This window comes from Amblyomma maculatum, chromosome 2 (genome assembly GCF_055883805.1).
Source record: "Amblyomma maculatum isolate TAMU_Amacu chromosome 2, ASM5588380v1, whole genome shotgun sequence".
NCBI lineage: Eukaryota > Metazoa > Arthropoda > Arachnida > Ixodida > Ixodidae > Amblyomma > Amblyomma maculatum.
Genome location: NC_139345.1, coordinates 166,142,617 through 166,286,795, shown reverse-complemented (window position 1 = coordinate 166,286,795; position 144,179 = coordinate 166,142,617). Strand labels below are relative to the sequence as shown.

The following is a 144,179-nucleotide window of genomic DNA, read 5'->3' as shown; positions in this document are numbered from 1 at the left end:
CTGAGATCACAGTGGCGACGCCAAGCGCGCCTTTACAGAGATCTTCTCTGCACGCGCCTTCAGGATCTGACAAAGCCATCCGGTGGAAATCAATCGCTACGCTCCTTCTTCACCATAGTGGACCGCTTCACTGAAAGTGTGTGGCAACAACAGCTGAGGAAGCTTCGTGCCGGCCATCCCAAAAGGCCCCCTGTCACAAGGTGCGAACCATAGGACAAGCTTGTCTACCAGAGAACATGGATAGCATCCTCAGCCTGGGACACAAGTTCGCCATCGAGCCAAAGTTGAGTGCCCCTGAGCAACCGTCCTTTGTTCGACGTGTTTCGCGATATGCTGAAACCAGTGAAGCTGAAAGGTGCATTTCAGAAGGGGTTGATGTGCTGAATCGCGGTAGAAGATTAAGGCCATGCTTTTTGCTGGGTCATTTGGCTGCGGAGCTGAGCAAAAATGATCTCAGCCTTCTTCCCTCAGACAGAGAAGGCGGGTTCGTGGCGATAACAAGGGATCAGTTTGGAAAGAAGGCCCTTGACGCGTTATCATCGGGCCTACATGGGAATCAATTGGTATCAGCGAAAAAATTACAGTCGGCTGGCAAAGTTCTTTGTAACAAACTCAACCTGGATAGATTGGCTAAAACCATAGAAAACAGCAACGCCACGTTTTTGCAAGTTATGTTCACCGCTAAAACCCACAAAGTGGAGTGCCCCCTAAGGGTGATAGTATCGGAAAATGGCACGTGGCAGAAAGCAGTCGCACTCTTCCTGCAAGGAAAACGAAATCTTTTAAATATTGACGACCCCTTTCAGATTCAAAGTTCCGAAATGTAATAGATTTCTTAGAGACGAACCATAACAAAGGTCTTTTGCCCTGCTCTTTTGACATAAATGATTTATATTACTCCTTGTCACAAGATATATCCTCAGTTGTGTGGAAGAGTGGATTGATTACTTTGGACCAGTAGCTTTTCAAAATTCAGCAGGTGTATCTGTGGAACGTTTTCTCCAATTGCTTTCGTTTTATCTAAAGTCAGCCTACATAGATTGGAATAACCAGATCTTCATACAAAAGCAAGGGGTCTGTTTCGGCTCATGTATTGCTCCCGTTCTTAGTGATGTTGTTTTAGTCCATTGTGACAGAATCGTGTCTGACCGACTAGGAATATTTGAAAATGTGTCTGTTTCTAGATATGTTGATGATTTTTTATATTGTTTTACAAGACTGCGAGGATTTTTCGACTAATGTAAGCCAGCTTTTGGAAATGACCCATGAAATTCCAAAGAGTGGTATCCTACAGTTTTTAGATCTGAAGCTAACCTTCACTGAGAAACGCGTTTGTTGGGAGTATCACTCAAGGGCCAACGAACCCCTACTACCGTTTCACTCATCACATTCTAAACTTGTCAAAAGAGCAATAGCCAAGCAGTGCTTAAATAATGCCCTGAAAAAATCCTGTTGCCATTCAATGTCCTATGGCTTTCAAATGCAAGTAACGCGTCTTGTGTCAGCGGGATACCCTACTAGCTTCATTGTATCTGTTTCTGAAGGGATGCTAGGAAAAACAAACAAATACACAAAGACTGAGCGAAGGAAATAAAAAAAAGAACAGTGGTAATTCCCTATTTGCGTAACACCTCGCATCGCCAAAAAAGATGGCGAAACGCAGAAACGTCACAGTGGTGCTATCGGCTCCAGAGAAGCTAGGAAGACTTGTGAAAATGATCAACCCTTTTTCAAGGCCAAAACAGCAGTGCACAATTAGACATCGAGACCTCTTTGTAGCTTGTTCGTCCAGGGGGGTGTATGAGATTCCCCTGTCATGTGGCTCGAGGTACATCGGCGAAACTGGCAGATGTGTCAATGAGAGATTATTGGAGCACAGGAGGAATGTGGGCAAGCACAGCGATGCGATGATAATCTCTCTGTGCATTGTCGCGATTGTGCTGAAAAGAATAAAAAAGCGTGCAAACCATTTTTAACGCGTGCAAGATAGTAGCCAAACATTGTGTAAAGATTTCAGGGAAGTAATCAAGGCCGATCTGATTAAAAAAGCGGGTGCATCCTGTGTCAGCGCACCATCTGTTTCTTTGACGGCCAAAGAGTTAAATTTTTTTTGTCCCGGGCCACGTGATGTCGGCGTTTACGTCAGGTGACATCATGATGCAGGTTGTATTTCATCAGTTGAAAGTTTGCGCTCGTGTTGTCTACATCTCTCGTCCATGTTCATATGCGCTAGAACGTGTCTGCAAGGCCACAAAGATTACATGGAATTCTGGTATGGTGCGTATGAGGCATCAGCATTTTATGTTGTTCTCAGCAGTGATGTAGTATATTGTATCTGCTGTTTGTAGCATGCCGTGTGATTGAATAAAGATATAACGAACAGTGGTATCGCTTCTCCTTACCGAAGAAAACGTCACACGCTACATCGCGAACTATTATGCAGTGCCTAAGTGTGTCACAAGTTTTTTCTGTGGAATTATATGGGGATTGTATGTTCTCAAGCGGCATCCGGCGTCTGAAATATTAACTTGGCACATGGATAATAAGCGCCCCATTTACCTACTCATGCAGTATTTCTGATGAAACACAGACTCATTTAAGCAGTTATTATCATCCAGACTAGAGAAATGCTTCCTATGCCTTTAGTAACGGTTTGGTTTGTTATGTGGGGTTTAAAGTCCCAAAGCGACTCAGGCTATGAGAGACGCCGTAGTGGAGGAGTCCGGAAATTTCGATCACCTGGGGTTGATTAACGCGAACTGACATTGAACAGCACACGGGCGCCGTGCTTCTCGCCACGAGCGAAATGCAGCCGCCGAGGCCGGGATTTCATCCCGCATCCTTTGGAATAGTAGCCGAGCGCCGTAGCCACTGCGCTGTCGTGACGCTGGGACTAAGTCGACCCGGCCTTCACTTGGTAGCGTGCAGAGACTCGGGGTTGATGAAGGATTGAATCTTCGAAGTTGGTAAAATATATACAAGCAGGTTTAATGGCACTTTGAGAAAACTTATTTACATGATTATTTACATGAAGAAGAAGGGTATATCAGCAAAATGGCAAGCGTTAAGAGTTCATAGCGACAAGCCGTTTACCCAGGGCTCAGAGCGTCATTTCGTGCTCTGCAACGTCCTTAAAACCCCCTATATCCAGCCCCTCTCTGAAGATGCTGACCAACCAGTTCCAGGGCACGCCCCTCAGATATCGGCATCCAATCGAACACATCACTGCAGTGATGGTCCGATGCACTGACTGGTCCGACATTGTTTCGTTGGGCGTGGTCACTTGTTGGCGGGAAGAGCTTGGCAACGGCGAGAAGGTACATTTCTATTCTTCAGCAAAGATCCGATATGCTGGTTCTGGTAAGTGGATTTCCTTCACAGAAAACCAAGTGCACGTGCGCGCCACATACTGCTCCCAGCATTGTCCCTTTCCGACAATTGCAAATCTTTCCTGCATTCCCGGGAAATCCTCTAATGGCCGTATGCGTCATGCTCCTTTCTTGTCCTGCACGTCAGCGGACGTCATCTCCTTTGGACAATAGGCATTCCTCACTTGACCATAGCGCTTCTCCACGGGAAGGGTGAACAATTGAAGAAAAGCACTTCCGGCTATTTCCCACAGGGCGACATTTCTTTGTATTTTTCTAGACGTTGCCTTGACAGGGCCAATTTGGCATTTGCAGGGTCTCAACAAAGCAAAACAGGCTCACACAAAAGGATTCATGGAAACAGGCTCACTTAGCGCCTTTGCCCCAACAGCACATATCCACAGCACATATCCATGCCCACAGGCGAACAATAGAGCGCGCAAGTGCGGACCATGCACAGTCATAACAGCCTCCTCCCCCGCCAGAAGAGTCACGGAGGGCAGCAGTCGGAGCTGCTGCATGAAGAGACGACTTAATGGCCTGCACATGAACGCTTGAAGCTGGCTGTTGCTTGTCGCGTTGTCTTGATTGTCGTAGGCCAAATTGTTTGAGCTGTCTCTGAAACTCAACCACATGTCTAAGCAAGCACTCGGCTCCCGTCTGAAGAGACCAGGTGAAAAGAAAACTGCCATCGTTGTCCGAGAAAAGCCCACACTCAAGACGTTCAGGACCCACCTAAGCCTAGAAAACCAAACGTGCTACTTTACATAGTCACACATATACAAGCGCACGAAAAAAAAAAGAACCTGAGTATCAATTTGGATACATGGTGAGGAGCACCTCGGACCGCTTAGAAACAGCGGCTAAGCGCGTCCGCATTCCCATTTAACTTCCCCTTTTTGTATGTTATTTCAAAATTGTACTGCTGTAAAATCAAGCTCCACCTCAGAAGCCGACTGTTCTTCGATGTCGCAGTTTGCAGCCAAGCCAGGGGACAATGGTCCGTCTCTACGGTGAATTTGGCCCCTCCAAGATAGCACTGCAATTTTTGAATGGCCCATACAATGCAAGCGCACTCTTTCTCTGACGCTCAATAAGCCCTCTCTCTAGAACTCAGTTTTCTGCTCAGGTAGAGCACGGGGTGCTCATTACCGTCGTCATCTCTCTGGCAGAGAACAGCACCTAGCCCTCGATCACTTGCATGATACTGGGCCGTGAATTCTCGGTCATAGTCTGGAGCTCGCAATACCGGACGGCTAATCAGCGCAGCCTTCAGGTTTACGAAGGAGGCTTCCTTTTGTTCGTCCCAGACTACATTTGTCGGTTCTGTCTTGCGGAGAGCGTCGGTCAGAGGGCTAGCCAAAGCTGAATAGTTAGGGACGTAGTGATTGTAGTATCCCGTCAGCCCCAAGAATGCCCGAATTTCCGTCTTCGTGTTCGGCCGCGGGTAGTCAGCTACCGCAGAAATCTTAATCTCGCTGGGTTTCCTGAAACCTTGACCTACATTGTGACCCAAGTAGTCCACGGTCGCCCTTGCCAGGCAACGTTTCTCGGCCTTTACGGTTAGCCCAGCTTGACGCAAAAGGCTCAGTACAGCTCTTAGATGAACCATATGGTCCGCCCATGAGTCGGAAAAAACCGCAATGTCATCTGAATAAGGCACCGAGAATTTTCACACCCCTTTAAAACCCTATCCATGAGTCGGGAAAAACAAAATGGAGCATTTTTGAGCCCGAAACTCATCATTGTTGGCTGGTAGCTGCCCGTCGGAGTGACGAAAGCCGCGTATCTGCTGGCGCGTTCTGTGAGCGGTACTTCCCAGTATCCTCGAGTAAGGTCCAGCGTAGTCACATATGCCGCTCTACTGACCTGTTCTACTCTCTCCTCAATATTCGGAATAGCATACACTTGATCCCTGGTGTGAGAATTTAGCTTTCGGTAGTCTACCACAGGCCTAGGGTCTTTACCTGGAGCTTCTATAAGATCGTAGGCGAAGCATAATCGCTTTCCGAGGGTTTTATTACTCCCAATTCCAGCATGCGAGTTACTTCCCTATCCAGAATTTCTCTTCGCCTTGGAGAAAATCGGTAGCACCTTGATCGCACTGGCACGTCTGAAGTCAGCTCAATATCGTGCTCAGCCAAATCAGTCCTGCCTGGCCTGTCCACGAAGCAGGCCTCAAACTGTTATTATCTCGCCCAGATCGGACAGCTGGGATTTCTTTAGTTCTCCTCTCTGCTCCGTCTTTTTGAGAAGCTCCTGAGCGTTGCTTCCTTTTCCGCTGAGGCAAATCAATTTGTCCCCCATCTCCTCGGGAAGGTTTAACGTTAGATACCACGGCTTCCCTCTGCACATAAGGCTTCATAAGATTGCAATGATAAATGCGCACTTCTTTACGCTTACCGGGGATTTTCACTGCGTAGTTAGTGTTAGAAAGCTTTGCAACGACTTTAGCAGGTCCTTCCCACTGTACTTCGAGCTTATTCTGCCTTGAACCTCTCAGCAACATCACCTGGTCCCCGATACGAAACGTCCTTTGACGGGCTGACTTATCATAGTACACTTTGGAACGAGCCTGGACTGACTTCATGCTGGCCTCAACGAGTTCCTTAGTGTTATGCAAGCAATTCAAGAGGTTCAGAATGAATTCTACTACTGTTGGGTCTTCTCCGCGCCCCTTCCAGGCTTCGCGCACCATTCGCAAAGGTGAGCGCAGTGACCTTCCGTACACCAACTCGGCTGGGCTAAATCCAGTGGATTCGTGCGGCACTGACCGCAAAGCGAAAAGTGCTGCAGGCAGGCAGGTATCTCATTCGCGCTTGTTTTCATAGCACAGTCCCCTGAGGACTCGTTTGAGAACAGAATGCCATCTTTCTACGCTGTTGCTCTGCGGATGGTGGATCGAGTTATGCACTACCTTAATGCCGCATCGCTCGAGAAATGAGGTGGTGAGGACACTTGTGAAAACGCTACCCTGATCACTTTGGACCTCGGAAGGGAAACCAACTCGTGCAAACACTGACAGCAGCGAATCCACTACACTCTCGGACGTCACCTCGCGCAGCGGAACAGCTTCTGGAAACTTTGTGACTGGGCATAACATAGTGAGGATATAACGGTACCCTGACTCTGTCACAGGAAGTGGCCCAACTACATCTATTACTAACCGGTGAAACGGCTCGGTAATGATTGGTACTAACACCATCGGAGCTTTTCACTTATCTTGCGCCTTTCCAACCCGCCTGCACGTGTCGCATGACCGTACAAAATTTTCCGTGTCCTTAAAACATCCAGGCCAATAGTATTCTTGCAACAGCCTCTGCTTTGTTTTCCTTATTCCAAGGTGACATGACCACGAGCTTCCATGGGAAAGTCGCAGTAACTCTTCGCGGTACTTTTGGGGAGCGACTAATTGGTCCCGCTCTACTCCGCGCTTATCCTGGAATAAGCGATACAGCACTCCCTTTCTCATCTCGAAAGAAATATTCTTTGCTGTCTTAGTGGCGCTCCCTTATCTCCTGTATCTTGGGATCATTGGCTTGCTCCATAGCTGTCCTCTCGGGTTCCACTTAAAAGTCTCGTGAGATAACTAGACACTAGCGCCAAGAGGTTACTTTCAAGAACGTCCTCATTCCGCGTCTCATCAAGCTCACTTTCAAGTTGACTTATCTGAGATGCCTCGCTCTCAAAGTTTTCTGACCCGCTATCTTCCGCATCAACCACTGTTTTAACTGCCGTTTCCTCCGCTGTGGATTTTTCTGGAACGAGCAGTGTAGCTAGTTCTCGTGCCTTTGAACGTGTTAAGGCTTGCACAACTCTGTCTCCGAAAAGGATGCCCCTCTTTCGCAGTAGCATGTCCGATTTGTTGGAAAACAAATACGGATAGCACTTAGGAAGCTTTCCTGAAACGGCAGCCTCGGTTGTTAACTCGCTGAATGGGCCCTCGATGACCACGTTCGCGATTGGCAAGCACGCACTCTGTTCCTCCACTACCTGGCGGATTCATGCACACTGTCCTGTATAGTCGGAAGGCGACACATACGCCGGATGGACAACATCCATCGTTGCGGCCGAATCGCGCAGTACCTTGCAAGGCTTCCCGTTGACTACTAGGTCATGCAGGTAGGGTTCCAAAAGCTGCATATTTTCATTGCAGTCACTGACATACGAGAAAGCAATCTTTTCTTTCCGGCAGTTGACGGCAATGTGACCCTGCTCATTACACCTGAAGCATATGAGCGGCTTCCTAGCCCCAAGCTTGTTTTTTGTGTTCTGCGCATTGGTCACTTCCCCATTTTTCTCACTGCCGTCCTTTCTAGGGCGTTTGCCTGAAGAAGCCTTCCTTTCTTCGTTTGCAAATCTAGCAAAGTGCCTTTTCTGACGGTTATTCACACTCAACTTGGGATTGCGGGGCCTATCCACTGCTGGGTTGCTGAATTGTCGGCGCGAAGCGTACTCCTCAATGAGTTCGGCAGCTTCAGGTGCCGACTTAATGTCGTCTCGGACCTGTAACCAATTTCTTTCTTTTTCTGGGAGGCAGTTATAAAACTGCTCCAAAAGAATTCGTTCGACTACAGCGTCCCTATCACTGTAGGAATCTGTGCTCCTTAGCCACTCGCCCAAATTGACTCTCAAATTGTACAGGAATTCAGGGTAACTCTCGTCCCTGGACTTAGTAGAGTTCCGAAAACGTTGTCTGAACGCCTCGGCGCTAAGCCTATACTTTCTCAGAAGGCAAGCCTTGACCTTCTCGTAGTTGTCCGCGTCCTCCTTGCTTAGCCGCGCGACAACCTCCGCTGCCTCGCAGGGCAGAACCGTCAATAATCTCTGAGACCAAGTGTCTCGCTGGAAGGACAGTTTTTCGCAGGTTCGCTCAAAGTTAGCCAGATACAGACCGATATCCCCTGATATCACATATGGCTGCACGTACTTTGACATCTTGAAATCTGCCTCCTTGTTGAGAAGAGGTACCGCTAGCTGGGGGCAATTGCCCGACCTCTTGCTCAACTCTAATTCTAATTTCCGGAGCTCAATTTCTTGCTCCAGCTTTCTTGCTTCTCTTTCAATTTCAATTTCACGCTCACGCCTTTTTTCCTCTTTTTCCCGCTCTTTCTGCTGTCTGAGCTGCTCCTTTTTTTGTCCGATGAGGTTCCATGCTTCACTTAGCTCCTCATCATCGGTTCCCAGATCAGTGATTGCCTTTATAATCAAGGGTTTTCGTGCCAAACCACTTGTATCAATTCCCAATTCCTCACACAATTGCAACAGTTCCGGTTTCTGCAGCTTTTGTAGGTCCATGATCGCTCCGAGTGTCGGCTACTTCCAAAACAACTGTGCAAACTACCAAACCTAAAGGCGTTTCAACACTCTTTACCAGTTCTAAAATCTAACCCTGTTCTAGAACCTGGTCCACATCAGAAGAAAAGCCAAGCACTCACCCACACATGCGATCGATGTTCCGAGCTGCTTTCTTGTTGGCCGATTGTTGCTCCTACTTGTTGCTTGAGATACCACCTCCGATCACCGGATGTTTTGGCTTGTAGATTCTGATCCACCTCCAATCACCAGATGTGGTGGCTTGTAGATTCAGATCCCAACGCTGGTCACCAGTTGTCGTGACGCTGGGACTAAGTCGACCCGGCCTTCACTTGGTAGAGTGCAGAGACTCGGGGTTGATGAAGGATTGAATCTTCGAAGTTGGTAAAATATATACAAGCAGGTTTAATGGCACTTTGAGAAAACTTATTTACATGATTATTTACATGAAGAAGAAGGGTATATCAGCAAAATGGCAAGCGTTTAGAGTTTATAGCGAGAAGCGTCTGGATGAGCCGTTTACCCAGGGCTCACAGCGTCATTTCGTGCTCTGCAACGTCCTTAAAACCCCCTATGTCCAGCCCCTCTCTGAAGATGCTGACCAACCAGTTCCAGGGCACGCCCCTCAGATATCGGCATCCAATCGAACACATCACTGCACTGATGGTCTGATGCACTGACTGGTCCGGCATTGTTTCGTTGGGCGTGCTCACTTGTTGGCGGGAAGAGCTTGGGAACCGCGAGGAGGTACATTTCTATTCTTCAGTAAAGATCCGATATGCTGGTTCCGGTAAGTGGATTTCCTTCTCAGAAACCCAAGTGCACGTGCGCGCCACATACTGCTCCCAGCATTGTCCCTTTTCCGACAATTGCAAATCTTTCCTGCATCCCCGGGAAATCCTCTAATGGCCGTATGCGTCATGCTCCTTTCTTGTCCTGCACGTCAGCGGACGTCGTCTCCTTTGGACAATAGGCATTCCTCACTTGACCATAGCGCTTCTCGACGGGAAGGGTGAACAATTGAACGAAAGCACTTCCGGCTATTTCCCCCAGGGCGACATTTCTTTGTATTTTTCTAGACGTTCCCTTGACAGGGCCAATTTGGCATTTGCAGGGTCTCAACAAAGCAAAACAGGCTCACGCAAAAAAATTCATGCAAACAGGCTCATTTAGTGCCCTTGCCCCAAAAGCACATATCCACAGCACATATCCATGCCCACAGGCGAACAATAGAGCGTGCAAGTGCGGACCATGCACGGTCATAACAACGCCACCCCGGCGGGGCACCCCGCAGCTGCTTCGCGTCCTTTATTACTTGTGGGAGGGAAAAGTACAGGGATTGCGGTAAGTATCGGTCTGGTCGGAGGAGATTTCAATTCTTCTCAATGAATGACGGCGTCAATGTTATTTAAGCTCGAGCAAGCCAGCTTTGCTTCTTTATTACTGAAAAGTTTTAAGGCGAAAGCCTCTAATGCCTCATCGTTGTAGGCAGGAGCTGTCGGCAGAAGATTTGACGATTTCGAGGGCGATAAATAAAAATAAATAAACCTTGTCTCCGCCGCGAATCGAACATCCATCCCTTGAACCACAATCTGAGCGCTTTACCAACTGCGCAACGCCCCGGATCGTGAACCGTTCATCACATTATATTAAATATTTAGCTGAGCATTTTTACGGCCAGCGGCGCTGAGCGGACCAGCGGAGCGTCGAGCTAGAAAAGACTTAGCTCGGCGTATCTGTAACCCGCCCGAGCGGATAAGATTGGCACACTCTGCTGCCCAACCTCTTTTTTTTTTTGCTTTATTGCCTGGTCTTGACACATTGAATTTGACGAAAACAGAATAAACAAAAATCAAACAAATGCTATTTACATATGACACGCTGAAATTCACGCATGCACAACAAAGGCTGCAGCCTTGAGAACCACTCCGGAGGTTCTGCTGCATCTTTCCGGATTGCCATTAACCTGTCCACATAATAAGCATTGTGATCCCCAGTGTATAAAAAATCCATTTTCTTCCAAACATGTTTTCACCAGCTAAGTTCCGGTGTGCAATTTAAAACAAGTGTTTTGCTCCTGGCGTCACCTGCATTTTTTTACCCTTTTTAACACATTTGCACCTGGGCCTCTATTCTACGAGGTCCTGTACAACGACACAGAGAGCATAATGTCACACAATGCACAGTACGATTTCTTTCGTTTTACTGTTGACTAACGCTGAAAGAAACCGCACACTTGCTACGACTTCTCTATAGAAGCCCTTAATGCCTGCAGAAAAAACTTCAGTTGAAACAACGCACTTCGGGAGCAGCCGCCTCAGTCTGACTTGGCTTACGATGCATAATAAAGTGTCAATCGTGCCTCTAAAAAAAAAAGAAAAACGACTGACCAGGTGGCCTAATCCTAGCGCATCGTCTTTTACTCGTCTGAACAAGTTGGTCCGGCTGCAGCGCTCCCATTCAGACGCCCAGACGAATACGGCCAAGGTCCTGAGCAGCTTCTGAAAATTTGACCGTGAACAGCGCAACCCCTGCATAACATACCAGAGCTTGCTGATAAAGAAGTTGCAAACTGTGGTCCTGGCAAAAAATAGATAGGCTGGCTGTCTTCATTTTCCACGTTTGTCTTTTATCGTTTTAATCTGGCTTCTCCAATACTGTTCGCTGTCACGGTAAGCCATAAGCGGAACTCCCAAGTACCTATCTAGTGTCGTCGACCAAGGCACACTGGCAAACCGTTCAGGTGTAGATGGCCACCTTCCATGCCAAAGTCCGAGGCATGTCGACCAGTTTAACTCCACTACCGGTGACGTGACTGAATTCGCGCGCACACTTCACAGCTTGGCATATGTCCCCCTCGTCATCGGTAAAAAACACGAGGTCGTTTGCATACGGTAACAGCTTTACTTCGGCTGCTTGTACCTTAAATCCATGAGTTTATTTTTAAACAAAGGATCTCTATATAGATACAAAATAAAAGAGGGCTGAGGGGACAGCCCTGGTGTACGGAACGCTGTACGCTGATGGGGGCCCCTAAACATTTGTCAACGATCAATTTCGTCGTGCAGCATTGGTACGCAAAGGCCACGCCCTCACGGACAACTAACTGACATTCGCACGGTCTAAAATGGCAAATAACAGTTCGTGAGCGACACAGTCTTTGCTAAGTCAATCTGGAGAAAGGCCACCCGACCATTACTGTAATCACAGTATTCTAGTATACTGCGCGCTTTATGGATACTAGTTAGGGTGCCTCGATGTTGCCCGCGCGAACGGCGGCGCGCGGGAAACATCGAAGTACTATAATACTGATGAAAATGGAGCGCCTTTAAATCCTATACGTCTGATCAGGCCCAACTATGTCTCTAATCACGGTCTGCAACCTTCGCCCCAAAACCTTCATAACGTCTCCCCTTTCTCTCTTTCCACTTTCACTCCCACCTTCCTCCCTTCCCTTCGGCGCGGTTCAGGTGTCCACAGAGCAAGTGTGACAGATACTGCGCCTTTCCCTTCCTATGAACCAACCAACCAACTTTTGTACTCCACGTTTATGAGTGGCCGGTATGCAGTAACCAGTCTCAATTTGTTTCATTTGTTTTCGGAATAAGCACAGTGTAAGACGACCCATATGACGGAGGCAGAGCCTTTCCTTTGAAGACTTCGTTAAAGATTACAGTTAGGATGGTGATGAGCTCAGAGTTCTTCACATTTCCATCTCATGTTCGCTCGAAGAACATAGAAGATATATTTTACCATATTTTACAATGAACACATTTCATTCCATCCTGCATTTCCTTTAGGCGAACAAGCACTCGTTGAGGTTTCGCATGTTTACACATTTTTGAAGAAAGCCAATGTTTTAAATCAAATATGAGCATCATAACTCTAGTCACCTAACACATCATCTAACCTTGTGTTTGGCGCACAATGCGTCATATGCGTCAATGCGTCTTATGCGTCATAAAACCTCATATAACTAACTAACCCTTTTTTCAAACAAATTATGCAGTATCCAGGCCAGGCACTTTGCGGGCTTTCTCCTATAAAATGGCAAATGCCTAGTCAGTTGCATGCACAGTACAGTGTACAACGCTTTGCCCGTGATCAGCAGCGAGCAGGTAAAAATGCTCGCCCGAACTTACATCCTCCCACGGAAAGCAGTGGCAGACAAGTCGTAGCCCTAGGTTCTTGAGGGACGTTTTCAGGACATGTTCTGGACAGCGAATGCTGATTTTGGAATTAGCCGCCAAGCAAAGTTCTTTCAATTAAGCAAAGTTCTTTCAGTTTTCGTAGGCGCCGCGTGAGGTAGAGAAGGAGGGAAGCATTTCTAAAATCCTTTGTAGGTTCTTTCTCATTCAGTGGCGTAGCTGGAGTTCGATCCTGAACTAGAAGGTCTGGAACAATGGGACCAAGATTTTTCGAGTCTTTCCGGCTTGTACATAAAGACAACAATATTCAGCAATAACTGGTGGCGCTGTTTCAGGAGGTTCATATAGTCTTTCAAGACGTACAGTGGGGGTCAAAAAATCTCAGGCCGCTCCGAACAATCGCGGAGCAGCTGCTCTCCGCTATCGCGGCGCTGTTACAGCGCGTGTGCCTCGCCGCGCTCGGATTGCCAGTTTATGTGCTGAGAGGGCGTGTGGCCTCACTCTTTCTCGCTCTCGTTGATAACAAAGGTGTTAAAAAGATAGTGCGGCGTGTGCGTTCACTTTTCGCTGTTCGCTCTTCGTGGACGGCTGTGATGCAGCGCTTCCCGGAGCAGACGACATATTGCAGAAAGGAACGCGCGATGCTAGCCGCCGTTTTAAATTAGCATCTGCTTGTCCCTACTTTTCGGCTTCTTGGTGGACAAGATCTTGCCGTTAGTTACGCATAAGCACTTGTGCAACTCTCTTAGCCCGTGCTTTGACTTCTCATGAGATATATTAATGGTATTGTTGTATTCTCTTATTTTCTTAGAATTTACTACATTCAAATCTTACCAGACGATGCATACTTAGCTTACATTTCTAACCGGTTTTTATTGCTGCCTTACTGCAAAGTAGCTTTCGCCAGTCTTGTAATAATGAGTTCAGTGCTTCAGCGCTGATAAACAGAATGAAGTCGCTCGTGTGTAGCGCAGTTAGGACATGTTGAGGAAACATTGTGTGTTGCATTACTACGAAGCATGCTCCAAATATGAGGTTTACATGTCCGGCCATATCACGCGTCCTTCCGGGCTCATGAGACTAAGAAGAGTATTTTGCTATAATGACAGAAAACAAGTACTGACGTCTAGGTTTCAGGACAAGCCTTCACATGACCAGTAAAATTTGTTGCGATAAGTGAGATGCTCTTACTCTGTTCTCTCGACATTAGGTGCCGCGCTTCTCTTAGAAGCGATATATATCGTCAATTCTGGAGAGGCGTAAAGGTATAATGTGGGATTGAATACATGCTTGTGCCAGGATCTGTTTTCGGCTGGCGTTGCCTCAGCGTTGTTCCCATCTCGACGTCCCTTCCATCGTAGCGCCTTCGGCGCATCAACAACGGGGAATAAACGTGGCTTCAATCAATCATCTGGACGTTCAAGCTTGTTACATTCGGATCAGCAATAGGAGCCACTCATATCGTACTTGGACAGTTTACGCGTCTCTAATATACACGCACGGCGGTTCTGTAATTGAGCAGCATTGTAGGCAGCTTTGTTTTTATGGATGCGAAAACTTTCTTCAAGGTGCACGAAGTAATTTGTGTGTGAAATTCAACAAAACTTAGCCGCTTCTGAGGTAATAAAAAACAATTCATTCTATGTTGTTTCGAAAAATGCTTTGTTTTCAAGCTCAGAATAGTATAAGCCCGTGTTATAGATAACACTTTCTAAAATTTCAAAAGCAACGACATAAAATATAATCTTTTCAGGATGAATCTCAACCGCGATTAGCTGCACACAGCCGGAAAAACAAATAGGTTCGATAACTAAATAATTATTACTTTATTTTGTTTAGTTTGCACATTCTGGCGACCAGCGTAAATGGGAAGAATGAAGCCAAGACCAATGAAGTGTTCTATCAGTTGTTTTCAACTCGTAAGTTCTAGAGCTCGGGGTACAACTTTGGTTTAGCTCGCACCGGGGTACAACATTCGATCAAAAACATGGAATGTAACTAACTGCATGGGTAGCACGGTTGACTATTCAACACGGGGAAATGAGATAAAAACTTAAAACGGCGTAAAGAAAGAGCAGAGAAGTCACAGGCTGGCGCTCCCAATTGTTACGCCCTCAAGAACGTAAGCAGTGAATCACCAATTCCTGTGACCATAATTCAAGTATACTGTTCTTCCTCAGCGGACTATGGTTGAGCCGATAAAGGGCACTGCACAGCATACGCGCTTACCACTGAATGCAGGGTAGTTCGTGAAGCAGATATTGTCGTGTCTTATTAAAATCACATGTTTCTCAGACAAGGCTCTCTCCGTGCCGATTCGCAATGAGTATTCCACAGTAAAACCCGCACCTGTCGTGTTAGCCCAGGCAAGGGGGGCGCCGTTGCACCCGCGCCGGAACGCTGCCAGAGAAAGCAGTCCAGACACCGAGCTCCCAAGCGACGAAATGAACCCCCGTTTATTCTCGCACTCCGCTTTTATACACTTGCGCCACACTTGCGCCACAGATACACTAGCGCCACTATCGCAGTCGCAGCTGCCAGCCAAGCCAAGCCAAACCAAAACAGATGATAACAGCACATCCCCCTTTTCAAGCACTATTAACTTTACATGCATACACTTCAAAATAACATTGGAACACACCCAAGAAAACACGACAGAACACAGTCACTCCAGCATCAGTCGTCCACGCCCAGCCTTATGGGTTTGCGAACAACTCTTCCAAATCTGGTCGTAGTTACAATTCTAGCTTGAGAATCGCCACCGTCAGTCTCCGTCTGAGTTAGAGGCACCAAAGCTTCCGGAGCTTCGTCAAATTGGTTGTCTACTCCAGTTACCAATCCGGCCCTGCTGGGCTGTTCCTGACTATCCGGAAATTCGTAGTTCCCGCTATCTACCCTGTCTTTTGGGAGACGGTTAAGCATTCTCCTGTTTCGACGGACTTCAACCCCGTTTTCCGTTTGCACACGGTATGAACGCGGCTGTGGTGCTGCTCCGAGCACTGTACCTTTGGTACGGAGATCAGTCACCCACACCACATCACCTGCTTCCAGCTTTGGGAGATTTTTAGACCGGTGACGTCGGTCGAAGTGGCGGCTTTGCTCCTTTCTGACTTTACGGTCCTTGGCTGCCGCTTCTTGCAGACAGCATTGTCCCGGATTGCGGTGCAAAGGCAGCATTGGGACTCTCGTCCTAAGCCTTCTACCCATCAGTATCTCCGCTGGGCTGACATTCAGAACACCAGGTGTGGCCCTATAAGCCAGCAAGGCTAAGTAAGGGTCGTCCGATTTTAGAATGAGATTCTTAACCGTCTTTACCATACGTTCGACTTCCCCGTTTCCCTGGGGGTGCCTCGGACTCGAGGTGACATGACGGAAGCCATACAGTTTTGCAAATTTCTCGAACTCGGCACTGACAAATTGGGGACCATTGTCGGTCACCACACACTCGGGAATGCTATGTCTCGCAAAAATGCCGTGGCCTAGTGGTTAGAGCGCCCGTCTCGGCTGCGGGAGGTGGTCAGTTCGAAACCCACCGCCGGACACCCATCGGTAAAAATGGGTACAAGCGTCCCCCGGCCTGGCGCTCGGCTTTTACAGGGGTGTGCGTTTGGGAGAAGCTCCGTAAACCCCGCTGCGCGCCCCTCCTCCGCAGTGGGCCCAAACCCAGTTTCGAACCTCGCAGCCTGCAAAGGTGGTTCTGTTTGTCTTGCAAAGGTACTTCCTTTGACCCTCACCTGAAGTGCTCCCTTAGAGCCTCAGCTGCAGCAGTTCTAAAAAACAAAACGAACCATGACACCATGTCGTGTTAGCCCAGGCAGGGGGGGCGCCGTTGCACCCGCGCCGGAACGCTGCCAGAGAAAGCAGTCCAGACACCGAGCTCCCAAGCGATGAAATGAACCCCCGTTTATTCTCGCACTCCGCTTTTATACACTTGCGCCACAGATACACTAGCGCCACTATCGCAGTCGCAGCTGCCAGCCAAGCCAAGCCAAACCAAAACAGATGATAACAGCACAGCACCCAGACAGAGACCGCCGACTATTTTTCCTTCACGTCTTGATGAAGCTAATTGAAAATCAACATATGTGCACATCACAAAAGAAATGGTGAGCGATGATTCATGACGCTACGATTTCCCATGTCCCTTTTCACGTTGATCGCTGACAGTCACTATATCAACTGGGAAAGGAAACATCATCTTGAACATATGGTTTCTTTTATTAACTATTACCGCGTCCACCGTATGTATTTTGCTCCTCAGCACGGAATTAACGGCGCAGAAGTAAAACAACTCTGCCAGGGCCGCCGTGCGTGTATAGTACAGACGCGTAAATGATTCAAGTGCGATATAAGTCGTTGCTGATTCACATTCTGTTGTCTGCTCCGGGAAGCGCTGCATCACATTCGTCCACGAAGAGCGAACAGCGAAACGTGAACGCGCTTCTCAGTTATCCAGGGGAGCGAGAAAGAGTGAGACCTCACACCGTCTTAGCTGCTCTTAGCACATACCCGAGCGCGTCAAGGCATGCGTCCGATAACAGCGCCGCGATAGCGGAGAGCGGCTGCTGCGCGGCTCTTCGGAGCGGCCTGGGATTTTTTTACCCCCCCCCCCCCGGCTTGTACTATCCTGTGCTAAAGTGGGGAGACCATGGCTTCGGCGGCCCGAGAAACTGCGGGGACGCGCCGCGTCGCTGTTATGTCGCACGGCGGCTCGCTCACTTCGAGAGTGCCCGGCGTGACGCAACACTTTCCTCGCTCTTGGGCTGGCGCTTATGACTGACAAACTTCCAGTGCGACATTCTTCTACCCTGCCGTTGACGGTCCCGTCAAAGGGAGCGGTATCGCAAGTGTTCAGAAATAGCGCAGTCCGAATGAAGTGGATGGTAACGCTGCGTCGATCCACTTGACTCCGCAGCCTCAAAGGCCATTTTAATTGCACCAACGTTTTGTATTTTTGTCCCCTTAGAAGGAATAGCAATTGATTTTAAAGTGGTAGCGTCAGTAAACACACGTCGAGAAATGATGTCTGTCAGCGTTGACGGTGTCGGCATTTTGAATAGTCGAAACCTTGAAAAAATTGAGCAATGCCGATTTGAGAAATCCCTAAGAAACAAGAATGTATCTCGCTGTCATTTTATTACATGGACGGTAACATAATCATGCAGCATGCTGTGAAAAACGTTATCGCGTATTTGTGGCGTGCTTGTATTTGATAACCTGAGAATTGTTTTCAGTTGAGAACTCGTGTGCGTGAGTTTCTCCTTTTAAAGGATATATCTTATTCCAATCGAAGAACCGTAGAACCGTACCAATCTTTTTTGCTCCACAAACCGGGGAGTACACTACAAAGATTGATTTGGATTAAGATGCGGAGAATCTGAGTGGCTACGTGATGTCGCAATGTATTTTGTGCTGTGCTGAAGTCCTCCACATCCCATGCGCAGATAAATAGATTGAAGACCCGAAATGAGATAACTTTTGTCACTGCGATATGACGGCGCGCGCTTGAATGCGCAATGTGCTCTTCTTATTGATGCTGACTTGTTCACCCACGCGTTCGCATAGCCAGGCACATTCGGATACAGAAGTGGCAAGAGGTAACTTTTCGTTCGCTTTGCTTTAATTTTGCTTTATATCCAATAGATTTATGAGCTTCGCCGTGATAGCAGCTCACGCTAAAGATTGATATATAAACCCCCTTTCGCACGGTCTAACCGCTCGCCCTACTAGCGTGTCAGGAAAAACAAAGAGCGGTTTTTTGCATCTTTCGTATGCAAAACTCTGTGTTTTACAGAACAGCATCGATGAAAACGCTAGCAATTTTAGGACTTGCGCACTGTGCATAAGGCACACAGCGTTTTATGGCGCTGCCAAACAGTTCCTCACACCTTGTGTGGCCTCAACACTTTATTGCACCTCCGTTCCGACGGAACTCATGACAGCGACCGAACCACACAGCACAAGACATCACCCATCTAGGAATGAAGATTCTAATACAAATCGTCATTCGAAGTGCGCTTTCCGATTCATGGAGCAAGGGCGATTGTTTCGAATCATGATCACTGGTTGGACGAAGTTGTATTAGTAGAATTAAATTATACCGCGCAGTCGAGTCAGCTGATCAAGGTAAAAACACAGCACGATTCCTTGCGTGGAGTGAAAAATACGAGACGTCGGTGCAATTAAAATTAAAATGGGCTTTGATGCTACGAAATCAAATGGATCGACGCAGCATTACCATTCACTTCATTAATGCGAGACTGCGCTATTTCTGAACGCCTTGTGATGCCACTCCTTTTGACGCGACCGCTAACAGCATAGTACGATCAAGGCAGATCCCGTAGAATGCCACACAGGAAGTTTGTCAGTCAAGATAAGTGTCAGCCCGAGAGCGAGGGAAAGTCTTGCGTCACGGCGGGCACTCTCGCGGCGAGCGAACCGCGTGAGATAGCAGCCATCAATGATAACAGCGACGCGGTGCGTCCGCCCTGCAGCCGCTCCTGCCGCCGAAGCGGTCGCTTCCCCACTTCGATCATAGAGAAAGAGATTGGTAAAGAGCGGACACTCCCATAGGGCCCAGCGGCCCATTTGACTGTAGTGCACCAAGCGGCCGGCGGCAACTACTTCCGGCCTTGCTGAAAGGCGCGCGATTTGAATGTTAGCATGCGCTGCGCCCTTCCCTGCCCTTTTGGCGCATTATTTTGGTTTTACATGGTCTGCTAGTGTTTCTATTTATTTTCAGCATGCATAATAACATGAAAAATAGATTCCCAGTTCTCTACACATGGCCATCAACGTAGCTGCGCCACAGCCTTTGCAAAACAGTATTGCAGAAAAGACGCGAAGTGCTGTGTGAAATGAACATTTATTTTGCTGTATATAAAACACACAAGAGATGCAACAGATGTAGACGGATGCATTGACAAACTTGGCACACATTAGACGATGTCCACAGTACAGAAAAATAAAAATACCCAAGGCGAGAAACAGAAAAAATAGCATAACGTTGATTTCCGCATTATGACCAATGATATGTAGCAAAACAGGCATTATACATTAACTACACAGTCCCAGTAGCGGCTACCTTAGTAAGGGTAACTTGTATTGTTCAGGGAAGAGAGGAGTGCTGACGCTTGGGGGAAGGCCACACCGTTCACTCGTCGCATCTGCCGTGCTTCGGCTGCAGTCCGTGGGTCCTGCAGTGCTGCTGGAAAAGGAATGAACACCATGCAGAAGGTTGCAATGAACTGTAAGGCCACTGCACCGCTCACACATCTTGCATGTGGGTGCGTACTGAAGACTTTGTGAGCAGCAGATATGGTCCAGAACAGAAAAGCTGTCATTCGTAAAATTGATACGAAAGCTACTCTTGCAACGTAGAGGTCAGGAAATGCAGCCTAACCGAACCTATCTGAGAATGCATTTCTACAGTGAGTGAAATAACAGCCACTAAACTAACAATATTCCTCAAAAGCACTTAACAGCTGAAGCAATAAAGCTTGCAGCATAATAAAAAACAACTCACTTTAACGTTGTCCCGTTAAATGCAATGCGATACCACGCAAAACTAGCAGTCCGCAAAACCGCGGCCGGCGAGGACACCATGTTTTCTCGCCCTTCATACGAGTCTTTGTGAAGCGCAGACCGCCGTGCTGAGCTAAACTGCCTGAAATGCCTCGCAGTTTGACAAGAATGAAACATTTCTCACCTTGCGGTTGCCCTGTTAAACGCGGAAGACCACGCAAAACTAGCCGTTCGCAAAACCGCCTCACGTCATGTCACGTCCTCGCGGCGGCCAGCACGTCTTGTCATGCCTGTTAGCTTGCCACTCACGCGCGACTTTGTGAATCGCCCTGTTAAACGCGACACTTAGGTAGGAAAACTAGTCGTTCGGCAAGCCGCGTCAGGCCTGGCCGCTCCGGCCGGCTACGCCATGTTGGCGCAACGGCGTGCCTTGGTCCTTCGCATGCCACTTTGTCCAGCGTGCTGAGATAAACTGTTCGAAATGCAGCTCAGTTTCGCAGAAACAGCATATTAATCCTCGTCGCGGTTGGAATCTGCCGGAGCGTCACGAACTGCGCCTGAACTTCTCTATGCCTGAACAGCCGGCGCGCTTGTTCACGAGCTGCGAAACTTATTTGGCACCGGCGGGCGTGGTCATGGAAACTGTTTCAAATGCAGCGTAATTCAGCAAAAAAAAAAAACGTTGCTCACCTTGACGTCGTTTCAAACCGCAGTTCCGCTTAGCAGCCCACGAGAGATAAAATATGCCGTCTGTGCCGCACAGGCGCGGCGAGGCACGAGCAGACAACAGATCGCTCCCTTCGACAGCTTTTTGTCGTCTGCTCCGGCGGGCTACCGCTGCAGCGAGCATCCGCCTTGCAGCGAGTGCCGTCGCGCGCGCGTCCGCGCATGCGCACGTTGGTGCCGCCATCCATCAATTGGCGGCAGCGCAAAAAGTCGCGCGTCATTTCCTGGGGCCAGTTTTCGCCGAGTGACCGCTTTTTACCAATCTCTCAACTTGGGCTGCGGCTGCTGGTGGTGGTGAAAAACATTTAACGACAAAAGGGTTGGAGGCATGAGTGAACGTTCCTTTGTGGTTCTGTTGCTTTGTGCACTAGGGGTGCGCTGTCAGAGACGGTATACTGTGTTGCAGCGGAGGTCCTTTGCGCCAGAGGCGTTCCGTCGGAGACGGTATGTAGCGATTATTTGAAGACACGTGCCAGAAGAATAACAAGATTTATGTACACTGCAAATATTTAAAAGAACAACTTTTACAAAATAGTTGCAAGGTGGAACTGGCTAACAGGAAAATATTCCCACCTCGGCATAGCCGAAGATGCAGAGCATCCAAACCTAGCCCAGAACACCGAACTGGGCTCAAGCGGCTCAGTTGTAACTCCCTGAGGTCCAGCCCTACTTCACACAACGTCCAATCACCACAAACATCCACCTAATTGGTTAATTGACGTCCAGCTGCCCCTTCAACTTTAAGAGAACTAAACCCTCTCTCACATTGAAAAAAAAGGAACAGCAAAACTCCCAGATTCATGTCCTTTCTACATTCCGTGGTACACGTGGCCGTACACCTGGCCGTTGCAACGTTCAAGTCAATGGATACCGTTGCTAAAAAAAGAGAAAAGAGTTGTTACACTTTGGCCAAAGTTGCCACACTTTGTCCCCGACAGCATGAGCTATTAAAAGCTTTCACCTTATAACACATTTGCCTATATATGTTTCGCAAGCTCTGTCCCCAGTCCGTGGTCCGTGGTTCTGTCACAACTCGGCTGTCCTCACGAGTGAACCGCTTTTGTTTGTGCTCGCCACCACATTCAGTCGGGCTCTCGCGTGAACGAGCGTCTCACCTGGAACTGTGAGCTCGAGACAGCGCGCCCAACCCGGTGTACAAAAAAAGAAGGAAAAAGAAAAGAACGGTCAGCGGTCCTGCCACGGCTTGCCCATCGTCACGAGTGCAGTGCTATTTGCTATTGTTATGCGCTCGCCACAGCATTCCATTGGGTTCCCGCGTGAATGTGTGTATCGCCTGCGACTGCAGGGTTAATACGGCGCGTGTGAGCTGGTGTTCACCACCTCACTGGCTGTCACTCAGCTCGCAACGGTCGTCATCCTAAATGGCTTTGCGTGCTTCGCCAGGTGCCTCGCGGCGCCCTCCTGTCGGCACACGACCTGCGGCCACTCCTGCTACGCGAACAAAGAGGAGCTGGGCTGATAGCCACATACTTTCCCCGACTTCCCGCGCTAATCTGTTGTACCCGTCGGTCTCTTAAGGCGGAGTCACACTGCGGAAACACAACAGCGACATCAACCGAACAAGATCGCCAAACAAGCCGCCAACAAGTTTCCGAACCAACTTGTTGCCCAACAGCATGTCACACCGCACAAACAGCAGGAAAGCCGAACAGGTTGCTACAGTGTTGCCTCGGTGTGACAGTGTTCAACCAAACAAGTTTCCGAACCAACTTGTTCCCCAACAGCATGTCACACCGCACGAACAGTTGGGAGGCCAAGCAGGTTGCTGCAGTGTTGCCTCGGTGTGACAGTGTTCGGCAACCAAAACAAGCAGGAAACAGTGTCCGTCAACGCTGTTCGGCCTGTTCGCTGGCCGGGCGAATTTCCGGGCGACAACAGACCAACCAAAGTACTCGTATTTGAGCTGATTGACTCATTCCTGCGAATTTCCTACTTGCAGATACGGTTTTATTTTTTTGCAGAAAGTTTCCATGCAAACTATTTCCCACGTTGTGGCGTCTTGCAGGCAGCGCATTCACCCGTTGGCAAGGGCACGGAGATTCGGCAACGGCGCCTCCCGCGAGTGGCGATGATATGCGCTGCTGCCTGCCAGCCGTAAAGTCGTCGGCTGACTTATTGCGCCGGGAATTCCCACCTTGGCGGCGGCTGTGTGAACCTTGAACCAAACGTGAGCGTCCCGTGTGTGTGCCTGGGAACATGTAAACTGACAACTCCCATCTGCAGCGTGCATCCGACGATTCGGCGCCGCGGTGGCTGGCGCGTGCCATCCAAGTTTACGTTGTTTTGGTTGTGGTGTTTTCTTTTTGGAATGGGCCTAGTGCGCAGCGAATACAGCGTCCATGTTTCGATGCGAGAGAGCGCGATCACGGGACACCGAGCAGCAGTGCGTGGTACGTCGAAAATGAGAGCGGGCACGTGAAGAAATATGCGAAGGAGTGAGTGGTGCGTCAGCACGGAGAGCGGACGTTTGAAAACTGTGTGCGAATGTGCGTGTGTGAAACCAAGAAGTGTATTTGTAATTGAGTGGTTGATTATTAATAAGATGTATATCGCGTGATCGGCGTGGGCTATCTGTATGGTTGTGCGGTCAGAACGCCGACTCGACGTCCGGACGAGGAATTCCACTCGTGTTGTGTTGTAAGCCAAGGTGGTCTGTCGGATTCGCGTTCTCACGGTCGAGACCTCACAAATGCCTCTCATGTGACTTTCCTGTACTCCTGTGAGTATGTAGATAAATCTCATGCAATGTCTTCTCTGCCGTAAGCCTCTGCCCATTCCTCCAAACTGCTCATCATTTCTCAGGACGAGACCTGAGGAGATCGACTAGAGTGAGAGCCGAACCGAGGGTCCCACATATAACAGTGCCCTCGTTCATCATTAAAGCAAGTTCAGAGTAATTGGGACAGCCTCTTTGTCTATTGAATTTTTCACAGGCCCGTGTATAGAGCAATAATTTGGGCGAAATAGTAGCAAAATGGGCGGCTCCTGACATCAGCGCCTCAACGAGCAACAAGTTTCCGCGGTGTGACACGGTGTCGCCCAACTGTCGGAGAACAAGTTCGCGGCAGCTGTTGGCGGGCGACAACGACATGTTTCCGAATAGTTCGTGTTGGCGCGGTATGACAGGGCCGCCAACACTGCGCAAACACGCTGTTGACGGACAGAGTTGACCAACTGTTTCCGCAGTGTGACTCCGCCTTTACACGCTCCTTCTGAGATTCTACATGGGGCCCAATGGCGCCGTTTAGCATTAGTTTAATCAAGGGACCGATGAAGCACAGCGCCCCTTCAGGGGTATGCACAACTTCCCAAAGGCGACCACAACACCTTCAACACTACATATGGAAAAACAATACTCAAATATTGCGGGGGCACAACAACAAACAAAATATCATGCTCTTAAGTATAAAAAGCAAACCAGAAGTAAAATGCGAGAGTGATCACTTCATACAAACATCAGCAGACAATTCTGTCCCAATGGACGACTACGAATACGCGGACAGTCTACGAAACCACTGTGTCCCACTTCCACATGCAGTGTTCAATAGTTTCGCACTCTGGTTCACTTCATTGTTGTGGCCGCGGGAACGAGTCCTCCTCGCCTCCGCTCTGGCCCGCGCGCCACTGTCCGAAATCCAGCAACTATTACTCAGCCGAGACAATGCGTCAGCGTTACCATGCGAGTTCCCTTCCCGGTGCTGCACTACTGCATTGTACCTGTGTAGTGGTAGCGCCCAGCGTGTTAGCCTAGCTCCAGGTGGAGCGCTGAGCGTGAGAAACGAAAGGGAATTGTTGTCCGAAACCACGGTAACCGGAGCGCCGAAGAGCCAGACGTCAAACTCCTTTATTCCCCAAATGACCGCAAATGCCTCCCTCTCAGTCGTAGACCATCGGGTTTGCGTCGGAGAAAACGTGTGACTCGCAAACATGATCGGGCTTTCTGCGCCGTTTTCATCCCGCTGCGGCTAACGCTGCGGCGAACCCCTGCGGCGAACGCTGAGGCGTCGGTGTAAAGCCAAAATGGCTTGCTAGGTCGCACCTCCCAAGAGAAACGGCCTGACAAAGTGCATCCTTGAGACACTGAAACGTTCGTTCGGCTTCCGCAGGCCACGGAATTTTGTTCGGCCCCTTTTTTCTCGTGAGTTCTGTCAATGGCCTCGCCATCTCAGCCTAGTTGGGCACATACTCTCGATTGTAGCCGCACAATCCGAGGACACTCCGCAGCTCTCTTTTAGTCCTTGGAGCTTGCAGCCCTTTAATTGCAGCCAATTCATCGGGGTCCGGCGCGTGCTGCCCTGATCCGACAATGTGTCCTAGGTAACGTATGGACCCCCGCGCCACCTGACACTTTTCTACCTTTACCTTGAGGTTAGTCTTCCTTAAGGCCTCAAAACCCTCGCGTAGATGTTGCAGGTGTCCTTGTAGCGTTCCGCTGAACACTGCAATGTCATCGAGGTATGCGCACGCGTACTCTGAATGTGGGCGCAAAAGGTTGTCCATCGCCCTCTGAAACGTTTGCACTGCGTTCTTTAGCCCAAAGGGCATTATGTTCCACGCGGACTGTCCTCGATGGCACACGATTGCTGTTAAGAGCTGGGCGGAGGGGGTCAATACCACTTCCCAGTACCCCCTTCGCCGGTCGAGCAACGTGATAAATCGTGCCCTGCCTACCTGAATTATCAATTCTCGAGGCGGGCTCGTCGGTTAGGCGTCCGCCACCTTATTCGCGTTCAATATTCGAAAGTCCACGCATCACCGTATGCTCCCATCTCGTTTGAATACGAAGACGATGGGATATGCCTGTGGGCTTTCGCACGGGAAGATTAAGCCAAGGCTCAGCAGTTCGTCTACGTGTTTGCCCACTTCCCCTCTTAAGCTCGCTGGCACCCGGTACGCAAGCGATGCTTTTGGCGTGAAGCCCCCTTCCATTGGCGTGAAGCCCCCTTCCAAGATGATGCTATGTTGCTTTACACTGGCCACTTCGGGCTTGCCGCAAAACAAGTCTTTATAGTCTCCAAATATCCTCATGATCTGATCTCGCACTTTGCCCTGCAGGTGGGCGGTCATGTCCGCGGGGAATAACTCGGGATCTGTTGGGCGAACTGGCAGCCGAGGTGTGCATTCTACCTCCCGAAAGAACCGTCCTCCTCGAACATGACGCTCAACGCCATTGCACTACTCTGGAGGCCCGAAGTTTTACTGGCATGAACTCGCTTTCGGCTACCTTCGGACAGTTTGATAAAATATGAGTGGTCCCTGAACCGGGCCGTAACCGTTCCCGGCCCCTTCCATTTTGGCGTCATTTTCCCCGTGCATTGTTCGTAGAAGACACGCGCCGCGGTTCTCCCACCTCGAAACTTTTATTGGAAGTCCGCTTATTAAACTGGAGGGCATACGCGTTCTGTTGTTTCTCGCTAATCACCTCAGCTGCCTCTGCTGCTTGCCTTAAATGCGTTTGCAACTGCTTCATGTACTTCAACGGGGATGTCGCTAGGGCTGGGGGCACGTTTGCTTCGCCTGTCCACGCCCGCTTCATAATAGCTTGCGGGCCTATCAGTTGTCGACCGTAAAGCAGCTGGAAGGGAGCCACCCCAGTAATGTTATTGGACACTTCCCTGTAGGCCCAAAGAAGAGAAGGGACATACCTGTCCCAATTCCTACCTTCCTTCTGTGTCACATGATACAGCATATTCTTAAAAGTTCTGTTGAACCGTTCAACTGCCCCATTGCTACCCGGGTGGCCTGGGGTTTGTAAACTTCGGCGAACAGCTTAGCCTTGTCAGAAAAATTTAGGTGAGCTCGGCGGTGAAGTTTCTGCCACAGTCAGACGCAACAATTTCTAGCACACCGGTCTGGCTGAACACCGTCAGGAGCGCGTTGCAGGTAGCTTTTGAGCTGAGTGAGCGTAGGCATATCACCTCAGGCCAGCGAGTGCACAGATCTATGATATACAACGCATACCTGTGACCCCTCCCCGACGGAGGCTCAAGCAGCCCGATTACGTCGACGTTCACCTGTTCAAACGGATAGCGGGGCCTCACCAATGGTTGAATAGGCACGTTGTCCGCCTTGCGTAAGTCTGATTTCATCTGGCAACCCCGGTAACTATTGCAGTGACGTCTTGCATCCTCCTCAATCCCTGGCCAAAAGAAACTATATTTTATTCTGGCCTTAGTCTTACGAAATCCTAAGTGACCTCCCTAACTCGATTCGTGGGCCATCTTGGCCATTGGTTCGTTCCGATGTCCAGCTCCCCCTTCCACTTTAAGAGAACTAAACCTTCTCTCTCATTCAAAAAAAAAGGATGAAGCAAAACTCCTAGTGTCATGTCCTTTCTACATTCCGCGGTACACGTGGCTGTTCACTTGGCCGTTGCAACGTTCAAGTCAATGGGTACCGTAGCTAAAAAAAAAGAAAGTGGTCCGTGGTTCTGTCACAGCTCGGCTGTACTCACGAGTGAACCGCTTTTGTTAGTGCTCACCACCCCATTCAATCGGGCGCTCGCGTGAACGAGCGTCTCACCTGCAACTACGGGGTGAGACGATCGACACACTGAGAGGGGGAAAAAAGGGGGGAAAAAGAAAAGAGTGGTCAGCGGTACTGCCACGGCTCGACCATCGTCACGAGTGCAGTGCTATTGTTAGGCGCTCGCCACAGCATTCCATCGGATGGCCGCGTGAATGTATGTATCGCCTGCGACAGGGGGGGGGGGGGGAAGACGGCGCGTGTCTTCTGGCGTTCACCATGGCACTGACTGTCACTCAGCTCGCAACGCTCGTCATCCTAAATGGCTTTGCGTGCTTCGCCAGCTGTCTCGCGGCGCCCCCCTGTCGGCACACCACCTGCGGCCACTCCTGCTACGCGAACTAAGAGGAGCTGGGTTGGTAGCCAGGTACTTTCCCCGACTTCCCGCGCTAATCTGTTGCGCCCATCGGTCCCTTAAGGGCCTGTCATACTAGCGTGACACCACGCAGACCCCAGAACGACACCGACGGTTGGCCAACTCGTCGGCCGACCGTGTCTACGGCCGACCAAGCTGTCACACTATATAGGCCGACAGCGACACCAACACGGCCGGAAACCAAATGTCTTCCCAGTGGGACAGGCTGTGTGGTCGGGGACGCCGACAAAACCAGTATGCCGACTGTCGGTGGCCGAGTCTTCGTGAGATCGGCCGCAGAGCAAACATATTCCAAAGACAAGATCCCGTTCCATGTCTAGCCAGCGGAGAATACATTTTGAATGGGTTGCGGCACGCATAAAACACTACATTATCGTGACAGCCGCATTGACATAGCGTCAACATTGCTCCGCTCACCATGCCTACCTTGCGTGAGGCCTACGAAAGCGTGCGCTTGATCACAACACTTCGGGTGTGCGATGTCGGCGGCTGTATTTTCAACACAGTTGGAGGCGGAGCTGATCTCCCTTGTAGAAGAACACCATATAATGTGGGATATTAGAGATAAGCATTATCACCGCCGGGAGCTCAAAGAAGCGGCATACGCTGAGATATACGAGGCGCTGGGAGGCCAATACACTGGTATGTACGAAAACTTTGCGCGAAGATCCGGCGTTCATTTCGGGTGCGGTATCTGATGCTGTGATATATTTGTATTTTTTCCTTTACCCACACCCTATAATTTTAGCACTGCTTGTCTAATTACTGTGGCGTCGCGATGAGCCGACCGCCAATTGCATTAATTATGACTGGGCGCCGTGCGTACGAGAAGCGAAACACAAGTCACCAAATTTATTGTTGTCTCCCAACACCCACTGCGCATTTTCTTACTTTTCAGTTGCCCAAGTGCGCTCGCGCTTCGCGAATTTTCGGACGCAGTTTATGCGCGTAAGGCGCAAAATCAAAGCCTGCTCCGGTGCCAGCCCGGACGACATATATGAACCTAGGTGGGCACACTACAAGAGGCTGCTCTTTTTGTCAAGCTCCTGTTCCTCACAGCACAGTATGTAACGCTGGACACGCAGGAAGAGGAGGAGGTATGTTGTATTCATCCCTTGCTAGCCGGCGGCCATGCAAGCGTCATTTATAAATGTAGTTTTCTGGTCCCTTCATTGAAAACTGCAGTTTGTGTTTATAACCTCCAGCTAATTTTTCAGGTATCTATGAAAATCCCATATCACGGAAGCTGATTTTTGTGAAGCATGTTTGATGATGAAATCTGGCTTGATTTTTTGAAAAGAAAAAAATGATAATCTTTCCTTCTGTAAAACTGCCCTCAAAGAAGTAGTTGTGGTCGACACAGATTACGTCAACTCAGATTTGCTCTGGGCCACAATACACTTTGTATATGCTGATATTGTTTTGCCCCTCCAAAGCAGTATTTTTATATGCGTAGCTCGAATTCTGACCAATTTTTTAGACTAAGCTTCCCTATAGATTTTAACCTTGTTATATGGGAACTATTTAGAGAACAATGGACTTTGTGCAGATATACAGAGGTTATTTAACATGTCACAATAAAATGGCCACAAACAAAACAAAACATTGACTTCCTCAACCAAATATTTCCATTGATTTTTGAGAGCCGGAAACAAGCGCTAAATCCCGTATGATGACTGTTTTGTGGTTTCATGTTTTTCTGTGCCGTGTTGACATGTCGACTGGCGTTACCGTTTGTCATATGGCATGAACAGTTGCGTTTTCTGCTGTTTTGCTATATTGTAACGTTGGCAAAAAGGCGTGTGAAGGCCGCAGAGCCGGTAAGACAAAGAGCCGGTGTTGACGAAGTCCAGGAACGTACGGTCCGAGCGCGAGAGGAAACTTTGTCGTCTTCTGCTTGTCTTCCTTGTCTTCATCAGACTGGCATAAATATTAGTGCTTTAAACTGTACGTCGTTATTTCAAAAGTAGTGGCTAGCACAATACCATAGTTGCAGCTGCCCGCCACTGTGCATGAAGACAGATATTAGTCAATAACATTTTTTTCTTAATCTTTTTTTTCATAATTACTTCACGCTGAAAATACAGAAACGGACAATAGTTTTTTTATCACTGCTGTCGACATTCAGGGAGACACGATTACCTGAATCCGTATACACAGATGACATACTTTATGGACCGTTTAGCTTGAGAATCAAAGTGTAGATATAAATGAAGCACAACTGCTTTGCCTGGGTCACTTTACCTGTGGTGTCAAAAACTGCATAGGTAATTTATGGAACTGTAGTGGTAATTTATGGGAGATTTGCAAAACATTCAGTTAAATAACAAAAATGATTACGATTTAGTGTTATTTCTCAAAAGAAGTGCCAAAACATGTATTGGTAGTTGCCTATGGCATTAGGCCAAATAACATTCATCATATTGTCACGGACAACAGGGCTAGACGTCAGTGATAAGAGATAAAAGAGAGACGGCAGAGATAAGCAGTCAGCATATGCATTGGCCGCTTGCACTGATGCTTCCACCTGTGTTCAGTGGCATAGAAGTTTTTCACATTTTTTTTATTCATGCTGTGCAGCTGTTCAAAGCCCTTGCTCTCTGCTTTGCATTTTCATGTCTCATTGAAGCTAGCAGAAAGTATCATTTTGTTTATTGTAATTATGGCTTGCACACTTCTTAAGTTAGCGTGATAAGGGTTCCAGAGTTGCTAGCTGCAATAGAAAACAATGTTTACAGAGCTGTGGATTGAACAACCTCTATACGCTTTTAAAATAAGATTGAAGCAGAGCAACACACAAATGTGATGCCAGCACGGCAAAATAAGTTATGTACAAATAAATGCAGAAACATTACCACTATTGAAAACTCGAAATGGTTTAACGAAGTATGCCCTGTCAATACTCTTAACGACTGAATCAGCGGTCACACAGTACAATGAAATTGTGACATTAAGGTATTAGGCGCCACCGAGTTCCTTATTGCGCTGAAAAGATATATTCACAAACGATCAAGTTAATCGGCTTATCAAACAACACATTTGCACCTTGCATTATGATGTAGCTCACTTTATAACCGAAAAAAAGGCTCTGGATGCATTTAGGCTGGGCACACAGATAATATACAGTAGGGCCTCCATCACAAAGCATTAACAAAAGACACAAAAGGACTGATAAGCATGAGTTATTCGAAGGAAACAAGCAAAACAAATTGGCCGCCAAAAACAAAAAAGAGCGCATAATGGCCCAACGTGGTTCCACCTATGAGCCGAAGTTAGGCCGGCACATTTTGATTTCTATACGTCTGGCATAACCCCATTTTTCTTTCTTTTCCATGTTGTCAGTAAAGGTGTTTGCTTTATCACCAATAATGTTGAAGTGCAATTGGTTGACATGTTCTTTTCTTGCATACTACATTAATACAGAAACAAATAACATCCATCACAACATTCATCTTGTAGCTCATTGTCTCAGCAGGTTGCTTTATTGCACATCATTTTTCCTCTCATCATTTAGCTTTCCAAAACTGCGTCCGCAGTATTCACCTCAATATTTTACGAGTGGCTATGGCCTTTTTCTCATAAGCCAAAGGGTGCAGAATTAAGTTCTGGTCTTAGCTGCTGCATGTTGATGAAGGCAATACATGAATTGCCCGTGTACTGTGCAAAGCCAGTGCATTGTAGGCCCAGGTAGTCAGTTATTTAGTAGCCCTGCACTACATTATTTCTCATTATCCATAGGCAGTTTTGGGTTCTGAAAAATACTGTACAAGATAAAATAATGAAAATCTTAGCAGAAGTGTGGCTTTAATTGTGGTCTCATACCTTAAATAAGAGACTCAGTGAAAAACAGTTCAGCCTGTGTTGCTTTGTCTCAAGCTTTTGCGTCCTTTATTTCAAGATATTGAACACCAGTGTGACATCTGGAATTCTGAAGCTTTTGTTCCAGAAGCCAGTGCCGAGATGGAAGATTCGCCCCCAATGTGTGCGACTCTTATTGATCCTGAACAGACGAGGCTAGCTGAGTCGTCGGCTGTGACCGCATCAAGACCTGCACGAAGAAGGAAGGCCTATGATGAAGAAAAAGAGCAGAGAAAAGTTCTGCTGACGTCGGCGGTTGAAACTTTGCAGAGGAGTCAGCAATGTCTAGCAGCTGCCGATGAGTGCGATGCATTTGGCAGCATGATTGCCCATGCTGTTCGGCAAATACCGGCAGGACCAGAGCGCCAATTGGCAATGTTAAATGCCCATCAGGCTATCGTTAAAGTAAGCCTATCGAAGTATACTACAGCAGTGGAGTACTTTGATGTAATTGACATGCCAGAATAAATTCATCTTTCTACTTACCTGGAGACAAGTCTCTATTGCCAGCTAACTTGACCTTCATTGCAGAAGTAGTGCTTGATCTGCTCTCTGATTTATCGAGCACTTTTGCTGGAGTTGCCACCAGTCTTTAGCAGGGGTTACATGGCACCACAAGGGCCTGCTTGATCCCACTACGTTCCTTGACTGATATGACCTGCATGCGAGCACCCAATATGCAGCAGCAGCATAAAGCATGTGTTTTAGCACATGAACACGATACTACCTTTGTCATGGCTACGATCTTTCCACATCCAATTCTTTTGCAAGAGCTGATAGTGCACGCTTTCTTTTGAGGTATCCAGCCTGAAAATATTCTTACAATACTCCATAACTGAACCATGTACTTTCTTGTTTTAGCTGAAGATTACAAATCATCATCCACCAGTAAAAAAAATTGTGGCACTGCTGAAAACCAAAAAACACCGGTTTCTGATATGTTCGTGCTAGCCTATTACTTACTCTTGACATAAAGCTTCTCATTTTCCTTCCCTTCAGAGTACATAAAGTGGCTAGCAAGCACTCAAAAAGCAAGAAGTCAGGGGGGGGGGGGGGGGTCGAGGTTCTACCCTGCGGGCTGCCCAAACATTTGCTAGCATCTCCATTTAGTAATAAGTCAGGTTCTCCCCTTGCCTGTTTTCTGACCGCAAGGACTCGTTCCCAGACAGTACTCCCGTATTCATTTTGGAATAGTAGTAGGAGAGCTGCTAGATGAAGTCAGTAGGTACAAAACGTTTGGAAGATGAAAGAGTTACCACCAGTACACAGTGTGCGTTGTTGTCTAGCCTTCTTTGTTTTGGGAACTGCATGTGACTGGCCAGTATATTAGCCCATGTATTTTTACGTTTTCTTGCGTTATGCACTAATGCTGAGCGAGCACTCTCAAAATTTCATGCTTTTAATACAAAGGCGAACGACAGTCTGTCTGAGTATGCTTATGTCTATTACAATAAGCTCTAATAGCAGTTACTCCAATGTCAGCCAATTGTCTTATGTAAAGCTGCATGCTTTGAGAATTTTCTTTCACTAATCGCCATGTTTTACAGTTTTGCACCATGCAACTAGTTTAAAACCACTGATTTCAAAAAAACATATAAATTCTGAAAAATATCCGACAAATTTTTGAAAAACTTCAGAAAAGTACATGGCATACACATAATCGTTATTGAAAAGCACTGAACTTAGCTTATCCTGTTATAAGGTGGTGTAATGGCACGTCGAGGAGAGAAGTATTCTGCATTTTGAATGAAATCGTCACCCTCCTATATTTATCCATGTTATATGATGGGCACAAATATACATAGTTCCTGTTGTAGGAAAACTTGTACGGGGCGACATGAACAGAAAGGTTGTGCCTCATAACTATGGGCAGTTCAGTCTGCAAAAAGTGAATAGTGAAGGGGAAAATGTTCAGGAAAAGGACAGCAACTTTGTGCTTAAGATCTCTGGACCTCCCAGTGCATTATGCTCACAGCCAATGACAGGATTTCACCACTGCACTTGCAAAAGCATAAAGTGCTCCCTTTGATGACATCTGGCCCTGTGCATGCTCCAGTGATCAGTATTCCAAACACCTGAACGCGTTAGGTCAGGTCATCAGCGGCCTGTATGTTTATGCAGCCTAGTAGTGCAAAACTAAGGCAGATCTTTAGTAACGTTCACAGCACTAAAACAAAATTAAGGGTCCAAACATCGGTGCTGTTTCAAGACAGACAAACCAGGGTTTCTGCAAATATTACAAGGTAGAAGAAACTGGCATCTTGCCTCTAAGGACATCTTCAACATCAAGGCTCTCAGGTGACGTATACAGCTGCCTAGATGCCCTCCTCGACCGCAGGAAATTGTGCAAGGCTACAGTTACCAGCACAAGCTGCATGGCCTTGATAGGCTTATGCTCAGTGGCGAGCGGTATATCTGCCAGCAGCTGGCAAGAATGCCGAAGGCATTCTCGGAAGTACGCCTAGTACGAGATAGCCTGTAATGAATAGGTTCGAGCATGAGGACAAATGTAAAAGAAATGAGCCCTCATAGCTGCTTTATGCGTTCATGACGGAGCGTCTGAATGAACGAAATTTAGTTATACTGCAAACTAAGGAGTTGCAAGGCCACTGTGCCTAAACTACATCCAAGAACTGGGAAATCAGCTACCTGAGGGTAAATTCAGTTAATGTGCAACCTGCTCCCTGCCCTCATCGTCCTCAGCTCAAGATACAAACACAGCTCTTACCACCAGAAAGCTTGTTGCCATGAAACATAGTTTTTACACTAATTTCAGAAGTAACTGCAAAGGCTGAAAAGAAAAACGTTGAACAGTTGAAAACAGTGAAATAATTTTTTATTAATGTTACGTAGACCATACCTGTAGTTAAATATCCTTTTGCCTTGCTGCAGCTCAGCAACAGGATAAGGCCGCATAAGGTACGGCTTCAGGCCAAATCCCTCATTCCCCACTATTTCATAGGGAGCAGTGCTGTTTGAGTTGGGCAGGTGATCTGGAGGTGGAAGGCATGTTGGGTCTGACTCAATTCGCAACCGCAGATTTCCTTCGGTCCAGACCCCACTGTCATTTAGGCGTCCGTTTTCGCCAACATCAACAAATATGAAGTTGAGGTCAGCACGCACAAGTGCCTTGAGTACTATACTAAATGTTCTCTTGTAATTTCTATAGGCAACTCCACTTCTGGCGCGTGGAGCGACATGCTTATCGTCGAGCGCCCCCAAGCAGTGTGGGAATTGCCACATTTCTTCGAGCCCTTTCGCAGTTACTTGCCATTCTTCATGACTCTCAGGTGTCTGTAAAAAGGAAAGTGCAATGTTGTTAGATACTGTGCTCAACTATATTAGTACCGGGGCACAATTTCAGCAAAAAATACTGTGCTGTAAGTCTCCTTGATAACGTTTTTCAGTGTGCTAGTTCATAGATAATACATGCACACATTTTGTTACTGCTTATCAAGAAACCTTAGCAAAATATATATGCTTATATGCGCTTTTCTAGTGACGCACATTGTTTTGTGCGGCAGTGTTTTGACCAGACCTGTACCCCTGTGGACTGAGTCCACATTACCTAAACTACAGGCAACACACTAAACAATTGATATGCATCATTTATTACTTGTGAACTGCAGAAAATGGCAGTGACAGATACACACCTTCAGCACCTTTGGCTTCAAAACTTTGTACACTGCTTTGCAGACTTCAAATACTATTCCTGCAATAGCGTTGTGTGCTACATAGAAGGCGAACTGGAGCGACATTTCGCTGTTTCCTGAAAAAGAAAATGTGGGCATTAGTGTACTCTGGTCACCTGCATTTCCTCTAGCGATAAAATATGTGGATTTCAATATGTGTTATGTACAAAAAAAAAAAATCCTGAAAGCCAGCTTGAAACCCACCACCTCATAATGATTAAATATAAACTGCCCTTGCAGCGAAGTAGCATGAAATGACTGCACTGTAGACTTTATGTGTGGGTACTGGCAGGGGTAGACACCATGAGACATGTGAGGGCTGCTTGCATGGACAGAGTATAGCCAGGGAGCTCTATAAGCCCCTGCTGGTGCACTTGTGCACACCATGCCTCGCAACTTCAACAGGGCAGACGCGAACAGCCGCGCGCCGTCGGACTAGACCGTGATATAGTGTTCAAAATTAGATTTTACTGATTTTTAAACAAAAAGCTAAATGCCGTACGGTAAAGCCGTTTTTGTACATTGGTAATGCGGCCAGGCGGAAACATATTGGGGCAATAATTGTCTCCGTAAACTCAGTAATTAACTAAAATTTAATCATTTTTAATTGGCTGAAGTTTGCGTATATATCTATATTGAGAACTTGGAGGCAAATGCTTTTTAGGGCTATTCCATTTTGTAGAATTTTAGTAACGCGCCTGTGTCCTGAGATGCGCACTTTCTAAAATTTCTTCCCAGTTCGTCTAATTACGCATGCGAGACAGCGGCTCTTGGCGTGAATCACCTCCCACATGTGACGTAGCTGTTGCGTATGGCACTCTGCCTTGCACATCTGCCTGTCCATGTGGCTTGCACTAGCGCTGCTATCGGGCATAAGAACAGCATATCATGGCCCATTATATCTCATCCAGGTTTATATGGTGACACCAAGTTATCGCTCGCTCTAGTCCAATATCACAGTGATTCATCGCTTTCGCGTGCCAAGAAGGAAACGCTGGCCGAGAACAAAAATTGGTCCGCGTCGCCGCTCGCTACACACGCTTGCAAGGCAGTGCCATACGCAACAGCTGCGCCACACGTTGGAGGTGCTTCACGCCGATAGCCGCCGTCTCGCATGCGTATAATTAAGACGAACTGGGACAAAAATTTTAGACGAGCGCATCTCAGAACACAGCCGCATTACTAAAATTCTACAAAATGGAACAGCCCTAAAAAGCATTTGCCTGCAAGTTCTCAATATAAATATGCGCGCTAATTCAGCCAACAAAAAGTTACTTATTGAATTTTAGTTAATTACTGAGTTTACGGGCATAATTAATACCCCAATTTTTTTCCGCCTGGCCGCATTACCAATGTACAAAAACGGCATGAGCGTACGGCATTTCGCTTTGTTTTAAATAATCAGTAAGTAATTTTGAACACCCTGTATTTATGTCTGCTCGTCGGCGTCACGTACCGCGCCAGCGTCTGTTTTGTTTTTGTAATCGGAACACGTATTTCCCGAGTGAGGTCCAGTGACGTGCTCCGTAGACTGTTGAGTGCTCGCCGAGCGCCCGCTTATAAACAGTCATTTTCATCTCTGCCTTTATTTCCTTGAACACATCGCGACCGCCCACAAGAAATGCAGCAAGCGATATGCTGAAATCATGTATTGACTAAACTAACAGTTTAGTTAAAAAGACGGAAGAGGTAACAAATTTCGCCGCCCACGCAGTGCCACCCATAAAGCTGTGCTGCTTTTGCAGTGTGTCCGATGCCAAAAATGGTATCTTGAGGCGCCATGCTCGCTCACCTGTTGCAAGGTACCGGAGAGTGATCGCGAGCCTCTCTCCTGCCTGGATCGCTTCACGGAAAGGTGTGTCTTGCTTCGTGATAAGCGGCGAAACTGCACTCGGCAGGGACTCAAACGTGGCCTTGTCCATCCTTATCCAACGGCGGTAGTTTTCGCCATCTTCGAGGGGTAGCTCCCCCATAAGGTTCTCTAGGCGCCCTGTTGCTCCCTGCGCTGTAGCCATGGCGACACACAGGAAGTACGCGGCTTTTTTGCGGGTGGCTCGTCAAGCAGCTCGAACTACTAAGCTGGGGTAGCAGCAGCCGTCGCCGATTCAACGACGGCTTCCATATTTTTACGCGGAGAGCGGAGTCTGTGTCCGGTGCCGAGCAGCGCTTTGACAAAGTGAGAGAGGAAATCTCGGAACTAACACTGTAGTGCGCCCCGCTCGTGATATCGCGAGAATAGCGATAATGAGAGGGCGAGAGGTTTTCGAGGGTTGTCTGGCTAGTGTGACATGGGGAGTTTGCAGACCGTCTGCCGACAGCCGTCTTGCGACCGACACGAGGACAACGCCGACAATCGGCCGACTGTTTCCGTCGGCGCAATGTGACATAGACGCAGACATCAGGAAGACGTTCTGTTGGCAGACCAAATCGGCGTCGTGTCGCGCTAGTGTGACAGGCCTTTTACAGCATGCATGAGCCGGATCTTTGAAGATCCGCTGCTTACAAATATTAGATGCATGGGTCCCTAGTGCAGGACTCTCGACCAAGGCCTTTTTGGGCCTGCAGGTTATAGCAGCCGAGCAGGGTCGCCTCGCAGTACTCTTCGGTGGGGTCGGTGTGAGGAGGAATAGCTGGGTTGGATGCGCTAGCCCACACCATGTGGTAGATGTCCGAAGACTTATCCGCACAGTGCGGACAACTGCCCATGAAGGAAGGATTAAAATGTTTGAGTGCTGCCGCGCACAGCACAGTGTTTGTATAGAGACGGAGTAGAAGCCGCTGCTCCGTCTTAGTCCTTTACTTGGGCGAGGGTAAAGACTATGGCAAGATTGATAACACAGAACAATGTATTTAAAAGAATACACTGGTTCGAATTCGAGTTCTTTATCTAGGGGGTCGAGATGGGAAGCCCGGAAAGAAAGCGCGCGTGCGGCGGCATCGGCTGTCCCCGGTATAGGTGCAATTTTGAAGTAGTCGGTAGGCAAAGTATGAAGCCCAGCCTTGCTCGACATTCCAACAAACCCCTCGCGAGTCGGAGATAATTATTTTGGAATCAGTGTGGGTAGCTGTAAGCGCAATGGCGACCTCCTCCGCGTGAGTTACGTCGCGGACACGAAATGTAAGCCCGTTAACATTTTTGGACTGGTGGACCACTGCGGCCGCGTACCATCTGCCATGTAGGGGGCCGGAGACGTCTACGTCATAAATGCCGGGTTTCGACCCTTAATGGCGGCCCAGGGCTTACAGTGCACAGACATGTAACGGCACAAACGAAAATCCGATGGAAAGGAAATCGAAAGCCAACTACTGGTGTAAGAGCGGACAACCGCCAAGTAGTACAACAGATCGCAAAGCATTTCCATATGGCCGGTTGTGTTTAATTTATTAATTCATTCCACTGAAGAGGGCACGTTTCGTTACTTCCATGTATACATATAAATGCTCTTGACGTCTTTTGAACAGAGCGAAGCCACGGGTGTAACCCAGCACTGTCGTGTACCGTCACATCGTGGGAAAGGAAAGTTTTAATTAGGCTCCAATTCTCGATCATCTAAAAATCTGAAAACTCTTTGCCGTAAAACTATAAAGAAAGGAACACGCCCGAGGGGAGGGAAGCTGCTGCCAACGCAGAGTTCACACAGTTTAATATAATTTAAGAGAAATGCAGCGTGTGCTTCATTCGTCCTAATATTGCTTAAAAAGCAGCTCGGATCGATGTTGTGTAGCCGTTCCATTTTATTGTTCACATGGAGGAGAGCCTATAAGGTCTCATAAGAGCATGAAGTCCTGTCCAGGGTATCGCAGCGCGGTTGAATGCTGGCGCTTTCAAACTTCCCGCCCAGCGTGACACTACTGTGAGCCTTTTGCGACACGGTTTGCTCCCGCTATCAGGCTCTAAAAAGGCTGAGCACAGCCCTCATTTATAACGGCTTTGTAATGTAATGGTGATTTTCCCGTCGATGTCACGGCTGGCTTCAAACTTGCGACAAAGGCAGCGGTATTTATTGAGCGTCGCTGTGCAGCTGTGAACATTCAAATTATACGTCCACGGAGGCTAGATGCCAACAAAGCGCAGATACGAATGTAAGATAAAGACGGGCTTGGCATGGCACCAAATATAAAGATATCGCTTTGCTGTGTCTGCCGGAGTCGCCAGCATATTGTTCGGTTTTTAACGCGTAGCCAATGCAACGCGAAACACTTTTGACGGCTAACGTTTGAGCGGCCGCAGCAGTTTAGTTCGTTTGCGCTGCACGCGTTGGTTTCGTCGCGCTCGGAGAATGATGCTGTGCCATAGAGAAACATACGTAAATAGTGGACACTTCCATAGGGCCGTGCGGCCGAGCTTCTGCACTGCCGTCAGAGTACCAAGCGGCTGGTCAGACCGCTAATTACGTGCTCAGAGATTTTAGGCATGTGCTTTTGGCTTTTGCTTTGTTTCGGTTTTGGTTTCGATAGCAATGCTTTCGATTCTGATTTACCTTTGGCTGTTAAAATATTCAACTACAACTTCTATAGTGGCGCATATGGTCTTCAATGGTGACATCCATACAGACATAATAAAGTCGCGGATCGCAGCCTTTTTACTGGAAATGCCAACAACAATCTCAAAGAACCTAAGCGCAGCTTACTTTGTTCATGCAGGTTGGAATAATACGATAGAGGCGGTTCTTATTGTACTTCTTTGATGTGATTTAGCCAGTTTTCTCACTTGAACACATAGGAGGCATGGGTTCCACACATAATGTTTATTTCTCTTGTTTTTAATTTGAATTGTACAAAAAGAATAGTGGATCACACATTTTAGAAAATGCAAAAAAATGACAAAAAAGTAACAAGAAAGAAGGCATGTCACGAAGAAAAGAAATAATTGCGCATGCCTGCTGCGTGTTTTTCCCCCAAAACATCACCCGTGAGAGAAACACAAAAGGAGGAATAAATGCAGGTACAGCCCACGCGGAATTTCTATACTTCTGCCTTGAGCAATATATGCTTTTCAAACATTTAGACGCAACAGACTGAATACATAGTAGTATCACAATAATATGCTTATACTAGTGATCGCGGTCAAAACTACCCTCTGCCCGTATGAGAACGGCATTACAGGGAGCCCATAATGCATGTATACACGCGGCTAATAGCAGTATATGTCCTCAAAAATGCAGGTCACGAACAGGCAGCAGTGCTTTTCAGACCACAACAATACTTTTAACCTTACATGCAAAAATGATGCTTACGAAACGTCAAAAGCGCATGCATTGTGCAAATACAGCGAAATAAACATCATTCACAAAACGATCTCAAATGCGCAATCCGGTGTTCTTGTAGTGCTAAATAAATGTTTGTGTTATGATACATACGAGCCACCGATAAATTCCGTGTTTTAAACCATTGGTGTTACGGGTTACTTTGGAAAATGACGCAATGGAAAGAAGCACATGCTTTTCAGAAAAACACGATCGAAAAACAAACAGTAACTACACACTACACATTAAAAGGGCATCATGGCTCATATTCCATGTTACATGTGGATAATTGGTGCAACTGTTGACTGTCCGCTGAACTGACACTTGCCACATGACGTTCTCCAATTTTTTTGCGCGTGCTGTAGGCGCCGTTGTCAACGTAGTTTATAGTGACAGACATATTTTATTAGGTATGCAACATATTAACATATTTTATTAAAGGATATGAAATTTTTCCTTTGTTTGCCACGCAGCGCAACAAACGACTTAAAGCATTCTTTGCTCAATAAGCACCAAAATAATTCTACAGGCAAAAGGAAACGAGTTACCGGCAAGACGAGGCGACGCATTGAAAACCGCGGTGAGGTGGGAGTACCCGGCGGCACATGACCGGCGCAGCATCAACGCTTATATGGAATGGGTAAAGAAAGGGGAAGCGTACTTGCAATATGTGGCGTGTGTATGATAAGCAGTCCACCTTTGAGCTGAAGTGAAAGCCAACGTCGCTACGCCGCCTCGCGGGTGGTCAGACCCTTACTAGTTCGCCCGCGAATCTGCTCGAGTGTCCGCTCTTTACGTATGTTTCTCTACGGCTGCGCTTCGGCTAGATGCAAGCGTCCTCGTGCACACTCGCTGCGATTAAAGTAGCGCGAGCGCCGTACTAGAGTTTGCGAAGTTGCGAAGTCAGTGCGGCTCCCTCTCCCTAGGCCACACGACGGAAAGAGCGATTATTGCCCTCACCCTCTATACCCTGGCAGTCGGTGCATTTGTACGACGGGAGCACCGCCACTCGGTCCTGCAGCCACTCCTCATCCCTTCGCAGTGGGCTCCAAAATTGTGACAAAGGCTGTACGTCCTGATGTTCGGGCTATAGCTCTTGCAGGTGCACTAAGAATGTGAACGTCTTTGATATTATACCCATTTATGAATGAAAGGTTCTTGTGAAACAGTTGATCAGTGAGAACGATAAATTTTAATTGTATAAGTGTCATATGTAATAACATGTTTATTTTATATATAACATCGTTTACGTGCACCTACCCCTTATTTAAAAACCCCAAAGGAGTCTTTAAGGTACAGAGTGGAGTTCAATGAACTCCGCACAATAATGAATAAAATCTGTTATCGATTACCTATGATCTTCTGTGACAATGGTATCTGGGAGCTTTATTATTAAGGTAATACGTGTTTTCATAATACTTGAAGGATTTGTTTTCCAGCAGCTGCTAGTGTCTTTGCAGCATGTGCTTAGTAACACCACCAAATGTGGAACTGCTTATATTGGCCAGGTTATTGTCATGTGCACTTGATGATGGCTATGTGTAGAATCAATAAAACCTTTTTTTATTTGTTCAGCAACAGCCCACTAATGGCGACGAAGGGTGTGGATATGAAGCAGGTAGTGGCTGCTGTACCCGAGCTTCTCTGCAAAAATTCGTGATTTGAGGAGGACAATGAAGCGACGTCAAAAATTTGTCTGAAGAAGGAATATTGTTTCATATTTCCTTTCGCTATTCTACATATGCATGTTATCTCAATAAGTCATCTAATGTAATGTTACCCATTACGTACGGCTTAAGTAGCTGAAATAAAGCTGCACACCAGCATTGGACCGACCATGTTCCAATTCTGGAAAACACTAGCATCAATATTGTACCAACATAGAATATCATAAAAATTACTTTTTGTGATATTGGACCATCACTCATACCTACATTGTAACATCGTACCCCCGCGGACAAAAGTGGTATATTCCACGCGCTGCGAGGAAACGTCCCGCCAGATTTTTCCGACAGAGAAGCAGTTCTTTCTCAGATATGCCTAACGTACCCTCCTTGATATGCTTTCCGTCTAATCCAAGCAAATTTGTGTGCCACGTTGTATTTTATATTGAAAAAATGCAATCGTTGCATTTCGCGTGGAGTTTAGCACTTTTGTCCGCGACTGCACATCCACGTTGGCACAACCAATATAGACTTATTGTTGGATTTCCATTCATTTTCCAAGTTGGACAACCCCTCTAACTCATTTGAATTCCTATGACTGGAAATCTAGTGGCTTAACATTCATGGGCACATCACTGGTTTTCCATTCATGCCCCATCATAAACCACTGGCTTATCCTACATGGGTATATCACTGTTATTCTCTCCTATGTCCCATAAACAACAGGCATCTAAGAAATGTTCAGCAGTAGTAAAACATACAGCCGCTTATCCTATCGGTTGTACCTCTGGATTTTGCTATTTTATGCTAAAGACTAACACACAATTTACGTTGCAGAAAATTGTCTATTTTCTTTCAGTACAATTGAATTTCTTTGCCTGCTGGCACAACATCCAGATGAGGTCTTGGGGAGGGAGGCTGCTCGAGAGTCTTCTGGTATGCCTCACCGTAGTATCCCTATTGAAAGACTCCGTAGAGAAAACATAAGGATTCTGTAAATTTTCTGCACCACACTTACAGAAAACAAACGGATTTCATATGTTCGTTACGGAAGTCCTTGCGCAACTTACGGATTTCATGCGGCGGATGCGGATAGGCGTTTGCGGAGAACATATAGACGTCATTACGTTGATACGGATGTCCTAATGGAGTGTACGATTTACGGCGATTGCGGGCGGATGTGTGCAGAGTATACGGATTCCTCACTGACATGATGCGGTAACTACGGAGTGCGTACGGTTGATGCGGATACTCCATTCCGCGTGTGCGGAAACTTCACCGTACAGACATGCAAATGCGGAAGAAATGGACTTCACCACAGCCGCTTTGGCCACGTCCCGAACGCAGTCGCTGCAAATAATTGATAAAGGCTGTTTCGCTCCAACTTTTTATTGTATTGAGAGAACATACGTATATGTATATGCCACCACGAATGACTCGGGGTGACAATTAAGATGCAGAGAAAAATGGCTCGCGCGGCGATAATAGCAGTTACAGACGCACTGCAGTCGGCAGCGAGAATGATCGCCACGCCTTGGCTGCTATCACTTTGTATGTTATCAGCATTCATTGAACACCCGGATAGTACCGAGAACTATCACGAACTTCGGAATAAAGAAGCCGCACGCGATTGACACCGTCCACGTAATAGTTAGAATAATGAACTGATACTTATTCATTCTTCTCCTCAGTCCGTTCGCAGGTGATTTTGTCATTGCGCGCGGACCTTCGCTTAGAAGCGTTTTTTTTTTTTTTGTGAAGCTGCCCAATTGTGATGAGGTGCTTTTACCTGAAAAGCTGAGTGACCGAAGGGATTTGAAAACAGTGCTACATGTGTTTGAAGAGATTCACAGGATTATCGTGAACCATCTGAGAGGATTCGTCTTGTACCACTTCATTTCGCTTATTTTTCCCTTAAAGGCTCGAGGGCATTACATAAGGGGGGAGCGAACTCAGTATACAAGGCGAAAAAGAACAGGAAAACATTGAAACAACAAGAAAACAGCTAGAAACTAGAGAAGGAATGCATGGGCTAAACGAAACAATATGAAAAACAAAAATAGCAATATACCGTAAGTAAATGACGCGGAAAATGTTATACAAATCTATGTGAAAAGCATGAAGTAAAAAAAAAATTGCGGCAATGCGTCAGAAGAACTACAAACACACGCAAAAAAGGCAGGACAAGGTAAGCGCTGTCCCAATCCCTCACGCCCCCTATTTCTTCTAGTAGACCTAATTCACTTGCTTAAGTGTAGTTTTGTTTGGCTAAGTGTATAAGCTTCACTTTGGAGGCACTTCTTCAAAATACCTCTGGCATATTTATTGCTGGGTACAACTAAACGGAAAGCAGCAGCTGGTATTTAGCCACAGTTAGAAGCACCCTATTCTGCAATGCTGACCAAGAAAAGCAAATGAAATCAAATTTTTATTGCTTCACTACTTTAAAAATTCAAAGGCACCAAAAGGCTTCAGCTAATAATTTGTTCATGTGAACAGGTATCTTTTTAGTCCCAAATGGACTTTGTTTTCTCATGACGAGACGTATGTGGCTAGGCTGCACGTGGGCGGATCTTTACTGCAGACTTAATTCGTTTTATCCAACAACATGGTTTTCTTTCTGCTCATGTTAAAAATTTGCTTCTGCTTCTGCTGTTTGCTAAATTGAATAAGGATATTTTTTTTACACTCTAATCTGTTGTATTTTATCGGTTTGTCTGTTGTAATGTATTAGGCATTTCATTCGCGGATATGTCCATTTTATTTTATGAACACTCAAAATAAGGCTGATGGAAATCAGAAAGGCAAAACAAACCTACTGTAAAGGCTTGTTATGTGACAATAGCTTGTGCATAGATGAATTGTTTTCAGTGATCGACTCTTGAAATGCATGTTGAAGAAACTTTTTTTTTAAAGCACATATGTCTATATTTGTGAAATACATTTATTTCTGGGCCTTCAAAATGTTGTTTTGCTATTGAACTCCTCAGGAAGGGGACTATGAAAATTAATGCCATCCGTCAGTTGTACAGAAAACACTTCAGTCCTTGGAAAAACTGACCTACTAGTGCACAGGACAATAAGAGCTATGTCTAAGTCCTTTTGAGGACATACCCAAACCTTATGTCAGTAGTCGAGCTTAAGCAATACATAATATAATTTTATTTCTTTAATTAGTTAGTTGTATGGGGCTTTATGGCGCATAAGCAACGGCGGCGATCATGTGCCTGTTATTTCTTTAATTGCAAATAAACATTAAGCACCAGTTATAGATTCAAAGACAATACGTTCAAGTACAGGTTTTGCAAAATAATTACCTTTATTACATCTTGCACTGATGTCCTTTTTCAAATGGGAATAAAAACCACAATGCAGATAACTTATTCACGTTATAAAAGAGTTAAATTTTAAACTCAATGAGACATAAAAGCAAATATCAGGAACTGTACTGTACATCTTTCAAAATATGTTAGACATCACTTATTGCTTCTACCTTCACAGCAATGGCAATTTTCAAATGTATGAGCAAGAAATAGCAAACTAAATGTATATATTGATTAGCGTGCTTTTTCATTCTATTCAGAATTTTACATTTCCACTATGCTAAATAAGATGGTAGTCATTAGTGCGATTTCCCTGCTTCATATTTCTTCAAAAATAAAACCAGTCATCACTTCCATATAACAAAAGCAGCAGAATTCACAAATCAGCATCACAATGGTAGAAACAACTTTAGAAAGCACGAACATAAATGCTGCCACGATATAAAAATTACTGTGTCCCAAGTATATAAGAGCCAATTTCAGCTCTAAATATTTTGTTCCTGCATTAAAATGTAAAGCAAGAGGAAGCATTCATGACAATGGAAATGGAAACCTGGCTAGCTGATAGTGAACCACTATAAAGTACAGTGAGACATCTGCACTAGGATGCCAAACTAAAGAGATTATGAAGCAGTATTTGTTGTGGTCCATAAAAGCTGAAATATGAGTTATGTTCCATACTCCCCCCCCCCTCAATTGATAAACAAAAAGTGTCGCTGATTGAAATGTTCCCTCCTCACTGCAGCTTATGCATACATGCATCGACACAGTAGAAAAAAAAAAAGATCAGATTTGTGGTTTTATTCCAACTTGGCCTCATTTTCCGTCACATCTGATCGGCCAAAAGGTTGTAACAGGAACAATACCTTGCAGCCGCAGCAGAGCTAACTTCTGTTGCTTGAATTCTGGCCCCTCGTCTGTGGGTAAAAATCATACAAAAATTCCAAGCTGAAACACAGGCCCTGCACAGCACCCTTATATGTCGCATGTTGACCTTTGGTTGGCCTGCTTCGAGTGAATACATCTATTGTTTTCTTATATGTGTCACCTTTCTGCACTTAGGAAGTAATGTACATCAGCACTTGCTGCTTGTCATCTTTGCATCAATAATCATTCGCTGTGTGCTCTCAACTACACACAGAGATACATTATTGGCTCTGTAATGTTCACAGAAACATACTTGCAAGTGAGCTCGTTTATAATTAAGCCATCCTAGAAATGTGGTGCACAGCCTGTTTATAATTGTGCTTCTAATAGTTTCACAGCTTCCCTTCCTTCCTCGAAATTACTGCAGAAGTAGGGTATAATGACAATAATCTGATTTACAACATGCTCAAGAAAACAGCAAGCAGCTTGAACTTTAGAGTAGTTGGATGCACCTTTATACAGGACAGCCAGACCTTGAAAATATTCAGTTAGCAGCTAGTAGCAAAGTTTTGCCATCACTGCCCTCCCGCATGTTTATTAAAACTAGCTACGTCTTACAAATTGTGGGCTATACTGAGTGACATTTCACTACAATCTGTTCATAGTGCACTGTACAAAGCACATGCCCACTATGATGGCTCAGTGGTTACGGGGCTTGACAGCTAAACCCAAAGACATGAGTTCAATCCAGACCACGCTGGTTGCTTTTCTATACAGGTGCAAAGCATGGTGCCTGTCTACTGTACAATTCCACTGCGCATTTAAAAAAACACAGGCGGTTGAAACTGCCATAACCCATCATGACAGCATCTCTCATAGACTCAGTCGCGTTAAACACTATAAGCCAAACTGAACAGAGTACAAGCAAAGTATAAAATCTTAATCCACTCAATAAGATTTGGCACATCACATACATACACTGTGTCATCAGCTGGAAATTCAATTAGAAGGCATGGTGCTGCAATATAATTCAATTTCAATATTGACGGAGCAGTCAGAAGAGACAAAAATACTCAGTAATGCGTCCTGGCAACCTTTGTTCGCTATCAATGCAAACCAGTTTCTTACAAAGAAAAATAGTACTAGTCCCATCAAAACAAACATGTTCTATCTCTAAAATTCTGTCAATGGCAAAGTAGTCACTGCTCAATGTTAGTACAGCTATGCTATTTTGGTCTTTTTGGCTTTTTTGTATGTCCGGCTGTGCAACACAGTTCATTTAAAAGAAAGACGAAAGTGCTCACGCACAGTTCTAACATTGCCAAACAATACATGCAAAACATTGCTCTCTTCTGCTGACAGGCTAGGTGTGCAGTTGGCATGACCGAGAAGACATGCCCCATCAATGCGTGTAGCTGTAGCAGTAATTGTATTAGCCAGCATGACATTCATGAGGTCTGTCACTTGTCTCTCAAAGGGATAAAGAACGTCACAAGCTGCAGCTGTTTCAGCATTAGCAGCTGCTCTACCACCTGATTCGGCACCCCGTTTGCAGTAGTTATCATTTTAATAATCCGGCCATTCCTATTCTCAAAAACAAAAGCACTATGCCCTCACAGAGGTCCAAAGTTTCTAATAGCTGTTACGAGGCGAAACAACTGATGCAGATTGAATGTCATCATTCGTGGGTTATAGAGTGTCTTCATCCTGGCAACAAACTCCTGAAGCAAGCGACCTGCACCACGGACAAGAACACATAAAGAATAGCACTGGCAAAAAAAAGACATTCTGTGCAATAAGTAGCAAAAGAAGCATAGGCAAGGAATTTTGGTTTGTTCAGCCTATTGCAATAGGATCTGCTCAACTTGACTGGGCACTCATTTTATTTTTAGTCTATGCTAAAACACGAGTGTAAGGCATACATTGGCATCTTCATGCCCAATCTCACACATGGTACCTGATCAGTTTCAAACTGTCCCTCAGACATCAAATTTTATATTCTCTATGGCTGAACAAATTTTCTATCCCTGGTAAAGTGGAATTATTCATTGTTAACTGAAATCTTTCCTTTGAAAGTTGGTGTGCATTATTTAACGCGCAATATCTACAACAGTGGATGTACAACAGCATAGGTAGTAATTAAGCCAGTAGAAAAAGCAGAGTCAAACAAGCAAACGCAAAACAACGAAATAACATCCGAGGAAAACCACACCTGCAACAACAGAAGTAAAAAAACATAGCAACAGCTGTATCAAAGAAGTTAGAGGAAAAAAAAGGTAAGCGAAAAGCTTCACTGTGAGGGTTGGACCCGAGCTTCGCGTATGCAGTAACGTCACAGCCAAGACCACCTGTGCAGCCCCCTCGCCAAGCTCTGCCGGCTTTGCCTAGCAATGCTTAAGAGGTGTGTGACTCCTCTTCAATAAAAAGAAAAATTAGTCTCCATGCGGTAATCGAACCTGCATCCTTTGGATCCCCAGCCGAGCGCTTTAAGCTCTTCATAATTCCGCTTGTGTACCGTGAGGATGATAACGGGATCCCGTGAGTGACAGATACTGTGATTGGTGGGCAATTTAAAAGAACCAGAGACTAAAATACTTAAGTCACTCAATTAAGGTGATGTCAAGGATGTGACGTCACCCATCTGCAGTCAGCTTTGAGGACCAAGCGGGAACGAGTGCTCTCCAACATCGCCGGGCAGCGCTTTTTGGCTTCCGCGAGTGACAGATGCTGCGCCTTTCCTGCAGAAAAAAATATAGAATGCTGGTGGATTTAGACGCGCTCGACATGGAAGCCAAGGAGAGTTTAGCTGCTGGCGAACGGCGCAAAAGACTGGAGAAATTAACTTCTGATCTCGAGGTTGGTTGCCACAGTGAGGGTGGTTGCCACATGTTACACCTAGAAAGCAGTGCTTACATGAGGAAGCAGACTTAGGGATATAACAGTGTGCCAGTAGCCATTTCCCTACTGGAAAAATTGTACGAGATGTGTACAAGACTGCTGTACGCAATTATTGCTGCGTACGGCATAGGTGAACGTACAGCCTAGGTGAACGTACACCCAACGCGGCCGTACAACCTACGTGAAGTGTACGAGACATAAATGACATGCATGACTGCGTAATCCCATCACAAAACTAAACGTGTATATATGCAGAGCTGTACTTAAAAGCTGCCACTGGTCTGTGGGCCAGATGTTTCCCGTCCTATTTTCTTCTGCTTCTTGAGGTCTGCTGCATGCCAAAGTTTAATCTCTTTATCACCGCCTCTTCTGACCTTCACCTTTCCAGGTTGAAATAGGAAGATGCGCTTCCTTTTGTCATGACTTCGACATAGTCAATCAAGTGTGAACCTTAATACATAGCAGGAGTGGAATGCCACACAATGTCTGGAGGCCCTTTCAGTCAGCGTTACAATTTTTGATTTGCATCATTATGTTTCGAAAATACGTATCATAGTATTGTTGCATGACAGGTGTGTAAAAGATAGTGGCGTTAAAGCTTAGCTTGAAAGACTGCAAAGCTTCCATTGGATCCATCCTTTTTCTTTATTGCAAATCTCTAAGCATAGAAGCTAGATGCTTGTTCAGAGATTTCAGCCGGTCTCCCTCCGAACGCTTGTCGCTTGGGTGATTGTGTACATAATCGCCATATGCTCCTGCAAATGAAAAATACAAAACAGAAAGCTAATTTTAGTCATGTTACATCGAAGGATAAGAAATATTCGCATGCAACTAAAAGAAAATAGAAGGGGCATGCATGTCAAAAAATGGCAAGCAAATCAATTTTGCTATTGAACAATCTTGATAGTTCCTCTTTCACATGTGAAGAAATCAAGAATAGGAAATGGCCATGAAATTATTAAAACACAGTGAAAGCATTCAAAGCAGATATGAGAGGAGCAGTGCCCATGATGTGTCAGGTCACTGTGTCAGCCACAATTAGGACTGGTTGAAGCAGTGTCTTTTCTCCTCAATGCTGGCTTCGCTACTTTACATCAGCAGCAAGTTACAACAGAGTATTTTCACTGCCACAACCGAGGTGTTGCAGTGAACCTTTTAGTAGTTTTCAATAGTGTTTTTTTTTTCAACTTCTTATCAAGCGCAAACAAGGCTTTTGTGCACATTTCGTGGGCTTATTTTAACTGCTTGAAGACCTAATCTAGCAGTGTGCACAACTGAAATTGTGCAAATATTTTGCTTTTAATTAGCAATAGTTTTAACTCAAACATTTTCAGTGTTAGGCACCAGCCACTGAATATGATTAACTAGATTAAAATGGTCTCAATATGCTGCATGTTAAGAAATGAGATTGGCACCTGTGGCTCAGCTGTACACGGCAAAGGGTCAAACGTAAAAAATATTTTGTACTGCTCCCATGGTACAGCAAAATGGCATGTTCTAACATCAAGCAGTTGTCAATCATGCACAGTGTTGTCTTAAACTAAAAAAAGTGGAAATCAAGCACTATGTTACAATTTTCATTCACCTGGCTTTATTATAAGACAGCAAAATTTTCTAGGAGCATACTCCAATTTTTATCCCTTTTTGGAGGAAAGTGGCATATGAGCACAGGCCACTATGCTTTAGCCAGCTGTGGCACAGTGACAAATCAGTAGCTTCTGCGAAACTCATTAGGTACAAAAAAATCTGAGCTTTTCTGCAAGCAGGAAGGATACTCACTCAGCACTGCATTCAGCTTTTCTGGCGTCAAAGCTGGCTTCGCTTGGGCGCCCTCTTTTAACTTGTACTGGCAAGCCCTTCCAGTAACACTGCGGTTCTTGAGGGTCATCGTGTCCCACAGGCACCGCATCGATTCTCTTGTGAACTGTGAGTCGGTGGCTGCTGCACAAATCCATTTCCATCTTTCCTCGTCGACGAAACAGCCATCACCAATGTGTACCTAAAAAAAGCAGAAGATATTATTTAAACTCAACTGGGAATTGTTTAGGTTTGGAAGGGCACTGGAGTATTTAGTTACAAAAGAAGGCTGGCGTTCAGTGTTGGGCTTTGGTCGTTTCGTGAGCACATTGTTGCGGTTTAAAGTGCTTGCTTTTTCGAGGGCCATATTAAGGAAGTTACTTCGATAGTTCCTCTGGATTAGTGTTGCTTTAAATTAATGTAGTTCGTTTAGGTAGTCATTATCATCGCTGCATATTCTTCTAATCCGTGTCGCCTATCCTACAAATATTCCTTACTTACAATGTCTTGGGTGATGACTCGCAAAATCTAGGTATTGCTGCCTACCCACTGGCTTTTGTACAAAGAAGTTTTAAGTTTTCCATTTTCCACTGACACCATAGTGTCGAAAAGTCAACTTTTAACCATGACTGACAAGTGAATTTAATGCTAGTGTGATGATTATTAAGATGAGAGACGAACGACTGGAGTGATTCTGATCCATGCTGCCTTATCATGAAGATATCGTCAATATAGCGAAGGTATATAAGTGGCTTTTATGGAAATAATTTCTGTATATTAAATTCTAGAACTCCCATAAATATACTCGCGTAAGTCGGCGCGAATGGAGTACCCATACTGGTTCCAAATATCTGCATATAATGAGAACTTTTAAGTTATTTTGAGTTTAATTCATCCTATTATTTGCAGATAGTAAAACCTTGTTACAAGAGACACTCAAGGGACCCAAAAAAAATGTCTTGTAAGCAAGGTCTCTTGTAACCAAAAATTCTAAAATCACTGTGTTGATCAGTTTACTGCACATCAGTATATAAATGCATTCACATGCATTAACAGGAAATTGTTCAGGAAAGCTTAAACAAGTTATTCATACTAGTATGTATTTTTGTGAGTGCAGAGTGTATTCCTTCCCAAATTCTGGAGGTAAAGCACTTCACTTTGCAAGCCTTCCTGTTGCTCTAATACCTTTGAGGCATGCTTACATGCTCGTCAACCTGAGATGCTTACATGCTCGTCACCCTCAGATGATTCACAAAGAGAAACACATCAGGATTCTAAGTTTTCACCTTGTGATCAATTTTTAACAGTGAGGATTTAAAAATGCTGGATGTCATTCATGCATTTTGATTTGCTTCATAAGTAACAGTAATGCGATGCCACTTTGACTTTCCAATCATGGGGAAGCGATCCCCAGTTCCTGACATACACAACAAAAAGGATGCTGATATAGAACAGAATTTAGCTAAGGGAATCTGAAGTGCATCATGTATGAGTTGGTACGCTTCAGTTGCATTGCATGAGCACACCTGGGTTGTGTCTCTTCTAAATAGTGAAGAATTTACTCCACGGACCTGAAAAACTTCTCCTTAGTAACCGAGTGTCTCATGTAACCATGTCTCTTGTATGCAATGTTGTTAACATGGCAGACAGGAAAACCGACCAAACCATTTTCAAATGTCTCTTATAACCGAGTGTCTCTTGTAACAGTGTCTCTTGTAATGAGATTTAACTATTTGGAACCATTATGGGTACTCTATTCATGCCGACTTACACAAATATATTCATGGGAGTCCTCGAATCTAAAATACTAAATTCACATTCTAGAATGCTCCTTCTGCCATAAACAGCACATTGGAGAGACAGGACAACCAGTGAACATAAACCTTAATGGCTATCGGGCAGACACAGGCAAAAACCTCTCGAAAGCCATTTCCCAGTATTTCATTCAGAACGACCATAAGTTTGAGGAAATTAATTTATGCATTCTCCAGTCAGGCTTTAAATTTTCAAGGGACAGAAGATATAGAGAGGCATATCTAATTCATCAATTTAGAACATTGGAAACAGCAGGAATAAATATCTCTAAAGGAATGTTAGGATCCCTTAAGTATATTCCCTCTGCACCATAACTATGTGAGAGAACAATCCCACATTGTAGTTTATTCACAGCCCATGCACACTCTATTCCCCTCTGCAATAGCAAAAGCTGCACATGTTTCTCAAAACACATCTCCTCCATATCACTTGCTACTTAAGTTTGCCGTGAACTTTTTTTTTTGCATGTCATTTGTGGTTCACTGTGTGGTTATTATTCTGGTTCTTTGTCGCCCCCCCCCCCTCCTTTGCAGAATGTTTTAAGAATTGTTCCCCTTGGATATATTCCTTCTCAGAGCCCTTTGCAAAGCCTGTCTCTTTGTAAGAAGGTGTATCTGCACGTGGTGACTCTATCATCCACCTGGTATTGTAGTTTTTCCTGGTACTGCCATTTTTTTTCCAGGCCACAGCATCCCTAGTTCCAGGCGGAGAAATATATACTGAAGAAAAATTTTTTTTTCTCCCTCCATGACCTACTTTCTTCTCACCCATCCCCCCATCCCACTCCACACTCCTTGACCTACTTTCTTCTCACTCACTTTTCGCCTCCCCAGTTTTTCTTCTTCAGATGCAAGAGCATATTTAAACCACCACCAGTGATGTTCGCTTTGCCCAGATGAAGACAAGTGCACTTGTTGAAACGTTGGCTTGAACTGCAAACTGCCCTTGTTCAGTGCACCTTCATATGTCCATATATAGTAATCTCTTGCACATAATGATGCGCCAAGAAGAAAATATGAAATCAATATCTGTTTCAACCCTAGATCTTTTACCATCACCCATAGCAGAAATATGTAGAATGCATTTTACAAAGGAGTATAAAAGTGAACTTGCCTTTCCATCAACAGCCACAAAGAGTGGGGCTTCTGCCGCATTAACCACCGCATCTCCAGGAGCTGCTGGCTGGGGTTGAGGTGTCTGTAATACATTACACCAATCTTAATGCAAACAATAGCTGCACCCTGTGGCAAATAATTATATTTAGAAAGGTTTGTCAGCATGACTGACACTAAGAACACATAAAATTCTGAGCTCTGGATTTTAAATATGAATGTACTTCATATGCCTTTCGCAAAACTCTCTATCAGGGTTGAAGATAATGCAGAGAATATGAATCAGGAAGTACAACTTTCAAGGATGTCACTTTAAACACAAGTATCTGGCAACATGCACCTGGCAAGACTGGAAGCAGCTCTCTCAATATGCTGCAATCTCGCTCGAAATAGGTGCCAGGTGTAGTGTTCTGCCTATGATCAAAAGAAACCGCACTGCAATTATTGCATTTATTTATTCCCATAAAGCTCAGTAAAAGAACTGTAAGGGTAATGGGTGTGTCTGACAACCTTTTTCGCTCAGACACTATGCAAATATTTATTTATTTATTTATTTATTTATTTACAGATACTGCTGTCTCAGGTTTCAGACATAGCAGGAGTGGTCTACATATGAAAAAAGGAAATCATAACACATGAAAAGGCACTTGTTTGACAAATTGCACCAGTGGAAGCTGCTGCAACGCACTACAAAGTGAATTCCACATCTCAACTATGTACGGGAAACAAAACTACAAGCCAAAATTTTCATTACTCGAAAACCAAATACTGAGCAAAAGCATTAGCTGCGGATGACCGAGCATTCTTGTCTTTTTCTTCTTCCTCAGCCCACATATAAAGCCCCACTTTAACCACGCCATATGAACGTGCCTTAATGGCCTATAGGGGTAATGTGAATGCCAGGGTCCTAGCAGGATGACTCTAACATAACCGTCCCATGTGGAACGAGAGACCCTAGTTGGCAGTTCCTGCTGACCACTTGAGTTGGTAGCCCAGCTCTCACCCTAGTGTGATGAGGGATGTGACGTCACAGTGTCATGTGGGTAAGACATGGCTACCGGCTGTGCTACGCTGAAGGCTCGAAGCCTCGAGAAGTATTGCTTTCGCAATAAAAAAAAAATTTATGACAATCGAGGAAAGATCTGAATGGTGTGATGTTCATCGGGATCCGTCCGGCTGGTCACACATGCAGAACGACTAATGAATGAAATGGGGGAGCTAAAGAAATGGGTTTGCGCATAATTTGGTGTAGCATTACAAGCCGGTCACATTTTCGTTGATGCTTAAGGGAAAATTCAATGATGAAACATGGTAATGTTGTGAAGGAAAAAAGTGATGATACCGGCTAAAAATAAATCTAATTGCTTTTTTTTCTGTATCTGCTTAAGTTTATCTTTGTCATGCACAAGGTGAGGTGACCACATGACTGACACGCATTCAAGAAGTGGCCTGACCAGGGATTTATAAGCTGTTTACATTCTTTAGTAGCACCTTTTAAAGTTCTTCTTAGGCAGCCTAATTTTTGTAATGATTTTGCGCATATATTATCAACATGCTTATGCCAGTAGAGCGATAAGCTGGGCTAATTGGTTAATGTTTATCTTTTCCACAAAAGGGTTACTGCTCTTAAAAATACACAGATAAAAGAAGTGGATAGGACATGCACAGACTCAGAACTGAATTTTAATGAATGAAAGATGACATATATATACACTGAACAAAAAGACATCATGCCACCGGGAATCAAAACACAAAATCAGCGCTATTGTCACATGTTTGCGTCCAAATATTTAACTTAACAATCTGCAAGTGCGACTGAAGGATAGCTAATACACCCACATGCTCTTCTTGATAGTGTACGTCTTGATAAGCTCTTGTGCGTGGTGGTCCCACTACGGTACAAAACCCTTGTCTTCACTAAAAGCGGAGGGTATACCTTCTTTGTCTCTTTTTTGCAGGCCCCACAATGTTCTGCCACGTTGGAATGCTCATCAGATCACTGGTTTTTAGAATGTTCCTGTAAACGAACATTAACACAACGTCCCGTCTGCCCAACATATACATGCCCACAGGAAACATTAATATGCGTTTACAGGAACATTCTAACAACCGGTGATCTGATGAGCATTCCAACGTGGCAGAACATTGTGGGGCCTGTAAAAAAGAGACAAAGAAGGTATACCCTCTGCTTCTAGAGAAGACAAGGGCTTTGTACCGTCGTGGGACCGCTGCACACGAGACCTTTTCGAGGCGTACATTATTAAGAAGAGAGCACATGGGTGTATTAGTGATCATTCGGTCGCACTTGCAGATTGTGAAGTTAAATAATTGGATGCAAACATGTAACAACAGCGCTGATCTTGCGTTTTGATTCCCGGCGGCATGATGTCTTTTTGTTCAACGTATACATGTCATCTTTCATCCATTAAACTTCAGTTGTGAGTCTGTGCACATCCTGTCCACTTCTTTTGTCTGTGTATTTTTTAGAGCAGGAACCCTTTCGTGGAAAAGATCATGCTTATGCCATTTTAGGTTCGGGAAGAATACTACGCCAAGGTACCTGAATTTGTGGACACTTTCTAATGTGTGTTCTGCATTGGTGTACTTGAAATGCAATTGTTGCTTTTATTTGTAAAGGCTATCGTCACCATTTCCTGAGATTTAATCTCGATTTTCCAAGTTTTACTCCAGTCGTCAAAAGAAAAAAACATAATTTAGTAGAGCCTGATCATTGACATCATAAACATTGGAATACAGAACACAACCATCAGTGTACAAACGAAGCATAACTGGAGTGTTAGAAACAATTTGAATGACATCACTGATATATATTATGAATAAAAGGGGAGCCAGAATGGAACCCCGTGGAACACCCGAGGAAATGTGAACCAGTAATGACTTTTCTTAATTGTAGCTAACAAACCTGAGGTGCAAGTATTATAATTCATTCGAGTAACTTATCACCGTAAGAGCGTGTAAGAAAGCTTGGAGATAAGTTTTTGGTGGCATACCTTGTCGAAAGCTTTAGAATAGTCAATGAAAATGGCATCGACCTGCTCACGATTGTTAAGAGAGGTGGCAATATTATACGTGAATTCAATTAACTGAGTAACAGTAGAAAACCCTGCATGAAAACCATACTAATGCTTTGAAAGGATACCTTAGCTAAGCATTCAATAATGTGCTTATGAATAACATGTTCCAGCAGTTTACACCTGGTAGACCCACTGACTATACATGGACATATGAGCAAACACAAGCATTCTCATGCCTGCGGCAAAGTGATGATGTGCACAGTGAACCATGTTTTAGTGCATCTAGTGTGATGGTAGCCAGTTCTCAATGTTTTTGACATGAAGAAAGCGAGGTAGAAAAGCAGGCATCACCTGCTGTTGCCGGCCTTCATTTCCCTGACTCCTTCCTACATGGCTGTACTGGCAAAGCTAACGAATTGGCGACATTATCAGAGACACAGTTCAAAAGGCTGACAGCGATGTTGAAACGAAAACTAATACAGACTCATCACCCTATCACGCACATAATGTCCTTTTCCCCCACAATTAAAAGTTTCCTTGTGAACACTATGAAACCTTCAAAAGGGTTCTCTATGTGCCAAGAAAATTTTTGACTGCAAAATTTCAATTTGACAAAGTAAACTGTGGATTTTACCTACTTCAATGTATCGAGGTTTACCTGTATAAGCCACAGAACATTCTTATGCTTTCATTCCCCCTTATTACTTCTCAATGTTTTATTTTTGTGGGAATGCCATCCCCCTTTCCTGTTTTCCCTTTTCCCGTTGTTTCTCAACAGCCAAAAAAAAAAAATTCTCACTACTGTACTGAGTAGCCTGACTATACCCACTGCAGGGCAAAAACCTCTCCCACATTTCTCCAATTAACCCAGTTGTATGCTAGCTGCATCCACTGCATTAGGAGGTATACGTTCAGTTAAATTTCTAAATGTCTATGACATTTCATTGGGTGATCAAAGATGGCAAATATAATGGTGGCACAATAGATGGTGATTGGTATAGGTTTAATACAAAGAACTTCTTGTCTTGGTTTTCTTATAAGGAAAGAGCATCATCAATTAGGGCAACAAACTTCCAACTTAGTACATGGCATTTAGGAATGCACTTAAAAAGTGGCCACAACTATGTGTGCTTTCCTACTTCTTTATTTGCAGCTTTTTCAGAACCCTTGTTAGCGGAGTACAGTAGCACTATTTTGTGCTAACTTCATCCAAATGCAGCACATTATAGAAGATTCACATAAATGGAAGAGGCCTAAGGCTCGGCACAGCTCTACGAACATGACTGCACCGAAGCCTATGCTCAGTTTTATATGCACTGCAGGGCATAGCGCATCAAGACACCTCCATGTCAGTTTCACCTGGGAAAGGAAAACATTACCTAGCCAAGCAGCATGTGCAATTCAGAAACAGTTAATTGTGGCAATAAACAGATCTAACACCTGTCCTGTTTTCATAGCAAAAAGGTCTTTGACCATTGCAAACCCCAAGAAAATGGCCTCGACCCTGTCTACAGTACTGCACAATAACGTAATTTCAGAGCACTGCCCATTTGGCCAGAAAGCTTCGAACAGTCTCCAAAGCACGCGACTTGATACTTTGTCCTCACTTCTCATCACAGCCCTCACTGAGCTTTTTTGTTTTCTTTATAGCATCACAGTGTAAGAGGGTGGAACAGGCTGCTGGCAATGTAAACAGCTAACGCAACATTGTTTACCTCAAAAACAGCCAGCTTGCCCTTGGTATTTATTGACCCCCCCCCCCCATTGCAAGATATCTATAAATTAAAAAATAGCACTGGCGCAGCTTCATGTCAAGAAGGTTTTTTTCTCTAAGTGGGCAAGCTGGCTACACAGCATCACTGTTATGCCTTCTGCCTTTTTCTGAATGGACATGCAGGCTCATTCTGGGAAATACAGCTCATATATGGCAATAAGGGAGCAATTATTCATTGTCATCCACCCAACCGCAGTCATACGATTACAAAGGACAAGTATACAGCTTCCTTGGAAACTTTACGGTTTAAAAATTCGTCCTTGTTTGAGGCATCATTTCTTGTTTCAACTGCAAATTTCTTGAGAACGCTAGCTGTAGACATTTTCTTTCCTCTACAGATGCATGCACAGCTGCTCTCAAGTGGATGCTCAAGTAATTACCCCTATTACACATCTACTGCACCTATGGGAATTCTAGCAAAATTTTAATCAGTATATATATATATATGAAGGAAAGGAGCCAACAGTCGGCGAGGCCAAGGAAAGCGTTGGGGATGGTACTTTGTGTCTTTTTTTAATGTTTACTTGGATAATCACACAAATTAGTAATGTAATCTGCTTAGGGGAAAGATAATTAAACACAAAGTAGAAAATATATATATATATATATATATATATATATATAGGTATGCCATCGTGAAGTGTTTAACAGCCTTAGAAAAATACAGCAAGCCATAGATGTTTCAAAACAGGAGTGCTTACTTCAGTCTGTGTCCTCGGTGGGGAGTGGTACGCCACAGGTTCTTGACTTCTATGCTGCCTGCCATCTTTATCTGTCGAGGGCAGCACGCAGGGCAAGGTGGCATCTTGCTGCCCTGTAGCTACACCTGTAGTTCTGCTTGCACATGCAAGAGGCAGTGAAGGGGTCTGTGGTCCAGGTGTGACAGGGGCCTCCGGAAGATAGCTCCCTCCACGTGGCTCTTCAAACACTGACAAAGACCTCGCCATTTCTCTGTCCTTGCCTGGCATGAGCTTACCATAATCAGCATCCTGAAAGAGGTATCGAAAGCCTTGCACACATCAAAAAGCAAATGAAAATTATTTGAATGCACTGTCACCGTGCTGTATGGTAAAGATATGGAAGATGTACACTTGAAGAAAGAGTTTGGTAAGCCTTCTTGTTTTGGTCTGAAGATTCCAAAGCATACTTTTAACTTGTCTTATTATTAAAGTCTGCCTCTGAAAATTAGGCTCAGAAAAGAATAAAAGAGAGAACATTGCTCTAGAACACGTGGAAGACATCCAGTAATTCCCGTGCAGCACCTTCAACTTTGTTCAACAGTAAGCAAGATTTTCTGCACTCTTTTATGAAATCACCTTCTGGTTCACAAATGACAAGAAAACAAATTGTACTTGAAAATTCAAATGCCCTATACATGTCCTCCAATAGCTTTCACTACAAACTTATATCTTCAGCTATAAAAGAAAACAAAATAAGAATACCTCTAATGGCTGCCTTGGTTCTGTGCACTTGCTCATGCGCTCGACCGCAACCGAAAGGTTTTCATCCAGTTTTCCTGCATATGCCGCCAAAGAACCGACAACTCAGACACACCACAGTGAAAACTTAAGTACACCAATGTGTTCTAAGCATTGTTATCGGTAATGTGAATAACATCAATCCGAGGTTCGCACAGAAATAAACCGGGTATGGCTTGCAGAGTGCAAAACAAATGCAACTATTGAAAATGGTGCATGTTTTAATTAGGGAGTCACTTACGGCTTGTTTAAGTGGGGCTTTGGATCTACTGAGTGCTTGCACATCATATGGTAGCTTACAACTATGTGTTAAACAGCATGTGTGAGATAGTAAAGGATAAAGATCGAGGTTTGTTAATGAACAGCTAGCAAAGTACTCATAGGCAAATGAGGATTTGCAAGAGAAACACAGAAGGAGCTATTAATGGCGTTGCACCATAGTTTTTTTCTAAAGGTATGGAATAGCTCCTGTGTTTCTCTCGCAAATCCTCATTTGCCTATGAGCACTCTGCTAGCTGTTCATTAACAAACCTCAATTTTTATCCTTTACTATCTCACACATGCTGTTTAACACATAGTTGTAAGCTACCACATGATGTGCAAGCAAGTCGATACAAAGCCAAAGCCCTACTTAACCAAGCCTTACAAATGTGCCAGTGTGGCGTATGGGTATCGACTCTGGATACAAGGGTACTAGAGGATTCGATTCACCCTCCCATCTAAAAGCAGAAGCCAATTTGGAAACTCAGGCCAATTCAGCCATGTCTTGTCGTATCTTGATGTCCTGACACGATCCAACAACCACGTTAAATAGTGTAATCACTAACAGCCACAAACCCCACTACCTCCGGATGCAGCACCCTGATCCACGCCGGATAGTGTGCGCTGTGACCGTACGCTCCGCGTGTGCTATTCTGGATGATAACGGTCGATCGCCCCACGTTGGCAGTCATTGCTTTGTGAAGTGTGTAGCTCCGGGCGTCTTAAACACAATGACGCAGAGCTAGTGCGGAGGCCCGCCCGATGTGCCGAGTGCTCAGTTACCTAAGACATTTGCGGGTCGGCCTGAAGCAAACTACTGTATGTTGTTCTATAGTGTATATATTTCTTTTTTATTTTTACCTACCCTTTCCTTTCTCCAAATTGCTCACCTCTTTAATTTCCTCTACCCCTTCCTCACTATCCCTTTATTCCCGCTGCCCCAGTTCAGATGCTTCAAATATCAGATAGCAGATACCGGGGCTGGCAAACATCTTTTTCTTTCTTTTGTATATAAACAAAATAACTACCACCACCACCACAAACCCCATGCAGCAAGAGCTTTCACAGGCGGTTCTCCCTGCACTACAAAAGGGTGCTTTACTGTCCTCCTGATGCACTTCTAGACAGCATTGAACAACTAAATAAGTAGTAAAACAGTACTGGAGACATGACCCGGCTTCACCAAACCTTACGTAGTGCGCGTTCTTTTGCTAGCATGTATCTGGTGAATGTTTTTTGTGCTATCTAGCGAATACAGCATTCAATAGTTACTTCAAATGTTTTCCTCTTTCCGCTAGGAATATTTTTGTGGGGTAACAACCAGTTACTAATGGCCGTGTCCAGAAGGTCCTGGAGCCGATGATTCCGTCTCACCTCCTCAAGCCCGCTCTTCTCAGATAATCTCAGCCTTTCTTCAAGAGCGGCTACTTTCTTTTCTGCTCTGCGGAGCAGTTTTTCGGGCACGAGCTCTTCACTGTCACTTTCTGACTCAGCAGCTCGTGCCCGCTTTTTTGCAATGCGCCTCATTGTTGTTTTTTTTGCTCTTGCTATTCGTATTCTTTTTTCTTTAGTGCTGAGGTCCGCCTGGTAAAGGAAAGCAAAGATGAAAACAAAATTACACTAGCATGTTGATTCAAATGCTACACACTCCACATGACTAATAGGGCTACCTCCAAGGGTTGACTGGGGCCCTGGTATCCAGCTTCCTCAATTACAGTTCGAGGAACTGCCTTCCTTTTCTTTGCCATTTTGTCGATGAGGTCTGCCATGTTCACTGTAAGAAAGTAATTTTGTCACAATATTTATTGGGCTGTGCGAAAAAATGCCTTATTGATGCATTTCATTCAGAAACAGAACATTCTGCTATTTCCTTGTATACAAAAAAGAAGGCCGTGTATTCTGTGGCAGCCATGACAATTGCTGCAGGAAAATTCTCACCTCTTCCTGGAAACTTAGCACCTCCCCCCCCCCCGACACTGTATTCGGTACCATGAGATTACGCAGGTCATGGAATCATTGCCTAGAATTTTAAAACTAATGACTTATTGCCTTTATTTTTTATTACCCATAACATTTCATGCTCGCTTTCAGATGTGGCTGCCTCATTTATGGTTCACAAAGTGTGCACAAGCAATCTAATTAAATGCAACTGGTCATCTGCATTTCAATGTAAAGGTGCTTTTAAAGCAACAGTTAGAAAAGCTATGGTAGAAGATGCAGAGCCAGGAAGCCAGTGCACCACTGCCTCGGTATGTTTTTTGGAGAAGGCTACCACAAAGCAGGTGACGGCTAAAGAGAATGCATGACATGCTTACTGCACCTTTTTAAAAACTTTCACTTTTCATTTGCACCATAGTACAACCTGCAATGCAAAATTATTGAGGTACATAGACCTGTTACATTATGAACAAGTTGCTCTTAAAAATATCCACTCTCTTGTCTGCACGATTGCTGACAGTAATGATAACCTCCCAGGCTGGCTAAGCTCTTAAATGCACTCACAAGGTAAACATAGAGCAATTTTTAGTATGACTACGGTGCAATCAAAGCACCAGAGCATAGGACCCACAGTCATAAAATGGCATGTTGCCCTCCAAGTGTCTTACACCCATATTCAGTCTCGAAAGCTTCATTTCCTTTATTACTGCATAGCAGTTTTTGCTAGACTTTTCGTCATGCTTGTACAGTCATGACAAAATTTGTGAGATGCTGCAGGGCTGTTTCAAGCTGCCTCTGGGTCACCAGGTGCTGCAGTGTTCACATCAAGGCTGTGCTGAGTAATGACTACGGACATGCGTGACCTATATACAAGTCTGTTTGGCTGCCTGATCGCTTGCTCTGTATGAAGCACTGCTTATTCCATACCTTGGAATGGTTTGTCGTTTTCAATTCTTGCGCTGCTTGAGCCATGCAGTCATCATGGTCTGCACACAGTCAGTTGGCAGCGATATCATTGTGTGTTTACCGGGGACAGCCGCCTTTATATTGCAAGCGCAGCGTTTTTTTTTGCTTTCACTAATCCTTTCTAATTATTTGCTTGCGATCGGGGCCTTGTTCTGCAAACTGCCCGCAGTGATGAAATCCTGTTCTCAACAACTACAGTTAGTTCATGCTTCAACAGCAATCACTAGTGTGCAACGCTACTCAGTAATATAGTTACCGTACTGTCTCAAAACACAAAATGAAGACAGAAACCTTAAGCAATGTATTTATTGTCAAGAAACTTAAGACTGAAAAAGAGAAACGAACATTTTCCAGGCACCACTGGCAAAGGAACAAATTCCTAGTACTTGAAAAAATTGCCCTCAGCACCGATAATTATTACCAAATGAGGTGGCAGCTATTCCTACATAAGCAAACCACATTTCTTTCTGCATGCAGCCCTCCCCATTCTCTTTTGATTGCTTTCCACTGAGTGAATGCATGCTGTTATCACTGTCAAGCACCTGCATGCTGAACATGATGGCCGCATGGCTCAAGCAGCACAAGAAGAGGAAGTGATCACCCGTGTCAAGTGTGAAATAAGCAGTGCTCCATGCAAAACGAGCAATCAGGAAGGCAAACAGACGCTTCTGGGATGTGCATGCGCCTAGTCATCATGCAGTGCAGCTTTGGCGTGCATGCTGTGCTGCCTAGTGTCTCAAAGGCAGCTTTAGAGCAGTGCTCTGGCATCTCAAAATTTTGTCCACGACTGTATGTGAGGTGGGGTTGAGTGGGAAGGATCAGACTAGGCTTTCTATGCTGTTCATTAGATACAGTCAAGACAGCCTCCGCTATGTGAAGCATACATCAGGCAAATTTTCACTTCATACTGATATTTTCAAGTACTCATTTTTTCCAAGGGCGACACGAGAATGGAACAATCTACAAATGCGCATTACTAACAGCACGTCCTTAGCTGAGTTTAGTTCCTTTATTGCAGATTAACTACACCGATTGCAGTAATAATTGCATTCCTTATTTTTATGCTTCCTTGTTCTCTTGTCATTTTTACTTGCCTGTTTGTGCCTGGTTCAAGTTGTGAATTCATTATGCTCGATTTTCTCTTTTTTTAGTGTTTTAAACCTTGATTGTGCCTTGACTGCTAATTAGAACTAATACTGATCCCCTCACTGACACTGCGACTGAATTTTTTCTTGTCATAAGCCTTTTGTACTAGTTATCATCCATATTCATGTAATTACTATAAGTGATATACCCTATTTTCTTCGATTGTTGTAAGCTGCATGCAACACTCTACACCATGTATTATTATGTATGCTTTTTGGCTTTAGTGTACATATGCTGTTAAAATCCCTGATAGGATTCACAGTATAAAAAAAAAAACATGACCTTTAAATGCAAACATTAAAAAAAGCCTTGATTAGTTGGATGCACTTCCTGCAATAAACTTTTCTCATGTGAGCTCAATCAAATGCCCCTGACCCCCCCCCCCCCAAAAAAAAAAAAAAAAACTGGGGGGACACCTAATCCCTGCCTTCATGGATATGATGTGACAATACTAGTGGCTCCCATTTGCTGGCTCCCCTTGTGGATCACTGCTCACATAAATGCACTTTTCTGCTCACCTGACTACTAATAATTTAATTTGTACCTCTATTATCCCGTGAATCCCTTATGGGATTCGCAGTATCAAAAAAAAAGAACATGACCTTTAAATGCAAACATTAAAAAAAAGCCTTGATTAGTTGGGTGCACTTTCTGCAATAAGCTTTTCTCAAGTGAGCTCGATCAAATGCCCCGAAAAAAAAAAACTGGGGGGACACTTAATCTCTGCCTTTATGGATATGATGGAACAATACTAATGGCTCCCATTTGCTTGCTTCCCTTCTGGATCACTGCTCATATAAATGCACTTTTCTGCTCACCTGACTACTAATAATTTAATTTGTACCTCCATTATCCTGTGAATCCCTTATGGGATTCACAGTATAAAAAAAAGAACATGACCTTTAAATGCAAACATTAAAAAAAAGCCTTGATTAGTTGGGTGCATATTCTGCAATAAGCTTTTCTCAAGTGAGCTCGATCAAATGCCCCGAAAAAAAAAAAAAAAAAAAACTGGGGGGACACTTAATCTCTGCCTTTATGAATATGATGGAACAATACTAATGGCTCCCATTTGCTTGCTTCCCTTCTGGATCACTGCTCATATAAATGCACTTTTCTGCTCACCTGACTACTAATAATTTAATTTGTACCTCTATTATCCTGTGAATTATCAAAAAAAAGAACATGACCTTTAAATGCAAACATTAAAGAAAGCCTTGATCAGTTGGGTGCACTTTGTGCAATAAGCTTTTCTCATGTGAGCTCAATCAAATGCCCCGAAAAAAATAACTGGGGGGACACCTAATCTCTCCCTTTATGGATATGATGGAACAATACTAATGGCTCCCATTCGCTTGCTTCCCTTCTGGATCACTGCTCATATAAATGCACTTTTCTGCTCACCTGACTACTGAAATTTAATTTGTACCTCTATTATCCTGTGAATTATCAAAAAAAAGAACATGACCTTTAAATGCAAACATTAAAAAAAGCCTTGATTAGTTGGGTGCATATTCTGCAATAAGCTTTTCTGAAGTGAGCTCGATCAAATGCCCCTAAAAAAAAAATTGGGAGGACACCTAATCTCTGCCTTTATGGACATGATGGAACAATACTAATGGCTCCCATTTGCTTGCTTCCCTTCTGGATCACTGCTCATATAAATTTACTTTTCTGCTCACCTGACTACTAATAATTTAATTTGTGCCTCTATTATCCTGTGAATTCACAGCATCAAAAAAAAAGAACATGACCTTTAAATACAAACATTAAAAAAAGCCTTGATTAGTTGGGTGCACTTTGTGCAATAAGCTTTTCTGATGTGAGCTCAATCAAATGCCCCGAAAAAAAAAAAAAACTGGGGGGACACCCTTTATGGATATGATGGAACAATACTAATGGCTCCCGTTTGCTTGCTTCCCTTCTGGATCACTGCTCATACAAATTCACTTTTCTGCTCACCTGACTACTAATAATTTAATTTGTACCTCTATTATCTTGTGAATTATCAAAAAAAAAAAGAACATGACCTTTAAATGCAAACATTAAAAAATTGCCGACGATTACGTTACTTCCTAATGCGAAATTTGAGCGCAGCAAATAAGCAGTTTCACCTTTTCGACGCCCCGCCGGGGTGGTGCAGTGGTAAGACGCCCGACTACTGTGCCGGAGTTCCCGGGATCGAATCCCGGCCTCGGCGGCTGCGTTTCGATGGAGGCGAAACGAAGTGGCGTCCGTGTGCTGTGCGATGTCAGCGCACGTTAAAGATCCCCAGGTGGTCGAAATTGCTCCGTAGCCCTCCACTACGGCCCCCCTTTCTCTCTATCCACTTTCACTCCCACCTTCATCCCTTCCCTTACGGCGCGGTTCAGGTGTCCACAGATCAAGTGTGACAGATACTGCGCCTTTCCCTTCCTATGAACCAACCAACCAACCAACCACCTTTTCGATAGATTGAGGCAAAGAAATCGAGCAACACATGTGTGCGCTATCACAGAATTTTTTTTTTTAATTTTCACACGTATTCCTTTAACAAAGACTCCACTAACAGTTCTTGACAGTCATGAAGGAAGCTTTCCGGTGGGAGAAATAGACTGATATATGTTCGACTTGGTACACCAATGCTTGATTCTCAAAGACGAGATCTATACAAGTGCCTCGCGAGGTTGCAACAGCCGTGGGACGCGTTACGAGCGAGAGGAACGGGATACGAAGAGGCGTCCGTGTGCTGTGCGATGTCAGCGCACGTTAAAGATCCCCAGGTGGTCGAAATTACTCCGTAGCCCTCCACTACGACTCCTCTTTATCTCTTTCCACTTTCACTCTCGCATTCCTCCCTTCCCTTGCGGCTTGGTTGCGGTGTCCACAGAAAACAAGTGAGTCAGTTACCGCGCCTTTCCCTTCCTATAAAAAATAAATCAGTTTTTCTACGCGGTCATGCCCCGCCGGGGTGGTACAGTGGTAAGACGCCCGACTACTGTCCGGAATACCCGGGTTCGAACCCGATCTCGGCGGCTGCGTTTCGATGGAGGCGAAACGAAGAGGCGTCCGTGTGCTGTGCGATGTCAGCGCACGTTAAAGATCCCCAAGTAGTCGAAATTAGTAGCCCTCCACTACGGCTCCTCTTTCCCTCTTTACACTTTAACTCCCACCTACCTCCCTTCCCTTACGGCGCGGTTCAGGTGTCCACAAACTCGTGTGACAGATACTGCGCCTTTCCCTTCCTGTGAACCAATTATTATTATTATCTACGCGGTCACGTTGTCTTGACTCGCTAGCGGCGGCAGCGGCATCAGACAGTCGCTGCTAGCGCTTCCTCCGGCGACCCCTCCCCCCCCCCAACCCCCCTCCTTTCCTTGTGTTCTCCGGCTGCTCCGCGCTTCCTACGAGGCTTCGGTTGCCAAGCGCCGGCTCGAACTTGGGGGATGAAAGTGGGGAGGCGCTGGTTACGAGGCCGACGCCGACGCCGACGCGAAACCCAGGAACGAGCGCCAAAGAGCTGCGCTTTAAAAAAGCCCGATCAGTTGGGTGCACTTGGTGCAATAAGGTTTTCTCAGGTGAGCTCAATCAAATGCCCCGAAAACAAAAAACTGGGGGGACACCTAATCTCTGCCTTTATGGATATGATGGGACAATACTAATGGCTCGCATTTGCTGGATCCCATTCTGGATCACTGCTCACATAAATGCACTTTTCTTCTCACCTGGCTACTAATAATTTATTGTGTGCCTCTATTATCTCACAAACACACATTATCATGAAGTCAAAAGACACCACAATCTATGAAAAACAGCTGAAACAGATATGACAGGATGACAACGAGGCGAAAAGCGCTTTGTCGTCTCGTCTCAGTCCTTGCATTTTTGCGTAGCCGTGCTTTCATTGTGTACGTAGGCTGGCAAACAGGCCGCCCCTGAATTCCGCAGTGCTGCAAGAGTAATTTTGCGGACACTAGAAGAAATGACATTTGAAATGCGTACTTACATCCTAGCACCACGACATCACCGTCGTAGAATCCTTCATCTCCTTCGTGGCCTCCATCGCCCGACCGCCAGTATGCCTTGATGTTCTTGCGAACTTCGCTAACATCTTTCGGAGCGAAATCTTTAACCATCGAGACGGGGATAATGGCTCTTCCGCCGTCCTTATATTCTACGTAGGCGTACTTTGGCGATGCCATCGTGAACCTCCTGGAACACGAGAAAATTCCACTCCGACTCGACCGCAGCAAGAATTTGGCGAACAGACCCGAGCACGGAGGAAAAAAAGGCGCGAAGGGAGCGCGAGGCAATACCGTTGATGCATTCACGTGATTAGACCACGTGACAGCGTGCGGTTATTTTCCACTACAGCTGCGCGCGCCCGCATGAATCGGCGCCGCATGGGGTCGGCCGCGCGCGCAGCACCGGGGTAACCCATGCTCGCCACAGCAGACAGCCGCACGCCCGCGCCAGGGCTACCAGGGTAGCCGCGCGCGTTAATACACACCGGCATCAAACCTAACTCGGAAAGCGAAAAAACGGGGGAGGAAACGACGTCCTGAACACCTGCATAGTGTTCTAGAATTCTAGAACAGTATAGCACTTGACTTGCGAATGTGCATGCGACGGGGTTTGAGTTCGGCGGCAGTGCACCTAGGGCACCTAACCTAAAGATATCTGCTCTTGCAGGAACGCGCTACATCACGGATCACGAAACCGACGGCCGCCAGGTGATCGATAGCAAGTTTGTCTTCACCCGACTGTCAAGACTGCGCAGCTGTCCTGCGCCTCAAGAGGGCGTCAACCACAGCAGCTGCTGGCTTTATAAGCCGTGATCGGACGGGTAGTGGCACCAGCTCGGCGGCAGTGCACCTAGGGCACCTAACCTAAAGATATCTGCTCTTGCAGGTAAGAAGAATTGCATATGTATTAACTAAAGGATTTCGTGTGTACTGCTGCCGAACGACTGCTCTTGAGTGTATTTGGCTGCTTGAGTGTATTTGGCCCTGTTTTGAATCGCTTAAAATACAGAATGACGAAGAATACGCGGAGCAACACGAAGGCTGCCGAGGAAGCCTTGCAGAATAATTGTACTTGCAGTGAACTGAAAGAGGAACTGAAAGTCATTAGGTTAGCGTTGGAGGAGCTCAGAGAAGCAAGACAAGATCTAAGAGATCTCAAAGCCTTGAAAGAGGAAATTCAAGACATCGTTCAGCAAAACAAGGATCTTAAAAGCCAGAATGCTAGACTCGTTCGAAGGCTAGAGGAGTTGGAACAATATCAGCGTTCCAATAACATCGAACTCAAAGGTGTCCCTCTCGAAGGTGAACCAATAACTGTCGTAAAAAAAATCGGGCATCTTGTTGCAGAAGAGGTTGACGAAAGTGACATTGATATATGGCACAGAGTTCCAACTTCCAAGCATAACGAGTCTAACATAATTGTCCGTTTTGTGCGGAGAAGTAAAAAGAACGTCTTACTTGCAAAGGCAAGAAAAATGCGACTGGACACAAAAATGCTTGGCTTTGATGAGAACACTCATGACACTCGGCCTGTGTTTGTCAACGAACACTTAACAAGGTACGGCAAACAGCTTCTTGGAGCTGCCACCAAGAAAAAGAAAGAGGTTAATTGGAAGTTTGTGTGGACTAATGGAGGCAAAATATTTGCCCGACAAAATGAGACATCTACAGTCCTGCGCATTTTTTCTGCCGATGACCTTGACAGCATGACCGCGTAAAAAGAAAAAAAAAGTGCCGCTGAAAAAAACAATCAGAACAAGTAATGGCTGAGCATGCCACCACGACCATGCCTTGTGATGGCATGTGCAGATATTACGACTATCATTCCTTTAACGACACATATGCAAATCTTCATGAGTGCTTTTTAATATTGCATCTAAATATGCGCAGCATCAGAAACAAACACGAAAAACTACTCGATTTATTCGAAAACACTGTAGTTGAGTTTGATCTCGTGCTTATTTCAGAAACCTGGTTGACAGCAAATGATAACCCACCGCATCTTGATAACTACGTGTGTCATGGCCTTGAACGAAATTCTGGGCGTGGTGGGGGAGTCGCTATCTACGTCCGAAAGCATCTATCTCATGAAGTAGTGTCTGAATTTTCTTTTATCGACCAACATGTTGAGTGTCTAACCATGCGTCTCAAATCGGTTATCGTCGCAGTGGTGTACCGACCACCATGCGGAAATAAAACAAATTTCTTTTCTTTTGCCGATGATATGTTAAACCACTTAAGTAACACCGGGACTAAGTTTGTTGTTATGGGTGACATGAATGTAAACCTAATGGCGGGGGATGTGAATTCCAGAACTCTTAGCAATATAGTGAATTCCTATGCATGCTCTAATCTTGTCTCCTTAGCCACGCGCATTACGGAGCACAGTGCTACATTATTAGACGCCTGCATCACAAACGTGGACCCGTTGCACGCTTCGTCTGGCGTACTATCACTTGCCATAAGCGATCACCTGCCCATTTTCTGTTTTATACCGATCGTACACAAAGAAAAAATTAAAAACGATTCACCTTCATGTCGTAACATATCTAGCAAGGCACTAAAGGATTTTCGCCGTTTGATAGAAGACACTGATTGGGAATCTGTTTGCAATGAATCAAACCCGAACATTGCGTACACTCTATTTGCCGAGAAACTGAAACACTGCTACAATAAAGCATTTCCGTTGAGTGCAAGGAGCATAAAATACAAACACAAAATTAGGAAACCATGGATAGATGCAGTACTCTTAGACAGGATTAAACACAAACACAAATTGTACCATTCCTTTATAAAAACTCGTGATGTCAGTAAGCTTGTAGAATTCAAAAAATATCGCAACCGACTTAATAAAGAACTTAAGCAAGCAAAGTTAGATTACTATGAGAAGTTGTTTACCCGTGTTTCCAATAACCCTAGGGAAATTTGGCAAGAGGTCAGAAACCTTACGCACTGCAGTCCTCGCAAGGAAACTATTCAGGTTTCCTCGCCACACGGAAATCTTAGTGACACAACAGCTGCTGATACCCTCAACAACCATTTCATAAAAAGCGGAAAATACACTTCCACTTGCCCACCTGTACAAGAGCTTGTCTTACCGAAACCTGCTATTCTGAACTCATTGGCAATGTCGCCAACCACACCACTTGAAATTGAGCGACTGATAGAAAATCTTAAAAATAGCACTGCGGCCGGCATTGATGATATTAAGGCAATTCCTATAAAATATATTCCGATCTAATCTCTGTTGTTCTCACCCATATTGTTAATAGTATGCTGGAGACTGGAATATTTCCTGATCAACTCAAAATAGCAAGGGTGAGTCCAATTCATAAAGGTGGGAGTGATTACTCAGTCAACAACTTCCGTCCCATATCAGTGCTCCCCCTTTTGTCAAAAGTTTTTGAGGGTGTTATAAACGTCAGAATGGAAGATTTCATAAGAAAACATAACATAATCTATGAGACACAATACGGATTACAAAAGAGTAAGTCAACTGAACAGGCTTTACTAAACACTAAAAACGAAATAATACGCAATATTGAACAAAGACTCTACACAGTAGGTATATTTCTGGATCTTCAGAAGGCTTTCGATTCGGTGGACCATGAAATATTATTAATGAAGCTTTACGACTACGGTATACGAGGTGTCGCATTAGATCTAATAACAAATTATTTGACTAATCGTTCCCAATATGTTACAATAAATAATGCGCATTCATCATTATTAAATGTACTGTACGGCGTACCGCAAGGATCAATTCTAGGACCGATATTGTTCAATTTATACATTAATGACATCTGCAATATACCAAGTTCGCCAAAATTAATTATGTACGCAGATGACACTAATCTTTTTTTCGCAGGCAGATCGCTCATTTCGCTCCAGGACACAGTGAATAACTACCTCAACTCACTATCCCTCTGGCTCGATGTTAATAAATTAAGGTTAAACATACACAAAACCAAATATATAATCTTTGCACCAATAAATAAGCCTCTATGTTGCAAAATCGCCATCAATTTCCGTAATAAGCTGCTAGATCAGGTATCGACACAAAAATTTTGGGTGTGTGGTTTCAGAATAACTTGTCTTGGAATACGCATGTTAGTCGTCTAGCAGGGGACTTAAGTCGAGCTGTTGGGTGTCTGTATAAGATTAGGAACCTCGTTCCACTTTGGCTGAAAAAAATGTTGTATTATACCCTCTTCTACTCTCGACTGTCTTACTGCGCACTCGTCTGGGGAACTACGACAGCCCAAAATTATAAGAACTTAATTTTATTGCAGAAGAAAATGCTGAGAATATTTGAAAACTTTTATGGCAAGCCCCATCTTCTCCCAACGCATCCGCTTTTTTCACAACATTTAATAATCAAAGCAAACCAGGTCTACTACTACAAGCTCGTACAGTACATTAACAACAATAAGTTATATAAAACTTCGGATTCAAACCCAAGTTCACAGTATTCTTTTCGCCGAGTACTCAGAAGGACACCTGCCACAAGAACAAACTACGGCCGGCAACACACAGACTACCAGATACCGTTTCTGTTGAATCGTGTAGATACGCTCGTAAACTTTAACAAACCTGTCACCAAAAAGTTTCTTAAAGCCCTATTACTCAAGCATGACATCGCAATTGCATAGTTTAATTTTTTGTTTTGTGTTTTTTGTATCAGACGTTACATGTGCTTTTCTTTATTATTTTGCAGGTGTTCTATACTGTATCACTAAGTTCAACAAACGGTTTTATTGATATCGTCTACAGCGGTATGTTTCATGTGTTTCATTAATTGCAGTTGGTTTATTAGATAGCAATCCGCAATAAAATGCCAATCTTTTGTATTTCTTTTTTCCTATCCATGGTTATTTGGAGTGACTCAGTTTCATGCAATCAAATTCCTGTATTTGCGCGTTGTGTTTATGATTCGAAGCGCTCTTTTGTATGTTTTGTATACGTTTTTCAAACTGCACGCTGAACGTCATCCGGAGCGGAAGCCTTTGTCAGGCTCTGTAGCCTTTAGCTTTCGCTCCGGCTTTCTGTAATAGAAAGGAATAAATAAATAAATAAATAAATAAATAAATAAATAAATAAAGAAAGAAAGAAAGAAAGAATGAAAGGAAGAAAGAAAGAAAGAAAGAAAGAAAGAAAGAAAGAAAGAAAGAAAGAAAGAAAGAAAGAAAGAATAAACGCCTTGAATGCAAATAATTACTGACAACTCTCCGCATCAACAAGTCTACGGGTCTACGATGCTGAATAAAGTGAAGTGAGCAGTTTTGCTAGTCTTTTGTATAGCCCTTCTCCCTTTTTTTTTTTTACCTTTAAGTGTGCTTTGTTAATAAGCTTACTAGGGTGGCGGTGACACACGTCACTTAAGCAACAAACTGGTAATATATTTTCGACTTATTATAGCCTTGATTATTCTAGCTAGCAATCAGATAAATCCCGCGCTTATTTCTAATCGTTAAAATTTATTTTTTTTTCCCTTCGCTGTCTTTAACCGTCAGGCGCTTCGGTCCAGCATCGAGCGCGCATACGTCGTGTGGCAGCACCGTAACATGGGGATCCTCTAGACATTCCTCCAGCAAACACAGCTTTTTTTTTTCTTTTTTTTTTGCGACTGCTGTTGCAGTCGCTGACTCTTTAAGTGCGCTGATTCTTTAATTTAGCTTGTATTGTGAGTTCTGAACTGCTTGACCAGTTCCCCGTGCAATATTGTAGTTGCTCGAGCGAAAAGCGAGCAACCGCATTGATACAACATTCCGTCTTGCACGTCATAGTCATTGAAACAACAAGCCCTCAGTTTCCCATGAATTTCCTGCCGGCTTTTAGCTCCAGGAAAGATGGCTCAAGGTAATTGGAAGAAAGAAATAGCAGCCAAGCACAAAAGCAAAGTATTCTGCACATTGCAGCTCGCATTTCAATGAATTACGCAAATATCGGAAAGGCTCGCGCTTGCGTTGTCGAAGAAGGGTAACCAACATCAGTTAGCGGCTAGTCGTCTTCGTACCAAAGTCCGGCACCATCAAAGCAGATTCACGACAACAGCAGCTTGTGAGAAGGATAAAACGCGGTAATTCATGAGTGGGCGATGTCCAACTCTAATTCTGGATCACCATTAGGGCGCGAGCGCGAGACGCTCACAGCTTTGCACATGCTTTGACTTATGATTCAAAGATTCAAGTAAGGCAGCCGACGCAGAAACAAGCGAAAATTATCAGCGATTCCAAGTGACCGAAAAAGGTGGCACAATAAAAAGGGTAGAATATGCATGGAAATCAGTTGAAGTGCTGACGCGCGTATAAGAAGAAGAAAAAAAAGGTCGAACGTCTTGTTTACAATGCTACATAAAACCGTAACAGTAGCAGGGTACTGAACCTGCAAGGTAGTAAACCAAGTATAGCTTTTATACAATCAACGGACAAGAACGCAGCTGCTGATGTATACATAGTGCCCCGGAATAAAACGGAGCAGACGAAGGAACAAAATATCTCCTTTCGCGACGCGCCCTACAAGCGGATGCTTAGGTACATGTGGGATATACCCGGATATTCAGCTTGTCCCTCATGGTGTTTGCCTCATCAGCAGCCCGGACGAAGGAGAGCACTTTTCCCACAGTCCTGCGCTCCATTTTTTTTGGGGGGGGAACTGTAGCACATATGCATGCATGTACACCAAGAAACTTTTTTTTCGGAGAAAGTTGAACTTGGCTTTTTTTTTTATTTCTCACGTGTCAGTGAATTTAAACGCAGTGATGTCTGAGCGGCAGCGGAGACACCGTTAAGAATTTGACTGCTTGTGGGCCCGCGCTCTGCGGTCAATCGGCTGCTTAGTTAGTACATTAAGTTCAGCCTTTATGTGAAACAACATATCTCGCATAATTTAACAGCTTATTTCCAAACGTTAACATTTACGCAACCTTTAGAAGATATATGCGCTCAGTGTACAGTTTTCTTTTCGGACACTACAAAATTGCACGTGTGCGGGCGCGCATCTGTGAAAAGAACTCACGCGTACGTAGTCAGTATATTTTTGCAACCCCGCATACGGTCAGTATACTCTTGCATGTTTTCATTGTGTGTTTGCTTTACAGCAAACATACAATACCTGCAGCGCGCTGCGAAGGAGCAAATCACGATCATAGGCGATGTGCGCATGGTTCTGAATTAAGGAAAGCCAACTTTCACCGTAGTGCAGACCCCCCTCCCCTTCTCATTTTCAAAACGCCACGCAATAGCGAGGAATGGCGGTAAAAGATTTATTCTGATGCAATGAAATTGCAGCATATAAATATATTGACAAAACTTGTATTTGGGCTGGATGGTATACATAGAGCTTTGGAAAGGTAATATCAAGCTCACTGTTAAAGACCTTTGCATCGGGGCGAGGAGGTTGTCTAAACGCCTCCTCTCTGGACTGTTGCGAATTGGTTCTGCTGCCACCTCTACCGTATTGACGTCAGGCGCACACAACAGCCCAGCGATCAATATGCTGACGCCTAGGAAGTGCTCGTTACAAAGGTGTTTAAACGCACAGGGGAGGAAGAAAATTACAGACAATATGCGCTCTCATAAGAGTTAGATCTTGTTCTGTCATTTTCTTCCTTCCGTGCGTGTTTTTCAATCGCTTCTTTTTTCTCCTTCCAATGCAAACCATTGTGCGGTTAAAAACAAAACAAGCTTCGCCATGGATGCAAAGTTGAAATGACGATCGCAACGTACGTCGCGCTTCTCACAACGGTTCTCGGTTCTCACAACGGAGTAAGCATGCAGTTCGGGGAAAGCAACATCACGGGTCCTTGGCCGCCAGCATCTTAAAAAAATTGCATGGCCATAACACCCTGCACTAATAAAAAATGCTGGGGGAGGTGCGACAGAGTAAATGTACGGGCCAACTTTACGCCCCCCCCCCTCTTTTCTATCCCTTGCGCACGACTCAAGAGTCCGAATCCCTGCGTCGCTTCTTATACCAAGCTGATTAAACCGCCAAAAGAAAAAGTAGTAGCATGTGGTTATTGTTAGATATGAAAATGGGAAGGAAAAGATGTTAGCCAGCACAGGTATTTGCTATCTGATATGTAAAACACAGAATTGCGAACGCACAGAATCGGTGCTCACACTACACATCCGCGGACTGAGGAAGAGGACAAAACATCTTTATTTATTTATATTTATTTAGTCAGCGAGAAGGGGGGGGGGGCTTAGTCCAGAGTCCCGTTGGCCGTGGCTGCATGCAGTAACAGTGTGGCGAGCCAGCAATGTCCTGCAGGGCGGCTTCCCAATCTTCCATGCAGGGGTGGGGGAGAGGGCTTAAAGAAAGGGTAATATGGCACGTCCAAATCATGTACGCGTCTCTCAAGAAAACAAACAAAAATTCACATAGTACGCGTATGTGGCGTCACCTTTGTGTCACGTTATTACGCACCCAGGATGTGCAAAAATATTGTCCTGATGCGCGCAATGCCTCTCGCGAGTCTTTTTCTGCAAAGCCGTGATCCATGGAGGAAGGAAAGCTTAGGAGAGGCCCTGACGTCATTTTCTTGAAGCCGGCGCGGCCGCGCCGCGACCGGACGCTGCAACGTCTCTCCTCCTGCTTTACCCTTTCTCCGCGACGCTCACGTACCTACTTAGCAACGCTGTTGCTAGTGGCCCGAGTTTTCATAGCAACAGCGTCGCCGTTGCTAATGGCCCGACTTGGCTGACCCTAAAGTTTGACGTCACTTCCGCCACACTTTCTGCAATGCATTAAGAATGGTAAGGGCCTCTCCTAAGTTGTTTCCTTCCTCCATGCCGTGATCGCTTAGGTACCTTGCTTTTCATTTTGACACGTTTCGTGGGCTATCTCCCTTCGCTGACCCAATCAACAGCTTTTTGGGGGAAACTCGAATTCGCCTTCTCCTTTGAGTGATCGTCGATAGAAGAACCGGGCGTTGTCAATGGTACCGTTATTTATTACTTGAACTGTTACTTATGAAGTGAAAGTATTTCTGAAGCACAATGAGCGACCGCTCTGCTAGGAAGAGGCGGAAGCAATACCTCCACGAAAGTCAAGATTTTGCTGTGCCGCCATCGACTCGTCGCTACAGGCAGCGGCTAGCAGACGACAACGGAACTGCTGCTGCAACGAACGATCACAGCAACGGAGCTTGCGTAGTCGCTGCCGCGATCGCCACATGCTCGTCAGGTTCAGGCAGCCCGGAAGACGATGTGCAATCATTGCTCGAAGACGACGAGAGCACAGCTGGTGCTGGCGTGGGTGAAATACCTCTGAGCGAGCAGGGAACACGCTTGCACTACGAGAAACCCTCACTGCTGCTTTCAATCAGTACGGCAACGACACCCTACCAGGCTCGTCAACCACAAAAGCGGCCGCGATCGTGATGATTTTAGCGTTCGTGGTTGCGCACGGACTGCCCTGGGAAACAGTTGACGGCCTTCTGCGCCTTATCAATGGGCTGTTTGGATTTGAAAATGATGTGCTACCTCGAAGCAAATATTTGCTTAGAAAACTGTGGGCGCCCCAAGTGACCGGCAGTGTGCAACATCACTACTATTGCGATGTTTGCGGCAGTGTTTTGCATGGTGGAAATAGCACAGCAGACGAAATGCAGTGTGATATGTGTCAGAGAAGCCAGAGGATCTCCCAGTTAAAGGAGCGAGGTTGTTTTTTTTCAATAATGAACCTAAAACAGCAGCTCCTTTTAAAGATCGAAACATGCAAAGATCTGCTATTCCGACAAATAAAGATGTTTGAACAAACATCTGGCGACGAAATTCAGGACATCAATAGTAGAGCCATCTACCGAAACCTCCGGCGTCAGGGACACATCACTTCTGGAGACTTAACCCTAACCTTCAATACTGATGGAATCCCAGTTTACAAGTCTTCAAAAACGTCTGTATGGCCAATACAAATTATAATCAATGAACTGCCTCCAAAACTTCGCCAGAAAGCTCCAATACTTGCTGGACTTTGGTTTGGCCCAAAGCACCCGAACATAGACGTCTTTATTGAGAAATTTGTGGAAGTGATAGAGGCCATCGGGACACTTGTGTGGACATGTGGGCAGGAAACGATAAGGTCAACTATTCACGTCATTTGCTGCTCCCTTGATGCCCCTGCTCGTGCATCAGTGACCAACCAAACTCAGTTCAATGTAAGGTTTGGGTGCCCATGGTGTGAAACATGTGGAGAAATGGTTCAAGGTACTAGCCTCCTCTTTTTGATGAAATCTCTCTTGCATGATACTTCACATTATTGTCAGATGCTTAGTGTGCAGCTGCTCATGACAGTTCAGCTGTTTATGAATGGATGGAGGCATATGCAAAGATGCATATGTCACTTTGAAACCTAACTTGAGGTTAACACATCAAGGTTTCACTTCGATTCTCTGAAAATAAAGTTAATTGTTTGGAAGAAGTTATCTTGGGAGGTAAAATAACTCTGGAATGCATGCGCACAATAACCTATTTACATGTGCTTTGTCAATGCTGTAACAGACAAGTAACAAATTATTAAAAAATGCATTGTTTCTGGTGAGTGATCACCATATAGTACAACAGTTGCAGGAAGTGCCAACATTCATGATGTGCATTTTTTTTTAATCTTCACGATTTCTTTTTTTCAATTTTGGCACCAGAACTAAAGCCATGTTTACGATTTCAGGTGCTTGGTGTTACCGTGACACAAGCATGAAGGATTTAAAGACAGCTGTCAGTGTGCTCAGCGATATGGACAGGGCATTGAGGCAGGGCGTACCTGTGAATGGACTGAAAGGACCATCACCCTTAGTCAATCTCAGTCACTTTGACATCGTCAGTGGCCTGGCGGTAGAATACATGCATTGTATTTTACTTGGAGTCACCAGGCAAATGACAGAGTATTGGCTGGATTCAGCAAACTCACTTGAGCTTTTCTACATTGGTGAGTATTAATTTCTACTCACTAACTTGAAGCTTTACTTTATTTATTTTAATATACTGCAGACCACATATGTACATTATCCAAGCAGGAGGGACATCCATGAAAAATGTAAATACACATAGAACAAGTATATGGTTGTGCAAACAAATCACATACAAGTAAGAAATTTATAACGAGCTAAATGCAAAAACACAAGAATTGATGCTCCAACTCTGGCTGAAAAAATGTGCAAGGGCAAAGAATTCCAGTAAGTAATACCTCTGGGGAAAAACTGCTTAAAGGTGTTTGATCTGGCAAAAATTGGAGCCAAGGAGTGAGGATATGTGTGTCCAGTCTTTCTGGTGCAATGTGGCTTTATGAAAGCTGGTAAATTGCAGTTATGCAGAAAGGCGAGATGGCTACAGTTTCAGCAAGGCTCCAGAGAGTGTATGTTTTGCTACCACATTAGGAAGGAAGGAGAATCACTTATTTTATATTTATTAAAAATATGCCGAACCGCTTTTATTTCGATTCACTCGAGCTGCAGTATATACTTTTCACTGTTTTGATCTAAAAAACTGGCGGCATATTCAAGTTTGCTTCTGATGTAGGCATTATAGGCTTATGTTTAACTTCAACAGGTGCACCTTTTAGTTTCCTCTTTAGGTATCACAACTTACTAAGAGCAGAAGAGCAAATTGTGGATATGTGAGGAGACCAGGTTAGCTTATTTGTAAGTGTGACACCAAGGCAGTATCATGTCTATTTCTGTTGTAATAAAATAAATAGAAGAAGGTGCGGATAGTTTTCTTCCAGGTAACCCACAACATAAATGTTTTCTCTGCATTAAGTTGCATTCCCCATTGTAAACATAACTCATGAATAGCCTGTAGGTTTGCTTGTAATATTGTATGATCAGTAGGTGCTGTAATGTTTTTAAAAACCCCACAGTCATCTGCAAACAGTCGCATAGAAACATCTGCATAAATGACATCAGGCAAGTCATTGATATAGACCAACAACAATAGTGGCCCCAAGACACTGCCTTAGGGCACAACAGAAGTTACAGACAGCAATTTTGATGAGCAATTCATAATTTCAGCAAACTGCTGCCTATTTCTAAGAGAGGCATAAATTGACTGCAAGATACAGGAGGAAAGGCTAACACAATCCAGTTTGTACAATAACTTTCCATGTGGCACTTAATCGAAGACCTTCGAGAAGTCAAAAATAGCACATCTAGCTGGCCATTGTGTGCAAATTCATGAACAGTACCAACAATTTGGGCAACAGTGGACATGTGTTTCTTGAAACTGTGCTGATACTGTGATAGCAGTTTGTGGCCTTCTAAGAATTCCCGGATGTAGGTAGCAATGACATGCTCTAAGAGCTTACAGCACATATTCTTAATTGAAAATGGATGACAATTTGGTAGACAAGCAGTCATCATTTTTGTAAACAGGAATCGCACATGCTTTCATCCAGTCATGAGGTATTTCACCTGTGGCAAATGATTACTAAGTAAGTTCAGTTAGTGAGTGATACGTTACCTGTGTGAAGTGATAAGAATAATGTTTAGCATTGCCACTTTGTGCAAGGAAAGGTAAAGTTAATGCCGACTCCATGGTCATTAAATTTTAGTCTGATGGAACAAACAAGAGAGCATCATAGAAAGCTGGTTTTAGTGCAGTATTCCCCGCAACACGTAAGCAGCAGACAAGCCTTTTCTTGCAGGCTTCGTGTGTGTCTCATGTAGTCATTATTTAGCCTAAAAAAGTGCCACATTATCTGATAAGTATTTCTTAATTTCAATCTGATGTGGCATTTTCTTGTCCACAGCTTCACACTCCACACAGCTTTGCACCGAACCCCTACCTTGGTTGATTAAAATGTTATTTTCTGAGAGTTCGCTATAACACGTTTGCACTAAATGACGGCACCAAGAGTTTGACAAGAATTTCTTTTTCTCTTTCTTTCTCTCTACATTTTTAGAAATTTTGGAATGTTCACTGAAATGCTTGGTCTTTTGAGAAAATGCTGTGGGCACATCAACTTACATCTCTCACGTCTCTCACTGAGAGGTCAACAGCAGACACAGAAGACCACTTATAATGAAACAATACATTGGGTCAGTAGCTGCATTCTCAGAATGCAAATACAACCTTGGTAGCTTCTCCCCTGACAGCTAAAGTAGTGCTACAGACAGTGCTTTAGGACTCTGCGATACATGTCAAGTAAAACCTTTAGATGCCATAATGAAGACATAGTAAAAAGGGAAGGTAAGGATGGATTGCTTTATATACCATTTAATTATGCCACTGTAAACACATAGTTTGTGAACCGGCTTCTATAGGGGAAGCTAAAACGTCTTGTCTGGACCCAAACCTTAGTTTTAAGTCCCATTTTTTTTCTTGAAATATACATATGCTTTGTGTTATGACATGTTTCAAGGTGAATTTTGCCTTCTGTAGAAATCAATGCTTGTAATATAACATGGAATAAAAGTGTAATAATTGCTCTTTTTGCAGGTGCTCCATCAACTATAGCCAGCTTAGATAAGCGATTACTGAGCATTCGACCGCCTCACTCCTTCACACGACTTCCCAGATCTTTGGCTGACCGGTGCTTCTGGAAGGCAAGCGAGTGGAAAACCTGGCTGCTTTTTTACTGCCTTCCAGTAACTCTAGAAGTGTTACGGTCTCGGTATTGGAAACATGCGGCTTTGTTGATTTAAGGCATCTACACATTACTCTTGGCAGAAATTTCATCTGCACGTCTTCAGCATGCAGGTAATTTTGACTGACTTCATACGGGAAGCATGATTATCGTTTCCTTAATTTTTTGTTGTGCATGAAGTCAATGAGAAAGAAGGTGTTTAAATCTTGTTTCCTATGTAAGCAGCTGAGAGTGTTGGATTCTTGCGGTTGTGGTAAACTATGTGGCCCATTAATGAATTATAGTTTGGCCTCATAAATACTAAAGCAACAAGACACTTGAAAGCTTTTCAAGATGCACCAAATCAGCCATGAGTTGCTGTGAGTCAGCGCTCATGTTGTGCTTGTTCAGTCTGTGTCTTTTTCGCACCCTTTTAATATTGATGTGAGAAGATAGGTTGCGTGGTCTGGATGGAAATGTTTATCAGAAGACCTTTTTGTTTAGTGCACACTAGAGGCATGTCCCAAAAACATGCATGCTTGGTTTGTTCATGTTTTTTTAGTGTGAGCATCTTCTTTTTCAGAAAGCCTACTGAAAGCATTTGTCACGAAAGCAGAACTCTATGGAGCCCGCTTCACGACTTTTAATCTCCATCAGGTTTTGCACCTTACTTCTAGTGTCAGAAACCTCGGGCCATTATGGGCACACTCAGCCTTTCCATTTGAAAGTGGGAATGATAAAGTGACAAAAATGGTGAATGCAGCCAAGGGGGCCCCAGCTCAAATCATAGAGAGAGTCATCCTAGAGCAGGAGTTACAGCTAGCACTGCAGATGCTATGCCAGATAATGTGATGTCTTTCTGTTCCAACTTGTTGGGCAATGAGGTAACGAAAAAAGCACATCGAGTTGGGGATGTATGCCTATTTGGGGTACCAGTAAGAGCATCCTTGACGCCAGGAGAATTGAATGCAGTGTACAACATTTTCAATATGCCGATCAACATTATAAATGAATTTAAGAGAGTCAGCTTCAAAGGGACAATAATTCACAGTGAGCAATATCGACTGGCAAAAAAAAGTGACTCATCGGCTGTACTTGCTTCAAACTGTAGATTTTTGCTTGTTCGCCGCATTCTGCATGTGCTCGAAGCAGAGGCTGAAACTCCTGGGACAGTTCTCTTCATTTGTCAGAGGTTGGCTATTGATGAGGGCAACATAGAATTTCCTGCACATATCAGACAGTGTGTTCGCTCACCTGTTACCATGTGTGTTGTGCTCAGGCCCTCTGAGATTAAAATGCCATGTTTGTTTGTTGAATTTAGAACTGAAGGCATATGTTATGTTTGTACATTACCAAACAACGTGATTACGCCATGATCATGGTTTAAAGACGTCATACAGGTGCAAATGTGCAAACTGGACAATACACAGAATAAGCTAGCTGACACACAATAGAAGGTCGTGTAAAAAAGTTAAGGTGTGCATCTCCTACTCCTCCCCTGCACCCTTCATGACGAAGCAGAAAATGTTTCAACTGTGTACCGTAAAACCTTCCACAAAAATCCCCTTATCATGAAGCAGAGGGTACCCTGCCAGCAGCTGAAAATGTAGTTGTGCGGCACTCTCTGAATACCACCGATCCACTTTCAGGACAACCTGATGTTGAACAGCGTCCTTACAATAGTGAATTATGCTGTTTTGTGATCTTCATTCAAGGAAAGATAACCAAAAAATGATTGTTTGACATTTTGTTCGATGCATGGCCTAGGTAGCTAATTGAGGACACCTGCAGAAAACTATATAAACCTGGGCATCAAGTCTTTTTGAGTTTTGTGTATCTCATTTGCAAATTCCGTTCTCTTCTGCTGCCTTAATTTCTAAATTGGCATCACAACAGCAATCAGTGGATTAGATCATGCTCTCCTTCTTTCCAGGTAGTTGTAAAGCCCTTTTCTTATTCTAGTGGCTACTTTAAGCTTTGAAAGCATCAGGGCATTTACGGCAAAGCACTGCACTTTGCTTCAATTCTTTATTTTACATCTCAGCTGGAAGCGTTGCCAGAAGCAGTACAGGGAAGACAATGTGTTGTGCAATGATTTGTTTTTGCGTTTGTTTTGAAATTAGAAGTCTTCCCTGCAAATACCATTTTAAAACATGTAGCGGTGGCATTTTGGTTTCCACCTTTAGACCCATTTGTTTGCTTCCGCGCATACGTCTCTCATTTTCAGTAGCTCCTCAGGCCTGTCATAGAGTCAGGGTGGTCAATGGCCCACTGTAGATGCTGTTAATGCAAGTGTGAAATATCTACTCTTCTTTTCATTTTCAGTTTCGGTGTACCTCCAGTGGTGTGTTCACTGTAACCTGGTTTCCTGTTCTGAGGTGTGCACATCAACTTAGGGCAGGAAGTGGTCTCATTACCATCCTCACACACAGGATCACAACTGAATAACACAAGCTTGTGCAGGCCTATGGCCACAGTCATGACCAGCCCTTAATTATATTTCTTAAGCCAGTTTGCAGTTCACCAAAAACAGGATCCCAGAGCAAAAGCGTTCTCGGGCTTCACACACAAGTTCAATAAAATAAATTAGTTGATATTGGGGCTCACACCCCTGTGTGCCCTCGGCATGCAATATCTATAGCTATGAAGGGTCTCTAGTGTGTTAGTGGAGTATTCAGTGAACGCTGTTACATGGTTAATAATTTTGAAAAGTAGATAACCTTAAATAGGAAAAATTATATAAACATTTGCAGAATGAAAATGCAGTTCATGTTAAAGCTGCTGTCGTGTCTATTATTGAGGCAAAACTAGCTGAAGCACACAGATTATTTTTAACTTTGTGTAACTACTTCTTATATATTTTGCACTGATATTTATAATTGACCCTTGATCTTCTGCATATCATGCCACTTGATGTGTGTTCAAGGAATTAAGTTGCAATGCTCAAATCTTTTCTTAATGTTTATCTTATTCCTTCTGCATTTCTTTCATGCCACGATATTGTGGATACATTTTTGTTTTGTGACATGTTCATGCTGAACTTTGTATATTAATAAAGAATCTGTGTTCTTGTTGCCTATATATTTTACATTCAATGAAGTGGTACACCCGTGTAGATGAAGAAAGCATTAAACCTGAAATATATATGACATATATGTATCAATAATCATCGCAGGTATTAACATGTAAATACAATATGGTTTCCCAACCCGATGAAGGAAATTGGTATGAACTATCTCGGTGATAAACTGTAAAACTATGACACAAACTTTAATTCTGTTGATGATTTTTGATATTGTTACATGGTGGCATAAAAAGCGATGAAGCACGGCGACACAACAGAAACAGAACGACGTGATGAGATGATGAAATATATGCTTTTACTGTGAGTGGGCCTGACGCGAGCGCTCCGCCCCGCGCCACTGCCCGCTTCATCTTCGTGGCACTACCCGCGGCCACCGAGCGATCGTCCCGATCGATTGCTAAAAATCCAATATCATGAAGTGACGATGAACACAGACACATGATATGAAACGTTCGATATCATACTGAATTCGAAGATGGGATGAATGCTTGCCCCGCAGCATCAGGTCCAATGTTCACCGTTTGCCGAAGGCCAAAGTCCCTGGACGCGCTGAACGGCTTGGGCGGGGGTGCTGTCTTCGCTCGAGTGGTCGTGTGGTCGCTTCGTTGTGGGGTCGGTCAGGTCGGCTTCGGGCTCTTGTTGATCGTTGTGTGTTGGGGTCAGGGCTGGGGACGGGGCTGGGGAGAGTGGCTGGTCGGGTCTGAGCACAAAGGGCTGGGGCAGAGCTGGGCGGCGATCTCCACGGGCTTTCGGATGATGGACCCGGCGCATGGATGGCTTCGACGGTGCAAGGCGAGGACGGGGATGAACCGCACCTCCAACCAAATGTTACGTGGTGGCATAACAAGCGATGGAGCACGGTGACCAACAAAAATAGAACGACGTGATGACATGACGATGAAATGCATGCTTTAACTGTGAGCGGACCTCGCGCAAGCGCTCCGCCCCGCGCCACTGCCCGCTTCATCTTTGTAGAAATATTTAACTGTTAAATTTGAGGATGCATACACCTATTGAATTTTCCAAAGCAAATAGAACATCCAGTCGAGAAATATATCCATTTAAGCTAGAGATATATATCATGAAGTACATATGTCATTTGGAATTCTGGGGACTAATTCAAACTTAAGCCAATTTCAATATCCAATAGTATAGGATATATGAAAATATAGTATTGGAGTCACAATATGGAAAATCCAGTTGAAAATGAACTTGGGAATCTTTGGGAGTGCCCACTGTTTGCAAAATCATTTGGGAATTCCATTAGCTGCCCAATGGTTCTAATTTTGTGTCAAATTGAGCTCATATATGGCTATATGTCTAATTGGGTCAGTATGTGGCCAAATGAAACCAGTTATGAAAACTGGTTTAATTTTTTTACAGGGAGGCTTAGTGAGCCAACTGAGCATGGACTCTGAATGAGCGCTGTGAAGTCGACTGCTGGTGCTGTACGAGCATCGTGATCTTACAAGAGAGCTGTACGATATCTCCTACAGCTCAGTGTATAAGATTTACGAGACTGTACAGGCTGTACGAGACCACGTACGACGTCTGCGGGGTTTTACGCGAACTGTACGAGATCTTCTACAAGCTGCTTGAGCCCTCGTACATCTGTACGAGACATCGTAGACGCCGTACGAGACAACGTACAATCCTCGTACAACTCTACAAGACGTCGTAGACGCCCTACGAGACATTGTATAATCCTCGTACAACTCTACGAGGCATCGTAGACGCTCTAAGAGACCTCCTAGAGTTCTTGTAGAAATCACATAGCTCCTAGAAATCTTTTACATTTCTCGTACACATCGTAGCATTCTCGTACATTTCGCACACACTTTTTCAGTAGGGTTTGATTAAGCAGTCATTATATTAGTACACATTCAACTGCGCAAAAAATGAAAGCTACAAAATATGCAAGGAAGATGAAACTGAACAGGAATTATCAAACCATACCACTTAAATATCCATTTTACTATGAAGTGCAATGAACGAGTGCGCTCCAAAGCCGCTGGGCGGCGCTTCTTGCCTTCCGCGAGTGACAGATGCTGCGCCTTTCCTTTAATGTAAACGAATTATAGAATGAAAGGGAACTTATACGCGTTCGACATGGAATCCAAGGAGATACTGCTGACGAACGATGCAGAAGACTGGAGAAATTAACTTCTTTTGATCCCTAGGTAGTCACTGCTTTTTGCTACGTATATCGATGCGTAGCATAGCTAAGCCATCTTTAATGTTTTATCTGCTTTGATACTGCTGTTGCTACATTTTTCACATCTTATGCCGTAGCTGGGGCTCTCCTCGAATGTTATTTCATTGTTTTCTCTCCGCTCGTTTTATTTTTCCTTTGCTATGCTGAATGACTTCCTATGCTGTTGTTTTTGCTGGGGCTTTGTTCCTTTGTTGTTAGGTTTTTTTTCCTTGTCTCAGTTTTTTATATGATATGATTTGCTGTTCTATTGTTTTCCATGAGTCATCCATTTTTCGAGTAGCTACACATGCCTTCCGATGAACTTCATGGTGTATGAGTTCGTTCCTTCTGTGATAAACGTTTGGGCGTTTTTGTTGCTGGTGAGGCAATCTTGTGCCAATTCATTATCTACTAGGTCATGTGATGCCCTGTCTGTATTTAAAGCTCTGCCATGTTCAATAAAATTTTCGTCGTTCGTCAGCATCAGTCCTGTCGTTTGGGCCTTCCCCTTCTGTTCCTATTTTTTTCTTGCGCTGCTTCTACTTTTACTTAAGACGAACCACCACCTAGCCCACACCATGATGTTGATCTCTCTTATGTCATGTGTAATTGTTACAAAATGTGAAACATTAAAACCGAAACTACAGAGCTGAACAAAATTTTAAAAACTTACCAGCACGCTGCAGCTGCTCTTTGCTCAACTCTTCCAAAAGTAATATGAATACTGCGTCAACAAACAACATGAAATGGTTTAAGTGTCATTGGGGAAGAATGTCCGAACAGCACGGCATAGCGTAAAATAGGAGCCTGTGCCGCCATTCGCTTGCCTTGCAGTGGCAACGGTCCTTAATTGACCGTGGCAGCCTTGTGAAGGAATTAGGGGACTTGATTGCAAGTAGCCTTCTGTCAATTTGGTCCAGTGGTGTGGGACGCCCTGAACAACAAAAAAAAACAGTAATGTGATTTCACAAGAGATAAATAATTCAATGAGGTAACTGTACATAAAAACAGTTATTACTAGCCATACAGAGAATTATGACATTTATATCTGTGCTTGTGCCCTAATGAAACAAAGTAATGTTGCTGTGAGCCATAAGAATTGGCGTCCGTGTGCTGTGCGATGTCAGCGCACGTTAAAGATCCCCAGGTGGTCGAAATTACTCCGTAGCCCTCCACTACGGCTCCTCTTTCTCTCTTTCCACTTTAACTCCCACCTTCCTCCCTTCCCTCAAGGCGCGGTTCAGGTGTCCACAGAAAACGAGTGAGACAGTTACAGCGCCTTTCCCTTCCAGTGAACCAATTATTATTATTATAAGAAAAGAGTATATCAAGTTCAAGCAGTTATGTTCGAACGTAATTGTTATATGGACATGCAAAAACTGCTGACGTTAGTTCTTAACAAGGTGTACATATTTTATGAATCAAAACAGGACATTGCACAGTAGGTATTGCCTGTACAGCTTTATTAGTACACTGTCACTGAAACAGCTTCATTAAGATATGCCATTTATCCGAGCTGTTAATATCACCATCTGCTGCTCAATGAATCAATTGAAAAATAATGAATCATTTGAAAAATTTGTCAAATGAATCATTTGAAAAAGCAAGCACTTCAAACTATGAGTTTAATTAGAAGAATTGAACCTAAAACGGGTGGTGCTGGCTCGTCTGTTTCACGCCGGTTTGTGAGGGCGGTTCTGCAGCCACGTATTGTTTATCAGGTCCAGTTCCAGCATCTTACAAGAGCACCATGGGATCGCCTTGAAACCGTAAATCGAGAAGCTATGAGGACCATAACATGCCTTCCACGACTCACACCGGTCGTAGCGTTACAGGAGAATGCGCAGCTCAACACCATCGATGAACTGGTGCAGCAGCGCCGTGATGCTCGCAGACTCAAGGCCACTTTGTCACATTTAACGCAATCACTGAGGGCGTATGCAACGTCGCACATTATTCTTGAGTCACCTGCGCCAGTTCTCCCTCTCTGGAAATTTGTACAGTTAGGAAACAACAAGCCAACTGATATCCGCAGACCAACGTCTGCTAACTTGGCATCGTTGCTTCGCCAGACGTTTGAAGAGCAAGATACTCACCTGCCTCAGGATTCCACAGTAGTGTACGTGGATGGAAGCCTGCAAGGCTGGGAAGCCAAAACGGCAATCTACTGTCCACGGAGACCTAGCCTGAATCAGACCACTACGTTTCAGCTTTCAGAACCACTTACATCTTTCTGCGCTGAGCTCGTGGCAGTTCAGGAGGCACTCTGCTCCGTGGCTTCCATAACCATGCTCCCTACAGCCCACGTTGTCATCCACACTGATGCACTTCAAGCAGTACGTCTGCTCCGACGTGTCAGCCACTGCCCTAAAATTTGCAAAGACATCCAGCAGCTTGCGGCGCGCATCCCACAGTCAATACGCATTGAGTGGGTCCCACGGGATCTGCTGCCTTCCCAAAGTCAAGCTGACTTAGCAACCCGCCTCGTGAACCAAGACGACGCATCAATCCCACGGCTCCTCGAAGTAGACTACGCTACCCTCATTTTGTCAAGAATGGATCGCCTCCGGCGCCGCACACGTGCACTTATCCCTCCGTGTGCGATATTCCTTCCCCGCGGTCTCACCCGCGCAGAGGAGGTTGCGCTTAGGAGGATCCGGGTCAGTGTTGCCCTTACACCAGCTGTCACTAGGGCGTGGTCATACTTCAAGCACTTATATCCCCGCCCAGGGTGCCCGATCTGTAAAAACGAAGATATTGAGGCCGACATCCACCACTTGCTGTGGGACTGCCCAGCACTCAAACCAACCCTAATCCGGCACCTGAGCAAAGCTGGCCTTTCAGCAAGCAATCCTGCTTCATACGTCACTTGGACGCCGGGACCTCATCATCGCTCACTTCTGGACTTCATAAAATCAGCGAACCTTTTTCCATTCATTGAATCATTTATTCATCTTTCATCTCATACCCTACTGATGCCCTGAGACAATAAATATCGATTAAAAAATAACAATAAAGATGCTTGGAAATAATTTGCTCATTAGGTATAAAGCAGTCATGCAGTATTCATTAATAATGGCACAGAAGCCAGCTGAAACTTTCAGCGCAAATATAAAAATAAGAAAGCGCAAAAATCTCGTTTCGATCAGTTTATGCGGTTTAAAATTCCAAAGCAACTCGGGCTATAAGAGAAGGCAAAGTGGAGGGCTCTGGAAATTTTGACCACCTGGGGATTCTTTAACGTACACTGACATCGCAAAGCACACGGGTGTCTTGCTTTTTGCCTGGATCGAAAAAGTGGCTGCTGCAGTTAGTATTCGATCCCGCATCCTTGAGCATAGCAGTCGAGCGCCCTAACCACTACGCCAACATAGTGGGTCAAATATATTTTCTTCAATCAAAAGCAATAATGTAAAAAAATTGAAACGCAGAATGCTGTACACTTGTTTTATGCTAAGAAAATTAGCCATGTGCTAGTAATACGAAAGTTAAGCGCAAACACGCCCGCAGAAGTTTCTTGCCAATGTACAGCTTGTTTTGCCACATTAGTATTTTGACTAAAGTTAAGTTCAATATCTGGTGCAATTACCATATTTAAGTGGAAGCAAAATACGAGTACCAGTGCTCTACGTGATGACACCGTATGTTTAGCAACCCAAGGTGATTTAAATCGCAGCTCATCATTACAGTGTTCCCGAGTGACCACTTGTAGCTTTGAGAAGTTAAACCCCACTATTTACCCAATTCAAAGACAATAATTTTTTTTAGTATGAACACTGTTTATGAGCAGTCATTTTCCAGAACTGGAACGCACAGCCACCACATCTAATATAACATAGCAGTGAAGGAGCAAAATTGTTGATATAAACAAGGACATTTGGACTACGATATTTTCTGGTCGGAGCAGCTGACCAAGAAACAACAGTGACAGCTGGGTGGCCAGTAGAATATGACCATCATGCATGTGTCACTAGATTTAGCAGCTGCCAAATTTATAAGCAAAGTAGGTTGAACTTTTAGTGTATGCACACTACACCATAGTGTTAAAGGCTGTAGCTATTGCATGCACAAATACCTCAATGTGGCTTTTCGGGCTAGCGAAGGAGAACAATAATTCCCTTAAAGCTTGCGAACTGCATGCATAAAGTTATATGAATGATTACATAATACAAACCTGAGTAAAATGGTTCTTGACTGTTGCAGGAATCCAGCCAGTACTCAGTTAGGCACTTGGTCACACCGAGAAGCACACAATGCATGTATGGAACTGTCTGTCCAAACACTACAATGAAATGCTTGAGGCGAGCCAGTGGCGACGGCCCGTTCACCCCATTAAGAGGTTCTCTATTTTCCAAAGCTAACTTCATGTCACGAAGCATTGCCTTCGGAGTCCGTTCGTCATTCACTACAACTTCCATGTACCTTTGCCCACCTGTAAAAAAAAGCATTTCACTTTCCGCACAAAGCAGAACTTCAATGAGTTCACTGGAAAAACTATAACAAAGCTGGTAAACCAACTCAACTAGAAAATTCCACCCTACCTTTGAGATGCTCTCTGCAGGAATAGCACCAGGGGCAGCCAAATGTTCCATTAAATTGCACCATATTGGCAACGGCAGCACGAGCGGGAGCATCAACACAATAACATACGGCGTACACAGCTGAAGTCATCTTCACCGAAGACTCTTTCCATACTCTGTCGGCCCACTTCACTCATTTCATCCACAAACTTGCCCATGAACATTTCCATCTCGGGGTGCATTCCAAACCAAAGGCCACCAACCAAACAGTTTTTCATCCGAACATCGGGTGGAAACTCATTGATTAAAAACTGGTTTGGCCATACTGACAATGAAGAAGATTTGGAGACAGGGCTACCGTCGGTATTGAATGTCACGGTAATATCCATCCAGTTGAGCAAGCCACTCTGACACCGATTCCTGTAAATGGCCCCACTTGTTATGTCCTTCAATGTTACATTAATTTTCAGGATTTATTCTTTTAGGTTGCGAGGCTGTTGAAATGTATTGTTTTTGTTTTTACAATCAAACTCTTCAGCTGTGCTTTCATGTCGAGTGTAACAAAAATATTTTGGCTTTCAGTGATGTAACATTGATTTCATGGACACAGGTGGAGCACTTCATTTTATGTGTACCAGAGACAGGCGCAAGGAGGCTGCTGCAGACGTCACAGTAAAAAAATGCTTTGCGACGCGTTTTGTTTTGGATGCCCATAGCTTGCGAAACAGATGTTTCGATGGTGGAAGTACGTTGCCGTTAAAGCCAAAACGAGCGTCGCTGAGAGCGAGCAGGTCATTGAGGGCCGTCCAAGGGAGGCCGCGTGTGCGACGACGAAAGCCATAATCATTACGACAGCGGCTGCTTTTGTTGTAGTGGGGCCGGGAAGCATTTCTGTGCCCATCTCGGCAAAAACCGGGTGCCAGCAACTCATCTTCCGACGAATCGTTTTTGGCTCCTTCTTCAGGTTCGGAGACAGTATCCCCATCGTCCCCTATGAACTCGGTGTCGCTATCAGAAGTCTGGATGTAATCACCATCGTAACCTAGTACTCGGTGTCGCTATCAGAAGCCTGGATGTAATCCGAGGTTGCTGCGTTTCCGCAGTCGATCAAAGCTGCGGCTGTCGGTCCGTTTGATGGCGCGTTCATGGCTGCGCACTACAGACGTGCCATGTCATCTGCGAGCCCACCACTCGGGATGACAGCATCAGCTCCTTCGGAACAGTTCTGTGAAGCTGCATAATCGCTCTTCGCCTCGGTGGAATCAGCCTGCCATGACTTTTGAATTCATGTTATCTGTATGCCACGTACGGGCAGGAGCTGCCAACTGGAGGGGGTCGCTTTGTTTATATGGGAGGGTGATATCACAATCAGCCTACGAGAACCGTTTTCATTCTCGTTACCCCTAACGATACGCATGCAGGCACGTCCATACGGCTTGGTTGAAGCGTGACTTTATATGTGGGCTGGTAGCTGACGCTCTCGCGTCATACCCTTATAACGATGAGCTATAAGTGTCTATTTATTTATTACAAATACCTACATCACCCAGTAATGTAGCACCTTGCACTGATAGGGCGTGATAAGGGAATACTGTAGCAGGCAAAAGAATTTTCTGCCTTTGCTTTTGCAATTCAACTAGCGTTAACCAAAGCTAAACCACAACTAATTTTTTAAACGTGTGAACTTGTGAACTTCTGTGAACTCTTTTTATGTCATCAACGCGCGAACGTGTTTGTATCCTCGAAGGTTTGACCTGTCTCAGTGCATGCTGAGCTCGTTACTATAGTGAGCCGCTCAGTACGATTAATGGAATAATGATGTCTCAGAAACCAGCAATCATGAACGATCAATATTATTGGTTTTCGAGACATCGTTATTCCATTAATATCGTGCTGGCCGGTCCACTTATAACGAACTCAGCAGCACGGGGACAGGTCAACCCTTCGACGATACAAATCGACATAGGCGTGCTAATGGCATGCACAGCACTTTATGAAAGATGATTGAATATATAAATTTAAAATGAAAGATAGTGGAAATTTCGCACGCGCTCTTATTCTAGAAAAGCGTTTCCATGGGAGAGTGTTAGTGTGTCAAATATTTCGGTACCTCTGAGGCACTATAACAACCGACAAATAAAATGCGTTAAGTATTAGCTGAAGCAGTATTTCGGGTGACACTTTGACACTTCCGTTTCACATGGCGACTGGTGGTATTTATTGAACAATAAGCCCAGATGTCTAAAACTGGGCTATTGTTTCTCATTGTGTGCGCGTGCCATTTCGTACGTATCTTTCGAGCTTGCATGCTCACTGGGAGGAAATCAATATGATCAAGCTGACAATTTCTTCGTGCATGTCCGCTTGCAATATTGTAAGGTATGAAAAAAACATAATCAAACGAGAACTTATTTCTCATAACCTAATTGCTAAACATTCTTAAAAGTTTAACAATATCAAGATTTAACAAAAAAAGACGAAGTGGGTAAAAGATCGATCTAGGTAGTGTGCTGGACAATCGATGATGCTAAATTAACGCGAAAGTTTAGTGGCGCTCTTTAAACTTTCTAGGAATCTACGATGTACTGCGGCAAAGAATCTATATGCCTGTGTTTACATAGTTACGTTGTATACTCCCCTGTATCGATCGGACTAAAAAGGAAGCAAGTGTGATCGAGTGAGCGGTGCAGAGCTCGAAGAAAAGCTTGTGGCTCTTTCCCTTCTTCTAATCTCGTGACTGACTTGTGACCTCTCTTTCGCTTGGTTATACTGGTTAGTCACCGGCGACGGCACCATGCAATGGCGAGGCGGCTCAACTGCCGAGCAGGCGTATATATAAGAGCTGCGCTCTAAAACCATTCAAACTTTCAATATTGAGCCCCCAAATAAAAAAAAAAAGATTATAAGTCACACTCGATTCGAATGATTGTACAGAATGGCCGCGTTCCTTTTATGCAGGCAACAGGATCCACTCAGTGGCAGCCTTTCTAACCCGAAGGCAGGCATGTGAACCTATAATTCTTGTTACATATATGTACTAGTATACCTTCATACGTACGCACTGAAATGAGTTGCTTTTGATGGATGTCCACAAATTCGAATTGTGGCATATTTTGTTCGCGGGCGTCGTAACATTTTCTTGCATCTCAAGCTGAGGTAGGGCGGGCTAGTATGGTGTCAATATTATCTGCGCACAAAATAACAAGATAGTGCTGTTTTGTGCAGTGTCTTTAGGCAAATCCCCGAGATGAAGTAGGCTTGTAAAATGGAAGTAATTACTCATTAGCCGTATGGCAGCACTGGTGGACACTTGGGCAATCTCATCCGTAGCGAAGTCATTCAATATGTCAAGCGCGGTTCCGTTCCCTACACAAACTATATTACTGCTCCTCTGCACCTTCAATACAACTAACGCAAGGTACTTTCCTTTTAATTTTCCGTTTTGTGCAGTTGGGTGGGTGGGAGGTTAGCAGATCTCGCAGAACAAGCGTGCTCAGGACAACCATGCTCCAAAGTGGCCAAGTCAAAACCTTTCTACAGTGCCGTCGCCAAGGGGGTGCGGGCCGCACCGTGAGAAGTGCTCAGGGGCGTGCAGTTGGACAGTGCGAGTGAGGAAGGGATGGGGAGCGAAATCAATTATAATGTAAAGACGCGCATTGGTGCCGCTGATACACTGACCGGCAAGTGCAGAACGAATTATTTGTTTTTCATGTTTAGTGGTTTCAAACACATGCTTAGTTTATGCCAGAGACTCCAAACCATTTTAACGTTGGGCCGGGCCTGTGTACGTATTATGATGAACAATATGAGCACGAACACACGAGCACATGACAAATAGCCTTGAAACCCACTTTGCTGCAAAACGGCAGCTGATTGCGAGGCGCTAGCGATGATAAGGCGCTTATGAAGCGCAGATTGTGGACAGTGGTGTCTCTAGTTCTGCCTTTAATACCGCGCTGTTTACTATCTTTTTTTTTCTATGTGGTTGCGCGTGTGTCAAGCATGCTCTTTAATAAATATTTTCTGGTCACCGTTTTAAATTGGCCCACATAGAAAATAAAGGGTTAACAGCGGTATTTGTCGCAGAAATACAGACAGCACGGCCTGCGATCTGCTCTCCATAACCGCCTTATCACAGGGGCCGAATTGCAGACGGTTCACACAATCACACTCACAATCTTCCTATTGGCCAGCGGCAACACGGCGGGAGTGGCCGGTCTTTACATCATCGACGTCTGCTGTTTACGCCATGAACACTTGAAGTGATGACGTTGGCTACGGGCCAATTGTGAGCGGGGGTTGTGCGCGCTCACAAATGGAAAATGGCGGCGATCTATGCGGCGGCCGGCGTTCTCGTTAGGCGGTAGCAGCGGCGCCCCGACGCGATCATCGGCGAAGGACGGTGTACGAAAACTGTTTGAAGTGCCCGGCGAGATGTTGCTACTCGAGAAGGATATAGTACAGTGACTGTGCGACGCGATGAACTGAGATAGGTGTGTGCGGCCGAGTGCGCTGTCTGTGTGGCGGCAGATAATGTGTGCACTGCGCTTTTTCCGAACTGCTAGTGGCTTCCAAGCCGCCACTGGCAACGAGGCGAACATCGGCCTCGCGCAGCCAACAGTTCGAAAGCGTTTGCGGCGGCGTGTAGCTAAGGCGGCGGAGAAGAAAGGCTTCCTTCGTCACGGCAGCATACCCGGCGTCGTCGGGTTTGTCGACGGCACATTGGTCTTCAACGAGTAGCCTTGTGATGTCCCTGTTTCAGATATGAGATGCCAACATGATTTTTGCCATGAACCTCCCTACCTGGGATCTTGACATGATGCTTTCTTCTGGCAACATTTTCGGCTGCACACAGGCATGACACAGGTCAAGGCCGGCCTGCTGCGAGACGTCTAATTCACGACACCTAGCCGCGCTGCTCTTTGCAAGATGAGTTACGGTAGGCTCCACATGCTTCACATGTATTACCGTTCTTGGGCTTTTATAAAAGCTGAAACATAAGACATTAGTACATTGTTGAAATGCCTACGTAAGAAAAGAAGATGGGAATGCGTGTGTTTGACGCCTGTATTGAATAAGAATGGGGCATCATTTATACCGATATGAAGTGTGAGGCTGTCCTTACAGCAGTGTTGCTGAAACGTTCAATCATTCATTGTCTGCACGCCCATCAATGCCATCGACAGCAAAATCTGGCAATGAGCTACTTGATGCGACTCCTTCATTCTGTCAGTAAGGCTGTTAGTTTATAAGGCGTTTGAGGTCGACAACGACGTGACGAAGAATGTGCCTAACAGCGTGCCATTTTCGGTTATGCTGGTGAGAGGGGCACCTGCTGGAGACATGGCTGCCAGTGCCATGGAATCCCAGTCCGAACTCTCCATAACGGTTGTAGAACAAGGCATACACCTCCACAAGGTTAATGGTGGATAACTGCATCGGCGTGCTGAAGACCCGCTTCCGGTGCTTGCAAAAATACTCCTCTACCAGCCAGAGCGTGTAGCATGTGCCTTGTTGCATAATTTCTTTGGACGTCTTCCTGCCTGCCTGCAGACGAGGAGGGTGCTGCTGGCTTGCACAAGAAAGGGTCACATCTGTGCACGTGACCTGTGTGATGTTTTTATGCCATCACTTCAGCGAAAGCGCGGGAGCAAATTGTCTTTGTTGCATTGTAATTGCTTTCAGATCTATCGCAGCCCAGTATTTGACACCGTGTCTATATAAAAAAGAGACACTATCAAGCTCCTTCGTGGATCTGTACGCGCTTGAGCAGCCAGAGAAATAAGGAAACGCAACGAGGACTGCCGAGTTTAAGCATTGTGTTTATGGAACCACGAAAACGACTTTCCGGCGCTTAGATCCGCGCACTTTGAATCCGCTCATTGCCGTCACATTTTCGCGAATTTTCTGCTAGCATGGCTCATATCCCCTTTCATTGCATGGGGCCAAATTAGGTGAAGCGCAGAGCAACATCGTTTGCTCGGTGCTGTATTTAAAATCTCAAGCTGCAGTCGTCAGTGAAAGAATCTGAAAATAATGAATGAACTAAAAACATGTAGGCTGAGGGTAACAGCAGATGAGAACATTTGCATGAAAAGCTGTTGTGGCAATTTTTAAAGTAGATGGTACGGTAGCACAACACAGCTTGCCTCCAAATTTCGAACTGTCACGTGCACATGATCAGCCCTCATTGGCATGTAATGCATCGATTGGTATTTATTTATGCTTTCTGTATGTTCACACGCAGGTTTTGCAAGACACAAATGATTGCTCTAGAGATCGTATGCTTGACTTTTATGGTTACGTCTTTATACGCTTCTACTTGTGTTCACTCCAGGCACTGACAGTTGTGTTTTGATGGAGATGAAATATGTGGAGTGTGATGTCTGTCCAAGTCACATCACAGGAAGTTGATTACATTTTTTTCCGCTGCAATATTCATGGTTGCAGTGGCAAAACAGGAGCTAGCCAGGAAGCTGCAAAAGAAATGCATCAGATGGCCTGACAATGTATTTGACTGTCCCCCACCTGCTCCCACAGAGCATTAGAAGGTATGTTCTTTAGTGGGAGGGTGGTTTAAGTTTGAAAAGGTGCATTGGTGGAATATTGTAAACAGCTGTATAAATAGCTGCTTTTATCTAGTACACTGCTATCCTATGAGAGATGCTTTTTTTTTACTGAAGTGAAGCACGTAACCCTCAAATACTGCTCTGGCATCATTGAGAGTCTGGGTAACCAAAGTACTTGGCAAGCTGGAGACAAAATAAGGAGCCTAGGCGAAGAGACAAGCCCAGCACCAACCGAGCAAACAATTTCACGAGCGCAGACAAGGGCACAGGAGAGCTGCTAGCTAATAAAAAAAAATGCTGCTTGAAACAATTGCCATAGAGCAGTAAAGCATACGCACCAGCCAGGCCACTTTGATATATTAATTTATGCCCTAAACTTGATTAGCAGTCTTAAATATTTGAACTCGTTTTTCTCAGTTTGAAAGTTTTTGCAAGAGCAGTTTAGTCAGGAAAACTACCATGGTTAATCTCTTCCGCAAAAGGCTGCTTTTGAGGTGGTTTCTGAAGTAAAATTTTGTTGGAAAAATGATAAGGTGTACTTTATGGATTCCTCTAGTTATTCCATAAGAAAAAAAAATTCGATATGCGACGTGCAACGACAACAGAAAAAAATGTTCATTTATAAACCGCTCTGAATTTTGCAAGAATGTCGTAAAGAACCCGCAATTTGTCTTATCCAGCACAATGGAGTACATAGAAGTTATCTAAGCACGCACGGTCAGCACATCGTCATGATTTTTTAAATTATAGTTTTGCTAAACTGACACACGTAATTAGTTATCATGACAGCTAAAACTTTTCTCTTTGCGCTGTGGTGATCAACCAATATGTGGCACATTGCCAATTGACTGCAGAATCTCTGCCACAGCTTTTGCATGCAAGCGCAGCAGACTGACTGCATGAGTTTGTTTTCAAGGGCCTTGGCCATGTAAAACAATACCGATTGATATAAAAGGTTCCCCAAATGCCACTCCTGGGATGCCTCCTGAAGGCATCCAAGGAGTGCATATTTTTCTCGCAAGGGAAAATACTGCAATAAACACTTTGAAACAAGTAGCAAAACCAACGAAACGAAATGCAGCCGCGGAGCTACTGACCACTACGGCGCGGCCAAGGTCCGACGCATGGGCATATGAGCCAACGCGGCTTAACCTTACCGCGCCGCTAGCAGCAGCACCAAATTTCCCGTGGCGTCATCGCGCACAAGGGGGTCACGCGCGACTGTAGGAAAGCGCTGCGGTCTTCACACCTCCCCATTCTAGCCACCCTAATAGTGGTTTGCTAGACACCCTGCTTAACCTGTCGACAGAAAGGTAACCTGTGCATATTTTGCCTAGATTCTCCTTTGAAGTAGAAAGGTATGATAAAGCTTCATTTACAATGCTCGTAGCACCATCTTATATAGCTATCATGGTTTCTAGTATGCCCTTCAGCCCTAGTAACTACTTTTTGAGAAAACAGCTTTGAGAAAAGTACTTTTTGAGAAAACAGCTATTTGTTTCCTGCGCGATTGCAATAAATTCTGAGTGTGAATTTATCTTTATGAAGACATGGACCTACTTTTACAGATACTTCCACCACTTACTAAAGTTTGTAGCATCAGAATAGCAGTAATTATGGCTCTGTCTTAGCTGCTGCTACTTTGCTTGTCGTGCAATGACTAAAAATATTCCCATCAAAGCTTGCTCATGATTTGTCAGTTAAAATGTTTGCTCAGTGGTGTTGCTTTAGATCACTCGGGCGTAAATGCAGATTTCAGAGCGTCATTGCTACTGTAACTTTGCTATGCATAGATCACATTTCTTTCGTTGTACTAGCCTAGTGGTCAGTCGTGATGGCATATGTGTTAAATTATTGTAAAATGGGACGGTGTTTGTGAGCTCACTGTACACATACATATCATACATGTATGAAGGAGCACATTGTGCGGTCTTGAAATGGTGCAGTTCTCTAGCATCATACAACTGGACAAGCTTTGAAAGATTTCTCTGGTGTAGCTGGAGGCAGCCTGGTTGGTGGAGCCATTCATTAAAGTTGCAAATTTCCAATTGGCTGTGCAGCACGCATGTGCTTGTGCTGTAGGGCTGACTACCACTGCTCTAGACTAATGCTGATACATTGCTAAAAGGACGCATTGTGTGCCTAAATTGGAGAAAAAAATAATTACTGGTACATGTGAAAGGCACCTTTTGTCCTAAACGTTCTATTGAATTAGTCTGCTGAAGTAAACATATCTTTTTTAAACACCTTTTACTTTGGCAGGAGCCAAGCCGCAAAGAAAAGCAAGGGAGAAACAAATGCCGAAAAGGAAAAGACTGGAAGATTTAGCGGCTGACATCGCATCATCGGAAGAGCTCATTGAAAAGAAAATTCTCCACAAGAGAACAAAAAAACTCGAGCAAGAGATAACTTCCTTGAGGAACAAGCTATCCCAGGAATGAAAAAGAACCTCTGACGTGCAGCAGATTGTGGTCAACAGCAGGGGTATGTTATCAGGCTACATGTCCTTACAATGCCTGCATATATAAGAGTGGTTTTGTTAATGATATCCAAACTCTCCTGGTTGAAATGATTTTTGTGTAAAAACTGATGCAGTATGCAGGACACCAAAACTACACTTCGTCTCACAAGATATCTGCAGCACTGCGAAAAGCAGAGGAGTCCATGCAATTGTGCTACTAAGTGGCTCTCGCCCCTGTCCACTATAGTAGAGAATTGTGCTCCTACTGTCACCCCCGCCAATTTGGGGGAGGATAAGTACATAGTAGCACAACTGCCTATTGTAGTGCGCGTGATCTTGATTGGACTGGGGTATCTCTGCCTTTCCCAGTTCTGCAAACATCTTGTGAGACAGAGTAGAAGTATAGTTAGTGTCATTTTGTGCACAGATGTGTCTTGTGTGCACAGGTGTCTCCAAATTGCGAGGGGGTTGTTATGGTACCACTTACAAACTTTTCCTTGCATGTAATATTAGGAGAAAATAAGTATTTTCTTACCAGCTCTTGAGGGAGGCTTTGTTTGCCTCCTCTAGAACTGCTACAGTGTAGCATGGCATATATAGCTGTGATTATTGGATACCTTTGGCAGACAGGCTGCTGTAAATTGGTGCCAGGCTGGGCAAAATTGTTACAGCAAACTTACCAAGATATCATCACTACGAATGTGGTAAAGACCAACATTATTATACCTAAAGTCACAAGCTGAGAGTCTTGGATGTGAAAAGTAGTTGCGTATTGGGAAAAACTGTTCGGATACTTCTGTTGGACATAACTGTTGTTGAAGTACACGTAGGCTACTTCATGTGCTTGGTGACTGCAAAGTGTGCTAAAGCATTTCAGGCTACAGCCCACATGGTAGTTTTATATTGAAAGTAGGCATCGCATGTTGCTCCCTTTCAGTCTATTGAGTCCCCACTTAGTTATGTTAGGCTCTTTACATTACTAATTTATCGCTTCCTGCTAAGATGAACGAAGCACCAGTTGGTAATAAGTGGTTTAGCTAGGTGTGTGGCTCTCTTTCGTGCTACTAGCCACATTAGTGCTGCACCCACCTATATGATTGCAGACTAAGTTACAATCTTATAGGGATGAAACAGCATGTTTATGGAAAGAATTTGCCAAGACTTCTTTTTTTTATTGCTTTTCAAAGTGAATGTTTCGAAAAAATGGAGTAATTCGGTGCTGGGTACTGTGTTTGCTTAAATGTTTGTATTTTTTCAAACATTTAATTATTCATCCATTCAGGTAACTTTGTAGGTAACTGTTTTGTGTTTTCATTATGAAGGGCATATTTAAAATATAAGGCTGCTGCTGAATTAAAAAAACTGAACATAGCCAGATACATGTTTGTGTTGTGGAGTTCATAAAATGCTGTCACAAGCACAAGCTCTTTACATTATCAATCATATTGTTACTTAGCTGTATTCGCTGTTCGTGATGAGGATGAAGAATGCAACAGACTCGGAGAAGACGACGACGCTGAGTGTTGTGAAATCGGTGCCATCATCAACGTTAGTTGTGCGGGATTGTAAATCATCCCGCTTTCTTATTATACACCTTTTCCGTCGTATACAAGTCCGGCCGGCTTCACCAAGATGCACTGTTTGTCACGTAATCCCGTCGACTCCCCTAGTCCTACAGACTCTGACAATGATGCATATGTCTTGTCTGTCTCCGCCTTTGCCAACATTGCCAAGGAACAGCACTTAGATCCTTCTCTGCATTTCATTATCCTCCGTCTTACCTCCGACCGCCCTGACCCATCCCTCGCCTTATTTGTGCTCCACGAGAACACCCTATACCGACGTAATATGCGACCAGATGGCACAGACATTTTGCTCGTCGTTCCCTAACACCTGCGTTCCACCATCCTTGAACAGTTCCATGATGCTCCCACGGCTGGCCACTTGGGTGTCTCTCGCACATACGACAGCCTGCGCCGACGTTTCTACTGGCTGGGGCTCTACCGCTCTGTCCAGCAGTACATTGCCGCATGTGAACTGTGTCAGCGTCGGAAGAAGCCCACAATTTCGCCTTTAGGTCATATGCAGCCGATACCCATACCAACTGACCCGTTTTTCCGTATCGGCGTTGACCTCCTTGGCCCCTTTCCAGTTTCCACCTCGGGGAACAAATGTATCGCCGTCGCCACCGATTACGCTACTCGGTACGCTATTACCCGAGCCATCCCGACCAGCTGCGCCACAGACGTCGCTGACTTCCTTCTAGAAAACGTAATTCTTCTTCATGGTGCTCCTCGCGAACTACTAACTGACCGTGGCCGCTGTTTCCTGTCGCGAGTGGTTGACGAAATTCTCCGTTCGTGCTCCGTCCGCCACAAATTCACCACCGCATATCACCCCCAGACCAACGGCCCCACGTAACGTCTAAACCGTACCCTCACAGACATGCTAGCCATGTATGTGTCTGACGACCATCGAGATTGGGACGTTCATCTCCCCTTTGTCACATTCGCTTACAATTCATCTGTCCATTCTACCGCCTGATACTCCCCATTTTATTTATTATTTGGCCGACACCCGTTACTACCCTTCGACACCTCTCTACCCACGGCAGACGCCACCAGTACTTACACCAGTGATGCCGTCACCCGCGCTCATGATGCCCGCCGGATAGCTCATGCCAGGCTCTCTGCATCCCAAGACTCTCAAAAGATCCGGTACGACAGCCGCCGCCGTGATGTCCACTACACTCCTGGATCTCTCGTTTTGCTGTGGCTCCCGTGCTGTCGAGTGGGCTTGTGTGAAAAACTTTTGCCCCGTTACACTGGCCCTTACCGTGTTTTGCGCCCCGTGACCGACGTCACCTACGAAGTTGAATCTGTGGTTCCGAATTCCTCGTCCACAACTCCAACTTACGAAATAGTGCACGTGTCCCGTCTAAAGCCCTATCATCAACGTTCTATTTCGCTAACAGACCGCACCGGGACTGTGCTTTTCCCGCGGGGGGGGGGGGGGGGGGGGTAGTGTTACTTATCTGTATTCGCTGTTCGTGATGAGGATGAAGAATGCAACAGACCCGGCGAAGACGACGACGCTGAGTGTTGTGAAATCGGTGCCCTCATCAACGTTAGTTGTGCGGACAGCTTTGGGACTGTAAATCTTCCACGTAACAATACAACCAATAAATTGCACGCTGTAGTAGTATGACTTGTTTTCTTGTGCCTTGCAGAAAACATGCAGAAATATGTGAATGCGCGCCGCAAAAGGTGCAAGTGCCAAGACGAGCAACAGGTAGGCACGCTACTAGGGAATTTGGAGTATGTTTTTAATTAGCTTCTGCTGTACGGCTTTGCTGGTGACCATGCCGGAAGAGAACGAGCCCGAGAGACATTTTGAAACCTTGGCCACCCCACTGGAGATTGAGACAGCCGACGTAGGCATTGTTTCTCGCGCTGGGCTAGCAGAGCCTGCAGAGGGTGTTCTGTTTGCAGCTGATCTGCGTTTGATGGCCCCAACTTAGCTGCCGCAATGCAGTGAGTAGAAGGTAGGACTTGCTCTTTTGTGTGAAGATGGTGTTTTTCAGTGAAAAAAAAATATTGATAGCCTATAATTGGCAGTATTTGCTGCCACGTCTGCTACTCATCCACCAGAGGGTTGCTATTGAGTACTTCAAGCAGCTGTCATCTGTGTACAGTAACATGACGACGACTGATCCACTCTGATATGATCATGAGAAAGCTTAACAATGTAGTATTGAGCTGTTCTAGCTTCTTGACAGTTTGTAAATTCAGCTATTTTTTAAATACTTCTATTATCCCCATTAGGTGATAGAAGTCATTTGGCAACAGATATAGGACCTATTTTTAGAGCATATACATGGGAAAAGGCTGCAGTGGGACATGGGGTAAAAGGTCCATTGCTGATCCGATGTCACGGGATGAAATGTGAAAGCAGAGAGAAAATAAATGTTCATGATGTATACATTCCAATGTGTAAATGTTTCTAATGTTTTAGATGAGAGTTGAAAAACTGCATGATATGAAGCGAGGCCAAGCGATCACCTGTGGCAATCGTAATGCAACTGCTGCACCCACTGCTGTTACTGCAGTGCCATGCACAGGGGTATTGTGTTAGCTCATAGCTCACCTTGATGCCTGACCGGTAGTGGTTTGGGCCCAGCTTGTTCTCTTATAGTTGTAAAATGGTGTTAATCGATGGACAAACTTTGTTTTGTATTTTTTATGAGCTACTGCAATCAATAACTGTTGTGGCTCGATTGGCCTGTTTTCAGATGGTGGAGGGGAGGTATCCCACAATTAATGAATTGGGAAAAAAATAGGATTTGAGGTAGTCGTTTTCGCTCTTGATTGCCTTTCCAGACTGTAGATGCGTCAATAAACCAGCCGTACGAAGGAAGGAATGCACAAGGCATAAAGAAGCATTCATCTTATGCGTCACGGGATTCTCTATTCTATTCCTCTGCCCTGCGGCAAAATTGTGGGCAAAGAGGCTGCTGTGTAAAAAAAAGATTGCATTAGCATAACTTGAACATAAAAGACAAAAAATCAAGCACCTTGGCGTGCCACTGTTGAAACTGCTCACCTTGCAAGAGCCGCGCTCCGAACTTTGCGAATACCAGAATCTTGACAAAAAACAAGAGCCAGCTGACTCGGGAAATAAATGAAGCTGCCATCGTTTATTACCTGAATGCTGTCTGCGTCAGCGTACCTTCGGGAACCCTCCTAGAAAAAGATCACATTGTTGTCCAGGTCAATATGAGTGACCTGCCAAGCCATGTTAAAGAACATTTTCTTACCCCTCCCATTCTTTTTAGCATTTTAATTGTCGCTTCACTTATGTCATCCTTGCCCTTGATTTTAGCTACTGATTAAAGTTTTGGCTATTAATCGTTGCCTCGTTTACGAATTGCTTTTGCCTGCTTTTGTCCATAGCCTCATTGCAGTTTTTTGACGTGTTGTTGGTTGGCCTACAATTTTTTTATGCATTTTAACCTTTTCATGAATTTTGCCTTGGTAATTCTTGGCTCATCATTGCCATTCGTCACTTGTTTTTATGCCTTTTCTTTTTACATGCTTGTATGCCTTGTTTTATGCCTCGTTGTTGTTTTTGCACGGCATTAGTATTGTGGGCCCGGCGTTTGCCTTTTTTTCCGGCTTTTCTCGAGATAAAAAGAAGGATGGGGTTACTGAGGTTGTCATATCTGCCTTGTAGGTGCGCTGCCCTTCTGGTAAATATAGTGCGCAGATGAAAACGTGCAAAATAGTTTAATGTTCAGTGCAGTTGTGTGTTTGTACCAGTCCCTTTGTTCTCGTCTGTCATTGCTGTGATTCCATGATGCTCGAGGGTGATATGTTGTGTGATGGAAGAGATTTGTGGAAAGAGAGCCTATATGTCAGAACTTGTTTGTTCAAGCTCCTACATATGTTATGACTCGAGGTAACGCCTGCTAACAAAGTCTTGTGTGCTCCCAACATGCTCTCTTGATTGCATTTTTGCATTGAAAATTTTGTCTAAACCTTGGTTTATACTAGTTACCTTATACATTCATTTGTTGGTCCCAGACTGCATTCCAACCGGCAGAAAAAGTGATCAGTGTGGCTGCTGACAATGCTGCGAGCACCACAGATGACAGTATGGTATGAAGGAAGGTTGAAGTTTATTATGGTGTCAAGTTTTGTATATTAATTTTATATCGTAAAAAAGGTGGATTATTATTTCCATTTAAGTCATTTTCTAGCCAATCTTCAGGGATTTATTAACGTTTGGGGCCGTTGTTAATCTCCTAAATTTCAACGGGACCTTTTGGCACAGTGCAGTTAGTTCTACTAAAGAGCAGCGAATTGTAATTGCGTTTCTTGTCACAGGAACACAGTAATGTGACAGTGCACACCAGCTTGAGTTTGTTTGTTTGTTTTGTTTATGGGGTTAACATTCCAAAGCGACTCAGGCTACTATTGCAAACGCCATAGTGGAGAGCTCAAGACATTTCGACCGCCTGGGGTTCTTTAATGTGCACTGAGATCACACCGCGCATGGGCGGCTAGCTTTTCATCTTCATCGAAAAGTGGCTGCCGCTGCAGGGTTTCTATCCCTCATACTTGGGCACAGTCATCAAACGCCTTAACCACTGCACCACGATGGCAGGGCACCAGCTTCAGGTTGCCATCAGTGTTCCTTGAAATTACATGTTAGTGGCTCCCATAATTCTTCAGTGGCCACAGGATTGGAGGAAGTCAGTTTACATCCCCACCCCAAAGAAAGGCCAGTGCCAGAGATTGTTCCAACTCTCGCACGATCGCGCTTATTTCGCATGCTAGCAAAGTGATGTTGAAAATCCTCCAAGGTAGGCTGCAGCAGTATGTGGATCGGGAGCTTCCGGGCGTGCAAGCTGGGTTTCTCAAGGGCAGAGGAAATAGAGACCAGATTGCCAACCTTCGTTGGATCATGGAAAAAGCAAGAGAGTTCCAGAAACCCATCTACTGCTATGTTGGTTATGCGAAAGCGTTTGACTGCGTAGATCACAGCAGACTGTGGCAAGCTCTCCAAGAGATGGGAGTTCCAATTCAACTCATCTGTCTCCTCAGGAACCTGTATGAAGGGCAAGAGGCCACAGTCAGAACTGGGAATGGTCTTACTGATTGGTTTCCAATTGAGAAAGGAGTGAGATAAGGCTGCATACTGTCGCCCTGCCTATTTAACCTATATGCTGAGTGCATCATGAGGAAGGCCGGTCTGGACGAGTCTTCAGCTGTAGTGAAGATTGCTGCAAAACGTATCAACAACTTTAGATATGCGGATGATACCACTTTAATGGCAGAAAGTGAAGTGGAACTCAAGAGACTTCTGATGCGCGTACAAGAAGAGAGTGAGAGGTTTGGGCTTAAACTGAACATTAAAAAGACAAAGATCACGGCGTCTTGCCCTATCAAGTCCTGGAGCATCAATGGACAAGAAGTGGAAGCTGTGACAGATTTTCTGTTCTTGGGCTCCAAGATTACCTCGGAAGGAGACTGCAGCCATGAAATTAGGAGGCGCCTGCTTCTGGGAAAGAGAGCCATGGCTAGCCTTGACCGCCTAGAAAAGAGCAGAGACATTAGTCTGCCGACCAAGATCCGTATAACTCGTGCTATGGTCTCTCCAGTTGTGATGTATGGATGCGAGAGTTGGTCGGTGAAGAAGGCTGACCGCCGAAGAATTGATGCGTTTGAATTGTGGTGCTGGCAGAGACTCTGGAGAGTTCCTTGGACGGCCAGAAGATCAAATCAGTCGATATTGTCGGCCAGAAACCCTGGCTGCTCATTGCAAGGTCAAATTCGAAAGTTAAAGCTCAGCTACTTTGGCCATCTGATGAGAAGAGAGGAGTCGCTGGAGAAAGATTTGATGTTGGGAAAGGTTGAGGGTCACCGGAGAAGGAGTAGGCAGCGAACGCGATCGTTAGACGACATCCTCGAGGCGCTGCAGATGACGTTATGTGATGTTATGGAGATAGTGAGAGACCGGAAAGCGTGGCGTGATATGGTCCATAGGGTCACGAAGAGTCGGAAACGACTGAAATAAACTATCGCTTGCTTACTGTGGGGTGCTTTAATCCCTCTAGATTATTATTACTGCATTCTTAATATATTGTCACAGAAGCAGAGGAACTGCAACTAAGCAAAACTAAGCAAAAGCACCTGCAAGATAAAGCACGGAACCGACTGGCGGGCGAGCACCGAGAGCGAAGAAGACGAGCGCGTGCCAGTCTCCCGAGCTCGCCACATGGTGGCGCCAGTAAGATAACATTGCCGCAATATGCACTCATACAGTTATCCATTAATGCACAGCAACTCAGTGTGGTGAATGTCTAAGCATATTTGAAGAAATTAATAATCTGCGCACCTTATTGTGTGTATATATAAAGTTTTCAATTAATCCCACCGTGGCGATGCTGTGGGTAGGGCGCTCGACTACTGTGCCCAGTGATGTGGGATTGAATCCCAGCCGTAGCAGCAACTTTTCGATGAAGGGAGAAAGATAGGCGCGCATGTGCTTTGCGAAATCAATGCACGTTAAACGTCTCTCATAGCCTTAGCTGCTTTGAGAAGTTAAATTCACAAACCATGTCTAAAGTTTTCAATTATAATTGCTGCCTGAGCACATTGTTAGAGTACAAAGCGTCGGTCATATTATTGTCTGCGTTGTGTCCTAGGTATCTGTTCAGTATGCGTGATATAGTAGACATATTGATCTCTTGGCTTTAAAACAAAACATACACTATGAGAAGGTGTTTAGTTTCCTCATTTCTGCTGGACATATGGCTAAGCAATATAGAGTAACTGTTCATTTTGCTGTTCTTTTTTACTGAACAGGTACACCTTGTAGGGGGTGCAAGTATACCCGCTGAAAAATGGGCCCACCTGATGGAACAGCGCAAGGACACCCTTTTTGTTCGAGATACTGCCAATGCGATTAAGGCCATCCAAAACCTCTATAACGAGTGTAACGGATTCCCCTAGTCGTCGGCACCTGAACAAAGAGGGGGATCCAGAAGGGCCAGAACGAAAGGGGAAAAAAGACCTCACGCCTAAGAAGATGGAGGCACTGAACAGTATGTATGTGTTATTATCTTAAAGTTTAGGACAGTAAAAAAAACTAAATAGGCTGCACTGCTTTGGTAGCATTGTGTGATACCAGATATGTTCTTACTTTAAAGAAAGCTCTGAAGGCGAGAAATTGCCTAGGTGCAATGCACATGTACTGCTAGTTATTCTAGAAAAACGTTTCTCACTGCCGTGGTTGTTCAGTGCACTTTGTTCTGCCGTCACTGGGTACATGTCAGTTTCAGCTTATCAGGGGTGCAATTAACAGCTGTGCCAATTGCGCCATTTTGATACAGCTGCATATTTCTGCGCCAAGCTGTGCCATAAATGTTAAATTCGCTAATTTTGCGCCACGCTGCACCAAAAAGCCCTGACTAGTGTAGCTTTGCCATACTCTGGGACAACTTTGCGGCCATGATGTCTAGTCACGACGTTTAAAAAACTGCAGCTTGTGTAACTGGCCTTTTAGTTTTATTTTGATATGATGGCAGGTTGCTCCATTGCCTTCTTATATTTTTCTCTCCTGCATCCACTTATGCTCTTCGGGTACATTGAACCGTTACATTTTGAGGATGCATTACTGCACGAGTCACAGTCCATGCAGCAGACTATCCCATAATGCAAAAGAGCAATTTGTAACTCCACAGTGATACTGTCACATTGTGAAAATGGCTGTGGTGGTATTTGGGATTCTGGAGCAATACTCCAGCACTGGTTTAAGCGCCGCATGGTTTTATTGAATTTATGTCTAGCTTTTTATGTTGCTCTTGGAAGTTTTCAATATTTTGTTGGGCCATATATTTATGTAGAGTACGGTTGTTTTTATGTTGCCTCGTCGACAGACTCACTTGATGTTTCATGTGAGGCTTCAACTTCCTAGCATTAAAACTTTGCTAGTGGATATGCAAGCTGCCAGCGCAGCTAACTTCATTGTGTACAAAATTATGGACACACTGTGATGCTCCTTAACTTGGCTCTTCATGATATTGTCACGTAGTGGTGATGAGGTAGACGACACAAATGAAGGGTCGATGATTGCATTAAAGAAACTCTTTATTTGGGCTGACTTGCGCCCGCAAAAGAACTAAGCAACTCGGCGGCGGCGATAGAAACAAACGTGCTCGTCGATCGTCGAACAAACAATGCTCATCACACTCGTCAACGCTCAATTTAAAGGCTGCACAGAACACTCTAGATAACGTCGCAAACAGCTACCAGCACGGGCTGGAACATTGTGGAAAGACACCCGAGTGGCCGGAATCTTCGAGATAGATCTCGGTGCATATTTCGTTACAACGAAACTGATAAAGGTGTGACTCGCGACATCGAGCCTTAACAAACAAAGATTACAGAACTGATACGCGGTCCAGAATCAGAGGGATAAGCCTGTATGCCGGTGGCTGTTAAAAAACAACAAATACAGTTTTGAAGGTTTCGCAGCATTACTCCCCCCTTAAAAAAACAAACATCGCTTCGATGTTCCAAAACAAAGAAACTTAAACACTGCAAAGTTTAAACACCACAGATTCTTTAACGCGCGTAATATGGCTTCAGTCGTACAACATGTACAATTTCTGGGCGTTCGCGTCCCACACTTTCAATTCCCACACTTTCTGCTACATCCCGATCGAAACGCACGATAGACGCATGATAGAATTTTCTGTCGTATTTATGTCGCGCGACACATATTTATGTCGTGCGACAAAAGTTCTTGTAGTGCATTGAGTCGCGCGACAGAAGGTTCTATCGCGAGTTCAGTCACGCGACGAAGACACGTCTGGGGGTTGTGTCGCACGACAGACATATACCCTGTCCTTTGTCGTGCGACATAGGCGCCTGTCGCAGGCTTTGTCGCGCGACCGACTTTTGTCGCAAGTACTGACGTGCGACAGAGTCAGGCCGCGCGACAGAGAGGCGCATGCCTCGACAAATTGTCTGTCGTGGGTTCAGTCGCGCGACAGAGGTGCCTGTCGTCGTTGCGACAGAGTCGTGCCGCTCAGCTGCCTGTCGCGAATTTCAGTCATGCGCCTGCGCGCGACAGAAGTTTTTCATGGGTGCAGTCATGCGACAGATTTTTCGTGTGCGTTCTGTCGCGGCGCGGCAGATTCCTTTCACCTCAACGGGACTGCGCGATATAGCTCAAATTCATCAATAAATTGTCTCAGTTTAAAAACTATATATGAAAAACAAATGGTCCTAAAATTTGTGCGCAAGTTAACAATCAACAATTAAGAGCCAATCGATAACATACTGTTTACAATTGGTAGTGAGATCAATGAAGTGGTAAGGGAAGGCAGGGGAGGTAATGACTGAAGATCTGGGCCATAACTATAGAATGAGAAGGCGGCATTTGACAGGTTTTATGAGATCATATATGAATGACAATATATACCCCTCAAGACCAGGTGTTCCCCTGTGGGGCAGGAACCCATGGAAGTGGGTAAAACAGAGAGTTACTGGGACCATGTAGTAAGCTGTATAGATAGGAAATTATTAAGCGCAACATTATTCCATAGGAAGAGAGCAGGGAACTTTTGAGAACAAATGCTGATTACTGGCACAATATTTTTACACAATTAATGGTCAAACTGATGAATAATTAGGCCTGTGGCTTGGAATGCAAAAGCAAGATAACAGATGCCATAAGTATAATGGATTGTTACAATAAGAGAATTAAGGCAAGTTCTACAGGGTGCAGAAGAAATATCAAGGGCCAGCTGTGATTAAGAAGTGTGCAGGGTCAAGGTGGCTGTGCTTGGCACCTGATGGCATTACCTGGACAAATATGGGAGATCTTTGTCCTAAAGTAACCATATTCAGGATAACATATATGCAATAACAAAGCTTGTACCTTGGCATATATATTGCTGTCAAAGATTTCTTTTTGCTTGTATGCTTAATTTGCGAGCTTCTAGATAGCTAGCTAAAGAAAATTAAAGCAGCCTACATGCTTTATGTATGTGCAGTAATGAGCAAAAGTGGTATACACTCAGTCGGTGGGGAAGCTTGATAAATCTACCTTGCAATGCCATATTACAATAGCTATCTGGGATAGGGACAATTGTGGCACTGCCCTATTTCATCGACATGCATGTGTCATTTTCTCTGCGCCTGTCGGTGTTGCTAGGTGGCTTTTCGATGGAGGTTTCCAGAGCTCCACCACTGGTTAGGTGTTGTATACCACTTTTGCTCATGACTGTACATCCTAGATTACACAGTAAAGGAGAAAACAGGTCAGTTTGCATGAACTATAGCCTTCCCATTATCAGAGACCCATGTCACCATGGCAATCTATGCTTTTTAAAATGAGAAGCTTAGCTATGAAGTAATGAGAAGCATAGAAGTAGGCACAGAAATTATTTATTGGGGCTATTCAGTAACACGCTAAAATGAAAGCATGCACTGCAGCCAAATTGAGTAGTACAAAAATTGAGTAGTACAGTAATACAAACTACAGCCCAATTGCAAAAAAAAGGAAATAATGTAGAGCATATAATAAGAGCGCTGGGTGATCATATTTCGAGGCAATTGAAGTAACATGTACAGTAAGTACAGTAATACAAACTACAGCCCAATTGCAAAAAAAAAAATAAAGAAATAGTGTTGAGCATATAATAAGAGCACTGGGTGATCATATTTCGAGGCAATTGAAGTAACGTGTACAGTAAGGCATGGACAGATCCTTGTACTGGGGTACACTGCTAGATCACATTTTGTAGACAGATTGTTGATCAGTAAATGACTCTAGTTAACAACAAATGACAGTTCACATAAAACTGCAAAACCAGTGATACATACTCAACAATATATACATGTAGCAAAAAGCACAAGAAATTAGCAATAAGTAAAAATTATAAAAAGCACTTATATTTCAAAATAACAAACTAATAAAGAAGCAGTACAAAATGTCAGTTACGCATGAAGATAAATGAGAGAAGGGAATGATAAGAATTTACTGCAGTCAACAATTTGCAAGTCTGGAGAAAAGCTAGGACGTCAACATAAAATAGACAAGGAAACAAAAGAGAAATAGGTCCTTTAACATGGACACTTCATTGGTACTGCTGGACATAAATGAACAGGTGAGCTGCTCATACCTCTCTGCATGCTTCCAAGTTCAGAGAAAACTATGCATGATTTGTGAGAAATTCTCCAGCAGGTATGTTACCTCACATTCACAAAAGAAAGAAAAAAACTGTCTCAATAGCAGTGTTATGTACTTCTTATATACAGTAAAATGTATGTTTAAGTCACAATTATTGGAGTAATAATATAATATGCTGAAATGGGTGTGGTTTCATCATTACGGCCTCGTTGGTCTGCAACACACTTGATCATTAGATGGCTTATGTCAAATTCCACAAATGCTGCTTTCAGAATCTTCAGCAACACCGAACATTGGAGAGTCGATAATCAATTGCTAAACAGCAAACAGGACAAAACAGCAGCATATTTGCACGAAGCAGTTCATCTGTAAACTGGAATATAGTTTCATATGCAGCAGAAAATATAAAGAGCTCTAAAAAAAGTGAAATATACATCAGTAAACAAGTACTTTAACCTGAATGATTAATCTTTAACCTAAGGTAATGTTGAACAGCCTCAGGAAGGAACAGCCGTTTACATTAGGTAGCAAAGCAACACTAATCCATAGAAACTATCCCGGTAACTCTCTTAATATGGCCCTCAAAAAAGCAAGCACTTTAAACCGCAACGATGTGCTCATGAAACGACCAAAGACCAACACTGAATGCCAGCCTTATTTTGTAACTAAATACTTCAATGCCCTTCCAGACATAAACAATATTCTGCGGAAATACCATCCCATATACTAATGTGTAATGAACACCTGAAGAAAATATTTCCAGAGGCACCAAGGGTAACATACAAACATAACGCAAACCTCAGAGATATTCTAGTACATTCTAAACTCAACAACAAGCATTCAACACAGCCACACCCTTGCTCTCGACTTAGATGTAAGACATGCAGTCACATACAAAAAGACACATGGTTAAAAGTAATGCAAGTGATTTCACTTTTCACATAAAATAAGGATTTAACTGCACATCTTCAAACGTTATCTACCTTCTAGAATGCTCCTTCTGTCATAAACAGTACATCGGAGAGACAGGGCTACCAATGAACATAAGGCTTAATGTACATCGAGCAGATACAGGCAAAAACCTCCCGAAAGCAGTTTCTAAGCATTTCAATCGGAAAGACCATCAGTTCGAAGAAATTAAATTATATAATCTCCAGTCAGGCTTTAAATCTGCAAGATACATAAAATATAGAGAGGCCTATCAAATTGATTAATTCAGAACATTGGAACCAGCAGGAATAAATATCTCTAAGATAATGTTAGAATCTCTTAGGTATATTCCCTCCGCATCATAACTATATTCGGGAAAACAATCCCATATAGTGTTAATTGTAGTTTATTCACAACATATGTACACTCTATTCCCTTTCGCTATAGCATAAGCTGTACTTGTTTCTCGTAACACATTTCCTCCTTTGTTGCTTGAGTTTGTCCTCAAACTTTTGTTTTTCATGTCAGGTGTATCTGCACCAAACCAGCTTAAGTGGTGACTAGTCATCTACCCAGTATTGTAGTTTTTCCTGGTACTACTGCTTTTACTTCGTTTGCAGGCCACAGGATCCCTTGTTCCAGGCTGAGAAATACATACTGAAGAATTTTTTTAGTTCACTGCATGACCTACTTTCTTCTCACCCATCCTCCCCTCCCCACTCCTTCAACTTTCTTCTCAGCCACTTTCCCCCCTCCCTAGCTTTTCTTCTTTGGAAGCAAAAGAGTATTTAAACCTCTGCTAATGATGATCGCTTTGCCCAGACGAAGACAAGTCCACTTGTCAAAACGTTGGCTCGACCTGAGAACTGAGGCGTACACCCTTTACCCTTGTTCACTGCACCTTCATACCGTGTAAACCATCTTCCTCTCAATCTACCTCAATTGAAGTAGTAGGCGAACATGTCTACTTAGGATAGGTAGTAACAAGTGGATGCAGCTAGCACAGGACTGAGTGGATTGGAGGAGTGTGGGAGAGGCCTTCACCCTGCAATGGGTATAGTTTGGCTGATGATGATAACAGAAATTTTTAAGTAGTCAAGGGTTCGATGAAAGTTCGTCTGGTCAGGCATGGTAGTAGAGTAAAAGGAATGGCAGTCACTGACCAAGTCAACATGAAAAAAGAAGACGTTTCGGAGCCCCTACAGGTTCCTTAATCACAGTGAGGCGGACAAGGCGAGGGAATGAAAAAAAAAAATTCCATTCCCTCACCTTTCCGCGTCATTGAGATCAAGGAACCCGTAGAGGTTCCGAAACATCTTTTTTCATGTTGGCTTGGTCAGTGACTGCAATTGCTTTTACTCTAGGAATTTTTAAGCTCTACTTTCCCCTTCAGGCTGTCATAATTACCACGGCACTGAAATCCATCTGGCATTCAATCTATTTTATAATTATTTGCAATATCACAAACATATGAAACATTCTCTATCTGAAGGAACACACACTGGGTGATGACATCATCAGGTGAGAATAGCTGAAGATTTCGATTTGGAGGAGGACGCTTACAAAGGTGCATGTACTTGACATTTTGGAACACTGGCTCACAGATCACCAATTCTTGGCAAACAAGTGCAACCTTTCGGACATCTACAGTGAAGGAACATATGTCTATTATAAGGCAATAAACACCATTCTGCATCTTCAGAGAATGAGAGGAAGTTTTCTGTGCTCGAGTGTATTGAGTGCTGTGAATTGTAATGCCATTAATTTCCACTCGTGCATAATGTATCATAGCAGGTACTTGCCCATATTCAGAGAAAAACATCTCAGCCACAGTCTCTTCTAGAGGAACTGACCTCAATGAAGCTCCGAGCACATGGGTACCGGTCCCTCTTATGGCACGGGTCTTTATCGTTCTATTTTTTCTTTCTAAAAGATGTAATGAGAGCTCCACAAATATGTTTGTATTCCTCAGCTAAGTCTTCATTATACAACGTTCTGCGACCTGCAGAGGCACACCTTGTGCAGCAGTCACATGCTTCAATAGCTGCCCATTTCCATTCTCAAATGGAAATGTGGAGATCCCCCATAAAGGCCCCAACATTTCAACACTTTTTGAAAGATGTAACAGCTGATGCATATTGAATGTTGCACTGCTTTGTCCATACAGTACCACTACTCTATTAACAAACAATGAAAGAAGCTGGTCTGCTTCAATTAAATCTACATCACTGACACATGTCTGGATCAGAAGGAAAATGCCTTGGCACAATAAAGAAAAATGATGCAGATACTTGTCAGGAATCAAATCCTTTAAACAAGGAAGAGCATAATATAGCATCCAGTACAGCCATTCGGTCGCCTTCTAATTCTTGCGCTCACCAATTGGCCTAGGCAAGCGGCAGAATATAATTGGAGGCTTAAGTTGCTGAATTCGGCTCTCAAGCTCCTGAATATGTCTGTCAATGTAAAAAGGTTTACCAACAGCAGTTAGCCACACCTCAGTCAGCTGCTGTGCAACTCCCTCTAGCACACAATGCATATAGTCAGGTGGCAAACTCCACACAAGGTTAAATCCTTGGAGGCCCATGAAAGGAGAAGGCCCTTTAACTCCATGCACAGGCTGGCGCTTACTGTGGGCATCCTGCATGTCTTGAACCATGTTGGTGTGGGTGCGTGGCAATGCCGACTGGCTGCCTGGAAGGTACCGAATAGTTCCTGCGAAAGATAAAGGATGAGTATTTTACAACAGAGTTATATTATGATGAAAAAATTGTGAAGAAAACCACAAAGAAATAAAGGCAAATTAGCTTTCATTTTTATATGTCCATGTTCACTCCGTGCTACACTTAAATGCACAGCAACCAGTCCGATTTCCAGCCTTAGCCAGGTTATATTTCGGTAAAAGTTGCTAAATTGAAATATGCACATTCAAACATCCAAATAAATGCACTAACAGCAATTAATAGATGATTTCCTATATGAAGCAACTGCTAAGAATCAATGGGGGAAGAAATTCCTTTAAGTCATGTAGTGCCCTAGAGGTGTTTTGTAAAGTACACACAGTGGGATATCAGAACACGAACTGTGAGCAGCCAGTGTCTGTGAGGGTTTAATTTGATGAAGCTGTACCATATGTAGCCCATGAGACTTTTCAGTAACCTTGGACATGAAAATAAAAACACTATGGGCAAAACTGATATTGCAGTAACAGCAATGTCATACAGCACTGTATCGAGATTCAAAATGCTATACTTATACAATTAAATGTCAACAGTGAACATTAGGTACCAGGATGGGATAAATGTAGTTACTGTTGACAAAGGCCTATCTACTTCATCCCATTCTTGGATTGCCATGCTGGTCAGTGCCAGCATTTCTTTGCATGACGAAATAAGGTAGGACATCCAAAAGCCTTGACGTGAATGATGGTGTGTTAATTAGAGCATCCATTCACACTTCCAGGCTACTAAGAAAGTTTATCAGATGACGCATGCCATACAACCAAATGCAGGCTCATAACCCTACCAATATAGGTGGTGAAGAGAACAGTACAAAACCAGGTGCCATGGTCTCAAACAGTGTGTCCGTAGTAACAGAAATGGCTGCCAATGAATTTATTGCAGGTGTCCGACTTCCATGCATTATACCTGTCACATTTATACACTGTACTAATAAAAAAATGTTGTCCATATGTGCATCGAACAAAATAATGAAGTCAGCTGGTTGTCTACTTTCACAGGATTTTGCAAATAAATCACAATGCAAAGTGAACATCATGCAAAATGGCTTACCATCAACAGCTGTTCCTTTGTGAAGGCACCAGGAGCACCCGAAATATCCATTAAATTGCTTCATATTCAGCAGCGTTGCTCTGGCAGGCGAGTCGACGCAGCAGCATGCCACAGCCACCCTAGACTGAACAGTTTCGTTGCCATGCCTCCACACTATGGTGCCAATTTCGTTGAATGCCTTCACAAATGCTTTCATAAATAAATATTGAGGAGGATGAGTTTTGGCAAACCACAGTGCTCCTACAATTACATTCTGAAAGCGAGCATTAAATGGCAGTTCATTAATAGGTAGCTGAACTGGCCACACGCTTGCTTTACTTGATTTGAACACTGGTGATCCATCGGTATTTATGGTGACTGTCATGTCACTCCACTTCGCTTTTACTCTGTTTCTTATGCTCCGGTAAAGCCGCCCGTCTGTAATGTCTGCAAACATTCCAGGTGCAGTTGAGGCCATCCCTTTCAAGCGTTCGAATAGTGCCATGTAGCAGTTTGACACAGCATTGTAGATTTGTTCCTTCAGGTCGAAAATAAGAAAGAAACTGCCTTTCGCTATCAGCCACCGCACCGTTCTCGTGACACTGCAGCGCTTGCATGTGAATGTGTCAGTTCGTTCTTTTATACTTTTTCTGCCACAGTACTCGAAGCAATCCTGGCAAAAGAAGTGCACCTGAAGTGAGTCCAGTTCGGTCTCCCACAGCTTCCGAAACATGTGCGTGGAGTCGGGCACAACATCACACCCACAAAGAGTGTTGATCAGCTTCAAGAGCCCTTCGACCTGTGCCCAGCAGAGACCCGCATGCACGATGTAGGTCAAAACAAGAAGAATGGCCTGTGCTTTATTGATGGAGAGGTTCGGCAAGGATTCACTTGAACATTTTTCGAAGTATTCTTTCAATTCCTCATCACGCTTGCTGAATGATGCTGACGCGTCTTCGCACGGACGGCTGTCTTTGTTTCCCGTGTCATGCTTAACGAATGACGATTCGTATCCGGGATGCCCGTCTTCGCTGTCTTCGCCTACCTCAGAAAACGTCCTCGTCTCGTGTTCGTTCGCCTCGGCTTGGCAGTCGAAATAATCTTCGTCGTGCTCACTGAAAGATGCTGACTTGCCGCCGTTCGGAGGGCCGTCGTCGCCATCCTCGCCGTCTGGCGCAGACTCGTCTCCGCTCGAAAGGCCGTCGTCGCTATCCTCGCTGTGTGGCGCAGACTCGTCTCCGCTCGAAGGGCCGTCGTCGCCATCCTCGCCGTGTGGTGCAGACTCGTCTCCGCTCGAAGGGCCGTCATCGCCATCCTCGCCGTGTGGCGCAGACTCGTCTCCGCTCGGAGGACCGTGTTCGCCACCCTCACTCAGCGAGGTTAACTCGTGAACGTTTGCAGGGCTGTTCGAACTTCTGCTAGAGTGAGCAACGTCCGGCTCGTCGTCTCCTGACACACTACCACTCAGATCGCTAGCTTCAGCTCGCTTTAGCTCTTGGTACCGCAGCGTCTGCCTGGGTACATTTTCCAGCTGCCCAGGCTCCAGGTAGCGGCGGTAACGTTTAGCTCGAGGAGGACTCATCACAGTACCTACTTCATCAATGAACCCGATGATTTCAGAAAACACAACGTTAAAATATATTGTGCACGAGATTCCCAGCAACTCAGGCTCCGCTCGGAACAAAGAGAAAAAAACTGGGAAGTAGAAATCAGTAGAGGCTCGAGCAGAGAAAGGAAGGTATTGGATTGGATTGGATTGGAAAACATTTATTGTCAGCAATGAGCGATTTGTGGGCGCTTCAAGTCCGGCTTCAAGTCCGTCCTTTGGGTAACTCTTTCGCATACAAAATCCTGTTTTATTCGCATTGGAAATAAAGCTGGCTTACGGAAAGCTCCCACTATAATTTTTATGATAGATAATACCCCGATTCCTCAGGCACAAACCGTTCGCATTCTTGGTCTTCTTCATTCCTCTGGGACTGGCACCCCGTTGCTGACAGCCATATCCGTAAGACCGCTCACGCTACTCTAGGTCTGATTCGTCGCATAGCTATGCGCTCTGGCGGCGCGCGTGCTCACACAGCCCGCCAGCTTGATCGCTCTTTCCTCCAGCCGCGTATAATCTACCAGGCACAGTTTTAACGTCTCACCCGCAGACAGTGGGACTCCCTTGAGGCCATCAATCGTGAGGCTATGCGTGCAATAACATATCTTCCCCGCCTAACACCCATACCAGTGCTTCAGAAGTACGCCCAGCTAAATACGCTCACTGAACTCGTTGATCAGCGGATGGCAAACAGAGCTCGCAAACAGTCTTTACAGCTACATCATTTAAAGACACTACCTCGATCCATGGTCGTACTGCCAGCTCATGGACAATCGCCCCACTGCTCCCGTCGGTATCATCCGCACATCTGCCTGAAGGGTGCATATTATATACCGATGCATCACATACTGCAGAGCGAGGAGTTACTTCTGTGTACAGTCCCTCTCATCCGCATCTCACCACTCACGTGACATATACCGCGGATACGTGCACCCGTCTGGCACTGGAACTTCAAGCCATTTGCAATGCCATACATTCCCTTCCGCCAGTTCCTACATTCAATGCAGTTCATCTTTACACAGACTCTCTCACTGCCCTTAAACAGCTTAAGGGCGTTCGACGCACATTCCAAATAACACAGTCCATATACACTTGCTCTGTTCATAGTGCCCATGTCCTGTGCGCATACACTGGATTCGCGGCCATGCTCGCGACCCACATAATATTCAAGCGGATGCTATGACGCACATAAACACATCAGGCGATCTACCACCTTACCCTCTTCCCCCAGATCCGTTCCTGTCCCACGTTTCCGATTCGCAGGTTCTGCGCCAGCGAACACGCGCTCTCATTCCTCCGTGTTCGCACCCTCTCCCCCGTAGTCTTACTCGGCAGGAGGAGGTAACAGTGTGCCGGATCCGGGCAGGGGCGGCTCTGACCCCAACTGTTTGACATCGATGGCGGGAAAACGATCTACCAGTGACTGACAAGTGCCCTCATTGTGACACTCCACCTGACGTCTGCGATGTGCGTCACTTCTTGTGGACGTGTCCATCAACGACTCACATTAGGCAACCGATAATCATGAAGGTGGGCCTGCGGTGGAATCGCGATTGTGATTATGAGAAATGGACAATTGACAATCGCTACACTGCCAACCTTCTCGAATACATAAGCGCAACTGGACTTCACTCCTTTTAACTTTCTATCTCCTGCATCCCATTCCCCCTTTCTCAACTTATGCCTTGTGGCAAACTGTTCGAAAAAAAAAGTCCGTTGCTTTCAGCGACCTTTTGAGCCCCCTCAGTAGCCCGAACTTGCGTTAACGGGTCTGAGCTGGCCATATAGCCTCCCACCGCTCAAAAGAAGGGACTGGTAGTAGGTCTGCTGGTGGCGGCGCTTTTTTGCAGCTCCATAATGATCGTATCCTGCTATTTCACCGCAGTGTTTACAATTTGGATTGTATTGTGCCGGGTACATGTGCGCTAATTTAGAAGGGCTGAAGAAGGCACGCGTCTGGAGCCGACGCCAGATTACTTCCTGCCTTTTGTCTAGTTTCTTGTCTGGTGGAGGATATATCCGTCTTTCTAGTTTAAAGTGATTAGTGCAGTCATAAAATGAGATTAGTGCATCTCTCGAGAAATTGGGGGAATCAACCTGGCTCACTACTCGGCTGACATAACCTCCAGCTATACTGTGAGCCAACTCGTTTCCTGTGTTCCCCGTGTACGTTCGTTATGCATTGCGGGTAAAAGGAGCCAAAAGCATTTTACGGAAATAGCTTTAACTTGCTAGGTTGGAACCACATATTTTGGACAATTTTTTTTATTTTTTTTTGCTGGAATAGAAGAAAATTTTCAGTGTTTAAACTGTTCGGATATTTGGGGCATTTCGCGAACTGCTTGAGTGCACACTGCTGATTACCTGCTGCGTGTATTTTGTATGGTTTCCAAGGCAGCAAACTAAAATGCCCAAACAAGAAAAAAAAGTCATGTCAAATGTCCAACGCATTACTTGAGAGTGCTTGAGAAGCATGGAATAAGTTTGTCTCCATAGTGACCCCGCCGGGGTGGCGCAGTGGTTACGGTGCTCGACTACTGTGCCCAAGGGAGCGGGATCGAATCCCGGCCTCGGCGGCTGCGTTTCGATGGAGGCGAAACGGAGTGGCGTCCGTGTGCTGTGCGATGTCAGTGCACGTTAAAGAACCCCAGGTGGCCGAAATTTCCGGAGTCCACTACGGCGTCTCTCATGGCCTGAGCCGCTTTGGGACGTTAAACCCAAAAACCAACCAACCAACCAACCTGTCTCCATAGTGTTTTGTTTTCCCTCTAGGTAGGGAGGTTTTCCTTGTTTTGGCTTTCTGCCATAACCAAGCCCTAACTAGCCACAGACATATCCGTACCTGAATCCGTCTTTGTGTTTTATGATTTTACCGCCTCGGGCACTTCTGGCACCGCCATATTCTTGCTGTTGTTTTATTGTCGTGCGAGGTCATTTTTGTCAAGGAAATGCTCGTTCTCATTCAATACGACGGAGAGGATAAGAAGTACGTCGTCACAGACGACGATGTCAGAGGTTTTAAACCTCATGATATTGAGGATTTCGAGCGTGGGAAGCTGTACGACGTGTTCTGGGAAGGAGACGAACACACTCGAGGAGGATATTACAAAGCGCGGCTAATTCACATGACGGGTAAGTGTACGATGCTTTGAAGCGTTTCTGAACATTGTCTTGACATCCCTTAGTTATTATTGTATGTTGAAAATCGCAGAGACAGAAGAAGAAATAAAAACCTGGCGCGCTAACCGCCGTATGGCAGCGCGCAAGAGTTCGGGAAGCGTGGGTCCACCACAAAAGAAGGTCTGATTTTTTTTTATTTCTTAGGGAGCTTCATGCATTTAGCTTGCAGGAGTCAGTAAATCAATTATCGCCGAACCTGTGGAGTTTTTAACAGTTACAGTGGGGTCATATTTCACAGGTCATAATTAACTTTTGAGGTGTGCATCCTATTGCAAGGAAATATGCCTGCACGTAGTCCACGCCTTGTCCGTTGATACTTTACGTGTGGTATTGGCCGTAGTGAAGTTATAATTCTGTTCTACTAACAAACATATATCGAACCGGGCAAAAAGCACGGGTTAACCATCCTTTGAAAACACGGTAACACCCTTGCTATGAAAATTCATGCAATAAGAAAATTCAAGCAGCGCAGTTCAATGCAGAGTGTGCAGCTGAATAATTGTGAGACTCGTTTTGTTCTTAGCAGTGAAGTAAGGCACAGTCTTGTATTTTCGACTGTAGCACATAACATAACAAATGTTAGGAGGAACATATTAAGCTTGTCAAGCCGATTAAGTGCACCAGTACGAGAGTTGTACCTCACTAGCGAGTACAACATCATGCTGTTAAGTATGGAAGTGAGGGAAGGAAATTATGGTCATATTTTGACTATGAATAAACTTATAGAGCAGCAGTGGGACTGCAACATGAAGACGTGAGGTGGAAAAACTACTAATTTTGCTCCCATACAGCCAAGCATTTTAAATTGCAGTAAGCTCGATCTACAGCAATTACTTGGTGTTATCGTCTTCCCATTATTTCACTTTTTCACCTCTGGGTACCTTCACTCACACTGGTTAAACTAAACAGGTGAGTTGGTGATACATTTTAAGGGCAACAGCATAAGAGATGTGAACAGAAAAAGAGAAAACACAGGATAAGTGCTCATCCTGTGCTTCTTCTTTCCTCTATGTCTTTCACACTGTTGCCCTTAAAATTTCATAACAGTATCATGTGGATGTCGAGCAACTGGCGATACAGCACTCTGTCGCAATGCAGAGTGCGGAAAGAGGCAGCAATCACTTTGCATGCATATGTAGTCATGGACGAAAATTTACGGGATGCAGATTTACAGAAACAAAATTCGCTTCTATGTTGCTTCACCAGCAGGTCAGATCGCATTACTCAAGCAGACGTAAAATGCATCTCTGTTCATCTCATTCATATGCTGTGCCTGACAGCACCGCTATAACTTTTTCTTCACGCGCCATCTCACAAACTTCTGTCGATCACTGTGCAATGTCAAAAGCAGGTGAGATAGGTATCTTATTTAATGGCTAAAGAACATCATTGATTAGCCAACAGACAGGCAGCCACCTACCCTTCTCATTTTGCATCGCCTTGAGAATAACTTTGTTTCGAGAAGCATACTCCTGAAACAGCGGGACAAATCCAACAGACCCCATTTCAGGGGACCACTGACATCTGATTTGCAAGCTTCTTTCTATTTCAGCCGAAACTAAATTCCAAACATAAAGTTTCTGCAAAAAGAGCAGCCGAGGACGATGTGCTCCAAGGAGCAATGTCGGAGAGAAGTGTGGGTGGCGGCGAGACCAGCACGGTCACCAGGCATCAAGTGGAGATGCAGAAACTTCAGACTAAAGTTGAATCACTTCAGCAGGAGAACAAGCGTATCTCAAGCCTGAACGAAGCCCTGCAAAGGGCTTTATGCTCAAAAATTTTTTACAAAGGTATACCAATAATTTAGGCTGCAAATGCTTGCGTGTTGTAGCGTCCTATCAAAGTCTTTGATTACTTTTCCTCTAGTTTCTGTCTGCTGCTTCACGTGTGCTATCATTAGGGTCACTAAATGCTCTGTAGAAGCAAAAGTTTTTTTTGTATTGGAGAAACTAAAACGGAAATGGAATTGATTTTCTGCCTCAACTGCTTATCATTGCTAGGATCTGCACTATGCAAGAACTGCATTCAAAAGCTGCTTGCAAGATGTATCTAGGTCGCATGAAAATTCGCTGTGCAACATCAGATTGTGCTATCATAACCATTTATTCTGTTCATTACTGCAAAACTGAGAAAAGCAAGAATTGTTTCATAGTTTTTGAGGTCAAACTAAAACGGAAATGGAATTGATTTTCTGCCTCAACTGCTTATCATTGCTAGGATCTGCACTATGCAAGAACTGCATTCAAAAGCTGCTTGCAAGATGTATCTAGGTCGCATGAAAATTTGCTGTGCAACATCAGATTGTGCTATCATAGCCATTTATTCTGTTCATTACTGCAAAACTGAGAAAAGCAAGAATTGTTTCATAGTTTTTGAGGTCAACAGATAGCATCTCTTGCTTGTTGGGCCTAGTATGTTCTGTAAACGTGCTTCCCTTTGAGTTACCTGTGTCTGTGATGTCCGTGCATTTTAATCTTCCTTCTTTTGCTAGCTCCCTCCTTCCTCCTCAATAGCATGATCAATGTATTGGCCCAAGAGTAAAACATTTGCTGCACCTTTCATTTTCTGAAAACCGCTATTCTTTTTTCCTCCATTTTAACTTCTCGTTGAATGCCTTCATATCAGAATGTTGCCGAGAAAGCGTTCTCAGCACTCATCTGCTGCCTAAGGATGCACCACCAGCTAACATACATGGAGCCAACAGAGCGAGTAAGTGAGCAGATGCATCTGAGCAATTGTTGGTAATACAAATATGGAATAACTGTTACTTGCTTACAAGGCATTGGTTTGTTACTTAAGCTGAGCTTGGTTGCACATTATTGCCGTTGGCCGGGTGAGCCCAATGCTATACTGCCAAAACTGTGCAACAGTGGTGTCATATAGTGCATTTTTAGGATGAAAGTTGCCAGTTGTTGATTATGTTCACTGTAATTCGATCAGGCTGTTTTAATTTCATTGCAAGGAACCCACATTGACCAAAAGCGTTTAAAAAAAAAATCCTGGCAGTAATGAAAATATTTTCTCATGCTGCAAAAATTAACACTACAGTGTCAGGAAAACAAAGATGTATAATTTTAATTTGCTAAAGAAAGTATAAAATAAACAGAGGTGCTATGCATTCATGAAACCTTAGCATTATTGTATGAAGAACTGAACAAGGGTAAATGGGGTACGCCTCAGTTTGCAGATGAGCCAACGTTTCGACAACTGGACTTGTCTTCGTATGGGCACAGCGATCATCACTGGCAGGGGTTTAAATATGCTTTTTCTTTCGAAGAAGAAAAGCTGGGGAGGAGAAAGTGGGTGCGAAGAAAATGGGTCATGAAGTGAAAGAAAAAAGAAAAAAAATCTTCAGTATGTATTTATCAGCCTGGAACCAGGGATTATGTGGTCTGCAAAACAAGTACAAGCGGCAGTAACAGGAAACACTACAATACCAGGTAGATTATTAGTCACCACTTAAGCAGGTTTGGTGCAGATACATCTTACAAAGAGACAGGCTATGCAAAGGGCCCTGATAAGGCATATATCTAAGGGGGACAATTCTTAAAACTTTCTGCAAAGGGGGCGGGGAGTACAAAGTCACAGGATAATAACCGCACAGAGAACCGAAACTGACATGAAAAAAAAATGTTTGAGGACAAATGCAAGCAGCACATGATAAGAAGAAAATGTGTTTAGAGGAATATGTAAGGTTATGCTATTGCGGAAGGGAACAGAGTGTGCATGCGTTGTGAATAAACTGTACAATTAACGCTATGTGGGATTGTGTTCCCGAATAGTTATGATGCAGCGGGAATATACCTAAGGGATTCTAACGCTCCCTTAGATATATTTATTCCTGCTGGTTCCAATGTTCTAAATTTATGAATTAGATATGCTTCTCTATATTTTCGGTCTTGCAGATTTAAAGCCTGACTGGAGAATAAATAATTTAATTTCCTCGAACTTATGGTCTTTCTGATTGAAATGCTGGAAAACTGCTTTCGAGAGGTATTTGCCTACCTCCCGGTGTCTATTAAGCCGTATGTTCATTGGTTGCCCTGTCTCTCCGATGTGCTGTTTATGACAGAATGAGCAATCTAAAAGGTAGATAGCGTTTGAAGATGTGCAGTTACAGCCTGATTTTATGTGAAAAGTAAAATCGCTTGCAATACTTTTAACCGTGGTGTCTTTTTGTATATGACTACACATCTTATATCTAGGTCGAGAGCAAGGGTGTGGTTGTGTTTGATGCTTGTTGTCGAGTTTAGAATGTACTAGAATATCTCTGAGGTTTGCGTTACGCTTGTATGTTACCTTTGGTGCTTCCGGAAATATTTTCTTGAGGCGTTCATTACAGGTTAGTATGGAATGGTATTTCCGCAGAATATTGTTTATGTTTGGGAGGGCATTGGAGCATTTAGTTACAAAAGAAGGCTGGCATTCAGTGTTGGGCTTTGGTCGTTTCATGAGCACATCGCTGCGGTTTAATGTGCTTGCTTTCTCGAAGGCCATATTAAAAGAGTTACAGGGATAGTATCTAGATTAGTGTTGCTTTCAATGAATGTAGTTCGTTTAGGTAGTCACTATCATCGCTACATATTCTTCTAAGCCGTGTCGCCTGTCCTACAAATATTCCTTGCTTACAATGTCTCGAATGATCACTCGTGAACTCTAGGTATTGTTACTTATCCGTTGGCTTTCTGTACAAAAGAAGTTTTAAGTTTTTCATTTTCCACTGACACCGTGGTGTCGAGAAAGTCGACTTTTAATTGCCATGACCGACAAGTGAATTTAATGCTAGTGTGATGATTATTAAGATGATTTTTTTGGTCAGTTGTGGTTCACTGTGCGGTTATAATCCTGCGACTTCGTACTCCCCCCTTCCCCCCTACTTTTTAAGAATTGTCCCCCTAGATATATGCCTTATCAGGGCCCTTTGCATAGCCTGTCCCTTTGTAAGGTGTATCTGCACCAAACCTGCTTAAGTGCTGACTAATAATCTACCTGTTATTGTAGGGTTTCCTGTTACTGCCGCTTGTACTTGTTTTGCAGACCACATAATCCCTGGTTCCAGGCTGATAAATACATACTGAAGATTTTTTTTTTTCTTTCACTTCATGACCCATTTTCTTCGCACCCATTTTCCCCTCCCCAGCTTTTCTTCTTCGGAAGCAAAAGTGTATTTAAACCCCTGCCAGCTGATCGCTTTGTCCAGAGGAACACAAGTCCACTTGTCGAAACATTGTCTCATCTGCGAACTGAGGCGTACCCTATTTACCCTTGTTCAGTTCTTCGTACCGTGCAAACCATCTTCTTCCTTTCGTTCTACCTGGATGCTTAGCATTATTGATGTGCCCGACCATGTGGCCGCAGCTCTGTGAGATATTGCTGATTTGTGCGCCGCAGACTCAATATTTTCTTGTGTCGTAGTTCACCGCTTCTCCAGTGCACATTTCAATGCAAAGCTGTGGTCTATTCACATTGTCAAAACAATGCATTGAGGTTTTAGGGCTAGGTGGCATTGCAGTTCTTTATGTGATTTGGATAAAGCAGTGCCCATGATCCACTAAGGCATACGTCACTGTACCATAACAATTTCAAGCATGGGTACCCAAATGGATGTTGCTCTTTACTAAAGCCATCTAATTACTATCTGACAGGCCACATTAAATTTAGCACATAAATTTTGCTGGCATGTAGTTATAATCTGATAAGCTGTAGTTGCACTTTCTGAGAGTGGTTCCTAGAATTGCAATGCATAAGAACAGTTTATCGCTAAATCTTTTGCAGTGTTTCTTTGTATTATTTAGAGCCTTAAAAATTAATACCTCTGTTACGAAAGCAGTTTTAGGTACCATGCAATTGACTGGCAGTTGCTTTCCAAATGATGGGCTGGACATCATTTTTCTGCAGTTGCTCTACACAGTCAGCAAAACTGTTCAACCTCTGGGTCACATGATTATGCTGTGTGCAGGCAATTTATGAAAAAAATGCTTGAACTCTGGTATTGTTTACTTTAAATATTCATTCCATGCTTTATTACATTCAGTTGAGATTTATGCTTAAATGTTGTGCTCTGTGTATGCCATGGCTGAACATCACACAATGTGAAGTTGATCCAGTAGAAGCATGTTTAACTACACTGCTCAGCTGTCATTCTTTAGGTGCCAGATTGAGTGTTCGCGCTCATTCGATTAGTGAAAGATGTAGATTAGGATTTGTACTAGTTATGGTGGCGACCTATCACTTTATTTGGTTAGAGTAAAGAGAACTTCTTATTGGGCTAGTTGGTGCCTGTTCATTTTAAATTTAAAGGCACCAAAACCACATGCACACACACAAGGTGCTCTATCCGGTTCTTTTCTTGCATGTGAGCTTGTGATTTTGCACCTTTAAATTAAAAAAAAAACAGTGGCCAGTGTGATGGCTTCATTGGCCTCAATAATATCAATTGACCTGTTTATCTCAGGCCATTGACTTCAAACTGGTGTGCAGTTCAGATCGCAATGGCTGTTGGCATTGCTGTTTAATGCCACTAACTGCTATTCAGTTGAAGTAGTGACAGTGAACTAAAGTGGTGTTCAAGGAACCTTGTAATAGAGGTGTAAGTCTTCCATTCCATTGGAAAAATTGGGTACTTAAAATACATCTGTCAGTTCCATTTTAATTTATTGATACAGAAAAGGGAGGGAGAAGGGGGGGGGGGGGCTAAATAACATCGTTGGATGGAAGGCACAGTTTAGATACAGATAGTGCTAAACCAGGCAGAACATGAAGTAAACGAAGTCTAGTGGCATAAAATTATTTTAAAATAAATAGCATTTAAAAGATGTTATATTCACTAGAAATGAAATGCTCTTTATGTGCGCATCAAATTTTCAGTGCCAGGGTATGCTTCTGGGACAACTGAAAGCACCACTAGCAGCGGCAATCTTCCGCAGGCTCCACCTGCTGCACTCGAGCTGGAACCATCAGGTATCAACTTTGTATGCATTTCAGATTCTCTTGTTTTGTTCACCTTAGTGCAGAATTGATATTAACTGTAGCCTTGCTGCAATTTTAAGAATTTTATGTTACAGCTCTAACTTGTCCACACTAAGCAGCTTGAAATGTACAGCCTTTGTCAAAAGTGTGGAGCCCAAGGGCTTGCCTTTTGAGGCTTATAGTGGCACTGAAATAGCTTTAGTAGAGGTCCTCATCAGAGAGAGTAAGACAAAACCTCTTCTTACCGTTAGAGATTCAGAACACCTGAAGTACATACAAGGGGCACGAAGTGACCCAGAAGCAGACCTCTTGGGCTCTATCTACCCTTTTGACAAAGACTACATTACTGCTGCTGTTCTGAACAGGGTCCAGCCTAGCCAAATTGTTTTTCCATAAACTGAACGAAGCTTTTAGGAATAGAATGAAGTTTTTACTTTCACTAAAAATGAAATGTTTTTATGAACTCAACAAATTTTCAGTTCCCAGCCATCCATCTGGGACCACAATGAGCAGTTCCATGCAAGCTGGACCAACTGTGATACTGCCACAGCCAACAGGTATCAACTTTTTGTGCTTTTTGCATGTCAGTCATTGTGCTGTTCACCTTAGTGCAGAATTTTTAACTGCAGCCTTGCTGCTATTTTATTTTTAATGTTAATGCTTTATTGTCCTTTTGAAGCAGTGTGAAATGTACATAATTTCATCACTTCACTGCCATCCAGCCGCTGCTATTGTACTAAGTGGAGTGCAGCCAAGCCAGATTGATTTTTCTTGAAATGAATGGTTGTGTCACTGACTATTGTCAGGTAGATATTCTCATTGAAATTACTGTATTTGTTCATACAATCGTGCCTCGTTTGTTGTACACCTGGGTTCCCAGGCGAAACTACCCATCAAGCAGGTCATCCGTAATAGCAATTCATGAAACAGAAAGCAGTATTCAGGGGGAAAAAATGCTGTTCAGGATTGGTATATCCGCTTCTGATCAAAATGGTGGGCAATGAAGAGGCAATCAGAGTAAAATGTTGTTTATTAGGTCTTCAAGCGAGTGGAAAAAAATCCGAATCTTCTGAATGTTGAGTTATTGAATGGCTTCACAAGACTGCTGAAATTTGTTTACACATTAGCAATTTGTTTTGTGAGACCTAGGCAACTGTTGTCTATTTTCAAGGCAAACACTACGTCACAACAACAGTCTCTCATAGTTCTAGTAAATGTTTCATTTCGTGCTAGCCACTGGAAGTGGTGGAAACAGAACTCCTCCACAATGACAGTTATCTACGGCTTCTTTCATAGTCCAAAATGGTTTCACTTGTGCTTCCTCGCATGTGGCATTGCATGTGAGGAGGCTTTACCGCAGAAACAAGGAACAGCGCGTGACATACAGAAAGTTTCGGTACACTGTAAAAATGAAAATGCTACGTGGACAGATGCGGGGGAAATATACATTGGTTGTGGCACAGCAAGATGCTACGACGCATGTGATTTCCACCCTCAACCATCACTGTGCTTGTATAGACCCTTTACAGTGCGAGTGCATGAGCGCTGCCATATTTGATCACGTGACCCTTTCGCCATCACCGACATTCTGGTTTGATGGCTTCCGGCGCACTGGTACTCAGCGGCACGGTGCGACGTACCCGCTATCTCTGGGGGCAGTGAGCTTGTAGACAGCCAAAAAATTTCATGTGAATGCCAATAGTATGTGTAGGTGCTAAGAAATGTTTAATTTAACCACGTAGTTCACTTTCTGCGTCCTCCTAACTGTCTGCATTGGCTAGAACGTTTCGACAAACCCGTCGGCCGTCGGCTTTTTTTTTATCAATTCCCTCTCTAGCGCTCTTTGTGAAAAACATGATTTTCTGTTTACAAACTCGTTATTCCCTCAAGCACATTTTCTTTTAAATTTTCTTGCGCAAAGAGCGAATGCATGTTCAGACGGTGCTGGCTGAGACGCATTATGAATGTTCACCATTTAACAATGTGCACAATATTTACTACTCTATATGGACGCGCGTGTAATCCCTGACAATTGATAAGGTATAATTTTACCTCCTGTAAACGTCCTGGCTTCAAAAGACTATTGAAGACCACATCAGGCACTCAGTGGTGTTCACCTGTGCTCGGGCAAAAGTGACTGGAAACTGCACAGGAATTCACAGCCCATAGTAGGCAACCCATGAAAGCGGGGATATAAAAAATCTTATCATGGTAAATTTATCATTAACCCATGCATTAGTTTTATACAAGCAGCAGTTATTGCATGTATTGCAGCAGTGCTTGTCTAAGCTTGGTTTGGTTTGTGAGGCTCTGGCAGTCTTGAAGCCATAGGTAGTGTAAGAGGGTTCTAGCACAGCTTCCGCCCTCGCTCTGGATCACGTTCTACGTCCACCCCTATGGTTAAGGGTGGCGCTGGTGAACACTCTCAAGGTTCGTATACAGGCAACATTAATACCCAAGAAAGTAGCAGGTGGGACAGCGGCCGATGTAGCTCATTCGGAAGAGCACCAGACGCTATATTCGGAGGTCGTGGGCTCGGTTCCCACCATCGGTATGTTGTTTTTCCTTCTACTTTGTGTTTATTTTTCGCCTAAACCGATTACATTACTAATTTATGCGACTACCGAAGTAAAAAAAAAAGGATGTAAAGTACAATCCCCAATGCTTTCCTTGGCCTCGCCGACTATTAGTTTTTTTCCTTCATGTATTATGACGAGCACCCTTCCTTCCCCTTCATTTATCTGCTTGTAGCTTAGGGGGGTCTCGGCTCTGGCAGTCTTGAAGCCACAGGTAGCGTAAGAGGGTTCTAGCACAGCTTCCGCCCTCGCTCTAGATCACGTTCTACGTGACGCTGGCGGTAACACAGGACGTTCCACGTCCACCGCTGTGGTTGAGGGTGGCGCTGGTGAACACTCTCAAGGTTCGTATACAGGCAACATTAATACCCAAGAAAGTAGCAGGTGGGACAGCGGCCGATGTAGCTCAGTTGGAAGAGCACCGGACGCTATATTCGGAGGTCGTGGGCTCGGTTCCCACCATCGGTATGTTGTTTTTCCTTCTACTTTGTGTTTATTTTTTGCCTAAATTACTAATTTATGCGATTACCGAAGTAAAAAAAGGATGTAAAGTACAATCCCCAATGCTTTCCTTGGCCTCGCCAACTGTTAGCTTTTTTTCTTCATTAATAACCCAAAGTGACTCAGGTTATGAGTGGAGGACTGCGGAAATTCTCATCCCCTGCGGTTCTTTAATGTGCACTGATATTGCACAGCACACGGGCTCCTGAGTTTTTGGCTCAAGGGAAAAGCAGCTGCCGAGGCCGGGATTCGATCCCGCAAATCTCTGGGAACAGTACCTAATTAAAGTACGCAGATTCACTGATATGCCCACACTGAGTTTCCTTCTCTGCACAATCAATTCTTATAAATGCATAGACGTTAATAGCCACGTCAAGGTACCTCTTAATGCCCTGCGAAAATATCGTGGCAGCAGTGCAAAGACGCAATGTACTACTACTCAGAAAACGTCAGGGTCGTTCTTGCATTCTTATGGGTACTGCTGGTGCTAAAATGAGCTGGTGCGTCAGGTATAGTCTTTCTCTACAATTCGCAGGCACTTTCTTGTCCCAGAAAGGAATATGAACTCGTGATAGACCTCCGAGAAAAACGGTGGTCTAGGCCATGATGTGCACCTTATGTAGAAAGTATAGTCTGTTCTTCCGCCAATAAACAACAGGGTCATTATCTCTACTTCCTCGCAGAATACTTCGACAATACAGATGACACCTGCATCAAAGCAGTGGTGTTTAACAGTCAGCCGGCATTCTTACACAAGACGCGCAGCAGCACTTTGCACTGCACGCCGATGCGTTCCGAAGGCCAGCAATGACAGCTGTCCCAGCGGTTCCACCTGTTAGGGAGAGTGGAACTACTTTCTGTAAACGGTCTGTATTGCAACGATGTCGTGGCTGCCGGTAGTCATGGCCGATGGGGAAAGCTTGGGTGGTAGGCCTCGTTGCTTGCGGCTGGTGCCTCAAGCAACGAGGTTTCCTCGAATATATGACTAGCACTCCTGCTTAGCGGAGGGGTATGGGATATCGGACCTCACCTCCACCAAATCTGTCACGATGTTGGTGACTGGGGCTAGCTTAACTGAGCCGGTAGAGGTGAAATTCCACGGTCCGAGTTCCAGGTACGTCCTGCGACTGCGGAGCCTATTCATTTCGTCTTTCGCTCCGAGCTCCCCCTGGCATATTTGCCCTCTCCATACCTCCAAAGTAACAGTACAGCCTCGCGAGAGCATTTCTTGGATTAGTAAGGTAGGTGGAGCTAGTGGAAGTTGTTCATAATGGAAATATGAGTGCAAACATAGCAAGGCACAAAGGAAAAGAAAACACAGGACATACACCGTTCTCACAGCTGGTTTATTGACAAAGAGCACATTTGTTTAAATATAATAAAATCATTTTTGTCTTTGATTGCGTCACTAGATTTAAACCAATGTGCTCTTTTCCAGTAAACGAGTTATAAGGATGGTGCACATCCAGTGTCTTCTTTTTCTTTATGCCTCGTTATGTTTGCACCCACATATTGCCAAAATTCCTTGGTTTCCTCATGTGCAGGCAGCCCAGATTCAGGGGTGTATAGATAATTTCAAATTCATTCATTCAGGCTCACATGAATGGTCTATGCTTTGCATTGACTCCTTTGAAGCTTGCGCAGACCATGTCATGCAGTTCGGATTATCTAGAAATTTCAATTTTTATGAGGTTCAAAATAACGAGCTCACTACCCCTAACCCCAATTTCCCCCAATAAAGTTTATCAATCAATCAATTCTCACTCTACTTGGAACAAAATATGATTTATGATGTCATGCCATTTTTCATTTTATATTAGTTGCACACGACAAAAAGTCTAAAAAATGCAACTTATGCACTGGAAAATGTTTTTGTATATCTGTGCCAGAAGGCTCTTTTGGCTGCGTCAAAGTGATCTGAGCCAATCACATCACTGCATCTTTATTAAGGGGCGTCAGGTGCACAATATACATTGATGACTTGTTTTCGTAGTGAAAACATTTGTTGGCTTGACAGGCCATGAATAATTCTTGCCACACTGGCGAGTTAATTGAGGCCATGTGAAGTGTTCTGTCACTTTTAAGATTATCGTATTACTCTGACAAAGTGTAGGAATGCTGTGCTACTGCTCCTCATTTGAAAAGTCCTTTTGTGTATAAGATATTTCAGTGCTCAGGCTAATGTGTCATTTTGCTCCCTGAACAGTTAACATCCCGGGGTGCGAAGCTCCTTTTGCTGCCAAGTCCTGCCCACAGCAGGGAGCAAGACGGTCGAAAGGTATGTTTCTGCTCATAATGTGCTGAAGGAAACTTGAAATAGAGCTTAGAAATATGTTAAAGAGCTGTTTTTGGGTGAATTTATTCCATGCTTTCCAAACCAGTATTAATGCCTTGGAAATAGAAATCAAATATATAATTTGAAGTGTGGTTTCTCTGAATACCAAGATCAATGACTGCAAGCAGGTTTACTTCTGATTGGATGTTGTGGTCCTGTGGGTAACCTTCAGAACATGTTCCGACTTGAAAGGCGACCTCTTGGGCATTCAAGGGACGTCTTCGCTGCATCATTTGTGGTTGTCTCATTGATGTGCTCTCATACACACTGCAAAAATGCTCGTCAAATTCGAAAACTAAGTTTTGTGGGGTGTGTCATGGACGTTTCAAAAAAGGCACAATTCATCTTTCTGATAAATGATTCAGACACAAGAAACGATTTATGCTCGCCTGAAGGAGTACTCATTGGCGGCGGCTCAATGCACATTTCAGCTATTTGTGCGACTATCTGTTCAAGTCTTTCTAGACTCAAATCTGCATTTTTTGTGGTTTTTATGCGCCCCTTTATTTTTAGCGCAGCAATCCAGAACATCATGTCCGTCAAAAACCGCTTAGTCTATTTCTTCACAAGTGCGCCTCTTTCAGAAATATATGCATCATACCCTCTCCTTTTCAGCTTGTGCAAGATATACCGTATTTACTAGCGTAATCAACCCACCTTTGTCAAGAAAAATTGATGACAGATTTGGGGGGTAGGGTTCATTATGTGGGATTTTTTTTGCGAGTCGTCCGCTCTTTTATCAGTCATCAATGAAAGCACGCAGTCAGCTGCAATTACAACACCTTGATTTATTATTATTATTATGATTTTTCGCTTCAAAAGGTGTTTGCTGCTTCATGCGTTCCAATGATTTATGGCAGTGGACAGCGCCCACCGAGCGCGATCATGGCGTGTACTGACACGGCCGGACTGAATGCAGCGGAGAGTGCCATTGCATTCAGTCCGGCCATGGTCATGAAAACCAGCAGCTTGTGCAACCGTGAGTAGGAAAACGAAGAGATGCGCACTGCAGCCTTTTTTAATTCTCAGCGGCAAAAGTCGGTCGTGGGTTCCTGATGCGAGTGGGTTCATTACGCGAGTATTTAGGATAAATATATTTGTGGGAGAGGAGGGTGAAGGCTGTTCGAGAAAAATCTCCCCCTGGTAGAAGTGAGCGATGAGCACAAAAGAGCAAATGAAGCAAACGAAATAAGGAAACGATGGTTTGGTAATAATAATAAAGAGGGTCAAGAGGGGGGGGGGGGGGGGGCTCGTGTTAAGCTACGCTACCACACCGGTTGCCCTTTACACCCCAGGAAACCACTGATAGCAATACAGCTGAGTGATCGGTGAAAATATATGGAATATATGCTCTCGCAATCCAGACAACATTTCAACGAAGCACGATGGTGTCCCACAGGTCACACAAAAAAATCTCGATCCATGGACGTGGTGGGATTGCAAAACTGGGAAGTGGGGCAGACATTGGACTTTGAGAAAGGGGAAGCATGATGAGTGATGCATCACAAGTAAAGAAGGGAAGCCTGCTTTTCCACTGGAGCAGGCAGTGGAGCACATCCCCCTGTGGCCAGAGCTTTATGAAAAGCAGAGTCCTCAGGTATTTTAATTTCCGTGGGCTCAATTAGCTGTTGTCAGTCACGAAAGCTTTTTATGCATGGTAGCCCAAAAAATCAAAGCGAGAACAAAGTTTTCCAGAATGCTCTTTAGTGCGTTTTAACTGTGCGCACACTCAGCCTGCTAGAGAATTCTGTTGAAAGCCTTTCACTGTCTTCCAGATCGCTATTACCACCATGTGAATGTAAGCATAAACCGATGCAAATGAGTGCCTGCTATGTACTGGATCAAATGATGTAGCACATAATGATGCAGTCTTTTCAGCCCATAAAAGAGTATTTTTTTTATGATTTTTCCTATTTTTGTGTAGCTCTTGGGCCTGCAGCACGAGAAATCGACACAACTGTTGGGGACCTGAATGATGTAGGAGAGGTAAGCAGTATTGCCAGTTCTTCATCTTCTACTTTGTTGTCTGGGAAGGGGAAGAAAAAGATTCTTTCTTAGGGCATACTATAAAGTCAGCCTTCAGAAGCATGGAAATTTTTATTGTCAAGGCAAAGAGTGTAGTTCATTGCTTTCGCCATGTGGGTTATAGTCGACCATCGCCTTCTTCCTCCGCCCCCCCCCCCCCCAAAAAAAAAATTGCATATAACCTGCACTCCATTTTTAAGAACTAATTTTTTCAACTTTCGTGTGGGATATAGTACACGAGTACTATGTTATATGCAATACCTTACCGCAGCCAACGCCAGGTGTGAAATTCTGAATCCATCCCCGTAATCATTGAAATCACTTGCAAATAGTACTACTATTTTTGTCTATGCATCAAGGAAGGGGGCTGGTGCTGGTTATTTGGGTCTGAAAATATTACATGTTCTCCAAAAATGCACACATATTTCAAGCCAAAGGGGAACCCACCTGTTCTTGCCCCACTAATGCCCACTTCGTCTCCCTCACCAGCTTCATTTCATTGCATGAGGGCAGGGGACCAGCAAAAGTTTCATCGGTCGCTCCTCTTATGCATGCAGATACGTAAAAATGTGTTTGATGTGGTCTCATGTGTACATCAGTTACATTACCTGAATGGAAAGTACAGTAAACAGCAAATTGGTTGTCAAATGAACAGCTAATGGGCTTGCTCCTTGGTTGCAACAGTGTTCAGCTCTACTGGTGCCCTTCACTGCCCAGGAGCATTGCGGTGCAGCAGCCATGAGACAAGCCCTCCCATAGCGTTACAGACGAATTTCATGACAGTGAGCATTGAAGGACTCTGCTGTTACTCAGAAATCGAATAAAAAAATTACAAGGATTCAACGCTGCTGAATCAAATATTGAGTGAAAGCATTAGTTGCAGGTGACTGAGAGTTCTCTTTTTCTTCTTTCTCAAGCCCCGCTCTAACCAAGCCGTATGAACGTGCCTTAGTGGCCTATAGGGGTAACGTGAATGCCAGAGTCTTAGCAGGCTGATTCTGACATAACCATCCCATGTGAAACGAGACACCCAAGTTGGCAGCTCCTGCCAGTCCGTGTGTCACGTGGGGTGTGCTGAAGGCTCGAAACCTAGAGTAGTATTGCTTTCGCAATATAAATTGTAATTTCTATCTTCATACATTTCTACACTCTTTTCGCTTTACCTTATAGGACACAAACACAGGTATGCTCGTTATACAGGAGTTGTAGGTCAGATGAGTTCTGTCATTTAAGACAATGTTACAAACCATTTGTACTATGCTCTTATCTGTTCTTCAGGTCCATGTGGGTCATGGGAATTACCTCAGCAGTGGCACATGGGAGCGACTACAAAATTCGCCCATGGACTCCACCTTCTGTAAGTAGTTGGCAGTCTGCCTGTGGGGCAGTGAGGTGCTGGCGGAGAGAAGTCTCACAGGCACACTGTCCAACAACGCTATTTCTAAGGGGGTGACGAAGACGTACCCACCACTCTCCCCCATGAAGGTGGCTTCAGTGTCAGGTAAGCCAAAAACAGTTGGTCTAGCCTATAGTGCACCGTGTATTCTAGTAAATCTACTTTCAACTGCATGCATTTTATTATCAGTTCGTACCAAGTATCCTATAGTTTTTGTTTTGTTTACAACGTGATCATTGCTTTGTATATTAGGTCCTATGCTGCTGATATAAACACACCTGTACTCTAACTTCTACTCCGAGTAGCTCTCGAGGTCTGTTTTGTATTTCAGAAGCCAGCCTCCACTCGAGTTACTCCTCAAGTTAAGGAAAAGTGTCAGGTTTTCATTGAGAACCTCGAAGTTGCAGCAACACTATCTAGACCACCAGTTTGCCTGTAGATTTGTTGGACATAGCAGTGTGGATTTTGTTCAATCTGTAAACAAAACTATTAAATAAATCCGTAAACATTATGGATGCAGGGAAATGTGTGCCGACGGCTGAGTGACGGCCTGAGTTCATTCGGCACGGAATTTATAGCAAGATATTGTTCTGCGGGCATGACTGTGGATAGCCTCTGATGTGCGCACCTTCCACTGCCACTAAGCTTAGTTGTAGCTGATCGATGCCTTAATTCTAGTTTTTTTTCTAGTTCATCACACTGCGCTTTATATGGCACTATTAAGGGGAGACGCGGTTCCTAAACTGCTAAAAAATGGGCGATGTTGTTTTTCAGCTCTGTTGCCGATTCTTCCGCAGTGGCTATAATCTCTAGCTTCTCTTTCAATGTGAAAGACTGCTGCCGAATCGCACTCATGGTGCCAACACAAAGCAGGCCAACTGTGCAACTGAGTTGACTAGTGTAAGACAGAACCCATCAAATGCGCAACAGCCGCTGGCTAAACAAAGCGTGACCAATGGCGTGGAGAATAAAGAGACTATGCTCTGGATGTGGGTTATTGTTGACCACCGCTTGTTCCTCCTCCCCCCCCCCCCCTTCAGAAAAAAAATGCTTGTAACTTTCACTCCATTTTTAAAAACTAATTTTTTCAAACTTTCCTGTGGGCTATATAGTCGATGACTGATTTTCCGGACTCTCAACAAACCGCAAAAATGTCCGAAAAAACAAGTGTGCACCAAAAAAGCTCAATTATTTGCTATTATTGACTTTGAGGCCTGAAAAAGTCATGAATGCTTTTCCGCACCACGCTCCGTTTTCGTGCTAACGGGTCCGCCTAAATTTCGGCGAGAGTCATAGTGTCACCGTAAGCCGACGAAACGGATGCGACCGCTTGCATCAGCTCAGCTTGCGTCGGCTGCGCTGCTGTAGGTGAGTCGTCGTCGTCTCTCTCAGACTCCACAAGCACTTGGTGAATAATTTCTGCATCTGTGAGGCCAGCGCACAGTTCCTACTCGTGGTCCACATCTGTGAACTCTGAAAACGAGACGGTCGATGTAGTTTCGACACCTGCAGTGCGAAGTGTTGCTTGGATCTCGCAATCCATATATTTTCACTGACCACTCTGCTGTATTGCTATCAGTGGTGTCCCGGGGTGTAGAGGGCAACCGGTGTGGTAGCGTAGCTTAACACATGCTCCCCCCCTCCCCCCGATCTCTTTATTATTATTACCAAACCATCGTTTCCTTATTTCCTTGCTCTTTTGTGCTCATGGCTCACTTGTACAAGGGGGAGATTTTCCTTGAACAGCCTCCACCCTCCCCTCCCACAAATATATTTACCGTAAATACTCTCATAATGAACCCACTCGCATCATGAATTCACCACCGACTTTTGCCACTGGGAATTTAAAAAAAGTTATAGTGCGCATCTCTTCGTTTCCTGCCGTCGTAGCCCATAGAGCATTTCATGGCAGCGTACCAAGATGCTTCACAGCGATATCATCTAAGTGCATATCATTTGAAGTAAGCTCTTGTACTAAAGGGGGGGGGGGGGGGTGCTTGGCAGTGCCAGGGCCCTTGACTGGTAAGCTAGCAGCTACTCGCGGTTGCACAAGCTGCTGGTTTTCATGACCATGGCCGGACTGAATACAATGGCACTCTCCGCTGCATTCAGTCCGGCCGTATCAGTACATGCCATGATCGGGCTCGGTGGGCGCTGTCCACTGCCACAATCATTGGAACGCATGAAGCAGCAAACACCTTTTGCAGCAAAAAATCGAGGTGTCATAATCGCAGCTGACTGCATGCTTTTATTGATGACCGATTAATTGGAGAGTGGACGACTTGCAAAAAAAATATGCCCACATAATGAACCTTACCCCCAAAACTGCAACCAATTTTTCTTGAAAAAGGTGGGTTCATTAAGCTAGTATGGTATGTGAGGACGACGTGCCTTTGAGGAAAATGAAGGATGTCATTGGGTATGGGAGGCGTTTAGCTATCAATCCATATAATTAAAAACAACAAAATGCAATGAGAAAGTTCAATAAAGCTGAAATTCAGTAAATATGCTCTGGGTTTTGTTTAGAGAACTTTGTATCTACGGCAACCAGCTCAGTTATGATTGCATTTTTGAACTCAGTGGAGCGAACCACATCTGTTTGCAGAGTGCAGAGTTTTGTGAGATTCTAGCCATAACTAAAAAAGTTAGGTTTAAGACCCTCATCCCCCCTTAGAGAAGCGGGCTTTTCAAGTGCATTTTAAGTTAGAGCTCCCAGCTGATTTCCAACCATAGTGGGCTGTTTGCTTTTGGGCAGTCTATTTCACTATTGCTGCTGCAGTGTCTCAGTGGTACGGTGCTTGCCTGCTGACCTGGAAGAAGCTGGATCGATCCCAGCCGTAGCAGTCGCGTTTCAATGGAAGCAAAATGCTAGAAGCGGCATAACCTACAAAACACCAGATGGTCGAAAACTGTCCTGTACCCTTCAATATAGCATTCCTTGTAGCTTGAATTGCTTTGGAATCTTAGGCCCCGTAAACTTATTTAGTTGTTTGTTGAAGTTCCCTTTTTTTTTTCTTCTCGTTGCTGATAAACCCGTCTCCTTGCTTTGCCGAGACAGTTTTTCCAATGGGCCGAATTAAATGAACAAACTTCTTTAGTTACCATGTAAAGGTTGGCCAGATGAACACGTACAACACAATCGAAAAAGAGCAGAAGAGACAAGAGTTGGGTCGCCCTCCGGCCTAGGACAGTCCATTGTCCCAAGTGAGCGTACGGGAGATTGCCCGTCTTCTCCCTCGCTCAGGCTGCAACTCCCAGACTACCCCCGCAACTCGCCGTTCTCGTGCAGTCTCACTTTTCTGCGAAAACGTCCTTGGCGTCCCACTGCCGCCGTTCACAGTTTCATGGAATCCGTAGCCGAGATACAGTTCGCCTAAGTGTCTCAACCCTGGCCTTTCCACCACTGGCATGTCACTCTCGAGGACATACACGAGATTTACGGCTGCCTCTTACATATACCAAAGAAAAAAAATGTACGAACACCCAATAGGCACTCGACGAGGTCCGCCAACAGCTCTCGGGCCCTCGCACACTAACCAACAGGCCGAACACAGAACGGCCAAACGCTTTTCAATGCGTGGAACCCCCCGCCCCTCAAGAAAGACATAAAACAGACAACGCGCACACGCAGGGACATTTCACACAGTAACCAAAAAATAAGAAAAAGGTCCCCCCTCTGTGGGTACGGGTGCTGCTCCACCCGCGCAACGCGTGGGCCGGCTCCCCGAAACGGGAGGAAACACAAATACACACAAAAAAAAAAACAAGCAAACATGCACTGTTGACGACCTTACAGGCCCTATAAACCGACAGCAATTTCAATCTTCAGCTTTGTCTCTGGCCTCTGCAAGCAAGAAATTTCGCAAGAAATCTGAATGGTGGTTTTTCATACTATTCTCAACACCTACACAGACACTACATCACTGGCAGCAAAGCTGGCCAGATGTGTAAGCATTTCTTGCAGTATTTCACTGCTGCTTTTGTCATGCAGCATGTAAAAGATGCTTTACTAAACTGCAAACGCTGTGGTTCTTTGTGGAGGTTCTTGAAATGTTACAGCCTGACAAAATATACATTTAAATAGGGTGGCATGCTATTTCACACCTAACTTTTTGCCCTAATCTCATCTTTATATACCATTCACACTTCCTCAAGTGATGGTTGGAGAAAGGTTCCTGACGAGCTTCTTGCCAAAAGAAATGCTGAGTCGTGTTCTTGAATTTCAGTTGAGTGTAGGAGCGGTTTTCTCCACTTCACAGGGTGTAGGCAGTGCGGCGAGTCGAGGCACGTTGGTGAATTTGGCAGTTATCTTGTTAAAGGCAGCATAGACGCACAGTGTGCTCATTTGATTATTTATGCGTAATAAGGAAGTAATTACTCATTGCATCCACCCCTAAATTTTTGACCAACCCTATTCCCACTTCGAGTTATAGATCAATTCGCTCTTGCCCTACCGTCTGCTCTGCTGACTGTCCTGGTTAGCTCAGTCGGTAGAGCGACTGCCCCGGAAAGACGGGGGTGCCGGATTCGATTCCCGAATCAGGACGAATTTTTCTTTAACTACGAAGTTTCTGAGAAAGCTGTATAGCTTTCCTTTGTAGCTGTATGGCTGCGCTTGAGTGGATGCAATTAGTAATTACTTCCTTATTACAAATCTACTCCACCTTGGGGGATTCCCCTAAATATTTGACCAAGACTATTTATATGGTGTTGTGTTCTAGAAAAGCACCCAACCTTGCTCATCATTCTTCATCACTGCACTCTGTCCTTGTGATAAAATTTTTATCCCATTTGTCACGTAAGACTTTGATGCCTGTTACCTCAAATTCGGGGGCTGAATTTTTTGTATGATGTACAATTGGCTGTACTTCACCTTCCATTTTTCCTAAATTCCTAAATCTATGCAGAGTAGCAAG

General features: G+C 44.5%; 3 protein-coding genes, 2 long non-coding RNA genes and 3 pseudogenes across 7 annotated transcripts; 3 read left to right on the top strand and 5 right to left on the bottom strand.

Annotated features, from left to right (window-relative positions):
• Positions 1–47,498: 47,498 nt before the first annotated feature.
• On the bottom strand, positions 47,499–93,479 carry LOC146200359 (uncharacterized; annotated as a pseudogene).
• Positions 50,119–51,547, bottom strand: LOC146200363 (BEN domain-containing protein 5-like). Its single transcript, XM_084592931.1, has 2 exons — positions 51,332–51,547; positions 50,119–50,307 (listed from the first exon to the last, which is right to left on the bottom strand). Exons 1-2 carry the CDS (start codon positions 51,459–51,461, stop codon positions 50,198–50,200), a joined length of 240 nt encoding a protein of 79 aa, XP_084449057.1. The 5' UTR covers positions 51,462–51,547; the 3' UTR covers positions 50,119–50,197.
• LOC146200362 (uncharacterized) lies at positions 54,125–62,351 on the bottom strand. The gene is made up of 4 exons (XM_084595895.1): positions 62,153–62,351; positions 60,528–60,601; positions 59,787–60,074; positions 54,125–54,361 (listed from the first exon to the last, which is right to left on the bottom strand). Exons 1-4 carry the CDS (start codon positions 62,349–62,351, stop codon positions 54,125–54,127), a joined length of 798 nt encoding a protein of 265 aa, XP_084452021.1.
• On the bottom strand, positions 62,155–69,126 carry LOC146200361 (uncharacterized). The gene is made up of 2 exons (XM_084592930.1): positions 68,860–69,126; positions 62,155–62,598 (listed from the first exon to the last, which is right to left on the bottom strand). The coding sequence occupies exons 1-2, from the start codon at positions 69,053–69,055 to the stop codon at positions 62,465–62,467; spliced, it is 330 nt and encodes a 109-aa protein (XP_084449056.1). The 5' UTR covers positions 69,056–69,126; the 3' UTR covers positions 62,155–62,464.
• Positions 77,821–84,353, top strand: LOC146200360 (uncharacterized; annotated as a pseudogene). The gene is made up of 5 exons (XR_014705366.1): positions 77,821–78,135; positions 78,210–79,089; positions 79,550–79,807; positions 82,315–82,575; positions 83,025–84,353. The product of XR_014705366.1 is annotated as an uncharacterized LOC146200360 (transcript).
• A 4,963-nt stretch (positions 93,480–98,442) lies between the features above and the next one.
• On the top strand, positions 98,443–109,960 carry LOC146200358 (uncharacterized). Its single transcript, XR_014704822.1, has 3 exons — positions 98,443–98,791; positions 101,072–101,293; positions 109,640–109,960. It is a non-coding gene; the product is annotated as an uncharacterized LOC146200358 (long non-coding RNA).
• Positions 109,961–111,816: 1,856 nt separating this feature from the next.
• On the bottom strand, positions 111,817–118,804 carry LOC146200357 (uncharacterized; annotated as a pseudogene). Its single transcript, XR_014704677.1, has 3 exons — positions 118,697–118,804; positions 116,759–117,620; positions 111,817–111,898 (listed from the first exon to the last, which is right to left on the bottom strand). The product of XR_014704677.1 is annotated as an uncharacterized LOC146200357 (transcript).
• A 12,122-nt stretch (positions 118,805–130,926) lies between these two features.
• On the top strand, positions 130,927–139,453 carry LOC146200356 (uncharacterized). Its single transcript, XR_014704821.1, has 4 exons — positions 130,927–130,987; positions 135,714–135,785; positions 137,767–137,828; positions 139,146–139,453. It is a non-coding gene; the product is annotated as an uncharacterized LOC146200356 (long non-coding RNA).
• Positions 139,454–144,179: the final 4,726 nt, after the last annotated feature.

Coding starts and splice junctions, on each gene's coding strand:
- LOC146200363 (XM_084592931.1), bottom strand. CDS start 51,461: ATGCGGTGCCTGTGGGACACGATGACCCTCAAGAACCGCAGTGTTACT. Junction 50,308..51,331: donor AAAGCTGAATGCAGTGCTGA/GTGAGTATCCTT, acceptor TTTCATTTGCAG/GAGCATATGGCGATTATGTA.
- LOC146200362 (XM_084595895.1), bottom strand. CDS start 62,351: ATGAGGCGCATTGCAAAAAAGCGGGCACGAGCTGCTGAGTCAGAAAGT. Junction 60,602..62,152: donor CCTTCTGGACACGGCCATTA/GTAACTGGTTGT, acceptor CGGCATATGCAG/GAAAACTGGATGAAAACCTT. Junction 60,075..60,527: donor AACCAAGGCAGCCATTAGAG/GTATTCTTATTT, acceptor TACCTCTTTCAG/GATGCTGATTATGGTAAGCT.
- LOC146200361 (XM_084592930.1), bottom strand. CDS start 69,055: ATGGCATCGCCAAAGTACGCCTACGTAGAATATAAGGACGGCGGAAGA. Junction 62,599..68,859: donor TGATGTCGTGGTGCTAGGAT/GTAAGTACGCAT, acceptor ACTTTCTTACAG/TGAACATGGCAGACCTCATC.